The 144,179-nt window shown below is 37.1% G+C and overlaps 1 protein-coding gene and 1 long non-coding RNA gene across 8 annotated transcripts; one reads left to right on the forward strand and one right to left on the reverse strand.

The window, feature by feature from the left end:
* Positions 1-9,051: 9,051 nt before the first annotated feature.
* Positions 9,052-9,595, forward strand: LOC110679663. The gene is made up of 2 exons (XR_002502691.1): positions 9,052-9,156; positions 9,239-9,595. It is a non-coding gene; the product is annotated as an uncharacterized LOC110679663 (long non-coding RNA).
* A 17,414-nt stretch (positions 9,596-27,009) lies between these two features.
* LOC5570552 (protein peste) lies at positions 27,010-110,459 on the reverse strand. Of its 7 annotated transcripts, XM_021854036.1 has the most exons (9): positions 109,952-110,459; positions 101,496-101,768; positions 81,135-81,386; positions 59,215-59,478; positions 58,730-59,035; positions 28,851-29,057; positions 28,284-28,790; positions 28,150-28,223; positions 27,010-28,077 (listed from the first exon to the last, which is right to left on the reverse strand). In XM_021854036.1, exons 4-9 carry the CDS (start codon positions 59,335-59,337, stop codon positions 27,681-27,683), a joined length of 1,614 nt encoding a protein of 537 aa, XP_021709728.1. In that variant the 5' UTR covers positions 59,338-59,478; positions 81,135-81,386; positions 101,496-101,768; positions 109,952-110,459; the 3' UTR covers positions 27,010-27,680. The 7 variants fall into 7 exon arrangements, with proteins under 7 accessions (XP_021709728.1, XP_021709732.1, XP_021709729.1 ...); XM_021854040.1 differs by lacking the exon at positions 101,496-101,768; XM_021854037.1 differs by lacking the exon at positions 81,135-81,386.
* Positions 110,460-144,179: the final 33,720 nt, after the last annotated feature.

Raw genomic sequence — 144,179 nt, forward strand, 5'->3', positions numbered from 1 at the left:
TGGTCGTTATTTGAACGCACAATAGCCATGACAAACAGACTGTTCCCATCATTTGGTACCTACTACTCGAAACCACAATAGAAACTTATCAGTCCGATTATCAAGGAAGCAATATCGGTCGACGGTGCGGGTGACAGATCAGTGTCGCCGCATTCACAGCTGAGAATTGCTTATCGTTTCCTGCATTTCTGATGCGGTTGGTGGCATTCTTATCTAAGATTTGGGCTGTTGGATTTAAAAAAATATCATGTGTGATCCAATGAAGAATCCACATAGTATTGTGAAGTTAAAAAGCAGAATCCTTATCGAAGTGTTAATTATAGTTCGTATTTCACAGTGACCTTCCTTAATGTATTGGTAATGCCCGCGACTTTTGGTATAAATGAATGATATTTTTTTGAAATTTGACATTAAGCGAATGGCTAGAAATGCGAGTATAAGAAAGTCAGCAGAAATTAATAACGCCAAACAATTTTTCGACTGGGCTGTGTCGCAAAAGGTGAAAGACCAATTTAAAAAAGATTGGGTATTTATCTATGCAACTGAAAATGACTATTCAGAGCCTGAAAAATTTCTTCAGGAAAGATTTTCTAACCTTGTTCCAATTCCTGGAACAAAAAATATCATTCATTTATACCAAAAGACGAACGAAGCATTTTTGCTAGTGAATTCTCAGATGCACATGAAAACCAAGAAAATACAGCATGATTTGTTCTTTATAATACAAAGAAACGAAAATATTCTGGTGTTAGCAACCAAAGACAATCTTCCCGGTTGAAAAATTAGATAGTATTAAGATGAAAATGTAAGTTATATACTGAATAATTGAATAAATAAAATTAAAAAAATAGCAATAATGTTTTTTGTTCCATAGAAAAGAAAGAATCCCTTTTCAGTGTAATGAAAAATTGAGGCAGAAACAGTTTTTTTCAGTTTTTCTTAGCGGTGTAATTTTTCATGAAAAATATCATCCATTCCGACTTATACTTCATTAAAACCAATCCCATATCTTTTTTCAGATGTTTTGCTTTGATAAATAATCTTTGTTTTTCCGATGCTTCGATTGAAATATGGGTGTGCAGAAAACCATAGGGCAGTCAGCAACGTTGGCGGTCTAGATAATAGCGTAGATCATTGATTGTTGAAACTTTTGATAGGTAGGACAACTGGATAAAAACAAAGGTGGAAGTGATAAGCCAACAGTATACACAGTTCGTGGTATTAATTGAAACAGTAGAAATCTAAAAATTATTAAAAAGTGAATTCGAGCACAACCTGAGAATTAAATATTGTGTGAACGCCATTCGGTAATTGTTAGTAGATATTTGTTGAACGATGTAACATTATTTCTTGTGCGCTACTTGTTTCAGGGTATAGATCGTGCATTTAAGCTAGTTGTTTCTACTGGTGGGACAAAATAGGATTGTTGCCTTAAAATTAGCCAATTGTTCTCTTAAAGTAAGTAACATCAATACTTAATTGTAACAATTTCTAATTGAATCACTTTATTCAGGGTGAAACATCAACTAGCGTGCCTTACCGAAGCCATTCGTAGCACGAAGGGAAATAAAAACTATCAATTGTAAGTCCTAGTTTAAGTAATTCAACAAATGTTGTTAATTGAAATTTGAAATTAAAGTTTTAGCTGCTGCTAAGAGGCTGCTCAAAAACGGTGGCGAATTTCCAAGGTAAATCCGAATAATCTAAAAAATTGATATCGGATTTAACCTCAAATACGATGGTGAAGGCAGGAAACTTCACATTAACACCCTGTGGTGTTTGTTCCGAAACATCGGAAACCAACGAAGGTATGGTCGGAAGTGATGCTTGTGACCTTTGGTTTCATTTCCGATGCGTGGAAGTTTCGGAAGAGTCCCTCGCAGGTCTGGAAAAATGGTTCTGTCCTTCTGAACCCTGCCAGAAAGCAGGAGAGGAAATTTTTAAAAAACCGGATGATCGCAAAAAGGGAGGTAGGTCGAAGGGATCGAAGGCACAGGCTGCGGAAGAGTCGGACAAATCTAGCGTCAGATCTGATCGCCATTCAGGCTTTTCGCTGGAAAAAAGACTTAAAGCATTGGAGAAAGAACAAAGGATCAAGGAACGAGAAATGGAGGTTGAGCGAATATTGAGGGAGAAACGGATCGAAATGGATCGGATTCTAAAGGAAAAGCAGCTGAAAATAGAAAACGAATTGAGGGAGAAGGAAACGCAGCTTGAAAAAGAGATGTTGGAGCAAGCGCTCCGTGACGATCAGGCTCACGCTGATCGCATGCAACGGATGCGAGAATCGTATCAAAATGCGATCAAGAGCGTAAAGCATGTTTCGATGAAGTCGCCGAAATCCGGCCTTACCGATAGCAACTACGAGAAGACAAAGCTCGAAAAACTGATTCCTGATGCAGGAGAAGGTCCATCGCAAGTTAAGAAAAATTTGGACACACCGTTGCGCAATCCAAACGTCTTGGCTAGAGCGGTTTCGGAAAAGCAGCAAACGTCGATAACCGGAAAGCATCAGCAAAATGTAGAGTTTGAAGGAAGCTCAGAAGAGGATTATGGTTCCGTCGAAGAAACCTGCAACGAAGAATCTGAAGACGACAGCAACAGTTCCGAGACGTTATCAGAAGGAAAGCAGGAAGAAGAATCGGAGAATGAGTTGGAAGAAACAACATTATCTGTAGACAAGATGCGTCGGAAGAAAATGAAGAAGCCAGAGTCATACGGGCTGGGGCCAACATTGACAAGACCAACCAAGGCCCAGCTGGCAGCGCGAAATGGACTTTCCAAGAAGCTCCCAACCTTCAGTGGGAATCCCGAAGAATGGCCACTCTTTATAGGCAGCTATGACGCCTCCAATATAGCGTGTGGATTCAATGATGTGGAGAATTTGGTTCGCCTACAGGAAAGCCTGAAAGGCTCAGCTTTGGAGAGTGTTCGGGGACAACTGTTATTGCCCAAATCAGTGCCGAAGGTTATCAGCAAACTCCGGCAACTCTTCGGGCGCCCGGAGCAACCCAGTAAACACACAATCGTATATGATAGGATAAAAGAGTACAAATGTGGAGGCGATATACGTACATTTTGCATGCAGCCTAATGGCGCATGTACGTATATCGCCTCCACTTTTGTACTCTTATGCGCTATCGTATACGAGTTTGTGTTTACTGGGAACTGCTGCATTGCCACTTGGAAAAAGTCAAGCGGCTGGAACCCCCGAAAGCGGATAAATTAGAGACATTCATCCCATTCGGAAATGTCGTGGAACAATTATGCGACCACCTTGAAGCCGCGGGGTTGAAAGAACACTTGGTCAACCCGCTGCTCATCCAAGACCTGGTGGACAAACTCCCAGCAGGTGACAAGCGAGAGTGGGTCCGATATCGCAGCAAGAGGAAAACTGTAACGCTACGAACATTCTCTACCTTCCTATCAAGAATCGTATCGGAGGCATGCGCGGCAAATGTGGGCTTTGAATATAATCCCGAATCCAAGATTAAGCACGGACATACCGGAAAGGGAAGGGCTTCGGAAAAAGGAGCAGTCTACACACACAGTGTGAGTGAAAGTCCTACTTGTAACGAAGAGCAGAAGCTGAAACCGTGTAAAGCCTATAAGAGAACAGATCATCGTCTTCGTTTCTGTCAGGACTTCAAATCAATGAACTTAGCCGATCGCATGGAAATTGTAGAGAGAGCCAAACTTTGCAATATCTGTCTTAATGATCACGGTAACGCTCCTTGCAAATTCAAAATTCGTTGTAATTTGGGTGATTGTCGGGAACGGCACTATCCGCTGCTCCACCCGATCGAAAATGTGGTCGTTATAAACACACATATCCGTTCATCGAGCTCCATCATGTTTCGGATGATTCCCGTAACTTTGTACTGCGGGGATAAATATGTGACTACGCTGGCATTTCTTGATGAAGGGTCATCGATTACTCTAGTTGAACGTTCACTTACCGATCGGCTAAATGCTAAGGGAGTAAAGTGGCCGCTCACCATCAAATGGACCGCTGATATTACCAGGGAAGAACCGGATTCCAAAATGATGAATTTGTGGATCTCTGGTGCAGGCAAAGAGGAAAGACTTCCGCTTCAAGCAGCGCAAACTGTTGAAAAATTGCTGCTTCCAAAACAGTCCCTCGTTTCGGCTGCACTTGCCGCTAAGTATAGCCTTCTTCGACATTTGCCAATTGAATCGTATTCAGATCAGCACCCTGGTTTGCTCATAGGTCTGAATAATCTCCACACCATAGCACCTCTCGAAGCTAAGATTCGGAAAATTGGAGAACCAATAGCTGTGCGATCGAAACTTGGCTGGTCAGTTTACGGTCCTAACTCAAGAGAAACAAATAGTGTAGATACAGTCGGACATCACCTCGGAATCAGCAATGAGGACCTTTAAAATTTACTGAAGGACCATTACGCTTTAGAGGAATCAGCCGTAGCGGTAGTGCAAGAATCCAATGAAGAAAAACGAGCACGAGACATCCTTGAACGAACAACTGTTCGCGTTGGTGACCGTTTCGAAACGGGTTTATTGTGGGGGACAGACGATCACACGTTTCCAGATAGTCTCCCGATGGCCCGTCGGAGGCTGAAACAATTAGAGCAGAGACTCGAAAAGTCTCCGGAGCTGTACGAAAGGGTCAGACAACAAATCGAAGATTATCAGCAAAAGGGATATGCTCATCTAGCAACCTCGAAGGAACTGAAGGAAACCGATCCTCAAAGGAGTTGGTATCTCCCGTGGAATTACGTTCAAAACCCGAAAAAACCCAGCAAAATCCGTCTAGTATGGAATGATGCAGCTACAGTTAATGGTGTGTCCCTTAATAGTCAGCTACTTAAAGGGCCTGATATGCTCACTCCCCTGACAGCTGGGGATTTTTTTTTATTATCGTACAAATTGGGCCGAAGGGTCTCAGATTTTCATGAAACTTTTTCCACAGGCAGGGCTCATGGATATATGAATAAAAAAAAAATTGAGAAAAATTCAGGGTCGCCTATTTTTCCGGAAAACTCAGGTGGAAATTTTTTGTTTTCCCTTGACACTACTTACTTTGAAAAATCATAACTCAAGAACGAAGCATCGTAGAAACAAAGTTTTTATATGAAAATTTAAGCAAATTTTCTCAAAAATCCAAAAAAAAATATGAACTGGAAAAAGTTTTCCACAAAATTTTCCACCGTTGGGAAAATTCGTAAAGAAAAGCCGGAAAAACTATGCCCGAACTAGTGGAAAATTTTCAAAAAAATATTTTCGAGAAGGTAATTTTATAGACTTTAATCACTGAAATTTTTGGAATGCACTTTTTTTTCGTTTTTGAGTTATGGCCAATTTTGTGAGAAATGTCCAGATGTGCCATATAAGACTTTTCTTTGAAAAATCATAACTCAAGAACGAAACATTGTAGAAGCAAAGTTTTTGTATGAAAATTTAAGCAAATTTTCTCAGAAATCCAAAAAAAATATGAACTGGAAAAAGTTTTCCACAAAATTTTCCACTGTTAGGGAAATTCATAAAGAAAAGCTGGAAAATCTATGCCCGTACTCGCGGAAAATTTTTATTCAAATATTTTTGAGAAGGAAACTTTATAAACTTCAATTCTAGTAACTTTTAGGATGTACTTTTATTTTGTTCCTGAGTTATGGCCAATTTTGTAAAAATGCAAAGATTTGCCATACATGCCTTTTCGTTTAAAAATCATGACTCAAGACTCATCATGACTTATCGATTCCCATTACCGGGAGCACTTCACGCAAATTTTCATCTTTTCCGTAATCCACCGAACTCCATTCGAATGAAGCTTACTGATGAGGCCTTGGCTGATCGATCGTAGATTTGTCCTTAATGATTTGTGGCCGTCCAGTCCGAAGGGGTTACAGCATAAAGAATTGTATTCGTAATATTGAACTTTGTCCATTTCAACAGCTTCGGGAAAACTTTTTTCTCTTTCCAAAAATTAATAACGAGGAATATACAGCTGATAGACAACACTTGCACTTTCTAACTGCTCTTTGTTAGTTTTTGGTAAACTTATGATTCTCAAGCCATTTCAACGCTTTAAACTTGAATTTGTAAATACCTATTTGTCATATTGTCTACCCATTTATTTAACTGTCAATTTTGTAGTTACCTAACAGGAAAAAAATGCCTACATTCTGATTGTTTCTATGTAGTTTCGTTCTTAAGAAATTTTGTTTATGAACTTATAAATTGGTAAATATATGGTTCAAACAGCTCATCCTAGCAATATTTGATCATGTTTTAGGAACGAAAAATGAGCGTATTGAAAAATATTGTAGGATTGGATCTTATTGATCGCTCTTTTCAAATATACTTTGTTTGAAAGCTGGAATAGCTAATCGGGTTTTGATTATGTATTTTCATAAACAGTGAAAAATGTCCTGGGAAACTGATTCCATTTAAAAAATTTCATATTTTTGAGATAATTTGAATCCGGTTCGACAAGTCATGATGAGTCTTGAGTCATGATTTTTAAACGAAAAGGCATGTATGGCAAATCTTTGCATTTTTTACAAAATTGACCATAGATCAGGAACTAAAGAAAAGTACATCCTAAAAGTTACCAGAATTGAAGTTCATAAAGTTTCTTTCTTAAAAATATTTTATTAAAAAATTTCCGCGAGTTCGGGCATAGATTTTCCAGCTTTTCTTTATGAATTTCCCCAACGGTGGAAAACTTTTTCCAGTTCATATTTTTTTTGGATTTCTGAGAAAATTTGCTTAAATTTTCATACAAAAACTTTGTTTCTACAATGTTTCGTTCTTGAGTTATGATTTTTCAAAGAAAAGTCTTATATGGCACATCTGGACATTTTTCACAAAATTGGCCATAACTCAAAAACGAAAAAAAAGTGCATTCCAAAAATTTCAGTGATTAAAGCTTATAAAATTACCTTCTCGAAAATATTTTTTTAAAAATTTTCCACGAGTTCGGCATAGTTTTTCCGGCTTTTCTTTACGAATTTTCCCAACGGTGGAAAATTTTGTGGAAAACTTTTTCCAGTTCATATTTTTTTTGGATTTTTGAGAAAATTTGCTTAAATTTTCATATAAAAACTTTGTTTCTACGATGCTTCGTTCTTGAGTTATGATTTTTCAAAGTAAGTAGTGTCAAGGGAAAACAAAAAATTTCCACCTGAGTTTTCCGGAAAAATAGGCGACCCTGAATTTTTCTCAATTTTTTTTATTCATATATCCATGAGCCCTGTGCAAACAGTTTCATGAAAATCTGAGACCCTTCGGCCCAAACCCGTACGGAAATAAAAAAAAAATCCCCTTCCGCAACATGAGCATTGTTTGTCTTAGCTGTCATCAATTTGGGGTTTTTATAGTTTTTGCGTTGAAATAAGTTATTTCGTTTTATTCTGTGTAAAATTACTGATTCGCCAGGACCATGTATGAGAGAGTGAGACACATGGTGACAGCCTGAAAGTTCGAGGAGATTCTTGGAATAAATCAATTTGTTCATTTTGATGGAATAATTGAATTCTGTATATATGTTTAGAAATCCAATTGAAAACTAATTCCTTGGAGGTGTTGAACAGTTTCATCATCAAACCAAACAATTCTCTAACTAAAATCATTCAATCTTCTCCCTTTTACTAGAACCTCGTAATGTTTAAATTAATGTTCAGACCTATGCAAACATAATTCAAAGTAATGCTAATCAATCAAGGAAATAACGAATTGCTAACTGACCCACCCAATTATACTTCTCATGTTTCATAAATCGTCGTCACTCCCTAGTTTGGTTAACCTCGATCGTTGATATGTTGGTATTACTATTATAGTAGCATCGAGCATAGTACTTTGCCACTCAACACTCTACCACAACCACCAGACCACTCGATCACACATAACGCTCCCGAACGGGTGTTGGTTTCTTTGTGTTCCCAGTTCCATGGTGTTGAAACCCTAGCGAGCGAGCGAGCGCTGCACGTGCATATCATTTAAATATCTAGCGCCCCATCCCAATTCCGCTGACCCTTTTCGCATCTCGCATCCGATTCGAACCGTAAGCCGCGCCAACAACGGCGAAAGCGATGTAGGTAGGTTCAACTTCTAACCTTCGACGAAGAGGTGGAGGGGTTTCCCAACGGTGATAAATAGATATTGGATTCAACGATTACATGAACACCAAAAAACGTAATTGGTGAAGGTTTGTCATATACTTGAGTGGTTTAAACAACAAAACAGTTTGAAAATTCTATCTCCCATATCTGATATATATTTATCTAGTTCTGTGAGGATATAAAAGTGACCCAAAGACTTTAGATGTTCATAGGAAAATTTTTGCGAAGAAATTAAAATGATACTTTCAAAACCAATGAAACTGTACTATCATTGTTGATGTTAAAATACATCACAAAACCATGATGTTTGAGCATTTCCGAACAAAAAGTTGAACATGTTTCTGAATTAATTGTATTTGCAGTGTTGTATTTTGCGGTGCTTGTCACACAATATGTACATTTAAAAATGAACAATGCAAATAGCCTACGAATGTATAAAATTTCTTTATTCACTTATTAACAGAAAATCAAAACTTCGCCTTAAGAACAAGCTTTTGGTCTTCAAACACATTTTCAGGTCAGCCTTGTTGAATGCTGTACCAATATGGACTAGTTGTTGTAATACCAGGAAGAAAACTCTGCAGAGCATTCAAAATAAAATTTTTAAAATGATTATGAAGCTATCTCCCTGGCATAGTACTAATGTGTTACATAGAATATCCATTGTTGAAACATTGGAACAAATGTCGAATAAAATTTTTAATAATTTGAGACAAAATCGTTGCAATTTTCTATCTAAGCGTTTTTTTTTTTCTTTCTTATAAATACCGTTGTAAAAAGAGGTTGAAGCATTACTCTGAGTCTAGGTATAACCAATCTTAGAATAACTTGAAATAACCTAAAAATATGTAAAATGCAATTCCGAAATCACAAACTGTTTGAGAACCTCTGTCAAACTTACACCAAGACCCATCTAGAACAACGAACCAGTACCTAGTAAAACCGGCATAGTAAGAGTTGTCCTCTGGTATTGCAGAGCTAGATGTTGCCTCCCATCACTGACTGTTGGGGAGGGAGACCTCTAAAACAGCTAGCAATAGAAAGGAACAAACAAGTGAGAAGTGAAACGCATCGCACGAAAGTGTAACAACAATCAACCGGCTTCTAGCCCTATTTGTGTCTCATTTTGTTTGTAGATTTTCCGTGGCACACGACGTTCAAGCCAATTTAGTATGAGCCGACGACCGGCAGGCTGGTGTCGATACTATTCAGATAGGTACCGTCAAATGGGGTAACATTTATCGGAATGATCCTCGTAGTAATTCGTGATTTTCCAACTTTTCGAAACAATGGTCTACATGATTATGGATGACTCTATGGGAGATGCATGCCTGACATGAGTTCTGCAAATGCTGGTTTTACTAAATATGTAATCACTGAATCCGTAACAAAAAAAATTCATAAGTATGTTCAACTCAGCACAATAAATAAATCATTAGATAATAATACAGACAATCTTTAAGGAATAACCTACCTTTAGGCGTATTACGTGATTGAAGGTGTTTGTAATTTCGAAATTACTTGAAAATTAAAAACTTGTAAAATTTTGAATTTCATATTCGGTTTTAGGGATTATTAATAGAGTTAGTAATAGTATTTCAAATTTTACCGAACGTGCTCACATATTTACAAATATCTTAAAATTGGATCAATGTTATCCCGGATTACGGTACTTACTACAAACACAATTTGAACTATGAGCAGTACCTATCGCGATCTCCATCTATACTATAAGCGCAGCGTGAACGGCTAGCAATAAATGATGACAGTGCAGTATGGAAAAGACTTGAATGGAGCCGACTTTTGCTGCTTAGTAAGCATGTTAATTGACGCAAATCATCAGTCTTCTTGAATCGCAGTCAACAACTTAGAGAAGCTATATTTGCGTGAATGTATAGCGTTAATTTGCTGGCAAATTGAGACAAACTAGCTGAGGCTGTTTTCATTAAGATTAATCACTGCGTTTCGGATTCCTATATGTATTCACTCGTATTTTCTTTACGAGTTTATCAGTATAACTCTTTGAATTTTTTCAATCTTTATCAACGATTACCTTCCACCATGCTATTAGACAGCATTTTAAAACCATCCAACGACGTGATGCGCCTGATGGTTATGCAATAAACAATCATAATTTTGGTGATGTTGTTGCCAGTCTAATACAGATGGCGTAGCAACGTAATGGACCAGCGCTATCTTGACTAGAAACGAAGGGTAGTATAAGCTGTCGAACTTATCACTCTTAAATATTGTTACACAGAGTATGTGTTAAAATTACACGCTTCAACGAAGTTACACAAAATTGAGTACAATCCACACAAAATCGAGCCCTTTTGGACTAACACATCAGGTGTGTAATTTTAACATAAAAACCTTAAAAACCTGCTCCTGGGATGATTTCTCTTTTTTTTGCAAAGTATATGGTCAATAAAGAAGCTTCAAATACTAAGCGTCTATGTGTATCGTGAAATTTGAGAACATTAAACAGAAATCGAACCTAATGTGAAACATTTCCGATGGGCCTTGTTTGACAGTTGGAGCATTCATTTTGATTCGTTTTGAGATGATTTTGCATCAAAATCTCATGCGTGAGTTTTTCACAGCAGATTTTAAATGAGTTTGCTCTCGCGGGTTCGAGTTCTGATAAAGATTGGAGTAATAACGGTGATATTTATTTTTTTTTAAAGTGCAGAACTTAACGGTCTTAAGATGCAATACAATTATTTAACCAGTTTCTGGCGATTTTGAATTGCAACTTTGGAATTGCATACTCGGTGATATGATTCCATTCTTAAACTACGATTACATGGCTGGGGAATCACTTCACATTCTTCTTCTTCTTTCTGGCGTTACGTCCCTACTGGGACAAAGCCTGCTTCTCAGATTAGTGTTCTTATGAGCACTTCCACAGTTATCAACTGAGAGCTTTCTTTGCCGATTGACCATTATTGCATGTGTATATCGTGTGGCAGGTACGAAGATACTCTATGCCCTGGAAATCGAGAAAATTTCCTTTACGAAAAGATCCTCGACAAGCGGGATTCGAACCCACGACCTTCAGCATGGTCATGCTGAATAACTGCGCGTTTACCGCTACGGCTATCTGGGCCCCTAATAATTACTTCACATTATTCTTGTGGAATTCATTCAGTGATGCTCCTACGGGTTTTCCTGGGAATTCCTCTGATACTTTTAATGAATTCAACCAGAAATTTTTCTAAGTACGCCTGTAGAAATACTCCTAGAGATCCTCCCCGAATTCTCACGAGTAATTGTTCAGTCCTAGGGTCGATTGATGGGCTCTCCAAGTTTTTTGTTCAAAATTTCCAGGAATTCAAATATTAATTCCTCTAAGTATAGCTCCAGAAATAACTCCAAATATTCCTCCAGAGATGTCATCAGAAATATCTACTGATATTCTTTCAAGAAATCATCCTGGGATTTCTTCACAAATTAAAAACCAAATCTCCAGGAATCCAAGTCTCCAAGAATTACTCCCGAGATGCCTCTAGGAATGATTTTTGAAATTTGTCCAGAAATTTGTCAACGAAGCCTTTTATTAATGATAGTGGATAGTTCTCATAATAATATAGTTTGGCTTCTTTATCACTTTTGGTGTAGAACAGCTTCGCGAAGAAAAAAAAAATGCGGAACTTTGGTGACCTCCTAGGCACTCATCCAGGAAATTGTCAAGAATTTTTTTTATTTGAAAATATTGCAGCAATTCCTTAAAAAAAATTCCAAGAGGTGTTTCTATGAAATCTCTTGCACGAAAGAACTTTTGGGAAGGTATTTGAAGGAACTTCAGTAGCTTTGAGGAAGCTGTGTAGGATTCTTCATATAAATTTCAAATGGAGCTCTGGATAATGGGCGGTATGAATAACATGTAGTAAGGTTGAGTTTACTACATTCTCGTTAGTAAGTGTTAAAACACGAGTGGGACATGTTTGTGTCATTTTACTTCACTACACTTTCGAACATTCTACTAAAAACGCGTTGGTATGAATAAAAGTAACTTTTACTACAAAGCTACTGGTAGTTAGATTCAGATGTCGCTAATCACGCTTTAAGATTGTTGAATCGAATGAAATAATTAAAATTTTAGTAAAAATCATGAGAAAATGATGTCAGCTTTGGTTGTTAATTATTAAATTAAAGCCAATTGAATTGAACCACCCTAATGTGGTACTAGATTAGGAGAGCTAGTGATCCCTTTCGATCATATATAGGAACGATAAACGGTCCCTTTCCAAGAACCGAAAGATAGCGCCAACGAGCGCAGGTAGATTTTTATAGATCATGAGCATCTCATATAATCCTATACAAGAGCCAGATCAGTTTTAGTCGCAAATAAACCTTTAAACCTTTCGCATCAACCCCTATATCTTTGTGATATCGAAGAGAGCAATAAAGTCAATCAGTTCGAACACCGAGACCGGACCAAATTAGTTAATCTTTCGTTACATAAAAACTGGTCCTTCGAGCCGGATAGTTTGGCGTCGGTCGAAGTGTCGTAGTAAAGTCGGTTCGCAGTAGCGCGAAATAAGTTTCGGGTCGTGATTAGTGCAAATTAACTCGACTATCGCATCGCGGTTGATCTCAGTTTGCGCCGGTCAAAGTGAGCCAACGTGATATCAAGTGATCGTATTGTCTGTGAGACATTCTGTTCTGTTCGCGTGGACAGAAAAAGTGTGCCAAAGTACAAGGGACAGTTCGGAGCTGTGGGACTCTGAGTGAGGCAGAAGCAGTAAATTAGATTACTGTCCTTCCGTGTGATCGAATCAGACTGAACGAACGATAGTGCAACGCTCCGTTAAGTGCTAGTGAAGCGTATCCTGAAATTGAACGGGAAAAGAAAAAAGTGATCTGTCCGCATAGGTCGGCAAAAGGTAGAAAGCTGAAGTGTCCGAGTCCTCAGTGCCCCAGAAAACAGCGCCAAGTGAGAGTGTGACCCGCGTGGCTTGAGCTTCCTGACCGCGTGGAGTTGGCTTGGCTTGGGTTCATCCACACAAAGGGGTCAGTCTACAAAGGACCCTCTGACAAAGGGGATACACTGCGCTCCGTTTCCCCACACGCTGATGCCTACTGTAAGTAGATTGCATGTACGATACTAACCCTTTCATCGGATGAACTTTTGCGTTCTGTTTGTTCGGTGACAAAGAAATTGAGCTTTGGTTTGAGGATTTGCGAATTTCTAACACGAGGTGGTGGCAAGCAAATCGCTCGTGATATTAGCTGTTGGCTGTAAAGCCATAATTGGACTCCAGCACTTTCTGAAATTTTGCGTTCAGAATTTTTGGGCTCCGGTTTGGCGACGACGATATGGCGCCGGCTTCGAAGTCGCTTCGGAGGCAAGAGCGGTTCTGCTTAGATACCATGCAGAATTTGCTACAATTTGTTCAATTCTATCAGGAAGACAGAGATAAGTTTTTGATTGAAGGTTGGAGAAATAGATTGAACGAAACTTTCGGGCAATTCCAGACAATTCGTTTGAAGCTGGAGTTGATTGAAGAAGATGAAGAGGAAGTAGAGAATGAAGAGGACAATCGCAAAACACGTGACGAGTTTGAGAAAAACTACGTGAAAGTGCTTGGATTCTTGGCTACCGCTGAGCGTAGGGCAAACCCTCCACCCCCGCCGATCGCGCAAGGTTTTGCTTCGGGATCGGAAAACGCAAATCTCAACCCTTTCCAATCTAGACTCAAGCTTCCGGAAGTTAAACTTCCTTCGTTTGATGGTACAATTACCGACTGGCTGCCTTTCCGGGACTCATTCAAGAGTCTCATCGATTCAAACCCTAATTTGTCAGACGTTGACAAACTGTCCTACCTTGTAGGCTCACTAACGAAGGAAGCTAAGCGTATCGTTGAGGCAATCGAAATAACTTCTGCGAATTATTCGGTTGCTTGGGACCTGCTCCAAAAGCGTTTCGACAATAAGAAGCTCGTTGTGAAAACGTATCTTGATGCGCTTTTCTCGGTCGAACCAGTCAAGCGAGAATGTTACGATTCACTCGTGCGACTGATCGATGATTTCGAACGGAACCTGAAAATGGTTCAAAAGATGGAAATAGACACTGAAGGCTGGAGTGTCCTCTTAGCGTACATGGTGTGTGCTCGCTTAGATTCGTCGACTCTGAGGCAATGGGAGAATCATCACCAGTCAACGGACGTTCCCGCTTACAAGGATCTCCTACAGTTCCTCAGAAATCACGCTATGGTTCTCCAATCAATCTCACCGATCAAATCTCGCTCCTCTGATTCTCCACCAACTGCGCCCCGCGCACAAAAACCGAAAATTAGCCACATCCATTCTGTCGTTGGCTCCCCGTCAAAACCATGCCCATTCTGCAAGCAGGCTTTGCACTCCGTCTTCAAGTGCGAAGTTTTTCGTAACTCTTCGGTAGCAGAAAGGTACGAGTTAGTGAAGAAGAAAGGCCTTTGTATCAATTGTCTGTCGCCCGAGCACCAAATCAAAAACTGCACATCTAGTGCTTGTCGTGTATGTGCACAAAAACACCACACAATGCTACACCAACAAGCAAACAATCGCTATCCAAACCAATCTCAAGCTCAGAAACAAACTCAAAGTCCACCCACTCCCGAACAAACGCAATCCCATTCTGCGAACGTTAGGAACCCTCCAAATGGTTCAAATCAGCCTCCTCCGCCAGCCAACCCGGTCTCTTCAGCTCCAGTCGCTCCTCCGTCGCTCAGCCACTGCTCCACCTCATTGGTTGCCAACGTCCGCCGGATTCCATCAACGGTCTTGCTGCAGACAGCTTTAGTAAAGGTCGTCGATTCCAGTGGATACTTACTGTGGGCCAGAGCTCTACTTGATCCAGCTTCTCAGTTGAACGTTATCTCCGAACGGCTGGTCCAGCGGTTACAAGCACGAAGAATTAAGGATCATCATACCATTGGTGGCATCGGAGGCTCCACGACAACAGCGAATCACTCTGTCCTCTTAAGCATCTTGTCCCATTGTACGGATTTCAGTGCAGATCTGAAATTCTACATCCTCGGTGAAATAACACGTGATCTTCCATCAAACGCTGTGGATGTTTCCACCTGGGAATGGCCGTCCGACATTGTACTTGCAGATCCAAAATTCCATGAGCCTGCCTCCGTGGACATGATCATCGGAATGGAAGTTTACTACGATCTACTACTGGAAGGATTAGTAAGGCTTGGTCCAGGAAAACCAGTACTCCAGAATACCACTCTTGGTTGGGTCGTTTCCGGTAGAGTTGGTCTAAGTCAACATTCCAACCCAACCGTCACCTCTCACGTCTGCAGTACACTCTCCATAGAAGATTCGCTAGCCAGGTTTTGGGAAATCGAGTCATGCCACTCTTCAAGCACGATGTCTGTCGAAGAATCGGCATGCGAAGCATACTTCGCCGCAACCACCACCAGAGATGAGACAGGGCGGTTTGTTGTAGCGTTACCAAAGAAGCCGGAAGTCCTGAAGCACCTTGGAAAATCCTACGATATAGCCAAACGCCGGCTTCTATCATTGTCACGCCGTCTTGAAGCCAACCCAACACTGAAGGCTCCATATTCGGCATTTATCGAAGAATATCTTCGGCTGGGACACATGGAGGAAGTGTTTCAGAATACTCCGAGTACTTCTGCTTCCTATTTTCTACCACACCACTGCGTTGTCCGTCCGGATAGTCTTACGACAAAACTACGTGTCGTTTTCGATGCATCGTCTGCCACGGACACGGGCATCTCCCTTAACGATGCACTGATGGTTGGTCCAGTGGTGCAAGAAGACCTCGTCTGCATTACTATGCGTTTCCGAATGTCAAAAATTGCCATTACTTCCGACATCGAGAAGATGTATCGCCAAATTTGGGTGACTCCCGGCGATCGCCCACTTCAGCAGATTCTGTGGCAAGAAAACTCCGGAGATCCGATTAGGACCTTTCAGCTTAAGACAGTAACGTACGGAACCTCATCCGCCCCATACCTAGCCACCAAATGCCTTCAGGAGCTAGCCAAGCACGGTCAATCGTCTCACCTTGCTGCTGCAGCAGTTGTCGCCAACGATTTCTATATGGACGACATGATTAGTGGAGTCGACAATGCGGACGAAGGGAAGGTGCTATGTAATCAGCTTCTAGAGTTGCTGAATTCAGCAGGCCTCAGCCTACGTAAGTGGTCGTCGAACTCCTCCGAAGTTCTCGAGAACATTCCATACGAGCTGCGTGATGAACGGGCTGTTCTTGATCTCGATTCAACCTCTTCCGTCAAAACCCTAGGTCTAAAATGGACTCCAGCTACCGATCATCTCGGTTTTCATGTTCCTAAGTGGAATGAAGAAGGAGTTATCACCAAACGTATAGCTCTCTCGGATTCTGCTCGTCTCTACGACCCTTTAGGACTCGTGGGTCCTGTCATCGTACTCGCAAAGTGTTTCATGCAAGAGCTTTGGGAGAATAAGAAGACCTGGGACGAACCTTTAGAAGAAGACCTTCAGCAACGATGGCTGCATTTCAGAAAGGAGCTTGTTACAGTGGAAACCATCGCTGTTCCACGATGGGTCATTCCAATTTCTCAACCCATCATTCTCGAGGCACACGGTTTCAGCGACGCCTCCCAACGAGCGTACGGAGCCTGTATCTATCTCCGAGCAGTGTCCGCTAGTGGGGACATTTCTGTCAACCTTCTCACCTCCAAATCGAAGGTTGCTCCTTTGGGAAATAGCAAGAGGCAGAAAAGGATCAGCCTTCCCCGCCTCGAACTTTCTGGTGCCTTGTTGCTTAGCCACCTTTTCCAAAAGGTCCAGCAAAGTTTGAAAACGAACTTGAAATGCTTCTACTGGGTCGATTCAACTATTGTGCTACATTGGCTGGCTGGAGCTCCGTCCCGCTGGAAAACGTTCATAGCCAACAGAGTCTCTGAAATCCAGCATCTAACTAAACAAGGAGTTTGGGGTCACGTTGCTGGGCTGGAAAACCCCGCTGACATTATCTCTCGAGGAATGCTGCCTGCTCAGTTGAAGGAAACAGACCTCTGGTGGCACGGTCCAATCTGGCTTCAACAAACGTCCAGGTTCTGGCCGTCGCTTATACGTACGTCCGACGATGATTTCCTCGCCGGAGATCTAGAGGAACGATCGATCGCTCTTCCAGTGCACAGTCAGCCTAGCAATCCCATCATCGCCCTTCGATCTTCTTTCCCAGCATTACTCCGTTTGGTGGCTCTTCTACGCCGTTTTCTCCACAACTGCAAGCCTGCCAACCGGCAGCATCGAATCACTGGATTCATCCAAGCTCCAGAACTACAAGAAGCAAGCAGCAATCTTGTCCGTATAGCACAAGCCGAAACGTTTCAAGAAGATCTCCGAGTCCTAAGCGATGGCGGTGAAGTCAAACCGAACTCAAAATTGAAAAATCTCCGTCCTATCATCATCGATGGGATTTTGCGCATCGGTGGCCGGCTTCGAAACGCGCCTGTTTCTGAAGACCGCAAGCATCCGATAATCCTCGCCACACACCATCCGCTAACAGAGCTGATCATGGTCTCCTACCATCAACGATTGTTACACGCTGGACCACAGCTACTGATTGCGAGTGTTCGCGAGAAATTCTGGCCTCTACGTGTACGCAACCTGGCGCGGAAAGTAGTTCACAGCTGCTTGAAGTGCTTTCGTTGCAAGCCTACTGTATCTGAACAGATAATGGGAGATTTACCTTCGGAGCGCGTGACTCCAGCATTTCCGTTCCTGAACACCGGCGTCGACTTATGCGGACCGCTCTTCTATCGCTATCCTTTGAGGAAATCAAATCCAGTCAAATGTTACGTTGCCATTTTCGTATGCCTAGTGACGAAAGCGATACACGTCGAGCTTGTTGCCGATCTTTCGACTGCCGCGTTCATCGTCGCTTTAAAGCGCTTTGTAGCGCGTCGTGGCAGACCAGCCGTGATTGAATGCGACAACGCTAAGAATTTTCTGGGAGCCTCACGAGCGCTTGCCGAGCTCAAGGAGCAATTTTGCTCACAGCAACACAAACACGCTGTCACTAGTCACTGTGGTGAAGAGGGCATCTTTTTCAAGTTTATCCCTCCAAGATCTCCCAATTTCGGCGGCCTCTGGGAGGCCGCGGTCAAATCTTTCAAAAAGCACTTCAAGGCGACAATCGGGACCACAGTGCTTCTAAAAGATGAACTCGAAACGGTATTGACCCAAATCGAAAGCTGCTTAAACTCCCGTCCTTTGACGCAGCTGACTTCCGAACCAGAGGACCTGGAAATCCTTACCCCGGGTCACTTTTTGGTTCATCGCCCACTGGTCTCCATCCCGGAACCGTCATATGAAAACCTACCCTCCAACCGTTTGGACCGTTACCAACAGACCCAAGAATTCGTCCGGCGCATCTGGAAGCACTGGAGTACCGAATACCTCTCTGGCCTACATCCCCGCACTAAATGGACTCGTTTGCGGGACAATATCAGCATCGGCACTATGGTGCTACTAAAAGACGAAAACCTCCCGCCACTAAAGTGGCTCTATGGCCGTGTGACCCAGATTTTTCGCGGTGACGATGGCAATGTCCGGGTGGTCTCCGTCCGAACCAAAGATGGCGAATATCGGCGCGCAATCTCGAAGATTTGCGTGTTACCGGTACAGCAACCAGCTCCTGCTGGTGATAACGAGCTTCTCTCCGAGATGTAACAGCATGCTTCGCGCTGCGGCGCTTTTGTTTGTCCAACCAACTAACATTTTGAACAAAACTAATGCTCCCTTTTGTTCTCGATCAACTGCGACAACGGCATCGACGCTCTCCGAGACTGGCTTCCTCACGTTCTGGTCATCCGACGACAACTGGCTTCCAAGACTTGCTGCTGGCCTCATCTACGACCGACAACCGGGTGAACACTCCCTTCGGACTCGTCAAATGTCCCAAAGGATGGTCTTCAGGCTACATCGACTTAGTTCCGAAGGTGAGTTGTTCCGGTTTTACACCGTCAATCTATTGCATACTACATCAATTCCGTCCCGAGGTACACCAACACGCCAATATGCCAAATCTGAGGTCAGTCATCCTATCGCCAAATCGTCGAGAACCAGCGCCAGATGTGAAGCCATTTCCTACCCAGCCAACCAACGCAAGCAGTCGGTAATCCACCGGCCGAGAAGTGTTGGTATTCCGCCAACCGAGAGGATCAGTACTCCACTGATCATGAAGAGCCGTCAAGCAGCCGAACAAGTAGAGGTCGATGTCCTGTTTATCAACAACCCGAAGAGGTCAACACCCCCAGCGATGCACTTTAACTGCATTCGTCGTATCCGAGCAGACATCAACAAACCGAAGAAGCACGTGTTACGAAGATATGTTTATGTTCTCACCTTGTCTAAATAACGACCGGTCCACCTAGCAGTTTTAGATTAGGGTTTGTTTGAAAAGTAAACTTTTCAACGGTGGCCGGCTATGTTAATTATTAAATTAAAGCCAATTGAATTGAACCACCCTAATGTGGTACTAGATTAGGAGAGCTAGTGATCCCTTTCGATCATATATAGGAACGATAAACGGTCCCTTTCCAAGAACCGAAAGATAGCGCCAACGAGCGCAGGTAGATTTTTATAGATCATGAGCATCTCATATAATCCTATACAAGAGCCAGATCAGTTTTAGTCGCAAATAAACCTTTAAACCTTTCGCATCAACCCCTATATCTTTGTGATATCGAAGAGAGCAATAAAGTCAATCAGTTCGAACACCGAGACCGGACCAAATTAGTTAATCTTTCGTTACATTGGTATTTTCAAATATTTTGAGACTAAGATTACTATTAGAGTAAGAAGAATTTGTATAAAATTATATTTTTGAATATATATTGATTGATACATTGAATTCATCTAAAGGTAATAAAAATTCCTAATTTTTTTGATCATTCAAAAATACCTACCAAAAATCATCTGAATTTATTCTCTTGGCCTTAAATTATTATTCAAGATATTTCTTTTAAAAATGCTCCTGGTGATTTATATGAAATAATGCCATGAATTGTACCACTGTTTTTGTTATACTTATTTTTAGATTCCTCCAAAGTTTCGTTGAAAAAAGGGGAAAAAACTTCCAAGAATTCGTTTAGCAATTCTTTCAGGATTTATTGCTGGAATTTTGATTGGATTATTTCAGAATAAACATTAGGAACAAATTCAGAGATCTTTTTCCAGTGCTTTCATGTAAAGAACATTCTGATTAATGCTACCTGTAATTTTTCAATTAATTTCTGAAAGAATTGCTTTGGGCGTGAAACCAGCTAGTAATAATCGGTTTGGCATTCCGATATGGACGTCAATTTATTAAGGGATTTAAAAAAGATGCCACAGAGATTCCGAAAATTATTAGTCTGATTTTTTCAAGGATCCTTGAAGATTGCATACAGGAATCGTTCTAGGAATGTTTCAATGTTTCAACCAAGAATTAAATTAAGGGAATTTTTAAGCATTTGCTCCTGAAAACCAATTTTAGGAATTTGCGAGAATTCCTCAGATCCTGGAAATCCTTCTGGATTCGTCCTCCATTTTTCCCTGGGAGCCCTTCTTGAATTTGTTCATTACTACAGGGTGTCCGTTAATCACAAAACAACAAAATATGTGAAAGATTATCTCTCATTTAAAACAATAAAAAATCTATTCCGATGTAGGGGGACATGGGGCAAGAAGGACACCTGGGGCAAGAGTGCCACCTCTAATTTCACGTAGTTCAAATCATTTTTTTGATGTTTAATGCAGGATAAGTATAAATTGAGTACTAATTGAGGGTTGTGTAAATATTACAGTTAAAAATGTTTAGTACAATAAATTAGAAAAATGTCTTTAACTCACCAACGCAAAATATGCGAAATATTATAAGAATGTAAGACTGGAACACAAGGTTTGACTACCAATAAATACAAAACATATTGAATTTTCCGCACAGTATTGGTGATTTTCAATTGTTTAATATAGCTGTGAGGAATGTTTTTCGAAAAAGTCCTTTTGACATTAAATTTTACATATATAATAACAGTATGTCTTATGGGGCAAGAGGGACACCGCAATTTTGTCATATAAAATCGAATGAACTTTTATTTTTCTTGTTTAATATTGCATTCAATCAATGTGTCCTACTAAATAAAATCAAAATAAACCATCTTGGACATTCAAAATGGTTTCTGAAAATTTTTACTATTATTATTACAGTCAAATAAGATGAAAACTAAAGTAATTTCGTAAAATTACTTCTTAACTATAAGTCAACTTTTATCCCTCAGTTTTTATCTTTACTTACTCTACAATTTCTCCTTTAGGCGGGGAAATAATAATATACAAAATTTGTGGCATTTTGCTCTGGCGGTCTTCTTGCCCCATACGAGTGGCACTCTTGCCCCGTGCCTCGTTTAAAAACCTCATAAGAAGGGACATTTTCAAAAACCTCAAATCATCATGTGTTTCTTATATTTTTGAAATCTATCGATAACATCATTTAGAACAAGAGCTGAGCTTGCCCCTACACTGGAATAATCTTCAAAAATTGTGCTAATCAACCATGATTTGAACCTATATATCATAAGGTGTCCTTCTTGCCCCCAGCCCCCCTATGTTTTTAATACACCTATGAATTAGCAAAATATAGAATGATTGATAATTTCAAGGTGATTATTTCGTACTGAGATAATCAAATTGAAATTTATCGGAGACGTTTCTTTTTCTGAGTTGCGCTAGTCATAGTAGATATAATTTCTATAGGATGAGTTCAAATATTCTATTTATGTTTGAAATTATTTACAGAAACTTGGCTTTAAGACAGGCTGGAAACAGAAAACTATTCAGATCAAATCCATTGAGTTCGAAAGGCATCCATCATAAAGCTTGAAAAACGGCGTTTGTTAAGACAGCCCAACACATTTGGCTCGGATTTTACAATTATTTGACATCATAAATGGATCAAATTTGTTGCTTGAGAAAATAATATTAAACCATGTAGGAATGCTCAATTTTCTATTTAGGTTGCATAGAGGCATGTCTTCAAATTTAGTACGGATAATATGCGGACACACTGTACGAGAAGTTTTTCAAGCGATAAAATCATAAATTTCCCCAGAATTTCTGCCAGTTTTTTTATCAATAATTCTTACAAATATCCCTGCAAAATGTCTTTACAAGTAGTTTTTTTTAATTCAAGAATTTAGAGTAATTCGGTAGAGTTCCAGCAGTTCCAGAAGTTTCAGAGTTTTACTGTAGAAGAATATGTGCATGTTTTTTTCTTCAAGGTATATTCTAGAATATTCACTAAGGTATCACTATGAATTTTACTGGAAGTTCCTCATAAAATAATATAAAAAATAAAGCATATTATCTTGATTGCCTTCTAGAACTGCACAAAAAAAAAACAACAACAACAAAGATTTTTTCAATGAATACTAGATTCGTCCAGTGATTGTACCAGATATTTACCTAGGAATAGTTCTTGTTTTTCACGAGTTTTCAAAGAAATCACTAAAAAAAATGAAATGCTACTAAATATTGTACAACATACAGGAAGGTATCTATGAATATCGTTAAAGATCCTTTTCAATATAAACATATAAAAGCTTTTGAAGCAATCGCTTCATATACACTTAAATTATTTCATCGACCTCAGCAAAACGACTAGCCGAGAATCCAACAGCTGAGAATTCGATACTTTTTAATACCGAATCTCGGTAATTAGTTTACTGAGATTTCGGCAATCCAAGATTTTTATTGAGATTTTGGCAAACGCTACCTGTATTCGGTAAACGTTTACCAAGATCTCGGTGAAAAACTTACCAAGATATCAGCTGTTGGGTTCTCGGCGAATCCGTTTACCTAAGTCGATTTCAGAATTTAAGTGTGTTTATATTTTTTAGTTTCCACAAAAAGTAGCATCAAAAACTATTTTTCGGCCGAAATTGTAATTTTTACCGACAGAATATTATTTGACCTTTTAATCACGATTTTTTTACAAATACTAAACGTTTTCCAAAAATGTTGAATGTACGTGTGAATTCGCTAATAAAAGACATATTTTGCGACGGGCCCCCAAATCTATCTCCGCACCGGGCCCCCAAAACTCTAGCTACACCACTGCCTGGAAGATATCCTTTGAAAACATCCTCCTGAATAGAAGCAATTCCTTGAAGAATTCTGGTGGAGTTTCTAGAGAAAACCTTCTGAAATCATCTTGAAAATTTCTGGTAAAAGCAAGTTTAGAGAGATTTCTTGTTATATCAACTGGAGTAATAAAGTACATTGAATAACCTTGATGGTGGTTGATTTGATTTAAAATAATTGATTGACTACGAGTTGAAAATGTTGGAAAAATGTTGCTCCCTGTGTTTGTCATGACAATATTCCTTGAGATTGTAGATAAATACCTGACATTTCCATAGAAAAACTGTCAAAGTGCTTCCGAATCAGATGATTTGAAACGTCTCGTGAAAAGGCCTATCCACAAAAGTTGCCACAAAGGATGGGCTCCCAAGACGACAATTCGTCCAGTGGGGTGTGCTGCTGTCGTCATGATGATGGTTGACGAGAGCAATGTCAAACCCATACATGGTTTCAAAACATTCGGAACAAAATATTTATTTTCACCGCTCAAGTGAAGTTATGCACGAAATTGAATGAGATCCAATGGTAGAGAATTCATTTATCTACCCAATGATATTTTTAGGGGCAGCGGGGAATGTCCCGAAACGTGTTTTATTCAAGCGCAAAAATCGCTCAGGCGAAAGTTCCAATGAAACTAACCTCACATATCCTGGTTTTCCAACCTCAAACTAGTGCTCCTACCAGCCGGATCTCAATTTTTAAGAAAGTAGTGCAATAATACAAAAAACAAACGTATGTAGAACATAGAGAATGGATATTCCTACCTTTTCCGCCTAACTATTTCACTGTTAACCGTCTTTAATCAGGAAAATAAAACATTTTTCCCCACAGCGGCATGTGATGGATGCGTGAAAAATCAAATCTCTCATCATCTGACTAGTTGCGCTACCAAAGTATAGATGGCTAACAGAATGTTGCGTTTCGCGATTGGGACCGTATTGTGAGCGTACTCACTTTGTTATTTGGCTTGCGTTTGATTCAATGGAATTTTGATTCACTGGTATTCTAATTTTATGCTCTCTACTAGTACCTGTATAAAGCTAAAATGAAAATTGCACTGCTGTGGGTTATTTCCGTCGTGGGATTCGTACTTTTGATACGGCGTGTTATGCTATATATACTGCTTCTATAAGATACCTTATTAAGGCGATTCTAAATTTAAAAATGTTTGAAAATACAATCTCCCATTTCTTTCATATCTACTTTTCTATCCATACCATAGAAATGTTGTTCTGTGAAATTTACAGCTTTTTAGGTGGTGATTTAAAGGATGCTCAAAGACGATATAGGTTTATATGTAAATTACTATGAAGAAATTTTGAATAATGTTCCAAACTCATTAGTACTGTAATGGAAGTACCACAGACACACAGACGTAACACTTATAAAAAAATCTTCAAAATCCACCGCCCAGTTTACACCATCATCATCTGGTGAGAATGTTGCACGAAAAGGTGTTTCGACCGGCAGATGGCGGTAGTGTGAAACATCAAACGCTAAGAAAAACGATGCGCACGCCTCTGGTTGTGAGCTTTGTAACACAACACATTTGAAATGATCGTTAAATGAGTGATCGATGGAAATTTCGTCAGAGTTACGTCTGTATGCCTGTGGAAGTACCATCAGTGTATCAGTACCCACTCATTTTCCAGTAGCCCGCTCACACTGTAAAAAGATGAGTTAAAACAAAGTAAAATTAAAACTATAACTGCCTGACGTTTTAAATCGACAAATTTAATCATACTATGGACAACCTTTTGTGTATTTGCTCAAATTACCTCAATTTTCAAACTCGTGAGCGGGCTACTGGAACATGGAAATCCATGTTGCACGAAATACGATCAAGTGTAACAAGCTCTGCAAAACGCGCTATTGTCTTACATCAAACATTATGGAAAACGATGCACGAGCATCTGGTTGAATATGGTTGAAATATGTAGCATTGGAAATTTGAGATGATTGTTGAAAGAATATTGTCAGTGATTCGTCTGTTTGGCTGTAGCGAAGAGCCCTATGAATGTAAACATTCACTCTCTCGTTTGATACGTGGCGCCAGAGCGTTCAAGAGCAGCAACTCTCACAGAATACAGCAGTATCGAGCCATTCGGGTGATTTATGTTTTGCTTAGAATTGGTAATACCTTCCATATTTTCTGGTAATACAACCTTAAACAACTTAATTATAATCTATTGGATCATCGAACAACACTGTTGTTGCAAACATAGCGCAGAATGAAAAATATTCGCCTCTTTTTATTGATCAAAATGAGAGTGTGTGAGCGAATGTAACAAATGTAACACGTGGTGACACACAGCGATCGGCGCCCAACATTGGGTGGTCTGCCTGTTTTTCCTTTCGTGACTCGTTTTCTTCCACGAACGACAAATGTCATGCGTGGTGTGTGAATGCAGGCGAATAAATCTCGCGTTGAGTATCATACAGGCGTATCTGCAATGATCGATTTCTCTTCGTCGATTTTCTCTTTGCGTTATTACAGAAAATTCGATCGCTTTTCGAAACATTTTACGATGCAGTACGATGAAGGATGATGAGTACTTTCTGCTGAGTTAAAAATAGCAGTCAAAAACAGTCGTCTGGTCATGCAATAAGCTAAAGAGAAAATCGATGAAGAGAAATCGATCACTGCAGTTACGCCCTTATGATACTGAACGCGAGAAATGGATTATAATTTTGGCTCGTGTGTCAATGATCGTTAAATTTTCCAAAGCTTGGTTACAATCGAAAAAGAGCGATAGTGGAGAGAATATTACATTGTTACATTGTCAGTAAAGTTCAGATAGAGTTGATTTGTAGAACTGTTCCGTTTTCGTAGATGGCTAAAAATTTAATGGATTTCGATTACAGTAAAGTTCCCTAATTGAATTTTATGAGGGGCCCAGATAGCCGTAGCGGTAAACTCGCAGCTATTCAGCATGACCATGCTGAAGCTCGTGGGTTCGAAACCGGCTGGTCGAGGATCTTTTCGTAAAAGAAAATTTTCTCGATTCCTAGGGCATAGAGTATTTTTGTACCTGCCACACGATATACACATGCAAAAATGGTCAATCGGCAAAGAAAGCTCTCAGTTTATAACTGTGGAAGTGCTCATAAGAACACTAATCTGAGAAGCCAGCTTTGTCCCAGTTGGGACGTAACCCCAGAAAGAAGAAGAAGAAAGTTCCTTAATTCAGCACATCGTGTAATACCGTGCATTAGATTCAAATTGTTGAAATCCAAGTAAATTTAAATTTTTGTCCGTACTGCTATCTGTATATGACGGAGATACATCACTATTGCACTAATGATTATCATTAAGGGGACACGGGAGACCGTGTTATTTTCCCTATCTTTCGTCTCACTCTAACAATAATCATCAAAACTTTGTGGAAGCAAATCTCGAGTTTTAGTGAACCGATGAAACTGAAAATTTATCGGGTTGTGCACTACATATATTGAATCATAGTGATACATTTTCGCATCGATATATGGAGTGGTTCTGGGGATTTGCTTCTTGAAATGGATAGGGTGATTATGATGACGTCCCGTGCGGCCTTAACAATGACTTACAATTTAATGGAAAATTTTGGAAATATTTAATATTCCAAGATGCATGGAATTGTGCATTACAGCACTTTACGGTTCATGTTAGATTATAAACCAGCCAATGAAAAATCAATGAAAGTCTATTGTTCCATACCACCTATAAAATCGAATGCATATTTATCAAATGGATTTGGGAGTTTCGGAGGAAAAAGAAAACTTGAAAATCTAAAGTTATTGCTGTATGTTATTCAATTTTTATTTCATTGAAACTGCTAATTGCCGTTCGATAACAACTTCATATATGTAACAATGTCTTTTATACTGTTTTCCCATGATCAAAAACGATTCGGTTTCCTTTGTTGCGTGTATATAACTGGAATATCGGTTCACTACGTAAAACATGTCAAAAATGGAACTCTTCCTATAACTCTTTAAATCACGCTCGTTGCATACAAAAAAACAGGAAGTGATTCTCCCTTGGAGAAAGTGGTCCACTAGGTCTATTTACGTTTCGATGCATTCTGCTTTACTGTATGGGTTATGTATTGTTTCTGAAGGCTTAAATCTCTGGCACTTTGTTCGGTGAGATCACCTACTAGCTGTTTACTTACATACTGGGGCCTTAACCTAGGAAGATTTTTTGGAACAGCACGGCCGCACTAATCGGCCCTAAATCTAAACAAGTAATCTATGAATGCCCTGCGTTACGATTACAAAATGATTTTGGCTAACGGCTGGTTCTCGTAAGTGGTCCCTTCGTTTTCCGCCGTGGCACACATGCATTACACTTAATCGGTAAATTCAGAGAACTGGATTGTTCCATCCGCCCCTCTCCGAAAGCTGGCGGAGGAGAAAGTCTTTCTTTTCGTTAGAATTTTACAAGCGGCTCGTGCACTCTCACGTCTTGGTAGTTCCGTTCTCTGCTCCCAGTCGAACGGTTTTGCTTTCGATCAACGGGTGCGCCTCGACGATGGTGGACAACTTATCGGCCACCGCTTCCTTTTCCTTCTCCGGCACTAGGATGGCCGTTTTGGCTAGATTCTGCTGCAGCAGAACCTTTTCGGTGCCGGCATCGGTAACGATGTCCCGTCGTCGACTTCGGAACATCAGCCGTTCAATCGGGATCCATGCGACCATGATGGCCCCGAGAACGAGCATCACGATTCCGCAAATGCGGGCCGTCGTTGGAATGCTGAGGGCCTGGGCAATTTCACCAGTGAACTCCGGTCTCATGGTGACGTGCTGTTCGAACCAGAGCACCGGCAGGAAGACACGGGGGACGTCTTCGTAGAGGCTGTAAGACGAGCAATAGAGTTACGGGTATTTGCATTGGGTACGGGTAGGATATTCAAGGTAAACTACTCACGCAATGCTTGGGTGAGACTGGATGAGAATGTTCAACTGGAAACGAGCGGCGACGTCTAGTGGAATTCCCGTAGTCTGTAAAGTAAAATATCGCGTTTTGATAGAGATCAACCTTAATCTTACTCGTAAACTTACCGGTTCCATCGTCATGTAGAACTGGTGCTTGCTCTTATCCGGGTTAAGACCTTCTACCTGATTCAGATAAAACTCGTCCGCACCGTAGAAGTGTGGAAACGACATGAACACTGGCGTACCGAACCGACAAGCCGAAATGTTTAACACCCCAGACGGAACGATCTCTCCAGCATTGAAACAGGCCGTTTCCGGGAACATCGTACCGTTATCAACCGTCCGTGGACCTCCAGCGTATTTATATCCCTTGATTCCTGCAACTTCTTCCTCTCCTTCAAAATCGAGCGGCAAGCTGCGACACATATCCGGCGTGAACAGCTGGATCGGTACGTCCTTGGACAGATTCGGTGGATAAAACTCTCCAGCTGAACCGTTCAACATTCCGCATTGATCGGCGAAGAAGTTTGTCCGAGGTTTGTAGTTCCATTCGGCCATCGATCCGATTTTCATGATGTCGTCCACACCCGTGTGGACATTGTAATGACCGATCAGATCTGCCGAGTTGTTGCGCTGCAATAAGAAAACCACCGTTGATGAAGTACTCTTCAATATCTGAAGATCATCCCCTACCGTATAGAACCAACCGACGCGATCGAACGGCACCTCACTGGCGTCGAACAGCTGTTTGCCCATCAGGACCATATTGTCCTCGTAGCCATCGAAGAGAAGTTCACCGGCGGTTTTGGCCACGAACACGTCCTGATCGTACAGCGACAGACCCATAGAAACTCCCTTCCGGCGAACGTAGTCCCAGGTGCGGGCTCGGTTGGCCGCTGACTGAAAAATAAGAACAAAAACTATGTATTACTTTACGCGTAGTATGTAACATTACTTGAAGATTTCTTGTATCCGAGAGAAATGTTTTGAAGGCCCAAGATGTAAAGAAGGTCTTCAAAATTTTGAGCTTCTCTGAGATAGGGGAATGTGGGGCAAGATGAGCACCCGGGGCAAGATGGGCACCCCTAGTTTGTGTCGTTCCTACCGATTTTTTTTCAATACATTATTTGGGGTTCTGATGAATATCATTAAATTGATATGATGGCCATAAATTTCAGCTAAAAATCAACAGCACAACGTAAATATTGTCCAAAATACATAGAAGTCCAAAAATTTACCTTTTCATATAAGATTTGTTCATTTAAAAGTGATATTTTTGTTGCGTAAACAAATTAATTCATACGTTTTTGGCCGTATAGTTATAGAATAATCTTCTGTAGATAATCAGGAGCAAAACTTTTTATCAAATTTAAAAAATATTTCAATTGTTTTGATTATATTAATAAATTTACACCCTTGGGGCAAGATGAGCACCATGTTCAAAATTAAGTAAAAGTGTGAAATTATAGAACCACATTTAGCTGTGAGCTTGACTTACGGTATCTTCTTTGCACAAAACAATTTTTCTAATAAATATACAAACAAACAACAAATTTAATCGTTTTTTAAGTACAATCTTAGCAATTTATGAAAAGTTATTTATTTTCTGATACAAGTTTTGAAAACTAAGCTAGTTGAAGATATATATTATCAGATATTAAAGATAATATCTTGGGATATTGCAAGCATTGAAAAATAATAGTTTTCTTTAGTAAATTGCATCTTTTTATGGGGGTGCCCATCTTGCCCCGCAGTTTTTTTGAACGATGATAAAAAAGCTATTTTTTAAAGTGTTATTTGGAAAACTATTTATCACTTTTTAAAACTTTTAATGGTTGGAGGTCAAAGTAATAATGTAAAAGATAAGGATGGTTACCAATTTTACCAAAATAATAACGTTCAAGTAGGCTTAAATCGCGCTTATCCTTAGGGTGCTCATCTTGCCCCACCTGACCCTAGTGTTTTTTGGTTGGGTTCGGGCGGTCCCGGAGACGGGTCTTGTGTTTATTCTAGACTTGGCGAGCGATTCGTGAATTCAAAGAACATCAATGATAACAATTAAAGTTTAAGTAGCGTTTATTCTAAGCTAGAACTCAAGTTAAGTTCAAACTTTTGAAGTAGACTCCGGGGACGGGAGCCATGGAGATTTATTCACGACAGTCCTAAATTACACAGAAGACTTCTTGAAGTGAAAGATTTGCCATGGTCATGGTACCTCGAACATTTGACCTTTTGAAATCACATTGGATTTAAGTGTTTCCCGACGTTTTGATCCGTTTTAACAATCTCATTGGGCGTAGTTATTAGCAGCCCTGTCGTCGTAAAATTTGAGCTTCTTAGTCGTCCCTTTTTGAGGAGGTCGTTCCTATAGCCCAGAGGGCGCTTCTATTCCCAGGCGTTAATGATTTCGTCTCATAAGAAATATCACAAATATTCTAATATATAGGGATCAACTGTGATTGAGGTTATGTTGCTATGGGTTTTCGAATTTCAGTCTATATAGATCATAAATGGAAATCCGAAAACTCTTAGCCACTTTTTAATATATAAAAATTACAAATATCATAAATATTTTAATATACATTCCTAACGAACGAAAACCAATTAGCACGTATTTAGTATGTTTCCATTTCTATTGAAATATGGAACGAAGAGATCAAGTACATGGGCTTAAACATTATTTAGTTGAAAAATTTTCTGATGTAAAAAGTGAATGTTATTTTGTCCCAGTATCAATTGAATTTACCTTAACAATACCTACTGTATATGCTATGTGACTATTTCCTAGAGTCATACAACTAATAATATTACGATGTGCCCTTGAAATAGAAATCTTAATCCATGAAATAAACTCAGTCTCGTAGAACCTATCACTCAGTGTAAAAGGAATCATCTGGTGCCAATCTAAAAACCACATAGAACCGTTTTTGAGTCTCCCTCAAAATAAAAAAAAATCCTCATGTTCAATATTTCGCTTTTAAAACAATATATTGTTACTGCATTCCGCTTTTTAAACAAAATTGTGAAAAATTTAAGCAAACTGATTAAACAGTTTTCGAGTAACGACAATTTATGTTTCTGGTACTTTATACTGCCGGTATAAAGCTCTTCAAAAGTCAAAAGCATAATTTTGACAATACAACTGAATTGTTTGTATGATTGTTTTATTACTTGATATTGCATTTCTTTTTGTTTGATAAATTGACTAAAAACAAAATGGCATTGTAAAAACTATGATGTTTTCATTTAATAAATAAATCGTTCATTCGGTAAATATTATTGTACAGTTTTTTCTATACTTTTTGATGCTGATCTCAGAATTCAAAACGAAGCGCTAACGGTGAATCACGTTTTTCTGATAAAATTCAATACGGCACCAAATTCAAAATGGTCAAAATTATTTTAAATTAGACTACAGCTTTCCTCCATGCGATGCCCCTAAGATTGTTTGTGTTTCAGGGAATATATGAGAAGAAAAACAGAGTTTATCAATAACTGAGCTTTTTGCCAACTGTCAAGCTGTGGTACATCAATTTAAGCCAACTGAAATGCTTCTCCTCTAGTTTTATAAAATTCAAGCAAAATACGACGCAAACTGTAATTCTAATTATATATGCCGATGGTAATCGCGTTTCAGCGATTATTACTCAACCATAACTCGGAACATTTCTTAACGGAATATTATGCCTATTCTTAGTCATGTCCGATCAGAAAAAAATGTAGACTTGTCTAGAATGCGAAGAAAAGTTTTAAAGTTAAACATAAATAAATAAATACCTAAGATTTGAAGTTTCGAATGTTTGATTATGTTTGTACGTAAAGTAATATATGAAGCATACTTAAAGAAAAATATGATATTTTTTCCTTTTGAGAAATGAATCAAATAATTTTACTAAGATTTTCTTGAGCTTTCCAAAAGCAGAACATCTAGAACGTTTGAACTATTTTTTACATACAGAAAAGGTGTTCGGTTTTCAGCCAAATATATGGCTTAAATTACAAGTAAAATATCGCTGTTGAGGTGATAATAATATGGAAAAAAGTCAACAATTTCTCTGGATTTCAATGTATTTCGCAATGGTTTTATCTTTTGTAGTTTTACGTTAGATATATTAGTGAATCTTGGAATTGCCAAGTATTAATTACAGATGGTTTTCAAACTTATGTAATCAAATTTAAAAACACAAATATGCTGCCCATGGTTGTGGTTATGAAATTTATCACTATCACATGAAAATTATTGGTCAATATAAGAACATATAAGTTGAAGTTTTTTTCAGCTTTAAACTATACCATATTTCGAGGGTGGTCTTTGGCTTCTTAATGATCACGTGCTTTTATCGAAGGATCTCTCTTGAATGTCTGTTCTCACATCCTCATCCCGTTTCACAACTTCCCACATTTCAGGGTAGTGAACGGACCAGTCATCTGGTACGCACCCTAACAATGAGAACTATTCTTGCACCTTCATGAACTGCATCACTTCTCGAAAAGACAAATCATTCGGAAAAATGACATTCGAGGAAAAGGGTTAGGGAAACGACATTAAAGGAAAAGTAGCACAATCGTTTGATAAATAGTAAAGACAAAATATAGATATTATAAACAACATATAAAACGGAAAGAACCAAATATTACTCTTTGCTCGATATACATTAGTTAAGCTCATAAAGAGGGGTGGGACATCTCAGATAAAGACGTTTCGCATAAGGACGTTTGACATAATGAGAATTATATGCCTTCTTCACAATGCTACCTTTTCTTGTATGTAACTACATTATGCGAAACGTCCATTATGCCAAACGTCCGTATGCAAAATATCCTTATGCGAAACGTCTTTATGCGAAATGGGTCACCCCTGTCATAAAGCAATCGAAATTAAATTGGTTTCCTACAGGGCGTTAAGTTGCAGCTTATCTACGTGAAACAAGGTATATTCACTTCAGGGCGTTGATACAGATTAAAAGAATTGATTCATTTTTACAGTGTGTTACGATTCAATTCATTAATGTGGACTAAGGTTAAATTACTGCAGGATATTGATAGAGCTAGGAATGTCATACAGGGCGTTGAAATGTACCTGATCTTTATAGGATAAGTCAGTCACTCCAGTCAAATAACTCCAGGGCGTTGATACTGCTAAGAAATTTCAATTGATTTTCAACAAGGTGTAAATATGCTCCCGATCTTGCAAAGATCAATATGAAAGAAGGCCAAATTACTTCAGGGCGTTGCTAAAGCTTGGATTTTTTTCTTATATCCTAAAGGGTGTTGAGATGTACCTGATATACATAGAATGAGGTCAAATTACTCCAGGGCGTTGATGCAGCTAGGAATTTTCAATGGAAACAGAGCATTAAGTTGCACAAGGTAAAAACAAGGTCAAAAGACAAGAAAAATACAGTGAGGATTCGCTCGTTGGGGGTCCGATACATGGAATGACTCGATGGTTGGATGTTCGCTGGTTGGAAAAAAAATCCAACAAAAAATCACTTGAATGTCAAGAGAAGATGTCAAACTGACTTTGACGTCTGAGTACCATCGTATTGAAGTCTCCATATATAGAACAAATGTGTATGTATATATGCGTTTCGTGACGATCTGCTCTCCAGATACGTTAGTCTGGAGCGTTTTCATCAGCTGTCAGTCATTCCAACTGACGGGTCGGTTTCGCTAGATGGAAGGCGGTCATGTTCCAACCATCGGATCCCCACTGTAGATATCGAACAGGGCGTTAACATAAAGTTGATTTACATGACACGAGTCCAAATTACCCCAGGACGATGATACAGCATGGAATTTTCAATTGATGTCCTACAGGGCGTTAATATGCACCTTATCTAAGATCTACGTGAGACACGGTCAAATTACTACAGGGCATCAATACAGATTGGAATTTTCAATCGATACAGGGCATTGAGGTGCACCTAATCTACGTAAGACAAGGTCAAATTAGTGAAGGGCGTTTATACATCTTGAAATTTATCCCACAGGGCGTTAAAATGCAACTTATTTACATGGAACAAGGTCAAATCACTCCAGGGCGTTTTTAAATCATGGAATATTCGATTGGTGTCCTACAGGGCGTAAAGATGCACTTGGTCTACGCAAAATGAGGTCACATTACTCCAGGGCGCTGGTAAAGCTTGAATTTTCAACTGTTGTCCTATAGGGCATTGAGATGTTTTCGATCGATATGGGATTAAGGATAGGATTTAGGTCAAATTTCTCCAGAGCGTTGATAAAGCTTCGATTGATGTCATACAGGGTGTCAAGATGCACTTTTACATTGGATGAAGTCAAATTAATCCAGGGCGTTTATGCAGCTTGAAATTTTCAAATAATGTCGTACAGGGTCGTAAGATGCAGCAGATCTATATAAGACAATTTCAAATTACTCTAGGGCGTCAGTATAGATTGGAGTTTTCAATCGATGCAGGGCATTGAGGTGCACCTGATCTACGTAAGACAAGCTCAAATTAGTCAAGGGCATTTATACATCTTGACATTTGTCCCTCAAGGCGTTAAGATGCAACTGATTCACATGGCATGAGTCCAAATTACTCCAGGGCGTTGATAATGCTTGGAACATTCAAGTTATGTGGGGCGTAAAGATGCACTTGGTCTACATAAGGTGAGGTCAAGTTAATCCAAGGCGTTGTTAAAGCTTGATTTGTTGATTGTTGTTATACAGGGCGTTAGGATGCTACGGATTTATATGGGACAAATTACTCCAGGGCGTTGATACCCTTGGAGTTTTCGATTTTGATCTATGTGGAATAAGGTCAAAGTACTCTAGGGCGTTGATAAAGCCTGGAATTTTCAATCGATGTGGTGAAATTACTTTAGGGCGTTGAAACAGCTCGTATATTTCGATTGATTTTCTACAGGGCGGTAATATGCCCTTGTTATATATGAAATTATATGCAAATAGGTTTAAAGTACTCCAGGGCGTTGGTAGGTACAGGTTGGAAATTTTGATTGATATCTTGTGGGGCGTTAGATTGTTGTTGATTTCGCACATTATTTTTTATGTTTTCGGGTCAAAAATTCTAAAAAAAAATCTGAGCAAAGCTTCTTAGTCGTCGACTAAGCGCGACTAAGCAGGACGACAGGGCTGGTTATTAGGCTACAAAAAAAAATAGTCATTTTCTTCTTCTTGGCACGTCCTCACTGGGACAAAGCTTGCTTCTCAGCTTAGTGTTTAATGAGCTCTTCCAGAGTTATTACCTGAGAGCTTGCCAAAGTTCATAGTTAGTTGAACACCACCAAGCACTACTTCAGTGATAGGTTGAGATTCAAGCACTTGCAGGTCATAAAAGATTAAATTTTTCTTCATTTCAAAAATGTCACATAAAATTCCTTATGTCGTGTTATATTCCAAATTATAAATCAAAAATAAAATCATTTTAATTTTTGTTTTTATTCTTCGAGGTACGAACAAATAAACAAAATTCCAAAGGGTACCCCGTCTAATGCAGCCCACAGACGCTCAGACCGTTTGACCAACATTGATTCCGCCCCCAGGTTGATACTCGTGTTGATGCACGGTGTGTTTCGTAGAACAAGTTTATTATAAAAAAATAGGTAAGTCTGAAACTTCTCCACAATAAAGTCTAGGTTTCTCGCGTTCATTTGCTGCTAAAACCAAAATAATCGGTCGGGGGGTCCAGAGTAATTTTTTTTTTGTTTGATTTCGAGAGACTTGCACATATGTTTGAATTTGCCTATCTATGTGTTTATGTACATTAGGGCGGTTCAAAATTAAAAAATGTTTGAGAATTCAATCTCACATATGTTCCTTACTATCCTTACTTTAAAAATAGTGTTCTGTGAAATTCGCAGCTTTCTAGGTGGTGATTTAAGGTGGCCCGAAGACAATGTAGGTTTATATGGAAATTACTATGAAGAAATTTTGAGGTATGTTCCAAACACGCTTGTACTGTTGTGTAAGTACAAACTTATTATCCCATTGTAAAAGCTCATTCTTCAAACCATAATAAACAAATTTGCAGAAGAGAGAAATTCAATTCGACAGATAGCAGAAGAGATATTAATGAGTTTGTTTGCTATTATTTTGCTTAACCCCTCTACCGGCAGCTTCATTTTTTCAGCACAAAAAAATATTTGAATCGCGATAACTTTTTTGTTTCTCTATATTTTTCCACCATTTTTTCACAACTTCTCAAAAAACTCATCTACTTTTGGAATCTATGTCGGTATTGATCATTGGTCAACTGGTTTTAAAAATATTTTGGTGTTCCTTGGGGGACCGACACTTCCCATATAAAAATGCAATATGATGTTTTAATAAGTTTTCAAGATCTCGTTACGGCTAGAGTGATACCAAAAACATAAAAGCTCATTGCTCAAAAACAGTTACACCGATTTGTTTAATTTCTTCACAATTGACTTTCATCAAAGTTTAGTTTTGAAAAGCGAATAACCGAATATGAGAAAAAATCTGTAGCCAGAGATAATTACGAGAGTAATGGCTATGCGTCGGTCCCCCAAGGATTTTTGAAATATCTCCGAATATGGATGACCAATGCTCAAAACCGATACAGATTCTGAAAATTAGAGAGTTTTTTGAGAAGTTGTGAAAAATTTTTTCACAAATATTGAGAAACAAAAAAGTTATCGCGATTTGAATATTTTGAAAAAATGAAGCTACCGGTAGAGGGGTTAATATGGGGTTATAGTACTGCAAACAAGTACCTTGGCTTATAACAAGGTTTATCACATGCGAAGCCCTCTACTAGTTAATTCGAATAACTGAAATTGTGTTGTTTGAAAGGCGGATAAGTCACCTTTGTATCTAGGGGTCATGCACAAATTACGTCACGCTCCAGAGGGGGGGTTAAGCCATGCGTGACAAGCCTTACAAAATTATCGGAGGACTCATACAGAAAGTGTGACAAAGGGGGGGAGGGGGTCGAAAAAATTGAAATTTAGCGTGACATAATTTGTGTACCATCCCCTACGAGTAAAAAGAGAAATCTCGCATAATTTATGATCTCGTCCTAAAAGCCATAGCTTGTTATTACTGAGCAAACGAATGGATTTACACTTTATTTCCCAATGCTACGACGAAGAGAAGATCCTCCTCTGTCTCCCAGCGGTAACAGTTTTTATTTTGGACCGTTTATCTGCCTAATAACAACGAGCTACACACTCGGTTATCAATGGTTTGAAGGGTGAATATACATAGAAGCCAAACGAATTTTCAAAAGCACAAGTCTAGAGAAGCAGACAACCGGTAACTCACTGGTCACTCGCTGGTGGCGACTAATCAATAAAATGTTCAACGCAAAAGGTTGTCAGGTTCTCAAGATACAAATCTACAAACAAGCTCTTGAAAATTCGAGGTTTGATATCGATGCATCTTCACCTATTAAAAATATTTCCTAATAACTTCTTACATCATTATGACCAATTTAAGTACTTACGATTTTCAAGGTTTTTCGTGGAAAATAATTAAAATCACGTTTGAGACAGTTTTGCAATTATGCGTATATCATATGTCATATATGCTTATTACAGCTCTTTTGAGCAAGAACCACTTTATCTTCCAAGCCAAGGTGTTCAAATGGTTTGATCTTGCAGTTTGTCCCGTATCTATGTTCAACGCAATGTGTGTCGGTACAAAAACACATATCCATGAATACTTCACACAAAATAAAAAAAATGTTCTGGACCCCCCGACCGATTTTTTTGATTTTGGTCGCAAATGAAAGAGCAAAGTCTAATTGTTTTTAGTTCAAAATTTCGGACTTACCTATTTTTTTGTAATAAAGTTACTCCACAAAGACACCGTGATGCTATATTTGAAAGTTTGTGAAACCAATTTTACGATTGGCGATTCGGTCGATCATAATTAAACGAGTTTAATTTTGCTCAAACCACCGGTGGGCGGAGCCAAATGCCAAATGTCAGCATGTTAATTTGAAGCTTCGGAGTCCCATGAACAGCCGATGAAGATGGGTGGCAACATGTCAAGAATCTTGACGACATTCTTGGCAAACGATTTGATAGATTCCTGGGAAGGTGCTTGTTGGGAGTTATATCATTATTTTTTGCAAGCAAGCAGTCATTTTTTTGTGAGATATCGTTTATATTATAAAGATCTTTTTGTGAGATATCGTTTGTATTATAAAGATTCTTGGATTCAACGAGATTTGCACTAGCTCAAAAAAATTAGGCTTTAGAATATGTCTATGGTATGGCCCATAACAAATGCGAAAATATTATGAATGTGAATTTAGCATACACAAGCGCTATTTTCATTGTTCTTATGAGTGCATGTAATTTCTGATGACTGAAGTTTATGCTTATATAACTTCGCTATATAGAACAATTTTTGTCATATTTTTATCACTAACCTAAATATTTTGTTTTATGCACTCTGTGCTCGTGGCCACTACTGTGCCGGAATCAGTTGATCTGTAGCTTCTTCTTTACCGATACAGATCTATTTTCAACTTATCTATATTTACATCTTACTTTCACTCTCTCCTACTCTTTTACTCTCACACCGAGCAGGTAGGAGAGAGCTCTGCTGTTAGTGAGGCTAGCTGCCTGCGAAGAGGGTCAGTTTGTCTCAGTCACCATCTGATACTGACGAAGGATGGATGTGCTCCCCAAAGCACGGTCCTCCGTGAGGCGTCTTCTGGTGGCTGGACGGGTTTTTTGTGGAGGGGCTGGGAATCGAACCCATGACCTTCCGCTTATGAAGCGAAAGCGTAACCTCAAGGCTACAGACCCCCCTAAACCTAAATAATGTACTGAAGCAGAATAGTATAAAGGTTTTGTTCTCCAAAAGTCAGAAAAAGCGTTTGTCCGTCGTATACTCCGGTGATAAACTTTCCACCTTCGGAAATAACACTTAATTGCTGAAAATATTAGCTTTTTAGGTATCAGAGGATGTAGAAGTTCTTAGGCTACGTATTTTTCATGTTCACAATAATATATTTTGCCAGGGTCATGCTTGTGGGAGCATTTGTGTCTTATGGGCTTGACGTCTTTTTTTTTTGTTAAATTTTAATGAAAAAATAAAACAAAGGTCTATAAGAGTTAAGTCTTATAAGTCTTAAGTCTTATAAGAGGTCTAAAAGGTTTCATCCGGCGCCATGCTTCCGGTTTAACCGATATTTATTGTCTTAAGACGTTATTCTGTTCTCTTGTACGCAGCATTCTTGAGTATGCATCACCGGTTTGGTCGCCATTCTACGTAAAGCATAATCTAGCAATTGAACGTATCCAAAAAAGCTTTCTAAGGTTTGCTTTGCGTCATCTTCCTTGGAATGATCCGATAAACTTACCGAGCTATCCGGAAAGACTTAAGTTAATTAACTTAGAATCTCTCTCTGCAAGGCGCATGAGATCGCAGAGATTATTCATTTTTGACCTCATCACAAACAATATAGACTGCCCTGATCTGTTAGAATTGATTCCGTGGAATGTTCCTTCCAGACGTCTTCGTAATTCAGTGTTATTCGTAATTCCTTTCCATAGATCTAATTTTGGATACAGCAACTGTTTTCATATGTGTTTGCGTTCGTTCAATGATGTTTGTGACGAGTTTGATAAATAAATAAATAAATAAAAACGTAAGAGTTTTTTGAGGAAGAAGTTAGTTTCTTTGGTTAGAGTCAACTTAGATGAATACTAGCTCATAGGTTTTTAGCAAAACAGAGCCGCTTATCACACTTGTTTGAAGGTATAACCACGGCTGTCCAGAATGAGCCGTTTATTCTAAAATATGTTGAAGTCTCCTGCGCTCCAAGTATAAATCTACTCTGTCATTTGACATAGGCGAATGTTTGAGACAAGGCCTATGAAAAATCTCACTTCGTCGTTGATGTTTTAAGGCTTTCAACACATTCTCTGTATTTTGATATTTTGACCCTTGTTTAGCTTAGCTTAGCTTAGACTGACTACACATATCAATGGTTGCTATTCCGTGATTGACCGAGGTCAGTGAAAATGCACAAAGAATCAACTAGAAGATCGGCTGGGATTGGCCATAATCTTCTTCAGTGTGCATAATTCAGTGCCTCTATTTATACATGGTCAATAACGGCGCCGGCCACGTCCTTGCAGTCAGGTGGGATTGGGGGAAGGAATGTTAGTTTGTAACCTTTGGAGACCGTGTTTGCCTCTGCATCTCCACAAAGGTTACTGGGAGGGATGTTTGTTAATGGAGGATCGTTGGGTCACATGATTCACTTTGATAAGCGATTAGACCATGATAAATAATTATTTGTGAGCTATAAATATGCTTATATGTAAATATAATATTTTCATTTGGTATGAACAATATCTATTGAAAAAAATTATGCCGACACTTGAGGTGACGAACCTATCAAAGTTTGTTGAATAAAGTGAACCTTTCGCAAGTCTACACTCGTAGTGTCGAACCATTCAAAGTTTTTTTTTCAATTACAAAAATAAAAGTAAAAGGAAAAAGGTGTTTTGAGAAAAAAAAAATGGACGTAAATAATTTATGAATCAGAGTTTATGTCGACATTCACAGTGACGAACCTTTCATAGTTTGTTGAATAATCATATTTAAGTCTCACCGTTGTAACGATTAATGGTGCAATCATACATATTTTATAGATTAGAAATAGTAGCATGAAACAAGCTCACCAAATGATCCGTCATCCTTGAGCAGCAACAATCCACTTTCAGCTTCACTCGTTTGCTCGGCTATATAAAAACACACAGAGAAAATAGGCGCGCGACCCGAGAGGGAAAACAACTGACGACTGCTCGGGCTTTTTTGACGCACTGCCCAGGAGCAAGCGTCAACGTCGAAAGATCAAAAAGAACTTATCGAACGCGGCACTTTTTCACTTACCCTAACCGAACATACCGATCACGCCAAGGTCGAAGGATCAAACACAACTAAATGATCACGGCACTTTTTCACTTTCACTCGACCGACGCGCGACATGTTTGATCCTGCCCTCATCGCCGGCCCCCGCAGGAGCAAGCGTCAAGGTCGAAGGATCAAACACAACTCTATATTGATATTTTGACCCTTGCGATTTAAAATATGTAAATAGTAGTATTCTACCGTGTATATTATTTGCATTAACAAATTCGAAAGCTAAATGCGGAAATCAGAAACCTAGTCTAAGGGTAAATTAATAAACTTCTGATGATTTATGAAAAACAAGTCAAAAAGTTTTTAAATCATTATTTTTCGTATTTTATTTTCTTTGGATTTGTTTATAATGTACTTGAATACAGTCATAAAAAAATGAACATTCATATAACAAAACAATAAAGTTGCAAATGTTTTGATTAGTTCTGTATTTGACTTCCAATAGCAAGCAGCTGGAAAATTTACAAAAACCTTCCAAGGGGTGATGATTGGATTCAAACAATCCTCGACTATGCTTAATTCAATATTTATGGAATTGCAATGGTGTTGCCAATGTATTCCAACATTAAACAAATTATAGCATAAAAATAAAATGATGTTCTGATGTTATCAAACTGCTTGAATTTTTGATCGATGAAAAAAACTTGTGTATTTGTAGACATTACTCTAAAATCCATAGTTTGAAAAAATAAAACCCATATTAAATATTAATACTTTCTATTAAAAATGTAAAAAAAAATAAGTCGCAGAACAATGATGTCATCAGATATTAAACTTTTAGGCATCCGGGAAAAATCCGGGAATGGTAAAACTGATTTTGAATGGACATTTTCCAGAATGTTTTGGAAGAACCTCCGGAGTATTTTTTTTTTGGAATCACCGGTAAAATCAGTGAAACATTTTGACCGAGTTTCTGGAAGAGTTTCTAGTGGAATCCCTATAAGAATTTCAGCTAAAATCCTTGCATGGAGGAAATTCTGGGGGAAACTTAAGAGAATTCCTTAGAGGTTTTATGTTGCTTTTAGTTGGAATCCTTAGAGAAAATGCTAGCGGAATTTTTGAAGGAATTCCTTTTTTTAATCCAAGGAGGAACTCTTGATAGAGTCACTGGAGGATATAATGGTGGTTTCCCTTATTAAAGGTCGGACTCGATTATCCGGAGTATCGATTTTTTTTCACTCCGGATAATCGAATCACTAAGAAAAAAATTGAAATTTTCGATCAAAGAACTTAAATTTTATCTTTTTTCGTTGTTTTATTTATATGATGCGGTGGCGTAGCAAGAAATTATTTCTAGGAACAGTAGGGGTCTTTCATTTTCATTTTCATTTTGCAGCGTTTGGTGGGGCAATGAGAGCGCAAGTCAGTCCAAAGCCGGGGGCAGGGATAGGTAATGGCCGTAATAGTCTATGCGGACCACTTGAACACCATCGGAAATGATAGGAAGGGTTGGGGTAACGCATAGGAAATTGGAGAAGACTTGACACAGTAATGCGATTAATGCTGCAAAATGTAAATGTGCTGAGAGCAATTTAATTTAAATTTTGAAGTTTGGTTTGATTTATTAAAATTTCAAACAATTGTACAAGTAAGAAAGAATGAGCTGATCGCTTTATATAGATTTAATAAACAACAAAGTAATAACAATATGAGAGTGATACTAAGAACTGCTGATGTCACGATGCGACGCTTTAGGAGCTTTTGATAATGATTGAACATAACTATAAACAACGCAATTCAATCGATGGTGACAACTTTACAAACTTTATCTGTTTTTATCATGTACAGATATAAAATTATAATTCAGTTCACTGATTGGCGGTGCTGATTTATATAAAAATATATGATATTATTAAAATGAAATGTGTTACTTACTCATGATGGTCATACTTCCCTGACCAGAATTATTCTGTTTTGAGCATCCTTTTCGAAGCTATTCTATCCAGTTATCCATTGACTGCTTACAATTCTGAAATTATTCTTATTGTGCATGCTCATGCATTATATTAGTAATGATCATAATCATGCAACAGATAAGAAGGTGAGAAAGAGAGAATTAGGAACAGTGATTAGTAATGAATAATTATGTAGTTTTGTTAGAATAATAAACAATTAAACAGCACTAATGAATAGCTTAAAAAATGACATTACAGCATAGCTGAGCCTTTCGGATCATAAGACCGATGTATAAAAATAATTTGTTTCGAAATTGTCCGCGTGGTCTTCTAGTGCCCCTATTAGATCAGAATCAGTCATAGACATACATACCGAATGCTCGCCATGACCCTATGACCAACATTTGTATATGTATAGCCTTAGCTGATGTGACTTTTCTAATAGGTAGTTCTTTCACTCATTGATTGTCTTCAAAACTTTGTCAAGTATAGAAAATTGATTTTATTTCATTTATTACTACATTGAAACTACATTGTACATATTGAGTATTAGGTATTAGTTTATGTTTAGCACTATTGATATTATCAAGGCCAGAATTCCCAGTGAGTGAAGAATTTTATAGTACTAGAACACCATAGAAGATCGCTAAACATTACCTAATCATGGAACGGCTTTTTGCTCTATTATTTTAAGTAGATGCTATTGATCTCCCTTTGCTCCTATCCGCAACCCGGTGCACGCGCCCTGTTGGTTTTCGAAAACCTCGTAGAAGATTACAAACCGTCAATGGCATTCCCAATTACTACCCCACATTGCACATTCAAGGGTCTGACTGTGCTCCTAACCCACCCTCAGTTTGTAATCTCCTCGCCAGATTGAAATTATATTTTCCCGAAGTGAAAGTAATTTTGATGAGTGATAGCCGTACTATGCAGTAGTTTAACCAGAATCATTAGGTCAGAAGACAAAATCTAAATTTTGTAATAAAAAGGTTGCCATTGCTTTGAAATTCACCCAACAACTAATCAAAGCTACTAACAACAGCGATCAATTATCAAAACTCATCGCTCCCTGGATAATATAATCCCAAGCCCAGGGAAATTATTTCTAGGAACAGTAGGGGTCTTTACAAGAAAACAATTTTTTTTGGTTATCATACACAGAAAACCACTTTTTCCAACTACTCTTCTTAAATACGTTCAAAACTGCAAAACCATTCATATTGTATATTGCACTAGCAAATTGTCTCGAATTTATGCATGAAAATTAAAAAACAAGAACATTAAAAAACAAATTCCGGATAATCGAGTCTCCGGATAATCGAGTCCGACCTGTACTGGTAAAATCGTTATGAGAAATATCTGGTTAAATCCTTGGAAGTACTTCTGATAGTCCCCACGAATCCCTGGAGATATTCCGCGAGAAATTCCTTTAAAAATTCCTTGAGGAGTTCCGGGATAAATTCATTACAAAATTACGGGAGGAATCCCTAGATGAATATTTCCGGTGCTTAAATCATTATAAGAAATTTTTGATATAATCCCTGGAAGAATTCTCGATAAACCTCGGGAATCATTAGAGATTTTTCGGAAGGAATTCGGAGATTAACTAGAATTTCGTAAGACATCCCTTGATTAATTCCGAGATAAATTCCATGAGGAATTCCTGGAGGAATATCTTGAAGAGTTCTCAAGAGAAGAACTTCTGATGAAATTCCAGAAGATGTTCATGCTGGAATGCCAGAAGCATTTCATAATGAAATTATAGAAGTATTCCTAATGGAATTTTAGAAATATTCTTAATGGAAAAACTTCTGATGGATACCCTGCAAAAACACCTTATGAAATTTATCGAAGAACTTCTGCTGAAATCCCTTGAGAAACTTTTGATGGAATCATCGGAAGAACTTCTGATGTAATCCCTGGAGGTATTCCTGACCGAAACTTTTGATAGAATTCCTGTAGTAATCTCAGGTAGAATCTCTGGAGAAACTTCTTATGGGATCCCTTTAGGAACTCTTGATAAAATCTGTAGAAGAAATACTGTTGGAATCCCTAGAGGAACTCCTGCTGTAATCCCTAGAAGAACTTCTGATGTAATTTCTGGAGGAATTCCTATCGGGTTCCCTATACCAACTCCTGATGAAATCCCTGGGTTCTTCCTGATAATATGCCTGGTGGAACTTCTTATAAAATCCCAAGAAGAAACTCTGATGGAATTCGTTGAGGGATCCCTGATATTGTTTCTAGAGGAAATCCAGGTGAAATCTCCGAAGGAACTCCCAATAGAATCCCTGAAGGAACTCCTGATGGAATCCCTGATTGAATTCCTAATTCAATCCCTATAGGAACTTCTGGTGAAATTCTTTGAAGAATTCCTGATGGAATCCCTAGAGAAACTTTTGATAGAATTCGTGGGGGAATTCCAGGTGGAATGTATAAAATAACTGCTAATGAAATCCTTCGGGAAATTCCTGATGAAATCCTTTAAAGAAATCCTGATGAAATCCCCAGAAGAACTTCTGATATGTAATCCCTGATGGATTTCCAGGTGGAATCTCTGAAAGAACTTCTGATGCAATCTCTAGAGGAACTTCTGATAGGAACTCCTATTGAAATTTCTGGAGGAATCCCTGATGAGAATCCTGATAAAATATCAGGAGGAGCTGCTGATAAAATCCCTAAAAGAAATCCTTGAAGAACTTCTGATATATTCTCTGGAGGGATTCCAGGTGGAATCTCTGAAGGACCTCTTGATGGAATCCCTGGAGGAACTCCTAATCCTCAGAAGACATCTAATGGAAGCCCTACAGGTATTCCAGTTAGAATCCCTATAGCAACTCCTTATGGAATCCTTGGAGGAACTCCTGGCATCCTTGGAGGAATGCCTAAATATATTCTTGAAGGCACTCCTGATGGAATCATTGGAGACACTTTTTATGTAATCCCTAGAAAATCTCCTGATGAAATTCCTATAGGAACTTGTGATAAAATTCCTGAAGTAATTCTAGGTGGAATCTCTGAAGATACTCTTGATGAAATCCCAAGAGGAACTCGTGATAGAATCCTCTAGAGGAATTCTAGGTGGAATCTCAGAAGAAACTTCTTATGAAATCTCTAGAGGAAACTTCTGATGGAACTCTAGATAGAATCTCTAGACAGAATCATTTGAGGAATTCCTGATGAAATTGCTGGAGGAATTCCTGATAAAATCCCTAGTGGAACTCCTTATGATATCCCTAACAGAAATCCTGTTGGAATTCTTTGAGGAACTCCTGATAAAATCCCTGAAGGAATTTCAGAGGAATCTCTGAAGGTACTCTTGATGCGTGGAGGAACTCCTCATGAAAACCATCCTCAGAAGAATTCTGATGGAAGTCCTATAGATACTCCTAGAAGAATCCCTATAGGAATGCCCTGGAGAAATTCCTAAGTATATTATTGAAGGGACACCTAATGGAATTATTGGAGGAACGCCTTATGTAATCCTTAGAAAATCCTCTGATGGAATCTCTATATGAACTCCTGATAAAATCCCTGGAGCAATTCCAGCTGGAATCTCTGAAGAAACTTCTGGTGAAATTCCCCCCAGAAAATCTCTGATGGAAGCCATAAAGGAACTCCTGATAGAATCTCTATAGGAACTCATGATGGAATCCTTGGAGGAATTGCTACAGATATTCTTGAAGGAACTCCTGATGGAATCATTGAAGGAAATCCTTATGTAATCCCTAGAAAATCTTCCGATGAAATCCCTAAAGTAATTCCTGATGGAATGGAATCCTCTGAAGGAATTCCAGGTGGAGTCTCAGAAACAACTTCTGATGGATCCTTGAGAAACTTCTGATGGAATTCCTAGAGGAACTCTTGATGGAATCCCAAGATAAGTTTTAAGTGGAATCCCTAGAGAAGTTCGAAGTAGAATTCCTGAAGGAACTTCTGATCAAATCGCTTAAGGAATTTTAGATGGAATCCCTTGAAGAACTTCTGGTGAAATCCCCAGAAGAACTCTTGATAGAATCCCTAGAAAAACTTCCGATTTTGATGGAGCATATTGTAATGAAGCTCGTGGTTTAATCTCTAAAGGAATTCCTGGTGAAAACTTTACAATTACTTCTGATGGAAACTTTTGAAGGTGTTCTTCCATAGAAGAACTTTTTATGGAATCTCGAGAGGAACTCCTGATGGAATTCCAGGTAAACTTTCGAAAGGAATTCTTACAGAAATTCTGTTAATTCTGTCATATCACTGGAAAAAATCTTGATTAAATTTCTGGAGACACCCGGTGGAATCATGAAAGAATTACCAATGAAATTCATGAAGGAATTTTGATATAATTCCTAAAGAAATTCCTGCAGCATTACCTGTAAAAATTCCTTGTTGAACTGGTAATGGATTTGCAAAGGAAATAGAATAAAGATTGTGAAACGCAAGTGAAATCTATAGAAACAACTCAAGAGCGCACATTTGTGGGGACTCCCCAGCGTCGACGTTGCGTAAATTCACGCAGAAATAAACAAAAATCTTCCCAAGAATACTTGGAGAACCCTGTCATTTATTCATTCAAAAGCCATCCTTGAATTCGTTAAGGATCTCACAAGCAGCACACTGATAATAGCAGTAAGAATGCGCAGTAGCTCTGCAAAAACCCATACCAAATATCGGCAGGGACCTCACAAGGATATTGTCATAGATCACGGATTACTCAAGCTAATAGAATAAACAAGACTTCTTCAAGAATCTATATCATTTCCTCCGAGAATCTCCCATAAAGCTCTTCTTAATGAATGTGTCCAGAATTCCATTGGTAAACCACTTACTAAGTGGCACTTAGATCTCCAATGAAATTTCCCAGAAGCTTCTAACTCAGTTTTTCTCCAATCACTAGGAATTTGATCAAAATTCAAAGAAAAACCCGCAAAACTCTTTTTTAGAATCTATTAAAAATCTTATTTGGAATGCACGAATTCTTTTCAGTGGTTTTCCAAAGAACTTTCAAGTTACTGGTCAATTTTCGCCTCGATGCCATTTAAGATTCTTGAAAACATATCATCAAAAATCAAAGCCTTGAATCTTAATAGAAAATTATTAAGCATCTCATCAAAACGCTTGCCAGGAATCCCCAAGTACTCTTCTAGCTGGACACTTTTCAACGATCTCCATGATTTTTTTCCAATAACTCCTTTGATGTGCCTAATATTTTCAGTCAGAAATTCACAGAGCATTTCATAAGGAATTTGTAACAATTGTGACGAAACTGCTAAAGATCATCATATCTTTGAAACCTACGATATTTTTGGCTAAAAATATGCCGTTAACTGGTTCTCTAGCAACTCAGTCGTGCATCCCTTGGCAAAATTTTCTACTTATTTTTCCCAGTATGTTTTACCATTTTCCGGATATTTCCCGTATTTTGCCCCGTCATTTGTAATTCCAGGGTTTTTCCCGCTTTTCCCAGATGGATAGACACCCAGTTCTTCCAGGGTTAACACTGGAAATATCTCCAGAGTTCCGCCAGAATTTCCACCAGAAAAATCTTCCAGAGTTTCGTCAGAGGCTCTACCAGAAATTACTTCGAAAGTTTTACTAGGATTTCTCTTCTTAGAGTTAATTCAGGGTAATCAGAAGTTCCTCCAGTTAATTACCCAAAAAAAAATCCAAAGAGTCCATAAGATTTTTTTCTGAAAATCTACCAGGAACTCCGCGAAGAAATAGAAATTCTCCCTTTCTATACTCTAGGAATTCTTTTAGGAAGCTTTCACAAAATTCCAAAATATCATTCAACTAGGGATAACACTGATATTTACTCGGAGGATTGAACAAAGCATTTTTCTGAATGCCTTCAGGTTGAATCCCTGAAATAACCTAGATAAGTTTCTGGAAAAATCCATGGAGCGATTTCTTGAGCAACCGTTGAAGGAATTACCAAAGAAATCACTGGATAATTTCCCAAAGAATTCCCTGGTGAAATTTCTCAATATATCTATTGAAGAACTTTTAAAGCAATCCATGAAAGAATTTCTAAATTGTTCTCTAAGGGATTCTTGATGAATTTTTTGGAAAAAAGTTGCAAAAAATACTTGAAGATATTGATGGAATCTTTAGAAATCCTCGAAGGAATTTCTGGTAGATTGTTGAAGTAATTCCTGAATAAATCCTGGGACGAATGCCCCGTAGGGTCCCTTCAAGGATACAAGTAAGAATCATTGAGAGAAATACTGGAGAAATTTATAAAAGAATCCCCGGAGTATTCCTTGGCGAACCTTAAAAAAATTACAAGCGGAATCTCCAAAGAAATTTCTGTTGAATACTTTTGCAGTATTTCTGGTGAAAAGTCTATAGGCTTCCTGGTGGAATCCTTAAAAAAAAATCTTGGTGGAATCCCTGGAGGAATTCCTTGGTGAATCTTTGGAGAGATTCTGGGTAGAATCAGTAAATCTCTGCATGCTTTCCTGTAGAAATTTTTGAAGGAATTTCTAAAGAAAATCGTGTAGAATCAATTCCTGGAAGAATTTTTTGGAAGAAACTGTGGAGGAATTTCTAGGGAACACCAGAAGACGCAATGGAAGATTTTTGATAGGAGGATTTCCTGGTAGGATTTTTGATGGCTGTAGTAATTTCTTGGGGTGGTTTCCTTGAGCACTTTAAGAATTCCTAGAGAAATTTCTGGTGGAATCGCAGGAATAGAATCCTGAAAGAATCTGTTTAGGAATTCCTGAAGTTTCCCAGTGAACCACGTATCGTATAAGAATAAGCATCCAAAATCACATATTTGTACGTCGATAATCAGAATCGCACATGATGCCAAATAAGGCGTTATCAATATCAACACAACTTGTATATAAATCCCCAATACGATTCATAAACGGCAATCTGTGTTGAAAGCAAAATATGTCGTAAATAGTGCAACATATCGCTTTAAGTTGTATAAACAGACAGATCATATATCATTCCAGAAAGCTTCATATGAAATCGCAATAAATTTGCAAAAATTGCCACACGAACTTGGTGTCTGCCAATGGGCCTCAAAGAACGACAAAGCAAGTGTCACTGTACATGAAATATCATTAAAGTTAGGTGATTATTTGTCAACATTAAGGATTTCATCAGGAATTCCTCCAAGGATTTCATTAGCAGTTATTTTATATATTCCACTTGGAATTCCCCCACGAATTCTATCAAAAGTTTCTCTAGGGATTCTATCAGGAATTCTTCAAGGAATTTCACCAGTTAGGTGATTATTTGCCAACATTAATGTAACCCTTAGTGGTGCAGTGGTATGGTGTCAGGTTCTTAATCCGTCTGGTGTTCGGGGATTGGTGGAAACGTTGTTTTTTATCTTCATCAAAATTTCGTGGCATCGTATATCTGATCCCAGAAAATCTGAAAAAATCGTGCCAAGTATGCATATAGCTTCCACTTTGGTAGGTATATAACCTTTTCATGCATTCTATACGATTAAATTGAATCATATAGAATTATGTATAACAAGAGTTATACCAACCAAAATGTTGACTGGGTTCGCTGGAGGAATTCTCAAATAAATCTTTGGAGGATTTTATGGTGAAATTCTTGAAGGAAGCATTGGTTGAATCACTGAAGAAATCCCTTAGGGAATTGTTAGATTAATCTTCAGAGGAATATGAAGAAAAATCACTAGAAAGAATCGCTGAACAAATACCTGGTGGAATTTCTGACAGAACTTCTGGTAAGGTAAGGTAAGGAGTAATCCTAGCAGGAAGCCCTGACCAAAGTCCTGGTGATATCCCTGGGGAATTTCAGGTTCAGGTCAGTATCTTGAGGAATCCCTGGATAAGATTTTCAAAGAATTCGTGATGTGATTCCTGGGTAATCCGTGATCGAATCCTTGTAACCAACTTCTAGAGGAAGTCCTGAAGGACACTTTGGAAAGAAATCTTGAAGACGGTGGTAGGTCATTTGGCATAAAGTCGTTTGGCCTAAAGCCGTTTGGCATAAAGTCGTTTGGCATAATGGTCATTTGGCATAAAGTCGTTTGGCATAATAGTCGTTTGGCATAATGAGTTTGAAACCAAGAATTTCTCAATTTTTCGTTTTTACGTTTCTATTGAATTTTTCTGATGACATCAGGCTTGTTTTGGAGTCAATTGATACAAAATGACACTTTATTCAACAATCATTCGCTATTGAATAAATTTAAGCATATTAGGAAAGTTGGTTGGTTTGACTTTATTAACGAGATTTTTAGCCCTGGGCTAGTTCATCTCGGGACCAACGGCTTTACTTCCCTTCCGAAGGAAGTCGTCACTATAACTTTTTACGTCAAAAGTGACTATGTCGGGGATGGGATTCGATCCCAGGTCCTCGGCGTGAGAGGCGAGTGTTCTAACCACTACACCAGGTCCGTCCCCATATTAGGAAAGTTGTTGCCAATAGTATTTAATTATTTATCCAGAAATTACCCTTCTTTAGAATATTAATTCTTCTTTTGAGTTTCGCTATTGGAACACATTTTTGCACTGAAGATTTTTTATATATTTAGCACAAATTTACCCTTCTTTTAATTGTTCTATTTTTTCTAAATATGATGTAATAATAATTATAGGTATGATCATTGTTGATGTAAAATTTGAATAAATTTCTCCTTTCTTTGTTGTTCTTTTTAGCTATATTTTTTAAGTATTTTTTCGTTTCCAACTGACAAAAGGGCAGCAATCGACAACTTTGTTCTTATTAATTATCAGCGAAAAGAAAAATCGATTACTGCAGTTACTTCGATGGGTTGTGCTACTTTTCCTCGAATGTCGTTTCCCCGAACTCTAGTTCCCAGTTGTCAGTTTCCCGAATATCCCGTTTCCCTGACAAGTCCACTTCCCCGAAAAGTTTTTATCACTCATAATTGTCGGAACTATATGCATTTCAGGGTGGTGAACGAACTGACCATCTAATATGCACCCTTCTTTATTTAATTGGCGATTCTTTCGAGTTTTACCGTCCTCAGCATTTTTGCCAATATGTGTATAGCCGAGAATGACAGAATACTTCCTTCTTTTGACTGTTTATCGTTCTTTCTCGTCACCACTTTTCGAGTAAACCAGTCATTCGGGGAAATTACATTCGGGAAAAAGTAGCACAATCATATTGATGATTCTGAACGCACTGTTTTTATGTCTTTTGGTTTTATTATGCCGCAATATATTTTGGCGTCCATTCTTCTATTGGTTTAATTATAAATTTTGCCTTCTTTTAAAAATTGGCTGTTCTTTATTTTTAAACTGTATTAAAATTTATTATTTAGAAAAGCCAAATGTTTACCATTTTCATATTTTGTTGTTTTATCATTTCTTGCCAGATGTGTTGTTAGAACGATAATTACTTTAGAATCTGCCATATACTTTTTTTGGGGCAAACGCGTGATCTCCTTCCGAGATATGCTGGAAAAAATATTATTTCAATCACAAATTTTCCCTTCTCTCGATAATAGACGGTGTTTTTGATGTACACTTCCAACATTAGAATTTATATTGATCCCTTGAAAAGATTTGCCACAAATGTTCTCTTTTAAAGATGTGTTGTTCATTTGAGCTATGCTGTGAACAGATTTTTTTTTTGCGTTAGAGCCTTAAACATTTTAAATGAAAAATAATCTGCTCTCGTATACAGGCTATTTTTGCATTAAGTCGCATTGATAGATTTTTGGATTAGAGCTTTTGATACTTCCATTCTTTCATCAAGGAATTTTCATCGAGTGTTACGTCAAAACTGGGACAGAGCTTGATCTGCAGCGAAATATTATATGAGCATTCCCTTGATAAATAACTGCGAACTTTCTTTGCCAACTTACTGTTTTCAAATATGTATCTCGCAACAAGCTCAAAAATACTCTATGTATTGAGATGTAGAGACCCGTCACAAGTTTTGTTTAGTAATGCTCTCTAATATCAACAATTTTTGAAATTCTTGGCTTGGAAATTCTCTTAACGAACATTCTCTTTAGAACCTACCAAAATGTTTTGCTATGGGCAACCACCGAATTGATCTCGGTAAAAGCTTAAAACATCCCGAAATTTATTTTAAGTCAATCATTATGCCAAACGGCCATTATGCCAAATGACCATTATGCCAAACGGCCATTATGCCAAACGACCATTATGCCAAACGACTTTATGCCAAACGGCTTTATGCCAAACGACCTTATGCCAAACGACTTTATGCCAAACGGGGTACAATCCTTGAGGACAGCGTTGGAGTAAGCCCTGAAGAATTACTGAAGAAATCACTTGAGGATTGTTTTTGAGTGATCGTTGAAGAAATCAGTAGGAGAAATCATGAATAATTTGTGGAAAATCTTTAGAGGAATCTCTGGAAGAGTGCCAGGATGAATTCCTGAAGGTATGCCTGAAGGATGTTCATCGGAGGAATTTATAGTTCAATCTGTAGATTATTTTTTTAGAGAAGTTATTGAAATCCCTAGTAAGTATAACCCATGGATACCTGAAAAAAAACCCAAAGTAGAATAACTAGAGGAAACTACTAAAAGATTCTGGATAAGATGTTTGAAGAAATTTCCATAGCCGTTCCCACATCGATGACAGTTCAGAATAATGCCCGAAATATACCCTTCATAATTTGATCACCCTTCTTCTTCTTTCTGGCGTTACGTCCCCACTGGGACAGAGCCTGCTTCTCAGCTTGTGTGTTAATGAGTGTTTTAATGAGCACTTCCACAGTTATTAACTGAGAGCTTACTATGCCAATGACCATTTTTGCATGCGTATATCGTGTGGCAGGTACGAAGATACTTGATGCCCTGGGAAGTCAAGAAAATTTCCAACCCGAAAAGATCCTCGACCGGTGGGATTCGAACCTCACGACCCTCAGCTTGGTCTTGCTGAATAGCTGCGCGTTTACCGCTACGGCTATCTAGGCCCCTAGGGTATTTGATCACCCATTTCTCCCGATACTTAACCCTCCAGCGCCCAAAAGTGAACTGTTTTAAATAAAAAAAATAATTCCAACGGGAGGTGAAACTTTATGCTTAATCTTGTTTTTTGATTAACCGGTTCAATTTACCGGTTCACTTTCGAACCGGCAAAATCATTTTTTTTTATTTCAGGAGATAACCGCTGAAGTTTGCTGCTATAATTTGGTAGTAGTTTAATCGTAAACTCGAATGTGTAACTTTTTGAACCGTTTCATTCTACTGATTCACTTTTGAACCAGTTGAAAAAAATATTTCTATTTCAGAAAATATTCCGTGAAGTTAACTGTTAACATTTGATAGAAGATTAATCCTACAAATGTAATGTGTAACTTATTGCACCGGTTCATTTTACCGATTCATTTTTGAACCGGTAAAATATTTTATACAAGATAATTAGAAAAAATGTTTTATTTTAACGGAAGAAAAGTCGTTCGACTGAAATGTGTCATGTTTTGAACCGGTTCATTTTACCGATTTACTTTTGAGCCAGCATATAAGAAACTTATGCAGTTAGTGGTTCTTCTTCAGTTGGGCGTATTTTTAAAATAATGAGAATCAACGTGTAATGTTATATCTTGTTATTTGATGAGCCGATTCATTATACATATTGATTGAATCAAAATTAAAATTTGATTTTTTGTGAAATAATAAATCTTGTTTTTTGATAAACCGCTTCGGTTTACTGGTTCACTTTCGAACCGGTAAAATCAATAATTTTTAGATAACCGAATAAGAAGAAGATAACAGCCAAAGTTTGCTGCTATAATTGTAACTTTTTGAACCGATTCATTTCACAGATGCACTTGTGAACCGGTAAAATCATTTCAGAAAATAACCCGTGAAGTTTACTGTTATCAATTGATAGCAGATTATTCGTTCTACTGAAATGTGTTGTTTTTAAACCGGTTCATTGTACCGATTCACTTTTAAGCTGGCATGTAGGAAAACTTGTGCAACGCTGTTTAGACGTTTATCATTTTTATTTCAGAACGGCAGCTAAAGTTTGCTGTTATAATTTAGTAGAAAGTAGTTTAGTCGTACAACTGTTATGTGTAACTTTTTGAACCGGTTGATTTGTTTATGAAACGGTTTGAACAAATCTGCCATTATAAAATCAAACAAATCTTGTTTATGATTCTACAGTCAAATCGCAATATTGAACGGATCATCGAGCTAGGGTGATATAGTTAAAGTTCAGAGCAACTGCGATTGAAGTGACCAGCGAGGTAGCCCTGTAAACTTACTTCTACTTTTGTTCTTTATTTTATTGAGTAGAAGTGTAATGTTGATATTGTTACATATTTGTTTAACAGATTGATGGGCCTAGTACACTTTTGAACCTTCAACAATATTGACCATAACGAAACCAATCGTCATTTACAACAAATATATGTAAATTATTGAACCGGTCCATGTCATCGCTTTCAAAAGCATTATATATGAAATAGATGTCCCTATATATGGCATATATGGCATGTAATAAAACAATATTTTATGATTTACTGTTTGTTCTCTCGATAATATTGACATATTGATAATAATAAGAATTTAATAACGTACATTGTTCTATGAAGAAGTTGTAGTGAACTGTTTGGCCTACAAGAAAGAAATACAAGCTGAAAAAATATTTGATTTTTTTTTTAATGAAAAATTCAAAAATAAAACCTCAGTTTTAAATTACACATAAACCCCTTTTTTCAATATTTTCTTTAAATTTTCACCATAGAATCTTGATAGTAAACAGATGTTTGGGACAACGTTTCATGATGGAGAAGTTTTCAGTAAAAAAGTTTTTCTAATAACAACTTTTGACCGATATTCATTTTTTTTTTGTTATTGTTGATTGTAAACCATAATGATTATAACGATAATTTCTCTAGAAGTAGCCATTCTCGAATTATATATTTGCATTAAACTCGATATAATTCGAAAATTGTTACTTCTAGAGAAACTATTCATATAATCATTATGGGAATAATTTCAAGATTCTTTTTTTATCGTCAGAACGTATTTATTTTGTCAAAAAATCAAAATTTTAAAAATCGACCAAAAGTTATTCTTAGAAAAACTTTTTATTAAAAATTTCTCCATCATCAAACATTGTCCCAAACATCTGTTTACTATCAAGATTCTATGATGAAAATTAAAAAATATTGAAAATGGGGTTTTGCGTAATTAAAAATTTAAGTTTTATTTTTGTTTTTTTTTATGAAAATAATTAAATTATTTTTTCAGTGTTTTTTTTTCTTATAGTCCAAATAGTTCACTACAACTTCTTCATAGAAAATTTTTCTCTAAATCAACAGTTTCGGAGTTAGAATTTTTTCTAATAATTTGCTTGCAAAAAATTTATAGGCAATTTTCAAAAGTTATTCTTGAGTCAAAATGATATTTTTTTCTATGCAGAACACTTATTCTACCATAGCAAAAACATGTGCAAAATTTAATCCAAATCGAAGGCTATCGAGTACGATGTTTATTTCTTTTTCGACTCATTCTGGATGGAAGTCGTCTTTTGGGACCCCGAGCTGCTTCCCAAAACAGGTTCTGGGTACTATACCCGAGCAGAAGAAAATAACTACTGAATACCAAATTGAGGTATTCCATACCAGATAATTTCCAATACTTACAACCTGAATGAGGTATGAATGAGCCCTGCATAAGAGGTAAAATATCTCAAATAATACCTTCTGCATATTCTACAAATACCAAGCTAATAACTAGATCAGGTATTGTAATACCTAAATAATACTTGATGGATTTTCATATAAAAGTGAAATTTTTCAATACTAGTTCAATACCTCCAGCAGTCCTCAATAGCTGTCGAATACCAAAATGAAGTATTTTGAATTGTTTTAAACATTTTTTTCAAATACCATTATAATACCAAAATGAGGTATTGATAACTGAACAATACCTAATTGTGTTATGATACCAAAATATAGTATGCATAAGGCAGCGTCCATTTATTACGTAACGCGAAATTTGGAAAATTTCGACCCCCTCCCCCCCGTCCGTAACGCTTTTTGTATGAAAAATTTCAATTTTTTGTATGAGCCGTAACGCTTGAGCCTACTCCCCCCTCCCCCTATAGCGTTACGTAATTTGTGGACGCCCCCTAAGTTATTGGCGAGTTATTCTTTCCTCCTCGGGTAATAAAGACCGCGGTGGCCATTTCTGATTTTTCTCGACATCTTACGATCTTACGCTTCTTACAGTTACTTTCTGAATATTATTGCAATCCATTGCCATGTTAAATGCATAGACGAAAATTTGTCAGAAAAGAAAAAAATCTGAATAACAAGAACATACTGTGTCCAATAATTTAATACCCCAAATATATTTGAAGCACAGTTGAAAACAATGCAAACCACGTTTGTTTTGAAATAAAATGTCGTTTTGATTTCCTGTTATAATAGAAAACAGAAAATGGACTTTTTCTGCTTACAGTCGATTCCCGGTGGCCACTCCGGATTGATGTGGACCACTTTAAGCAAAAATTAAACTAGATAAGTAAAGTTTTCATTTACAACTGATTTCACGGAAATCAAAGAAGAATTAGATTTTTGACAAGCAAAACAAAACAGGTGTCACCTAGAGGTGACACTGGGCGCTGGGGGGTTAAATTTTGAAAAGTCTGCTCTCCCTTGCTACAATTATTGCACGAAAATCGTACAAATACTCCCGCCACAGAATTTGCAATAATAACTATCACATATTCACTAGACTTTCCAAGATCATTTAAAACATGCGAAGAAATATAGTGTTGCAGTAACGAACTTTGGCAGTCGGTCAAACAGTTGCCTGATCGTACGCTTACTCATGTTAACAGAATTGCAAAATATACGGTGGAAATCTGCGGGTTGCCTTGAAAATACAAACCGACGACAGCAGCGAATACACCAAACATCGTCAATAGAGATAGAGTCCATAGAGATTAGATATGTACCAAGCTCATCGCTGCTAGTCCACAAAATCACTTAACCAGTGATGACGCAAAAAATGAGCATTTATTTGCAGTGATTCCCGGAGTTTTGTGGTTCATGTGATTTCATTGAGGTTTTAATTCTATGGATTCTCCATTGCCCGCATTTCGAAAAGGGAATATGACTCACTCATTACAAAACTGTTTTTGTAGAAACTAAACTATATACATGATAAACCATCTAACAAACAAATTGTACGGAGAACTAAACGTCCACACGAGCCGAAACAATTTCTGAGTGGAACACTGAAACGGGTTTCGTCCGATTTGGGCGAATCTTTCATATTCCTGTGTTAATTAGTTTTAACGTGAAAACGTTCTAATTCGTCAAGCTCGAATTTTACGGCATCATTTACTACGTTCTAAAAGATCCAAGCATTACAATAGCACCTGTCGGTAGACGCCTGACCCAATGAATCCGTCAAATCATGATTGCCACAGATCAATGATATCACAAAAAATATGATATTGCGCAATTTTAGACGACCCATCAATGCGATCTGTTTCAAATTAGCGCTGCGAGTCATGCTTCCCGAGCAGAAAATTGAAACAAAATGAAAACTGATTATACGATATTTTTTATCAAGTTAACAGTAATCGAACCAGAAATTGATGGGATCAAAATTTTATATGAGAATTATCAATTGATGATAACAAATTATTTTTACGTTTGTTGTAACTTTTCACACATCAATTTTATAATTTTTACATCGCAGAAATGCAAAAAGACAACGTAAGAAAGTTATATCATAACATGTTGTTGACAACATTATTTAATATAATTTGGATTATATTGAATATTTAGATAATCGAATCGTCTCGGGTTGTTCTACTCACCAGTGCTACCACGTTGATACTGCTTATCACATCATCAAGCGTACCGTTGCTTCCTTCCTCATCGAAGAAGTACACGCTCTTCTTCCGATAGCTGACCGTCGAGTTGTGATCGTGCCATTCAATGTCCACCTTTTCCGGTCGCTCGGTAAACCGATACGGACCCAGTTCCTCCAGGATCGGTTTGGTGCTGTGATTCTTCAGGTCCTCCGGATTTGTCCAGTTGAAGAAGTACACGTCCATCGAAAGTGGGAACGGAGGCGAGACCCATGCGTCATACCCTCGCGACGTGGGGCGGAGTTTCAGTTCCTAGGGGGGTGGCATTGGAACGGTTACTCTCGTCGTCACACACTCTAATTTCTACCGTGTTGCTCGATTGCGCTAATAGGGGTTAATTTGTCGATGACATCGAACAGTGGACTCGATCATCAAATCCAAACCTCACACGGTGCACGGTGACACATCAAACGATCGAAACGGCGACTTACCTCGTAGAGAATGTCCCGGAAGACGGCGTGGAAGCAGAAGGTGAAGAACACTCCGAATGTCAGCAGAAAGATTCCGCCCGACGTCAGAATGCATCGACGGTTGCAGACCTCTTTGAAATGCATGCTGGTAATTTTAGTGCCTAATTGTGTAAAAACTAACGACCTAAGCTAAACAAAACACTGCTGCTGCTGTTCGGATGATTGTACGTCCCAAACTGGACGGCGTATGTTCACGATGCGGGAAGGATGTGATGTGGTTGAGATCTGGAAGCAACAAAAATGGAAAGAAAAAAAAACGACGCGGCTGTTAGTTAGTTTTATGGTTGGAGTATGTTGGTAGGTGGAGCAAAAAAAAGATTCGGAACGGATCATTTTGCGCAAAATGGGTTTGAGTTTGATTGGCTTGAACGTGACAGTGGATTTCTCAGTAGGATAACCTACTGTAAGAAGTAGAATCCAATGTTACTCACAAGCAGCAGAATCATTTCAATCAATTTGTGGACCTAGTTGAGAGGCAGATCTTCGATGCAGTTAATTCAAATATAGCATAATCATGTGACAATAAGGGTGCACGACGTTAGACATAAATACGTTAAGCATAAGGACGTTAGGCATAAGTACGATAGGCATAAATACGATAGGCATAATGGACGTGTGGCATAATGGATGCTTGGCATAATGGACATTAGGCATGATGGACGATATGCATAATTCCCAAAAGAAAATTGAAATAGTTTTTATAAAAAGTGAGCGACTTTTTTGGTAATTGTGGAGAGCTTCAAAAATCAAAAATGTCCTTTGAAATGCAATTGCCTTGCAGTCGTCCCATAGTTGTGATTCTTTGAAGTCAATTTCTAGGACAAAACTTGATTAACCCCTCTACCGGCAGCTTCATTTTTAACCGTCAACAAAATATTCATATCGCGATAACTTTTTAGTTTCTAGATATTTTTGCACCATTTTCTCACAAGTTCTCAAAAAAACTCTTCTAGTTTTGGAGAAGACCCATTATTTTTTTTTAACTTAAAATTTACGAGCTTTTAGGTACATTCCATCCTTCTTTTGTTGAAACTTTAAATGCTGAAATGTACATCACGGCAACGATTAGTAGGTACCAAGTTGAATAGCCATGTATTGCCGTTGTCTCTGTTGAGTAGCGTCGTAGGTAGGCTAAAATATTAACGTCCCATAAAAAAATATAAAATTTCCATAAAAAAAAATTACATAAAAAATAAAGAATTGCATAGAAAAAACAAAATTTTCCATAAATAAAAAAAAATTAACAATAAATAGATTCAAAAGTGCAGTAAAATCGACAATAATCTCACTAAAAAATATCGAATTTTACATTTAAAAACCTCAAAATGTCCCTATTTTCTTCACAAAAAGCAAGAAATAATTATTTATTTTCCACAAAAAAAGCCAAAATTTGCAAAAAGTAAATAATAATTCGCCCACAATAAGTCAAAAGTTTCCATTCAAAAAATCTAAAAGAGCAATAGCAGTAAATGCAAAGTTGCAATAAACAAACTCAACTGAGCAATTCAAAATGACAATCAATACATGAAAATGTTGCAGAAAATTCCAATATTTAAGTAAGACTTTCCATAAAAATAACGTAATTTTCCAATAATGAGTAATAATGTGTGTAATGGATTTCATAAATTTTCAATCAAACTGAAGCATTGTTTTCACAATTGGAGCTAATTTATCATCGTATGTAGATGTAGTAATTGCATTTTAGAGTTCGATAATTAATTACGTAAGAATTTAGGGGAGGGGAGAGCGGGAAGATTGGCAGGGCGAATTTATTTATTGCAAATTTTGGCTTTTTTGTGGAAAATTAATAATTATTTCTTGCTTTTTGTCAAGAAAATAGGGACATTTTGAGGTTTTTAAATGTAAAATTCGATATTTTTTAGTGAGATTATTGTCGGTTCTACTACACTTTTGAATCTGCTTATTGCTCAATTTTTTTTTATTTATGGAAAATTTTGTTTTTTCTATGCACTTCTTTATTTTATATGTAAATTTTTTAATTTTCTGTTGATTTTACCCTTGTTTCTTTACTGGCAAATTTTGCATTTCTTATGGAAATTTTATATATTTTTATAGAACGATTAATTGTCTGCCTTTAGTTGCTGTGATATCACGAACGTGTGATGCTTCCATGGCCTCCAGCGCCGTATGTGGCAGATGAAGGAGAAGAAGTGGCAGAAATCGTGAAATCATTTACGTCAAACAAGGGACCGGGACCCGATGGTATCCCGAATGTTGCCTTAAAAGCGGCAGTGAATGCGGATCAGGACATGTTCAGAACCACGCTGCATAGATCAAGGAATCCTCCCGAATGTATGGAAGCGACAGAAAATGGAGCTACTACCAAAGACGGGGAAATCACCAGGTGACCCGTCAGCATACAGACTACTAGATACAACGTGTTACAGACATGTCTACTAGATACAACGGGCAAGTAGTTGGAGAGGTTCATCCTCAACAGGCTAGTACCGTACACGGAAGATGCGGACGGCCGGTCCAACAGCCAGTTTGGATTCAGGAAAGGTAAATCTACTCTGGATGCTGTCCAGACGGTCGTTCAGATAGCTGAGGTGGCAATCGAGCATAAAAGGAGCGGCATCCGTTACAGCGCAAGTTGGGAAACAATAGCACACGCACTATACCGTCTCAAGGTACCGGTGCAGTTGTGTAAGCTTCTAGAAAACTATTTTGATGGTAGGATTCTACTGTATGACATAGAAGAGGAGCAGAAAAGCGTTCGAATGACCGTGGGAGTACCTCAAGGCTCAATCCTGGGCCCGATGTTATGGAATGCGATGTACGATGACGTACTGACCCAACAAACATTTTAGTGGAATAGGAGTTTAACAAACCACTCTAAAGCTTACTTCAGCTGAAAGAACTGTTGTTTAGCTACTAATGTTACTTGGGGAGGCTGCCAAGCTATCCCTAAGGCATCTTGGTGTAACGATCGATGACAAGCTTAGCTTCGCTACGCCTTCTTACGGCTGATATTCAACAATGAATTCATATGCAAATCAAAATTTATCGTGAAATACGCAAGTTTGCGTCGAAAAAAACAGCTCGCCTTTTTAAATCATTTAATTTGCCTTGTGTGAAATCAAACCCAGTAAACATTTGGAAATGAGGATCATCAAATTTAACAAATAAATTCATTAATGTTATTTTATACTGAAACACATCAACTACATTTATGAATTCAAAATCTTCAGAATGAATATCTTAAGTTTTTGGTAAATAATAGGAATAAAAAAGAATAAAAAAGATGGTCCCTCAGAAACACTGCATGTCAAGTGTTTAAAGAAAAGATAAAAAATACTGAACAGCTTGACTATGTCTGCATCAATAAAAGCATTGAAAGCAATATTCATCATTGTCATGTTTTGACTTTCACTCGCAATAAGTAAAGATAGTGAAAGCAAAATTTTTAATAGCCTTATGCTTCTGTTGTACGTTAATCCCTAAATTGCAGGTAATTATCAAAAAATATAACGGCAATATTTGTATTATCTCTTTATTGATGATAAAGCCCTATACCAAGTGATTATGAAGAGTTTTTCGTCCATTTACATTGTTTTTACTTTTTTTTACAAAATCGTGCATACCCTGTACGAACACAACTGTGGTAAATTTATGTAATTCCGTTGACACTTTTTCGTATAAAACTGCAGCATACAAACTCCACTATATATTTTTTTTATATAAATTCGATATTCGGTGATTAATGCATACTTTTAAAATATTGATTTTCACAAAACATTTGTTGAAAGTTTTCAATAAACACCATATGACAAAATTCTTGACCGGCAGTGTATCATTCATACTATCAAAAGTATCAAATGTCACTTTTGTTGCACTTGTTTTATATAATACATTAATTACTTATATTTGATTGAAAATAGACATTAAAAACATATTTGATTTATTCACAATATGTTTGGAAAAGTATGTATTATGCAACATAAATATGACATATTGAGACTGTTTATTAATCGTACAAGTCTAAAACAACCGAAATAAGACATATAATGAAATAGATGTTTTGATAAACACAAAAAGACGGATATAGAACATAAAAATATTATAACATAGTAAACATTATTAGAACATTTTCAGCAAACCTAACAACAAGCTGGTGGATTTGTATTACAAAACAAATTATAAGCCTCAGTAGAACTTCTTCAGCCAAGTTCATTATTAAGAGGTTTGACAAAACAAGAAAATGACTTACGTGAGACATGACATGTTTTAAAAACTTTCTAGTGACTGTTGTAGTACAAACTGTATATTTTCGAATTTTGGTTTATGTTTTCGGTGTTACTTGGGTGTGTCAGATTGGCATAATAAAACAAACTATCGGGTAATGAATTTCCACCTCGCGTAGTTTCTGTCTGGACATAGTTGCTGTAGGCAGTATTCACCTGGGTTCGGGCACTCAAATCTCCTGCGTGCTTGAATTATACTTCAAGAACGTTTGGTTCGACGAAGAGTGCCAGGAGCCTTTGGAGGAGATTACAGCTTGGGCTTCAATGCTGAAGAACGGTACGCCCAACACGTTGAACGATACAGACCGAAACCAAAATGGCTTCGTGTTGCAAGTCGAAATGTGTAGGAATAAGAACAGAAAGGATCGATGAGATGCGATCGAAAGGGTTAAGTCTAGGTAAAGGGAGGTAGTGCAATGTGTCAAATAGGGCATTCCGCCATATTGGAAAACAATCAGACAGCTGGCTGGTTTGTTATGCTTTATCACGTCAGCAAGCCTTGAGATCCTAGCAACATGTTTCCCCTTAAACCACTTCGCTCTGTTTCCTGTCAATCAACCGCAGTTTGAGAATTCTGTTTTCGCATTACTTCTTTCAATTATTCAGTGCTGATCATACATTTTCATCACAAGAAGCTGACACGATCGTGATGCAATTAAAGACTTTAATATGTAATATAATTATTTCTCACATCATAAAACAGTAACTGTAATCGCCGGTTACAAACAACCGAAATCCATACTCGAAAAACATATTCTTTGAGATTTCCTATATCAATGGAACTGTTGTACGAGTATGTATGTACGGTTACATACTATAAAAATATTTAAGCCTCATGATACATTTATGCACATTATAGCTGTTGCAATTCATGTTAGTGGGTAGAATTGAATTTTGTACCTATTAATCGAAGACTCGACAAACAACAACTATATTTTGTAGCTTTTTCTGGTACAACAAAAACATTTAGATAATCTGCAAATTAAAATCAGTGTTGACAAATATAGAAATTTGTTACTGAATCAACTCCGAAAAACGATCAAATTGAGACACTATTTCAGCGATTTTTATGCTCTATTTCGTCTGTCACCGTTGCAAGAAACAGTCTGAAAAGAAGAATATAATTTAGTTACTAATCATAACCACCTCCATAGCTCAAAACTACGTTTTTAATTCGAAATAAAACCGAGTAAAGCACAGTGGCCAATTGATGTTTCAAACAAGCTGACATTTTCCATTTCACATCAGATTTGCAGCAACAGAATTAGTCCATGTAGGTCCTTTTAGTAGAAGCATTAACCTAAGAATGCTAATGTCGCTACTGTTCGTGTTACCAACATCTAGTTTGCCACGCGCTGACAGCTTGAGTACCGGCCCTCAAAGTGTCAAATAAATTTTAAAATCATCCACTACAACATGGCATCGAACAAACAATGAAAAGATACAGTTAAAGGTGATAATAAACTAATTCACTTTTGTGAGAACAGCGCCATTAGCGTTCTACTACTATTATTTCTATTGTCCTTTTTGAATATGAATTTCGTTTCAATGCCCAATCGCGACACTCTAGAATAAGTTAATTGAAATAAGACATGGATTTAAACCAGAAAATACACTTACTAACCTCTCTACTCGGAATCTGTCTTTGCTAGAGCACACATTTTCAATTTGTGTTTTTATGTTTTTGAAAACTTAATAAAATAATCATTGTGCCATGGAAACGAGATCAATCAGTAGAGGGGAAAGGAAGTAGCCAGCCAGCCAACTCGCCAGCTGTCATTTTCTACCCCCTCGCTGCTTATCACTCCCCGCATCCACTGACTGCTTAGATCAATGTACCTTTCTATAAATACCTTGGTGTAAGTAGCGATAATCACCTAAATGACGCAGAGAACACAGGCTTAGGCTGTGAACCGTTTCATCGATTTGTTTAACTTTTAGTTAAAATTTGACAGCTCGATAGTTATTTCCCCTCCGGTTAGAAATAACCCTGCTCTGGAGCATGGTTAAACTTGACAGTTAGAAAGTTGTTTTCTGCTCCCGTGAAACTAACCATCTGTCAACTTTGTTCTGAAATAACTACTCGACTGTCAAAGCTCAAATGGGTCAACCGCGAAGTTCAATTTAACCATTTGAGGGAAAAATAACTATCAAAATGTAAAATTTTAACTAATAGTTAAACGAATTGGTGAAACGGTTCACAGCCTTAGAGGGTCATTACAGCGAAGGTGATGGCTAATTCAGCCCAGCGTAATGGGAAAACCAACCAGTTCCCACGACGGGAGACTGTGAGGATGTTATTCAGCAGCTCAAGAACAACACACAGAAAAAAATCCGTTCTCGTATCCGTGAACTCGTCAACAAGCAAAAATACACCGTGAACTAGATCATGTTTTTGCGTAAACATGATGGTAGTTCATGGTGTATTTTTGACAGTTCACGCTTTCCAGAACTTTTTTTGAGCGTGCATGGCCGCTGGTAAGGATGGTATCCGAGCTGAAATCATTAAGGCGGGCCCGGAGAAATTAGCAATTTGTCTGCACCGGCTGATAGGCATAATCTGAAAAACATAACTGCTGCCGGAGGAGTGGAAGAAGGTAATACGCTCCATCTACTAGAAAGGTGACAAATTAGGCTATGAGAACTTTCGAGTGATCGTTCTTGATGTATCATACAAAGTGTTAAATCATATCATCTATCAACGTTTAACCCCTGTAGTAAACCGTGAGAGTTATCAAGCCGGCTTCATGGACGGCCTATTGTCAACAGTCCAGATATTTATTAAGAATGTGCTGAAAAACACTGAGCCAAAAGGTGTAGTGCGGAGAGCCGGATTCAACAGATGAGGTACGATGTCCAACACATTCAGTCAATTTGTTTGCTTCGCAGATGATATGGACATTGTCGGCCGAGCATTTGAAAAGGTGCAAAACCTATACACTAGCCTGAAACGTGAAGCAACAAAATTTGGACTGGCGGTGAATGCTTCAAATACAAAGTACATGCTAGTAGGCGCAGCAGAGCGCTATAGGGTTCGCCCAGTGTGAAGATAGACGGGGAGACGTTTGAGATGGTCTTTCAAAACTTCTCAAAGAGTCCTTTAGACAATCTTGAAGTAATCGCTTTAGAAATTTGAATAGAATTATTTGAATCAATTCTGAAAGTACCACTTGAAAAAAAAACCTCTTAAACATTTTTCAGAGACAGAGAGAGACAAAATTAGTTCGTGGAAATTAGTGGAATGAGACTACCGACCCAATACCATGATTATATTTCGATAAGGTTTCTATGTAGATTAGTATCTATAACTTTCTCTGGTTGGATGCAGTGAATTGACATCACCGTCCTGTAAATATAATGCCCATATCTAGTTTACGCATAAGTGGTCGTTCTCGTTGCATCTCAATGCTCATTTAAATGCCATTCAAGAGTCAATCAAAAATGACTCTTTGTTCCTTCCCTAGTTGCCACTATGCATTGCTCATCCTCCCGGAGATACCGGTTCGAATTCAATTATAACATTTGTACCAATTGACCAATTAACACCGCATATGCAGCAGTTCCCGAGCATTCGTGAACTTCGCTCTCGAATGAATCGCGCGCAATCCCACACAAACGCTCTCAGTCCAATTGGCCCATTCTGTGCCAATTTCTCTACAGTTCAACAGCCATGCTGCTCCACTGACTGTGTATACTCACTTGACCGTTCGCTGCGTCAAATGCTCTCGAGATTCTTCTCCAAATTACATTGAACACGGTGCTCCCCTGATCGTTATTATTAGGGAAAAAAATCCGTGGAAATGGTGTTCACAAGTCGTTTTATGACTAAGCTGCATGCCTGCGGAAAACAAAAAAAATAAAGTGGGGGTCCTTTTGAAAAATTATGCCTTTTTGAAGGTATCAGTGCAGTGCAGTAAATTTGTGCAAAGGAAATCAGAGACATTTTAACGGGTTTTTACTTATCGTGAGAATCATATGGAATACAACAGAAGTAGAAAACGGATTTTTTTAGTTAATCGTTTATCCTGGAATGCGTTTTTGATAAGATTTTAAAAATTTTGAGTTGCGCCCTTTTTGCGGCGTATTGCTGGCTACGCATTTGAAGCACTAATTTGAATAGGATATTATGCCTTATTAACGCATTCTAATACCATTAATCATGGTCAAATGTTGTCAATGACAAACTGTATTCGCATGCCCAAAAATGGTTCGACTGATATTTATAAAATCTAATAGTGTGCAATAAGCAAAAATCAAACTATAAGGGAAATTGTAGAAATTCCAATTAACGATATTGCGAACAAGATGTTTAATACATCCCATTGATGTTCTGACAAGACTATTCACTGTTATAGGATTATCTAAGAACCTCCCACAGAATTGTAAGATACTTGCTCTAGATTCTGTGAAATAAGGTAGTGTGTTCCATCAGATTCTCTTCCAAAATCTTTTAAAAATCCTGCAAAGGGTTTTGTGAGAATCCTGAAAAAGTTTTGAAACACCAATTCACAATTCTTTCAGAAAGCTGCCTAGAATTTTGTCCGAATCTCATCTACAAGCATGTAAGAGCTCTCCTTCCACATATAGCTTAAGTTATAGAAAACGAATGGCGAGCACCGATTTGATGAAAATTTTCTTCTGTTATTAACGATCTAAGAACACCGTGCCGAATGTTTTGGTCACTCACCGTGTTGCATATCACCTTGTAACGAAGACGACGACGACGCACAATCTCACGATAAGCGCAAGAGACTACTGAGTGAGAGAGTTCAAACACAAATCACCCGGCCGATATCAGTTCAAGTGGGTGTGATAACGGCGATCATAAGTCAACAATGGAGACGCCTTTGTCCAGCTGATGTTAAGTCCGAACACTTCAAACGTGGGATCCGAACGATACCGACGACTAACCGGTAACTAAGACGCCACTGAAGAATGCATTCCTTGCACTGATATTCACTCTATAGAAACTACTACGCTAATTGAATTTGATTGAACTGATCAAACCGCACACAATTTGAGATCTTCGCGGGTTGGAAACTGTTTCCCGACTAAGCCCGGAATCCAACGCACTCGTACAAAATCCTATATTTTGGTTACTCTCTCCCTTTTTTGGATTGAAATGGAGCTGCTAAGTATTATCTTATCGAATTGAAGTGCTCGTTTGGTTAGATCGATCCGTGGCGTCCCTTCTTCGGAACAGATAAGCTGTGATCGGGTACATCAAGTGACAACAACCGAATAGACTTGTACCAATTGGGATTCGGTGGAGGGCTTATCATCGGTTAAAAAGTACTGAGATCATGCTGTTTTGGAAAAGAGATTTGAGCTATCTAGGTTAGAACTTTTTTTATTTGGTTGTAATGAGACGAGGAAATGAGAACACTAGTCTTATCTAGGAGTGAATATAACGCACAACGTGAACGATAACATATCAAAAACGGTTTGAGGCATGATTAATGGATGAGCATTACGCCCCGCCTAATTTTGATAATAGGTCTGTTTTTGTGGCAGCAATATTTAGTTCGAGAAATACGATAGGTTTATTGAAGAAATCGAGCTGATAAAAATAACTCATTCAGATTTATTGTCAAACAAAGTAGTGCAGCGAACTGTTAAATTCTCAATTGACTAACCTTCATTAGTTTTTTTTTATGCTGGTCATGACGAATGCAGCTAGCAATGTCAATGTCATAAAACTCGTTCTAAACAATTCGTTTTGATTTGAATATGTTTCACCGTTTTGAACCATTTTCCGAAAATTTGAGGCTTACAGTGACTTTAATTGTGCATAAGTAAGCCAAAAGTTTAGCTCTGTAAAAAAATCCAAATGCACGCTATATCTGAACAAGCAGATTATAAAAATCAAACGTACATAGAATTCTATTACACTAAAACCTCAATTTACGAAGTCTTTTTTTTACGCTACCTCAATTTAAGTCACTTTTTTACGAAGTAAACTCAATTTAAGTCACTTTTTTTACGCAGGGCGTATATTGAGTTTTGACAATTCTATGGGAAATTATTGACCTCCGGTTGGGGAAACCGTTGGAAACCCATACAATATGGGTATATTCGGAATGGGCATTTTGGAATCCAAGATGGCGACCTATGTTTGGAGAATATTGTTGACGAAAATCGAAAGTATCATCAATGTACAACTACTTAAGTTTGTAGATATTCAGGCCTATATATCGTGGAGTCCTCGGAAGTACAAAAACATCGACATAACAACACTTCGATTGCTAATATGGACAGAAAGACCCCTTGCCATATTGAAGAACTATCTATTGATGATTGGTTACGCTTGTATATCCTAATGCCCATATTCGATAGAGATCTTAGAGGACTAAGGACATCCGCACACATTCATACAGTACACCATTTACCCACAGGAATGATGAGGGGCTTTTGGAGTATTTGAAAACTATCTTCTAATCACCTATTATGGCCGTAGATCCAAAGGCTTTTATTCAATGGAGTCCTTGGAGCACCAAAAACATCCGTATAAATCAATAAAATATTTCGTTGATTTAAATGAATGGTTAAGAGACTGTGCTATAATAAAAAATTACCCATAGACCATTGATTCAAAGGTCTATATTCAATGAAGTCCTTGGAGGACCTAGGATATCGGTACAAATCGGGAACGGACCTGGTGTAGTGGTTAGAATACACGCCTCTCACGCCGAGGACCTGGGATCGAATCCCATCCCCGAGATAGTTGCTTATGACTCAAAAAGTGACGACTTCCTTCGGAAGGGAAGTAAAGCCGTTGGTCCCTAGATGAACTTGCCCAGGGCTAAAAATCTCGTTAATAAAGATAGAAAAAAAAATCGGTACAAATTATAACAATACTCATTTTACTGCTACATATCGATAAGAACCTTTGCCATTTAAAAAAAAAGAATCTATTGATAATTGGTTACCCTTGTAGATCCTAAGACCTATATTCGTTACAGATCTTCGAAGACCTTAGGACATCGACACAAATTATTACAATACACTGTTTGCTCATATGAATGGTTAGGGGCCTGTGGAGTATTTAAAAACCAACCTCTAATATCTTATGAAGATCGTAGATCTCAAGGCCTATATTCAATGAAGTCCTTGGAGGACCTAGGACATCGGCACAAATTATTAAATTAGTAATGACACGATTTTGTCAGCCCCCGATTTTATTTACCCCCGATTTTATCTACCCCTGGTTTTAGCACCCTTTCTGACCCGATTTTGTCTACCCCCGATTTTAGCATCCATTGTTCCCGATTTTGTCAGCCTAAAATTTATGTTTATTTTAATTAGACAAAACACGTCTATACTGGCAATATTGGGTGCATAAAGTAAAACATGACCTTGTCCACGTCAATACAATCATCTTAAGATCGAATTTTTAAATTTGAAATTCATAATAATTATCTAAGAAACTTATCAATGTTACCTTGGATTACGGTGCATAGAAAATTGAAGTAAAAAAACAATGTTTATATTAACAAAATCATAAAACTAAGTCCTTAAGTTAAAATAAAACTTGAAATCAGTCGAAAAAATGTATCCCGATTTTAGCTCTTTTCCGATTTTGTCAACCTGACAAAATCGGAACATTACTGTACACCGTTTAGTCACATGGATGGTTAGGGGCCTGTGGAGTGTTTGAAAACTAACCTCTAATCTCCTATTACGTTCGTAGATCCCAAGGCCCAGGCTTCCGAATTCTCACTCACTCTCACGAAAATGGATTTATCCCTCACAGCAATTTTCAGCGATTAGCTGCCTTGCGATTTTATCCGTCCACAAAACAAAGCGAAAATAGATAACACTAGTTTACAACATTTCTGAACTTAGTAAGCTGAGCTCCATTTTCAATGTAAAATCGTACGCTGAATCCAAAAAAATGTCAAAAAAATTCACAGTAGAACCGTTTTTGAGATACGCTCAATATTTGATTTTTTTGGTTTTTCAAAAAAGTACATTTGCTAAAATTGATGTATCTCCGGATTTAGAGCACCAAATCTAAACCTTTTTTTAGCAAAATAAAGCTAATTAAATGTGCTTTCTACCGTCTGAACATCACTTTGTTGTGCAAATTACGGTTTTCTAGATATTTATGGCATAATCAAATTTTTTCGATATTTTTGAGTAAAATTTAACCAAATTTTCAACTTTTAGCTAAGTTTTAAGCACGATGCTGATGTTTTAAAATTCGTTTATCATGTTGAACTCAAGGTATGTAAAAAACCAAAAGAAAAAAGTACCTAATGACTGAAATCGGTTGAAAATTGAAGATGTTATGGCATTTTTTGTAGAACACTTGAATTTTGAAGTTTTGACCTTTTAAAACAACAAGACGAAATCCATATAAATTTCACTAAATCCTTTCACTTTGAATGACTCTTAGTACAGATTCCATGCTTTGTTAACCGTTTTATCAATTATTAATTTTGGATCACGACTAATTAATGAAAAGGGCGTATGTAAAAGCAGAATTTATGTGTTTGCGTATATATTAAAAAAGGCCAGTTTTACTAACATGGAGTCTTGATATATTTCTAGCTAATAATGATGATGATGAACTTTTTATGATTCAATATTAAATTCAGCAAACAAACTACAATGAATACGTGTATAAAATAAGGCCATGGGCTCATTTGAGAACGTGAAAGATGTATCCGCCTTGGCTACATACTGTATGCAACTTAAAAGAAAAATTTCCGAAGCCATCCGTGTTCAATTATGGCATACGAAAATTCAGGCTACAGCGATGTCAAGCTTTCTTCAGTGTTGCTGGCTCAACGGCTGAATGATCATGGCGATTAATGTGATACAAGAAATATAAATTCCTGACTGATTCCTGAAATGTTTGGTCCTTTAACTGTTTTGATGTGGTTATAACTATTTTTGATGTGGTTTCAAGTTTAATGATAAGTTTATGCTGCTTGTCTGTTTGGCGTTTGAACGTTATAACTTTGTTATGACAAAATGATTTTGGCAGCACTTTCGTCGCAGGGAAAACATTGTTGACAGGTAGTACTGTTTGTTGAACATAGTGAAACAATGTGTGCGGCAAAGCGTGAATTTAAGTGCAAAAATGATCCGCAAAAATTTTGTTTCGTCTGCGGAAACTACATTTTTACGACACCGGTAAATTTTACTAGTTCATTGCAAACTGCATATCGGCTTTATTTCAAAACTGATCCCAAAAACCTCGACAAAACGTGGACTCCAAACGTTGTGTGTAGTTCGTGCAAAACATGCTTGGCTAGATGGATGTCTGGAGAAAGGTAATTATTTAATTTTCTACATTCAAATGACTAACAAGTGCTATTTACTAACTAACTAACTAACAAATCTTGTACCAGCCGCCATTTGTCCTTTGTTGTACCGACAATATGGCGCCAACCATTTTGTCATGCAGCGGATTGTTATTTCTGCTTAACCTGCTTAAAGAAAGCCGATGCTGTTTACACAAGCGGAACTCAATGACTTGATAAGGGACTTGGACTTATCAAAAGAAAAATCAGAATTGTTGGCATCGCGCTTGATGGAACGAAACTTCCTTTTGCTGATACAAAAGTTACTTCCTACAGAAAGCGTCATGAAAAATTTGGAAAATATTTTTCCAAAAAAGACAGTGCTTGCTTTTGCCATGACATAAGAGGCTTGTTTGAAGAATTCGGTGAACCATATGATCCTTCTGAATGGCGTTTGTTTATCGACAGTAGTAAATTAAGTTTAAAAGCTGTTCTGCTGCATCAAGGGAACAATAAGCCTTCGATTCCGCTAGTTCATGCCGTGAACATGAAGGAATCATACGAATCGATGGGTTTTATACTTGACCTGATATGCTACAACCAACATAATTGGAAAATATGCTCAGATCTCAAAGTTGTTGCAATGTTGACTGGCTTGCAACAGGGATATACTAAGTTCATGTGTTTTCTTTGCAAATGGGATAGCCGAGCACGTAAACAACATTACGTTCGGGAAAATTGGCCCGAACGAAAGTCTTTTACAATTGGTCAAGAGAATGTAAGGTGCCATCCTCTCGTAGCGAAGGAACAGATAATACTCCCACCACTGCACATAAAGCTTGGGTTGTTCAAGATATTTGTAAAGGCGCTTAACAAGGAAGGACCAGCTTTCGGATACCTGAAATCCATTTTTCCAAACTTGTCGGATGCCAAGATTAAGGAAGGTGTGTTCGTTGGTCCTCAAATTAAAAAAATGTTAAACGATGAAGATTTCTACACCGTATTGAACAATCATGAAGCCGAAGCATGGAAATCGTTCCAGCGTGTAGTTGCGGAGTATTTGGGGAACACCAGGAGCCCAGACTATGAAGAAATTGTAGCCGATTTACTCAAAAACTACAAGAGAATGGGTAAATTTTAAAGTTTTGTTTTATTTACTTTCAGCTGTAAATTTTTACATTTTATTTTAACAGGTATCTTCAGAGACATATGAAGATACATTTCCTACACTCGCATTTGAACTTTTTCCCTGAAAACCTCGGCGACGAAAGCGATGAGCACGGGGAACGTTTTCATCAGCAAATGAAAATAATGGAACGTCGTTATCAAGGATTTTGGGATGAAGCGATGATGGGCGATTATTGTTGGTTTCTCTTTCGAGAAACAAATTGCAAGCAAAACAGACGGAGTGATTCAAACAACCATTTTTAAATATATATTTTTTACATGTGAATTTATAGCTTAATTTAAGGAAGCTTTGAAATATATGAAATGAACTGATTGTTGTAGAGATAATAAGTAGAGATAAAACTTATGTTCTGAGTGAAGTAGAAGCTCTGTTAATACACACGCCCTTTTTACAGATTAGTCGTGATCTAAAATTATGGATTGATAACACAACATTAAATCTTAACTAAGACTTATTAACTGTTGAAAGTTTAAGCAAATCTAAATGAAAATGCATTAAATTTTCTTCATGTTGTTGAGATCGCTTGAAAATCGTAAAAACTTCAAAATTCAAGTGTTCTACAAAAAATGCCATAACATCTTCAATTTTCAACCGATTTCAGTCATTAGGTACTTTTTTCTTTTAGTTTTTTACATACCTTGAGTTCAACATGATAAACGAATTTTAAAACATCAGCATCGTGCTTAAAACTTAGCTAAAAGTTGAAAATTTGGTTAAATTTTACTCAAAAATATCGAAAAAAATTGATTATGCCATAAATATCTAGAAAACCGTAATTTGCACAACAAAGTGATGTTCAGACGGTAGAAAGCATATTTAATTAGCTTTATTTTGCTAAAAAAAAAGTTTAGATTTGATGCTCTAAATCCGGAGATACATCAATTTTAGCAAATGTACTTTTTTGAAAAAACCAAAAAAATCAAATATTGAGCGTATCTCAAAAACGGTTCTACTGTGAATTTTTTTGACATTTTTTTGGATTCAGCGTACGATTTTACATTGAAAATGAAGCTCAGCTATTAAAGTTCATGACTTTCATTTTTATTTGTAAACTAGTGTAATTGCACATTTTCGCAGCTGTGAAAAGTTTGTTTTCTAATTCTCCGATCCATGGAGAACTTTTCCTGTGCACCAAATTAACCACTCCTTTCGTCAAGTTGGTGTGGTAGTATGGTTAGCGTGCACGCATCGCGGTTGTTTTTAGCAATGTTCTAGGTTCGAATCCCGTCGCCGGCACTAGTTTTTGTTTATCCACATAGTGATAATTCTCGGGAGCAGTTGGTGAGCGAAAATATGATGGAGTGAAAAATATATTATCCCCGGAGTGGAGTGATTTTCGGTTATCCACCATCGTAGCTCCAGCGAAAATTGGTGAGAGCGATAAAAGATGTTCACGTGAGAAAGCGAAAAAAACCATTCTCCTTACGTGCGAAAAATCGTACATTTAGCATCATTGATACGAAAATTCAGAACCCTGCCAAGGCCTATATTCAATGGAGTCCTTGGAGGACCTAGAACATCGGCACAAGTTATAAAAATACTCATTTTACTACTATGAATAGATAAGGGCCTGTGCCATACCAAAAAAAAAACATCAAAGGATCGCTAAATATGCCAGTACATTGCAGGTATATATTCCAGGAAGTGTTTGGATGAACTAGAACACCTGTTGTACTCACTTAATTACCAAAACTTGGATCTGACAATACAAACGCTTCTTAGAAATTATCAATCTTCTAGGGTCCAGTATTGTGAGATATTCTTCTACATAGAAATGATAAATTGATCTCCGTTAACTCATGTAGAATCAAATGCCCAAACTCCAAAGAGTTCTTGGAAGACCTTAACTTGCACACATTTTGGCCTGATTTAGAACTCAATGTATTAATAATATGTTAATGGTGCTAAAAGAGCATATTTTTTTCTAAATAATTTATATTAATTTCATACAAGTAGACTCCAAACGGCAAAACCTCGTTTTACGAACTGAGCTCTCTCGTTTTGCGCACTGATTCAATTTACGCATCTAGTTCGTAAATTGAGGTTATAGTGTAGCTAAATTTTTATTTCTGTTATATTTTTATATTTGGTAGGTTTTAAAATATTCCATCGGTGGAATTTTGATTTTTTTTTTTTCACTTTTTAGTTGTATTTCAGACTAAACCAAATAGACTAAAACCAATCAGCTCATATAAAAATTATGGGAAAAAAATCGTCGATAGATTATTTCAAAATCTTCCCGATTGTGAAAGTATATACCAAATACTGATCTCTAGCCAGAAAAAATCCGATGTACATTCGATGTTTATTATCGGCTGGTTCAGACATATCGTGAACTGCAATCTATTGACCTGCAGCTCAGGCTTTCTGATCATGCTAGAGTTTTTTTTTCCGAAGAATATCAATTGCTTAAAAAATCTCTTGAAGAATTCCGTCAAAGATGCTTTACAAATTCTTTTAAACAGTTTGAAGTTTGAAATATTATCCTGTCAGTAATTTGTTTAGGATTTTCTGGAATAACTGCGACTTACTCAAAAAAATAAGTTCAAAATCATCAAGCAAGGATTCACAAAGTCTGGAAAGAGTTTACCAAGTTTTTCCAACTTTGTCGTTTTTCCTGAAGTTTTTCTTCAGATGCCATCAACAAATTATTCAAAAAAGCACGGCTTGACAAATTCGCAGTAAAAAAATATCCATTAAATGATTCTTCCAGGTGTTATTGTAAGGATGCCTCCTCATATTCCACAAGATTTTCATAAGCAATGAGATTCAATTGGGAAAATATTCTTAGCGATTTCTCAGAGAAGTTCTTTGCAGATCTATCTTCTTTTTCACAGCAAATTTTCTTAGTGTATCTTTACATGGAAAAAAAATCATGAACAAAAAGTCGTGATTTCATAAAATTTTATGTTTCATGATATCATGACTAAAAGTCATGAAATCGTGACTATTATGCAAGAATTCGTATGCTCAGGGCGTTACACAAATCTAACTGTCACTTTCTTCAACTTAGTCAACGTGTCTCGTGGCGATCAGTGATCTTTTCTAGTGAAATAATAAAAAAAGTTTTGTTTTGAAAAAGTTTAAATTCTTCGGAACCTTGTCATCATATCGATGACATTCTTGGTGAAAGTCTCGTGAGTTCCCACATTGTTTCACGACACAATCAATGTACTTACTTAATTCTGACTTTGCAGAACCGGGCAATGTTTGACTTTGACCGAAGATTTTGCTTGACAAGCTCGTCGACGATTTTAACTGTTCGGAAGTGATGCATGCCCCACGTCCTATAACAGATCAGGTCACAAAAGGCCTTTGCCAATCGGATGATCCAGTTCCACTTTCCACATCCGCAGAGTTGTTTAGGAGTGTTCCATGACTCATGCAATCCACAAGCCCAGGGACCATTTACCAGTTCAATTGATGCTCGTAACAACATATTGCGTACAAACCTAACCACCGAATGTTCGCGTTCCTGCTAAAGATGTCACACTCGTTAGGTTTACATTTGTGGAATGTTTTCACGGTTTATTACGCAACTATCGGCACAAAAGCAGTAACAACTTTAATCTTTATTTTATTTGTTTACCAATGGCAAATATAAACTGGGATCTAAATTGACGTATAATGTTTCGTTTTCATGAACTGAGTTCATGATTCAGGGATCCTGCTTTATGATTTCATGACTCAACTTGCCACTTTTCAGCACCAAAACTGGAATCATAAATGACAGGCATCTGAATACATGAAAAGTGCTTATGTTTTCATGACCTGTATTCATGTTATCAGATCCTGCTTCATGATTTCATGACCAGCTGACATTTTTCTTCGCTTTAAATTGAAAACGCCGGCGTTACGGTAAAATGCTTCATGATTTCATGACTTTTGGTCATGGTGTATTTTCATAACATGAAAACACACTTTCCTCCCGAAATCATGACTCATTCTCCTTATTTCGAGTGCCGCATTTTTACCCGTGTAATCAGATATTGTAAGGCGCTACGAGATGAATTAAGAGATTATAGCAAGTATGTGGTAAACACATTAGGAAATATTACACAAATAACTCTTCTGTACACATTTGTTGGTCCTGAAAAGAGCCGATTGAATTGTTGAATTCGAGTATCACGGACACCTTTTGACGGCGCACTGGTTGAAATCCTCCTCGCCCGATGAGATTTGCGGTGGCGATGACGATGGGCGCTTCAACAAGCGGCTTTAGTCGCGGCGGCTCCGATATGCGTGTTGTTCCATCCGCGTCCCATTGAAAACTGAGCTGAGAATGCGAAAGGCAATCGAGACTTGCTCGCCGACCGTGTTCACAGTCTGACGGCAAAAAGAAGAATGAGCGAAGAAGCAGCAATCGGTCTTATAGTGCGAAACGGAACGCAAAAGAAGCGTGGAAACTGCTTGAACAGCATTCGAACAACCATGACATTTGTAACATTTGTTTTGAATAGAAGAGCTAGAAATTTTAAAAAGAATCTTTTGTCCCACTCGAACTTTGGCCCCACTTCACTCTACAGGTTATTTTTGCTGTACTCTCCCAAAATTCATCCACGGAACTTCAGGAAACTTCCCAAAGATTTCGCAAATATTTTCTAAGTGGATTGAGTTTGTATTTATTCGAGAGGAATTTTCAATGATTCCTACAAGAATTACTCCAGGGACACCTTCGAAGATTTTTTCAATATATTCTACACAGATCACTCCATAGATTTTTCTAATGATTCTTGCGGAGATTTCTTCCAATATTTATGCTAGATTTTTTCGGTATCCGTATCGAGTTTTTTTTTTTACAGGAACTCAACCGGAATAATTGCTTCAAAAGTTCCCCTCCAGATTTCTAAAGGAACTTTTCTAGTAATTTTAACGGAAAATTATGCTGAGATTTCTACATACTCCTGCAAGAATTTAATCTGAAACGATTCCCAAGATTTTTATCGGATTTCCGTCAAAAAGTTTTTCATATTTACTATGATTTTTTCAGGGATCGTTCCGGTAATTCAATTCTTGAAGAAGAAACATAGTATACAGAACTGCTTGGGCACTTCCAAGATTCACTTTGGTATGGGGAGTCTGTCTTTTGGTCGAATGGTCTGAAGCTTTGTAAAAAGGAGCACTTCCATACGACGCTTATTGTGGCCAATTATGAGATAAGTAGGTTTTGAAAAAAAAAACCTTCGAAGTCAATCATATTTACATGTGTTTTTGATATATTTATTAGGCAGAGAAACATTTTGCTCCTCGTGAGTACATATTTCGTTCTTTAAGTCACTATGAGTAAACCCTTAATAGCATTAAAGTTAAATATTATAATTATTCTTAAGTATTCTAACTATCAAACCAAAGTTGAAGTTAGTTTTTTAGTGTGTATATTGTTTCAATACAGTTTGGAAACATGTACTGCTTCAGCAGCATAGTTTCCTCGCTTCAAAAGCATCAAAAATTGTAAAATAAAATTTTTGTAGACACTTCAGTGGTCGAACCTGTGGAAAACCTGGAAAACGGCAGAGCACCGGAAACTTTTGTTTGTCATTGTCAAACAGTACAATGCCATGAAAAAAAAACTGCTCAAACAATGCTACAAGTTACTATTTTCAATAAGTTCCTTTTGAATGAACGTTTGACATATCATAAAGGGATTTGCATTTGCAACATTTTCCCTAATTCACTGTTATTAAAGGAAGATACATTCGAGTGAGATAATAAGCCCAGATAGCCGCAGCGGTAAACGCACAGCTATCCAGCATTACCAAGCTGAGGGTTGGGGGTTCGAATCCGGAAATTTTTTCGACTTTCCAGAACATAGAGTATATTTGTACCTGTCACACGATATACAGGGTATCCGCAAATCATTCATACAAACTTTGTAGGCATGGCTGCATAATACGCCTAAATGTAGGCAATTTCCCTTGAAATAACCACATTATTTGACAATAAACGATTTTATTTGCAAAAAAACAGTACTTGCTATACTTTATGATATCAAAAATGAGTTCAGTAGTTCATACTTAAGCTTATACAACATTTTTAACACTCAAAGTTGACATGTAGGCATAGCACCAGTAATTTGTTTAGCACCGACCTTTCCAAATGTATTGCTTACACCTTCAAAAAGTGTGAATATTTCTATGCAAAACTGACCCTAATAGAAATGAAATAGTTCAAAAACATCATTAGACATCTATAAACTAGAAAACATGGAATGTCTGTGGTGCCAACGAACCTTCAGCATCCTTGGGAGGTAATGTTTTTCGGTACCGACCTGATCAAATTCACCCCAGTGATCAATTTGCCCCCGGATTACGGTACGTTGCAGAACTCTACCCTACTGCAATCAAGATACCACTGTACAGCACATATTTACCATGAGCCACTAACGGCTATTATCAGAGCATTTTCCGCAGTTGAGTCAGAATTTGAGTTGGCGAGACTTCCTATAAGTTCCTATTTCAAAACAATTTTTGGGTAGATTTTTTGGGAAAGGGCCGAAAGGAGCTTCAAAACCAATCCCCTTCCTTCCATTTATGGTTGTGTACAATTTTTAAATCAGGTCAAAATCCTTCAATCAATAAACTGTTTGAAAAAAGTTATCTTCAACAGAATGATGGTCCAGATCAACGAAAATAAAACTTTCTCCCATAAACAGTTCGAATATTTCAAACACCCATCAAAATTTACATGTTACGAATTGATTGAAGGCTATTCAGATTTGCATGTTTGCTCTTCTAGGTATAGAAAAAGCGTTTGACCGTGTTTGGCATGAAGGTTTGCTTAATAAATTAAAAAAACATTAGTTTCCAATTAACATAAAGTTAGTAACATTAGTATAAATGTTATAATTAACATTTAGTTAGAATAATGCAAAACTATCTTTCGAATCGCTTTACGGTAATTTTCAGATCTCCAAATCTGATAGACCTTCTGTAAAAGAGGGTGTTCTTCAAGACAGCATTCTGGGATTGCAATATTGCACAATATTATCACATCTGACTTACCTAAGTTACTTTAAGCATCATTGACTGAACGGCACCACCAAAAAAAATCCAGAATTTTTGGTTCCTGTCGAATGACCACATAATCCAAACTGTCACACAACAGTTCAGTATCGCTCGCCAAACAGAGATAACGTACTCTCCCAAGCCAATTATCGCAATTATCGAAGCAACGTACCTGAACAGGTGTCCCAGCTTGTCGCCGTTGTTACTCGGGATGACTGCTGATTCTCACCAACCCCTGGACATGGTTCTTCCCCCACGATCACTTCCACTGCACTCCCCTAGATACTGATAAGCTTCTCTGCGAATTTCATACACTGATAACAAAACTCTCATTCAGCCTTTTTTCTGCACCACTCGATTATATGGGTCTGGTTTCTGGTTCTTCTATGGCCAGGGATGATGAGGTATTTTTGTGCAATGCATACTGAAAAAAAGACCATTCAACTATTAGTTGAAGCAATTTCCCAAAATTTTTAAATTTGATTTTCAGTAGTTAGGGGATAATATATCCCTAATACAATTCAATCGGTTGAATTTCTTCTCCAGCACTTTTTCATTCAACAAAAAATAATACCGGACAATCCCTGTACACGACACTATACATTCTGATTCGACAAAACCTACGTACCCATCAGCCAAACGAATCTCCCCGTTTTGCGTTGGCCGTTGTTGACAAAATGATTGTGTTTAATGCGCCAGGTGTTTTTTGCGGACTGTTTATGACTTTACTACGGCAACGTTTAGACGGAGAATGAATCATACGTTGTTTTTTTTCCTATTTTGCGTAATAATTCGTAAATCGAACTATTCGCAATGAAATGTGGTAATCGACGTAGAACTGATTTAGAACTGGAGCAGTAGTTTTTCTCTGATGGGTTGCCGCCCAACAAGTGCCCTGATTAGTGTCTGTACAACGACCACTATTGATAGGAATTTCGTACTTGAGATCGTTATCAATCGGATTGTGTAGTGCAATCGTAGACTTGCTCGCTGAAAGGGATCATCGATAGGTACAAGATTATTACTGTTTTATATAAACGGGAAGTGAAAAAAATGTTTGAGGCGGTGGTTCTCAAATAGCCCATTAAAGGTAGGAATCAAGAAAAATAGCAGAAATAGTCAGATTATACTGTAACAAATTTAATCAGTTCGAACAAATCTGAATGCTGTTCTATTGGTCCTGCTCTTCTAGACATAGAGAAAGCATTCGACAGTATTTTGCATGAAGGCTTGTCTGTAAAATTTAAAAACTTTTATTTTACAACATACCATGTTAGAATAATCTAAACTTATTTGTCAAATTGTACACTTCAGGTTAATTATCAGAACTCCAGGTCTGAAAGACTTCCTGTAAGAGCTGGCGCTCCTCAAGGCAGCATTTTGGGATCAATGTTGTACAATATTTTCACGTCTGACTTACCTGAGTTACCTCAGGGATTCCAAAAATCTTTGTTTGTAGATGACACAGGCCTTTCCTGCAAAGGACGAAGCCTGCGTGTCAATTAAATAGATTGCAAAAAAGTTTGGATATTTTTTCTTCATACTTGCAAAAGTGGAAGATTTCTCCTAATGCTTCCAAAACTCAACTAATAATATTCCCACGTAAACCAAAAGCCATTTATTTGAAACCTTCACCTCATTGCTGTCACGATGAGAGGGATTCCAATAAATTGATCAGATGAAATTAAATATCTAGGGCTCATGGTCGATAAAAATTTAACTTTCAAAAATCACATTGAAGGCATTCAAGCTAATTGTAACAAATATGAAAAATGGCTGTATCCCCTTATTGAAAGAAAATAAAAACATTGTCTTAAGAACAAGCTTTTTATCTTCCAACAAATTTTCATGCCAGCCATGTTGTATGCTGTACCAATATGGACTAGCTGTTGTAATACCAGGAAGAAAGCTCAGCAAAGGATTCAATATAAAATTTTGAAAATGATTCTGATGCTTCCTCCCTGGTATAGTACTAATGTGTTACATAGAATATCCAATGTTGGAACTGTCAAATAAAATAATTAATAATTTCAGGCAAAAATCGTTACAATCTTCTATTGCCACGATTAATGCGTTATATATTTAGGTTTAGTAAATTGGAAGCGTTTTTTTTATCTTTTATAAGCAGGTGAAATCAACTCATCTGTAAAAATTCCTAACTGCTAAGCCAAATTAAATGTAATATGTTGTTAACAGAATGTTAATGGAAGCATAATTTTGTTATACCAAATTAGGATGATAGTGTTATCTAACACAGAACACCTAGATATAATAAATGAATGTAATGTTTGGAATGATACTAATAAAGAAATAAAAAAAGCTTTGACCAGTAATGTTAGGGGAAGACTAGGTAAGAACGCCTGCCGGGGTAAGACGAACCACCTCAATTTTGGCGTGAAAAAGGCGGTTTTCTTGAAAGTTCACCAAGCATTTTATTTATATATAAGATTTTTGTCATTCTGAAGCATTGCTGGTGATATTTACATCAAATTTTTCATAACAAATATCCATAAACAATAAATAAATTTTCAAGGCTTCAAAATATTACAAGCTACGTCGAGAAAGTTTTATTCTTGATATTGACACATAAATCAAAATGTTTAGGAGCGCGGTCTTACCCCGTCTTCTCCTAAATGTGACAGAGGTTCTGCATACTTTTAATCGCTGAAATGTTTTCGATGATTTTTGAAAGGCTTAATGTGCACAATTTGTATGCATGCGTGATATTGGAACAATAATTGCATAAGTGATCTTCATTCAAGAATTGGACATTTCCTCAAAACTGTAAGAATACAATATGCAACGAAACCCATTTCTGTATTCTTACAGAAATATTTACAAACAAATGTTTTGAACATTAATAATCAGTATAAGATTGTTCATGGAAATCTGGCTGTGAAGTTCATAGAGAAATGAATTCAAAATGGTATAAAACAGTGGTGCTCAACCTCAAGTGCATGAAATCCTCATGATCCATAAATGCGACCCATAATTTCGTAGAATACACAAATAAGCTTCTTATCATTTTAAATTCAAATGATTTTTAAATCTGTTTCAGAAGATGAGCTACGTATATGACATAAACCTACCATATGAAATCAATAAAAATTTGCATGATTTTGCAATGAAACCAGAAGTGTTCGATATGGATCGTCAGGTGCTCCTAAGAAAGCTACAGGAACAGGCTAGGACTCTGAAGCATCTCGCTGGGAATCCACAGGATACCACCTTCAATTATCAGAAATTTGCATAGGATTCCGATAGTAAATGACATGGGCAAGAGCTAAGAATTCTGAGGCTATGGCTTAGTTTTTTAGGATTCCACTGCGAAATTGCTGCAAATTCTCAGCTCTTCGATGTATATTTTCAGAATTCTATGATTCCCAAGCTTACAATCTACAAATTTCGCTGGAAATCTATTCAGAGTCCTCCAAATTTTGCTATAAATATACTAGATATAATTAGTATCCCGCTATGAATTATAAAACGTCCTTTAAATCTCAGGAATTTACTTGGAATCCCTACTCAACAAACATTTTGGTGGAATAAGAGTTATTCAAATTACTCTCAAGCAAATTTTAGAAATCCGTTTATACTGAAAACTTAATCGATTGGTCACTAGCTGCTGGTGACCATTCCATTAAGATTTCAGGTCAAACGAGAGTACTGTTCTGCAGATTTGTGCTCTTGAAAATTTGAAGTGTGGCTTCAATGCATACCTTAAGCTGAATATACTGTTGTTCAGCTACTAATGCTACTAGAATAGATTCCCTAGAATCCCGCAAGGAACCCATAAAGTCCGCTAGGAATCCCTAGATTCCACTCAGTATCCTTAAGAATCAGCTGAGAGGATCTCAAAAGCATTCTCCAGGATTCAGTTAGTAAACGCCTAGACCTAGCTGGGAATCGCCAGGATCTCGTAAGAAACATTTTGATTATTTTGTGTGGCTCGTATCCTTGATAAAAAAAATCAACGGTAGAGAATGTTGGATAGTCTCTTACAAAATCGAACGTCATACACAATCTCTAACAAAGCGGGAACATCAACACAGAAAGTAATTTAACGGATACATTTTGTTCTATCATTTTTGCTCATGTTCTTGGAGAGTTTTGAGTCAAAAAATAAGGAACATAACGTGAAGGTCCAAAAAAGACACCGGTGGGTCGTCAACTAGTGTAGCTTCGGCCAAAATTACAAATTATATGTTCACACTTCTGAAATTTACTTGAATAACGCAATTTATTTTACGAATTTCCATAAGAGCTAAGACGACTTTTTGCGGTATACTTTCACGCATACAATGCATGTAATTACACAATGGTAAGAACTGTAAGCTGAAAATACGAGACAATGCTTGTGCTTCATTCGAACGTGTTATTTCAAATCTGATGAAAAGCTGTTTTTATTAAGTGAACCTACTGACAGACTAAAGTGGGCTGGTCACACAGTATGGATGCCTGAGAAAAGACGTTGGAACTCTATTTGAGATACTAATACACATTAATGACGCCATGAAACGATGTGGATACATAAGCAACTCGACGTAAATTAGCTCGTACGGGAGCCTCAATAGTTGCTGGGATGTCTTGAAATATCAACGAAAATGGTGCTCCAGAATGTAGTCGGTGTGAAATTGATCTGTTTTTAAATGTCTTAAGCAAAAGACATGATGATATTTAAAAAGAATCAAATTTGGTATTCCAATATGTTGCCAAAAACGGAGGGTGCCAAAAATAGAGTATGCCAAAAACGAATCATGCCAATAACTGGAATCCCACTGTATTTGTTTTATTCCGTAATCTTTAAAAATCAAGGAATTCGTAAAGACCGGACTTGGAAAAAATGAGACACACAAAAAGGATCAACAAAAATTCATTTTAAATCTGAAACATCTCAAAATTTCAAGGATTTAATAACTATATATTAGCTATGTTTTAGCATAATTTATTTATTGAATTTCCTCCCCCAAGCTGCATGCTTGTACATTTCTCTTAACACTGCTCATGAGATCTTGGGCGAGGCTTTGCACGTCTTTCTTATACAATTTCTCCCAGTTTTTTTCAAAGCTCCATCGGTTTTGAATGTTTTTCCGCTGTTCTTCAATTTCCTCTTCAATATCGCCCAAAACTTTTCGATCGGACAAAGTTCTTGTGAATTTAGCGGGTTTACCTCCTTCGGGACCTCATTAACGCCCTTTGCTTCGTACCAATCCATTATCCATTATCCAGCGAATTTATCCAACTTTCTCTTCCAGTACTTTTCCGGAACCTCCATGCGCAACATACCGACAAAAAACTCGAGGCCGGGGATTTGTTTGGTGTCCGCCTTGATGTAAATCTCGTCGTCCATGACGAGGCAGCCTGGCTTGACCAATCACTCACGGTACAGCTTCCGCACACGCAATTTGACCACCGTGTTTTGCTTGTCAGTCTAGTTTGGCGCTTTCCTGACCTTAAAAATACCGTAGCCCAGCCCACTTCATGGTCGCGGGACACGGTGCAATGGTGGATTCCAAGCCTTTTGCCGATCCATATGTGCAACTGATCAGAATTATTGATCACCGTGCCCAAGATTTGCTGACGTAGCTCTTCTTGTTTTGAATGCATCTTGAAAACTGTGAAAACTACTTGACAGATCGCGATTTTGTACACATAAGTGTAACACTCTAAACTAGTTTTACTCAAAACTTCATTATTTTTCACCCACCCGTTAAAAAGTTGCCGCATTTTTTCCGAGTCCAATCTTTATGCTCTAAAGATCGCAAAATTCTGAGGCAACTCTAAGAATATTGATATTCCAGATTCTGCTTTGTATGTACAGCGATGCTTATGAGTGTGCGAAGCATAGTTTCACCCTACGGTAATGTGTTGCAAAGGGGAACGTTCCGAAGTCTGCCCAGCATATCTCGCGAAACATTACTAAAGGACCTATTTACAAATGAGAGATTCTCTCCTCTCTCGCTCTCTTTCGGTTATAACAATGGAGTACTAAAGCTTTTGAGAAGTTTTTCACTACAGATCGAAAGGCAATTTCCTTGAGTAGCGTTTCATACAAAAAACGCAACATAAGAGGTTAATGTGACTCAGTTATTGTACATAGGTCCTTTAGTAATGTTTCGCGAGATATGGTACCATAAGTATGATGTAAAACATCCTAATGATGTTTAGAAAAACAATAATTGAAAAATAAAATAAAAAATTGGTTCCGATTTTGGCAACTGAAAATGTCCACTTATTTCTCTCTAGTTTGCATCGATACAATTGATTGATAAGCTCACCCTTCGTTATTTAAAAGTTACACCATATTCATAGTGATAATTAGCAAAATACTAAAGAAAATATATAATTACTGATATGTTAAATTCCTATTCAGTGTTTTACTTGGATGCAAATACCGAGTACAATTACAATGTTAATATAATAAATAGTATTGAAATTTATTCAACTCCGTAATGCCATAAGCTACATAAGTCTCAAATATATAATTACTACTTTACTTTTGTTTTACACTTTTGAATAAATGTCAAGCTCGAATGTCACTAAAGGTATTCTTATACTTTGTCTGATGGATCCTCGGATACCTCGGAATTTTAAATATGAAATTTAAAAAATATTTTTTTTTTTCATACAATATTTAGAGCCACAACTTAACAATCTGCGAAGGAAAATTTAAGGTTCATTCAAGTTCGATAAATTCTTGATTCCAGCTTTGCGTGTGGCGCCGCCAGGTGCGCACAATTTTGAATCAACTGACTAGAAAAATGATAGTTCTTGACTTACAGAACAACTGTCAAAACTCGTGCTTCTACCCTACTTATCTCTCTATATTAGTTGTATTATTTTAGCAATAGTGCGCTTATTGTCCATCAGATGCTCAATACAGCACACAACCTCCGACATTATGTTAAACGTACAAGAAAAGTAGCGCTAGTAAAAGCGGAAGGCGCTATTCGGTTTAGTGCCAGAACGGCTATATACCAGAATAGTCCATTTTACGAGACGTTTTTGAACAGCTGATCGCTAATTTTATGAATGAAATTTTGACATAAGGCGGTGTCGTAACGTGTGAAAGTACCCAGAGTCGCATCAAAGTTCACGTAATAACTTGTTTATTCATACTAATTACATCAAACCCGCAAAACACCGTGGATAAACTCGTCAGATTGATGAGTTTCCTCGCATAAAACACTTTTGTTCTGAGTTCATTTGTACATTTTGCTTCTCTCCGTACACTCGTACAAAGTAAGTCGAATCAATGCGTAGCAGCTGTCAAATCAACATTTGTTATCATAAGTTTAGTCGCATAAGATTATAGGTTAGTTCGATAGACTATTTATACACTCGCATTGTATGTTATTATTCATCGCATAATATATGCACGCATATCGCCTCCACTTTTGTATGTAGAAGGCTTTTTCGCGACATCTTATAAGTGAAATTTTGCACATACAAAGCCTCCAGGTCATTTCGTTATACGTATATTTTGGTTGTCTGGGTAACAGCAATATCATCAGTGTTGCCGTTTCGTAAAAAGGACTATGGTGGTGATCATACTTATTTATCAACAACATTGTGATTACATGAATCAGGTTTTTAGAAAACTTGATTGTTTGATTAACTAAAAGGGTCTTTACTTGCAGGTAATATTCACACAAATTAATTGTTAGCTGATACACGGACAGCCATTCTAAAATGAAGTGAAAAATAAATCAAATTAGCGCCGAAAGCGACCGGATAGACATGTTACAATTGCACACTAGCAGCATTATGGTACAGTGACCTGCGTCAGCTGTATGAAGAACAATGTTTGACGTGGAACATATGCTAGTTTGCAACCCTGTTGAAGATAAGGGACGATGGAATAGAACGCGAATGAAGAATGGTGAAAATTCTAAAATTCCACTTAAAAATACTCCAATGTTGTTGTTCTGTGATGAAATATGCTGTAATTGTTCGCCTCAAATATTGCAACACTACAATGTACGATGAAACTAATTCGAGTGTTATGTCTCTTTGTCTGTGAAACTACTATACCACAGATCGTAAAAGTAGAATGAACCTGCCATGTGCCAACTGTTGATTCCCCACTCCTATGAATGATTATGTTTCATATACCCTGTGATATCGTATCTTTATCCGATACCGACTTATCAATGTTGACCTTGTTGGCCAATAAATAAAAAAAAACACAGTCAACTCTCTGTAAATCATTATTCAACATATCGATATTTCCAAATTATAAAACAAAAAATCAGTGTAACTGCGATTGAAGAAATTATCGAGATAGCCATGTAAACCAACTTTTACTATGGTTGTATTACACGATATTAAGATACGAAATAGCGAGTTATGGAGAGTTGCCTGTATGTATATTTATATGTAAGTAAAATTTGATATAGCTGCCAACGGATTTATGCAACATTTTGTACCATGAGCTATGGTGCTTCCGCTCCAACTTGATTTATCTGCCAAATGCGGCGACTTTAGCCGGTTACTGATTCTGAGCTGGCATCGTTTACTTTTTCAAAGAATTGGAGTAAATCATTTAATTGAAACGACTGCTAGAATGAGGTACAATTCTGAAACACTATGTATGAAGCTCCTCTTTACTCAGTTAATTAGTTCGGCTACATCCCGAATAAAAATTTACAATTGTTTTAATAGTTGCACTTATTCAAACACCATGGTGTACTATTGAATCTATGATTTGCTTATTGTTGAATATGCCAACAAGATTGATATCGGTATATATTTGTTTTACTGAAACAATTACAATTCTTTTTATTTGATAAACTAGCTGTGCCACCATCCCTCCCCTTGGTTATGCGACCTTGCCGCGATGGGAGGGCATAATCCATTAGCCCATATGATGGAAACCAAAGGCGTAACCTGTAGTGGTGGTATCACATTTTGGCATTTTTTTTTATTAAAGCCGCGTCATAATTCATATGGCATAGACGCAATAATATCTCGCATGTGATCCAACGGACATTCTGCGTCATTGATAGATTTGATGCCCATGGGGATTTTTTTAAATTTCCGTACAAAGTGGGCCGAAGGGTCTCAGATTTTCATGAAACTTTTTCCACAGGCAGGGCTCATCAATATATGAATAAAAAAAAATTGAGCAAAATTCAGGGTCGCTTATTTTCCCGGAAAACTCAGTTGAATTTTTTTTGTTTTCCTCTGACACTACTTACTTTGAAAAATCATAACTCAAGAACGAAGCATCGTAGAAACAAAGTTTTTTTTTTATGAAAATGAAAGCAAATTTTCTCAGGAATAAAAAAAATATTAACTGGAAACAGTTTTCCACAAAATTTTCCACCGTTGAGAAAATTCGTAAAGAAAAGCCGAAAAACTATGTTCCAATTAGTGGAAAACTTTCAAAAATATATTTTTGAGAAGGTAATTTCATAAGCTTCAATCGCTGAAATTTTTGAAATGTACTTTTTATTCGTTTTTGAGTTATGGTCAATTTTGTGGAAAATGATCATATAAGCCTTTTCTTTGAAAACCCATATTTCAATCGAAGCATCGGAAAAACAAATATTTTTTATCAAAGCAATTGCAAATTTTCTAAAACATCTGAAAAAAAGATATGGGATTGGTTTTAATGAAGTAAAAGTCGGAATGGATGATATTTTTCATGAAAAATTACACCGCTAAGAAAAACTGAAAAAAAAAACTATTTCTGCCTACATTTTTCATTACACTGAAAAGGGAATCTTACTTTTCTATGGAACAAATAAAATAATAATTATTTTATTTTTAATTTTATTTATTCAATTATTCAGTATATAACTTACATTTTCATCTCAATACTATCTATTTTTTTCAACCGGGGAGATTCACTTTGGTTGCTAACACCAGAAGATTTTCGTTTCTTTGTACAGTAACCCCACGCAGTTGAATCACCCACAATTTATGAATCAGCTGATTTTAAAAGACAAAATTATTATCAAACTTATCACAAAACATCACAGAATCATTTTTAGCGATAAGCAACACATAGTGTTCAGCCATTTCAAAGCTTTTTATCTAAGAAAAATATCTCTTGATCGCGGTATGAACCGACAATATTACTAAATTATTTTTGTAGCTATTTGGGCTTTATTTTTGGCCAACTTTGTAAGCCGTGTGGCTATTGACGCTAAGCTAGAAACGACGTTTTAAAGTTTGTTTCAAAGATTTTTTTTGAGAGATTAAGCCCCAGACAACTTTCACAGATTCAATAATCATAGCTATAAGAGATAAATGCGTATTTATACGGATTTGGCTAAGATTTTTGAGTAAAATACTTGATCAATAAATTGTGGGAAATATACACACCAGTCACAGTTTATGGATCAGCGTTCAAACTACTAGTGCTTAGTATTTTTAAAAATAATTCTTAGTTTGAAGTAATTTCCAATGTAAAATTTTGTTACGGGAGAGCAAAAGTGTTTTGGGACCGTTCATAAATCACGGATTTTTTTTTGTGGAGAAGGAATCTGAACATACAAATGAATTTCCATGATTTTGGAAAAAAAAAACAAATTCTTATGAAAAAAGTTATTAAGGGGGTTTAAAGTCTTATTAGGCTAAAAAAATTGTGGACGTTGTTAATATGTAAGGCCTCAAAAATTATTATGTTGAATAATTTTTGGATAATTAAAAAATCCTAAATTTGTGAGGACCTAAAAAAACAGTATAGACGCAAAAAATGTAAAGAATTTTTCTAGTTGCACCCGATTAATTCTCCATAATTTTGCTATAAAAACCAGGTATTGCTTCTGCAGAAGGACCAAAAGCAACGAGTGGAAATAAAAAAAAACTGGTTAATCATTTTTATGATCACTTTTGTTGCACGTATGTATGTTTTTTTAGATTAACTCCCAGGCTAAACTGTTGACCCATAACGCGGGTAGATCACCTATTTGTGGTGCGTTATGGGGTAAAGATCTACCAATGAATCCTAGTCCTGACTGCTTCAAACGAAGAGGACAGGATGCCATAGTAATCAAAGGAACACTATTAGTCCTTGTTACATTTTAAACCTTGTTAAAAATGGCAAGTCTCGGTTTTCCAGTAGCCGAGAATGATCTTGAGATAAGGAAAAAATGAGTCGAAATCAAATATTTATTTTCTAATCTTTTATTTATTTAGTTATCTAGTTTGAAGAAGTACGGACTAAGATTCTGATGCATGGACAATATCGGTGTCATTTCTTGACTTTATCAAGGGATCCGATTTTGACTGATAAAGGGGGGCACCTGCGGAGAGTGACCCATCACACTCTTCGAAGGGTATAAAAAACGGAACCTTTCAATTAGAATCCTTTCCTGAGATCAAGTTAGGAAAGGCAACTGTAAAAAAACGAATAGTTTATCACTTCTCGATAGTGACTAAGTAACACGACATGCACTAAACAAAGGACACGGGATATATTACAATAGATCAAATATTGGTCGCAGTGGTTTATGTTCCGAACAGAAAAAAACTGTCGGCTCTTTTATCAGACCCATGGAGAAGTAAAATATATTCACACTTTTAAAAATAAAAACATCGGACAACTTTACTAATAAAAGAAAAATCGAATTCTCAAATTTTCATACAACACATTCAGCTTCAAAATTTGCTTCTTCTCATTGGAAGAATGATGATGACTGTTGTTCGACACGAGGTCCAACCGCAGTTTAGTTCGCTATGGGTTGATCACAAACAATTTACGAATGGTACACAAATTATGTCACGCTAAATTTTAACTTTTTCAACACCCCTTCTTTTGTCATACTTTTTGTATGAGTCCTCCTAAAATTTTGTAAGGCTTCTCACGCTTGGCTCATCGATTTCAACATAACAAACTCATTGCGCAAATCGATTAATTGACCAACTTGAACATAATGAAATGATCATGACACAAGCTAACCATAAGCAAAACACACATGTTGGGTGATGATCTATGCGTGCATAGGTTGACGCATACAAATCTAAAAGGAAAGCGTCGGGAACTTATGTGGAAAAATTTTGGAATTCCTGTAATCGGTTGATGAATCAACCCGTGAAGCAAAAAAAAAGGAATTTGATGTGCAACACGGATGAAGTCTGGGGACAGTTTAAAATTTAAGTATGGTCTAGTCCTCTACCGTGAATCGTGATAAAGTCCACTTCCGGCGTACGAGTAAAAGTGAGTATAATTAAAGAAGACTACAAGACGGTTAACCTCCGGATATAATAACCGTTGTCCGAGGCACTGTTTTAATAAACATATGAACTATATAGCATTTAATTGCAAAATAATTGAAAGTAAATATTGTTCGTTTAGTTGAGGAATAGATTCTCGTGCACATTTTCAACGTGGAAAAATAAATACTCACACGTCAGTTTATATGGCACTTTCATAGAAGCACGCACCTTGCATCCAATGTACAATCCAACATAATGCGTTACATGTACGTTACTTGTTGGTTTTGTTAGCTACGACGCCATCCAATATATGGCAAACATGGTGGGAGAATATTTTGGTGTGACAAAATTATTTAGGTGTGAGTCTATTAGAGGGCAAAATCCTCAATAACTGATTCATAAATCGTGTTCACATTGATTCATATTTGTGGACATTTTTTTTGCCGATTCATAAATTGTAGTTTAAGACAATGTTCAAATAAGTGAAAATTTCAAATGATTTCAACAATTTTAATGACAATATTGTGCATGAACTGCAGGTATATACCCCACTTTACAATTTGGCATTGATTTCAATCAAAAATATTGTTTATTTTGCTCTCTATAATTTTTCAAATATAAGCTGAGCCTTAAATGATTCATAACTGTGGGACCAGTGTATTATTAAGAACAAAGCATGCTGTATTTTCGATTGTATAACATTTTGCGGTAATCCACTTCGCGGTGTACCATTTCGCGGTTTGTCATTACGCGACACGACATTTCGCGGTTAGTACCATTTGGCGGCATGTCATTTCGCGGTCAGTACCATTTCGCGGTGTACTGTTTCGCGGTTTGTACCGAAATGTTTCATATATCTTAACAGAGCAATTTGAAGGACTGCAAGTATTCAAAAGAAGGGTAAATCTCCGATGAAAATATTATTGATGATAATGCCAACAATTTTCAGTGCAACTCGTAGGAAAAACCACACCGCGAAATGGTATAGACCGCGAAATGGCATACCGCGAAATGGTACTAATCGCGAAACGGTAAACCGCAAAATGATACACACCGCGAAATGGTACACCGCGAACTTGTTGACCGCGAAATGGTTAACCGCGAAATGTCGGACAACCGTATTTTCTTGGTTTTCATGTGCATCTGAGAATTCACTAGCAAAAATGCTTCGTTCGTCTTTTGGTATAAATGAATGATATTTTTTTGTTCCAGGAATTGGAACAAGGCACAATGGTCGGGCTCCATAGAAAGGGGCGGCCAAAACTACCAAAAACTTTTTTGAGATTTTTATGATTTTTTCAATTTTAAAATATACCTCATGTGTTATATTATTATGATCCTTAATTGAAATTGAACTAAAATTTAAATTTCTATGATTTTTATGACCGCAAACAGGCTGAAGTCAAAAAATTGAAAAATGTAACAATAAAATAAAGCACAAAATTTATAATTTAGGAATGCAATATTTCCCAAAAGTTACCCACTATCTGAAAGCTTATGGTTCAACACTTTTATCGAGCTGAGGATGGAAAAAAATATTTGGTTTAAGTTTTAATACTATTCAATATTACATTTTAGTAATTTTAATGATTTTGAATATGAAAAACAACTCTTGTCGCGTCATGTCGCCGCCATTTCGAATATTGCACATCAAAAAGCATCCTTAGATATTACAAAAAACCTTTAAAATTTTTGCAGATATTTGCTGATTTGCAAGTTAGAGCTATTTGAATAATTCAATATTTTACATATATTTTGACGATATTTCTCATACAAAGTTTATTTAAAATTTATTTAACCACTATTCATACACATTTTGATCAAACTAAATCAAATATAAACAAAATTTGTGCTTTCAGCCCGGTTTGATAACAATTTTAAATTAAAAAAAATATTTTTTTCAAAGTTACGTAATTTGTGAATAATCCCTTCTGGAACAACAAAAACGCCAAATAACATATTCAGATTACATATTTCATCGATTAAGGCGATAAAAACAGTTTTGGCCAAACTTCACTTTTTTCCGACCATTGTGCAAGGTTAGAAAATCTTTCCTGAAGTAGTTTTTCAGCCTCTGAATAGTCATTTTCAGTTGCATAGATAAATTCCCAATCTTTTTTTAAAATTGGTCTTTCACCTTTTTTGCGACACAGTCCAGTCGAAAAATTGTTTGGCGTCATTAATTTCTGCTGACTTTCTAATACTAGCATCTCTAGCCATTCGCTTAATGTTGCCACCGATACCATCACAAGGACCTTTTCCATGTGAGGTTGGGAAAAAGTGCCATTCTGCTTTAATTTTAAAATCATTTTCATGGTTGCATACATTTTTGAAATTTAATTTATTTTTGTATTGCTCTCAGCAACCATCAGAAAGATAAATGATTTTTTCAAGCTCCGGAAATTTGGTTTTCAATCTTGAAATTAGTTTTGTTTGTAAGCTGGAATAGCTAATCGGGTTATCATTATTTATTTTCCTTAACGGTGAAAAATGTCCTGGGAAACTTATTCCATTTCAAAAAATCTCAAAGTTTTGAGAAAATTTGATTCCAATTTGACAAAAAAAATGTTTATATGACGCTTTTATCTTCAGTTATGATATTCGAACGAAAAGACTTGTACGAGAAATCTGGACATTTTCCACAAAACTATGACCAAACACAGGAATTAAAAAGTAGTACATCTTAAAAATTTCAGTGATTGAAATTTATAGAATTCTGTTCTCAAAAATATTTCTTTGAAAATCTTACATGAGTCTCAACGGTGGAAAATTTTGTGGAAAACTTTTTCCAGTCAACATTTTTTTTTATTCCTTAGAAAATTTGCTTTCATTTTCATAAAAAAACTTTGTTTCTACGATGCTTCTTTCTTGAGCTATGATTTTTCACTACATTTTTTACAAAATTGGCCATAACCCAAAAATGAAAAAAAAAACATTTCAAAAATTTCAGCGATTAAAGCTTATGAAATTACCTTCTCTAAATATATTTTTGAAAGTTTTCCACTAATTGGAACATAGTTTTTCCGGCTTTTCTTTACGAATTTTCTCAACGGTGGAAAATTTTGTGGAAAACTGTTTTTAGTTAATATTTTTTTTTTATTCCTGAGAAAATTTGCTTTTATTTTCATAAAAAAAAACTTTGTTTCTATGATGCTTCGTTCTTGAGTTATGATTTTTCAAAGTAAGTAGTGTCAGGGGAAAACAAAAAAATTCCAACTGAGTTTTCCGGGAAAATAGGCGACCCTGAATTTTTCTCAATTTTTTTTTATTCATATATTGATGAGCCTGTGGAAAAAGTTTCATGAATATCAGAGACCTTTCGGCCCAAACCCGCACGGAAATAAAAAAAAAATCCCTCCATTTCAAATAATTAATCTATTCAAAGTCGATATTAATACTATTGGTGACGATCAGTTTGCCTTTTGCTAACCTGAATGATCCGTAGCCACTCTTACTATTAGATAGCTAGACACATCGTTATCACATTTGACGTAGGGAATATTACTCTGAGGAAAATTACTAGCAGATTCACTGAGTAGAAATAAGTGGCGACAATCTTATTTTAATATGGTTTTTACATTGTCATAATAAGAAATACCTCTTTTGTAAGAACGGTATAAATAATCCCATTCCAGCTTCATTTTCGCAAAATTTACAAGTAGAAAGTAGGCGTTGTGAAGCATTGCATTTGTCACCGAAAAGCGAATCTTGTAGCAGACTGTTATAGAAGCCTAAGGTAATTTTACTCTTAAATAATCACTTTAAAATTACTATGGAAAGTAAGACGCTGAGATCGATCATAAGGGTACACTTGCTAGTTTGCTAAATTGTTGAACAGACAATGAAAGTGACTTTTTTCTTTAAGGATATATAAAAGTAAAGACCTGAAATTAACTAGAACTAGTACCTGCTAAACAGCCTAATTTTGTTAAGACTTGACGACAATTGACATTTAAGACTCTTATCTCACGTAAAAGACAGGAGTAATCAGAGTAGCACTTAAATGACAAATTATTCAAAACCATTTCGACTAGACAGTATTAGTAATGACACTACTACTTCAAAAATTCTGATGGAGCTGCTGATTTTCACAATGCTTCCTTTTCTCAGAAGCAAGGGAATATGGGTTTTTTTAAAAACTACCAAGTCACAATACTAATAAAAAAAAACAGTGTTCATGTGTGCGCCATTGCCTAGTCCGTCTGAGTATTGGTCCTGGTAGAGGTGAAACTTGGCAAAAGTCAGACCGAGGGTTCAGCCTTGACAAGTTAAGCTGTCAGCACAGAACAGATAGCCATCTTAGAACAAAAAGCCATTTTCGGCTAGAATATGAGGAAATACGTAGAAGAGTAGGCGAATAAAACATTGTTTGCCCCATCGGAATTTAGAGTGCAGGATATTGACGTTAATTTCGTCAAAAATGGTTTCCTTCGCTCGTATAATTTGTTTGACGTTATATAAACATTATTGATCTGCCATCACAGTAAGCCTTGAACCTAAATCGGAACATTTGTCAACAAAGGCCCGAAACTTTAAGCATTACAAATATAAACAGTTTTCCCCTGATAATTGGCTTTCACATCCTTTTGGATTGGGAAAGTGTAGAAACATGGTATGGCAACAGGTTACATGCTATATGTGGGACCGGAGTTTTTGACATGAACCAACAACTACCAACCTTCTTCAGCCCCTTGCGGCACGGTGAATGAATTTGTTATCGAAAAAACGTTAAATTCAATCATGTGCACATTTTTCTTCCATCGTGTAATGCTCAAGCATTAACCATTCAAGCATGAGCAATCATCAAACAAAATTTCGTTCGAATTAAAGCCAATTCTCATGGAAATCTATGAACGCATTTCAAATTTCATGTGTAGTGCAATGAAACACGCAGCGGCTCTTCCATCACGATCGCATTAACACTCTCGTGAAGGATGTGGTTGACATTATTCATTCATTCCTATGAGTTGAGTTTTCTTTATTGTTTTCCACCAAAGGTTTGCTATGATGTAAGTAAACCAGAAAAAATAGCTGTCAGTCTGTTGTGCAAGTTTCTAGACGAGTACAAGGTTGATTAATTTATCGTGGTGTTATGTTATTATATTTCATTGATATAAATGAATACAATTTTATTTGCACCGGCACCATTAGTTTGAAATGCATGAAAAAGATTTTTCTCCAAATCCTCAGACCGCATGTCATGGCACGTTATATAGCGCATCAGATTTGCTATACAGATGACAATTGATGGCTGACTTTTGATTTATAGCCAGTGAGGAGAAACGATTACCTAATTCTGGTATTCTACCAGAGTGCTTTCTCCAAAATTAAAAACAAATAGTGCATTTATTAGTTTTTGTCTCTGTAGTTTATTAAATGGAATGTATACTAATCGTTGGTAATTTATCTCCACGAATTTCTTTAAAAATGCGGGTCGAAGTGCGGAATTATATCGAATCGATTAGGCGTCTTAAGCTAAGTATGCTGTTTCGCTCAAGAAAACTAAAGAAATTCCCTGACTGAATGGGTCAAGAAATTTCCTACAGGGAGCCCCCTTTGAAATGACATTTCTTTTCTCAATTGCGTATTGGGATCAAAAATGTGATTTTCTTGACCATTTCTGGGGAAAAAATTTTCCACGCATCGAAATAGGCGATTCCTTTTCTTGTCAGTAGGAAACCAGCCTTTAACCGCAATGTTGAGCGTAGATACCAAACTAATCCGATATTTCTAATATGATTTGTGGTTGTATCATAATGGTCGCCAACTCTAAAACTAACTCCACTTCATTGTTTTTTCTCAATATGTACAGAATAATTATTGTTTGTATAACTGATATTAACATGTATGAACATGAGCCTAGTTCAGTAAACCAGCAGGCCGATCAAATGTCTAAATGTTTCGAGTCAAGAGGCAATATAAGAAAAAGTTTAGAATATAGTTTTTGGTGAATTTACGTACAATTGCTGACCCGACATCCCAAGTATCATTATATTAACCGAATAACTACTCTACATATTCAAATAGGCGAATTTAAAATCAATAGACCTGATGAGGAGAAGTTTTTTTTTGTTCAAAATCCTCTGAATCCCGAAAAAAATTCTGGAGACTCTTGAACAAATACACCAAGCGTTTAGGTCACCTACCATTTATTTTTAATTTAAAAAAAAGTAAGGTTTAAAGAAATCTTCCTTTACTCTCTTCTTAGTCTGATCATCAAAGAAAAGAAAGACCCGAAAAAGTTGAGAAAATGTTATCTAAAATTATGTTCAAATTGTAAAATAACTTACTGCACACATTGTTGTATAAGAAAAATAAATTCCAAATCTGAAATATTGTGTGAAATTTGCATGGTATTATTTTCTTAATACAATACTACACAATTGTCAAGTTTGAAGGCTACTAGTGATCCGTTTGACCTGAAATTTTCACCACAGCTTGTAAAAACCTTGACAATCGCGCAGTTGGAAATTTACAGTAACTCACAAAAAAAAAACTACAAAACACAAATTAAGACGAAAATGGCAATAAATCCTCCTCTGCAAATATGATACATTTGTTGATAATTACAAGTTTGGTAATAAAATTTTACAGTAAAATTGCTTGTTTTCAAAAAAAATATATGCCGTTTTTTGCTAAATGTTATATTTGCAATAACTGAACAACAATGTGTGTAAAAATAGTGAATTTTATTTCAGGAAAAGTTATGTCTGAGCTACGATTTAAATTTCAAGTTAATCGGAGCCCTAGAAGCCGAGGTCTATGCTTCTAAACTTGACCATTATGTGTTCAGTAACTGTAATTTAAATTTCCGGAAAAATTGCAGATTAACGTTCAAGGCTCCGTCATCGAAATCTTCGCCATCATCAAAACTTCAAAAGCAGTTTTTTTTGTTAAAAACTAAAAATTATTCGATGAAAGTGTGTTCACTGTATTTCGGTTAGAGAATAGAATACAGTGAACACATTTTCCTGATATTTTTCTTGATTTAAGCCTGATTTGCTACTGAAAAGGAATCGCTAAAGAAATTTCTCACCGATTCCTTGAAGAAATTTTTCCACAGCGATTCCCATTTGAACACGGCATAAAAATTAACAAGGCAGGCTCTTTACTGATGTAAATATCAAGTTTGATTGTAAACATGTGACGTCACTCCTATCGTACCATATACCTTCCGGACCACTAGATCATTTTTTAAGAAATTTATTCGAGGTGGATAGGAATGACGTCGTCAAGTAGCTGTCAGTTTTCAGAATATAACACCTTCTTAATATTTGTACATCGTGCATTTGAACTGACATTTCTTTTCAACTGCGTACTGCGATCAGAAAAAAGCGCATTCTTGATCGATTCCTTGCAGAAATTTTCCATGCATCAAGATAGGCCGAGAAATTACTTGTAAGCAGCAAATCAGGCTTTAGAACGAAAAAACTGCTTTTGAAAATTCCGAAATCAATGACGGATCCTGCCCACTTAAATTAAAGGTAATGGTATTCCTGAAAGATCTAAAAAATGATTTTAACGAACATTTATCTCATTCGTATTTAAATTCAATTCTATAAACTATTGTACGATCTTATTACTAAAACAGGGAGGAAATTCAAAATTCCCTATCGTTAGACTTAGACTTAGACTAAATGAAAACATTCCACTTTTTCTGGAGATTACCTTTCTTTTACAACAACCTTGGAGTAGAGATCTCAAAACATATTTTGACGAGTTTTCTTGTCTAATTCAGTACATTTTTCAAAAACATTACAGTGTAAAAAGCTTGCCCGCCGCCACCAGGTGCGCTAGTGTTCGCGTATATTTTGGCAGCTGTTTTTGTTGTCATCTTTCCCATCTGTTCTGTGCTGTCAGGCAGCTCCAACTGAATACCATACAAAAAAAAAATAGCTGTGCCACCATACATATACATTTATATTTGAATGATAGAAGGATTTGAAATCTATCGACTGATACGTTAAAATCATATATTTCATGATTTTATCACCTTGAATTAGCAGTTTTCCTTGCACCACTAAATTGTACATTTGTCCTACAACTCATTCAATAGTACAAAATTCGTTAGATTGATTCGAATACATATGTTTCGTTAGGTCGTAATCCTATTGGGAGATATAGTATTGTTACAATACAACCTATTGTATTTCAATAATATTTTTTATCAGGGATTGTATCATTGCTGCATGAGAGAACCAGAAATTGCTACGCGTTTTTTCCCGACCTGCCTGTTCTACTGGACTCGGTTTAGGAGCGTTATAGCTTCTCCGATTGACGGATGGCAATTAGAATGTGAACCCGGTCCCAGCTATCAACCGGTCCAGCTGGTAATAGTGATTTGTCAAAACAAACGAACACTCACCTCCAACGATTGTCGCCCCACGCGATGCACTCTGCCTCTTCCTCCTCCTCCTCCTCGGTCAGTATGCTCGGCGTAATGCTACCGCTTCTGTGGATAACTACTGCGATGATGCTGATGCCGACCGGTCGACGTTTTCGCCGCCGCACTCAATGTCAAAGTCACGTGCACTAAATTCCAACCCGCCAATCGCCTACGCATTCCCGATTCACCAACCGATGAGAACCGAATGGGCGTCGTCTGAGTGCGCACTCTCTTTTCACTCACCCCGTTGAACTGTATAGTAGAAGAGAGCCCGGGAAGTAGCAGATAACAACAAATTAAGTCACTGATTAGGGTAAGCGATCTAGTTTTCGACCCTGTGTTAGTTTTCGATCCATTGATTAAACAATTTTAATTTAAAACATTAACGGATTTGCAAAAGTATTCCTAATTTGGCCACTCTTATAAGAAATCGATTGATTAATTTAGGAGACGATATATTTTTACCTAAATTGACCAAAGCAGTTTTCAAAAAGATTTCTTTTATCATTAAATGGATTTAAAGCTCACACTTCACGAATTTTTATTTTATAGTTTCGAAATTTATTCTATTCGGCTTGCCAATACAGGCAACTGCTGCAATGTATAAATTCTAAAATCGAGTATAGGATAGGGAAACATGGCCCAGAACGCACCCATGGGATAAAATGGCTTGACTCATTGTATCATTCCTATAACGATTGAATTTGGAACTGTTGTGGCGTGGGGAGTTTCCCAAACCCTTTCGAGCAAACCAATTTTTGTAGGGGTAAGCTAACAGCTGAAATTGTCTATTAATATTTCACCGTAACCGTGTTAAATTTACTCACAATTTTGGATGACCTTCCAGATAGTTATCACGCTTCTTTAAGTTGAGTGCAACGCAATAATTCCGTACTGTAGATATTAATAATCTTAATTTAAACATCTTTTAGTTTAGTTCAGAATACTTACAATCTAGTCAATAAACTCTAATTCAATTTTGCCTCCGCGGTGCTGTTTAGGAGATTTACGACTGCCTAGATAAAGTAGCAATCCATTTAAGGTCATTTAATTCTTCTAGATTTGAGAAATATTTATACTACCTCCGTACTATAGTTTGTAAGCGTATTTGCAAAAAAATAGCAATTCTGATGCTTTTATTTACGAATAACAGAGACAGACACGAATATTCAGACATGTGGTAAAGTGTCTTTAATAAAGCATAACAATAATAACAATAATAATAAAACAACATAGAAAACTCATGGAGAAGCATGGTGCTGACTCTTTGTTCTCCATAATCAATGGCATTCTACCCCACCCAATTGATGATTTTGTACCACCCTCAATTTTAAACCAACTTTTCGACAAGATTAAAAGTTGCAGATAAGCTCAAATCTGAAAATACAAATATTGTGTAGTTACTGTTGGCACTTCGAATGACCTTAAAATTACGAGAAAACTACACAAGTAACCATCAACGTTTTACGAATTTTCGAAGCCGGCTTCTACCACAAGAAAAAAAAATTCAAATCAAGATAACTTTTTAGTTTCTCGACATTTTTGCACGATCTTTTCACAAGTTCTCAAAAAACTCTTCTAGTTTTGGAATCTGTGTCAAAATTGATCATTGGATCCAGAGATATCGAAATTCCTTGGGGGACCGATGCGTAATCATAACCCACGTATATATCTCAGGCTATAGAACAGGCCTGCCCAACGTACGGCCCGCGGGCCACATCCGGCCCGCCGCTTCATTTTGTGCGGCCCGCGAAGAGCTTGAAGACTTCTCTTATATCTGGCCCTTTCACTGTTCTAGAAACTTGATGTTTGAACATTCCAAGGTTGATTATTAAAAATTAAGATTCTTCAATGTTATGCTATTTTAATTTGAAGATTTTTGAGTCTTTCTAAATTTGTTTGATATACCAAATTTTTAATGATTGGAAATGTTTCATTAGCAAAAAAAAACTAAATTTCATTGAGATGTCGCTAATAATTTTCTTTTTCAACATTTATATCAAGTTCGACAACGACAATGAATTTAAAAGTTGAAGGCACATCTCGATTAATCATCAAGCAAGAATCATATTCCTGAGCACGAGATTGGGCAATGCATATTATAAACTACCAATATAACCCAATGGGCATATTAGTAGCTTATAGAATTAAATAAGATACATAAATTTCACGAACAACTTAGGCAGGATTCACACAAAATGTTGAATAAGATTATCGTACAATCTTATTAGGATTTAACAGAATGCTAGACAGACCTGCCACCGAATGCGGGATATTTTTCAGCGAAAAATTCTTACACAATCCTTAACAAACTTGTTGCAGAATCCTGAGTAGGACAGACTTCTCCATATTCTAGAACAGGATTTATGAATAAGTTGACGAAATCCTGAGAACCATTTTCACAAAACGCCTAGCATGATTAACGCAAAACCCGGGACTTCAATCTTAGACAACTCTGTACAAGATTTTCAAATAATACTAGATAAAATTTAAACAAAATTTTACAAAATTTTCCGATAGAATCCTGGGAATAATTATTTTTAAAATTTTGGACAATACTCTCGCAGAATTCAGAATGGAATTTCCAAAAACTTGGGCTATATTGAGGCAAAATTATGAGCACAATCCTCACAGAATCTCCGGCAAGATTATCACAGAAGCAGAACTTTTATAACTTTCATTTCGTTCAATAAAAAAAAATCTGGATTCAGAAAACTTTGGCCCGCCGCATAATATTATTTCTGAGATTTGGCCCGCGATTAAAAAAGGTTGGGCAGGCCTGCTATAGAACTTTTATCGTATTCGGATATTCACTACTCGGAACCAATACATTAATGAAGAATATGTTGTGAAAAATTGAAGCAATTTGGTGCAGCCGTCTTTGAGTAATGAGCATTTATGTTGCTGGTACCATGCTGGCCAAATAAAGATCTTGAAAACTTCAAAAAACCTCATATACAGTGCTGTTCTGAATAATAGCAGCGCATGTCGATTTTCATACAAAATGCTCAACTTTGACATGCTGTAGTTTTGTTCCCTTTCAAGCAATCGAGTTGAAATTTTATCCACAGAACTACAAATATTCTCAATTTTGAAAACACAAAATTTCAAAATTTTCTAAGCCCCTGCCGAAAAGTGAAAACTAGGTGAAATTGTTCGAAAAAATAGCAGTTTTAAAAATTTGAATTTCGGCTTGACATTATAGTTTTAAATTGTATATCACTTACCATTGGAACAATCTCCTCCTACTTATCAAACCTACACCTAAACCGAAAATGTTTAAAATATTTGTAGAAGAAAAATTTTAAAATGAAAAACTGCTATTTTTTCGAAAAATTTCACCTAGTGTCTCACTTTTCGGCAGGGACTCAGAAAAAACTGAAATTTTGTAGTCATAAAATTGATCAGCTCGATTGCTTGAAAGGGAACAAAACTACAGCATGTCAAAATTGGGCATTTTGTATGAAAATCGACATGCGCTGCTATTATTCAGAACAGCACTGTAGTAATTTTCAGATATCTCTAAGAAAACCTAACCAATTTGTGTGATTTTTTCAGAGTAGCTCCTTATTAAATGGCATTGTATATCCCACATATTTTTTTTTCTCGATAGGCTGACGTAAAACGAAGTGGCCGCCTAAGACATTTTATATGGAAAATGTCGGTCCCCCAAGGAACATTGGAATATCGTTAAAACCAGATCACCAATCATTAATATCGACACGGATTCTTAAACTAGAACAGTTTTTTTTGAGAAATTGTGAAAAATGGTGTAAAAATACCAAGAAACAAAAAAGATATCGCGAATTGAATTTTTTCTTGTGGTAAAAAATGAAGCTGCCGGTAGAGAATTGAACTTACTGTTTTTTTTTAATTTATTTTTAATGATTGCTGATGATTGAATGATGGATTTTTAAGCCTTAAGCATTTTGGACCATCAGCGCTTTGAGGACTATGCACCTGAAAATAATCGGCTGTCTCGATGCGGGGAAAATACTTTTCTAAAAATGCATAAAAAATTAACTTTCTCAGTTAACTTAGCTTAGCTTAGACTGACTACACATATCAATGGTTGCTATTCCGTGATTGACCGAGATCAGTGAAAATGCACAAAGAATCAACTAGAAGTTCGGCGGGGATTGGCCATAATCTTCTTCAATGTGCATAATTCAGTGCCTCTATTTATACAGGGACAATAACGGCGCCGGCCACGTCCTTGCAGTCAGGTGGGATTGGGGCAAGGAATGTTAGTGTGTAACCTTTGCTATTTTGGAGACCGTGTTTGCCTCTGCATCTCCACAAAGGTTACTGGAAGGGATGTTTGTTAATGGGAAGGATCGTTGAGTCACAGGATTCACTTTGATAAGCGATTAGACCATGATATATAATGATTTGTGAGATATATACATGCTTATATGTAAATATAATATTTTCATTTGATATGAAAATGTCTAGTAAATGTTTCAATAATTTAAACCTGCCTTTAGAAGGGGCACCCTTTGGAATTTTGTGTATTTTTTTTTACGTAGCTTGGATATTAGAATGATTTTATTTTTGGATGAAATTTTTGAGCATAACACGTACATATGGAATTATTTTACGATTTTGAATATATTTTGTACTCTTGAAAAAGGATTGGAGAATTTAATTATGTATGTTATAACATAAATGCGTGGGCCTCATGTAGTGTGAACACAAAAAAATTCTACATTTTATATTTTTCCATTACAGAAAAAACCGTAATTGTGTAAAAATGGAGCAAATGTCAAAACAGAAAAAGCATTTTTCTGCTTCAAAATTGCCAAATCGAAAAAAAAATCGGGTTGAAACTCATAATTTGCCTTATGAAACCAAAATTTGAAAACAAAAAATGTTTTCGCGGCAACCTGGAATCGAACCAAGAACCTTGCGATCGGTAGGCCCGTGCGTATACCACGCGCCTATCGACGCCTTGATTTGGGGTAATGCTGGAACGGTACATAAAGCGCTCGCATTGCAATAATCGTTCATTTAGAAACGATTTAGAACGACGCACATATTTTTCTAAGCCTGCTTATCAATTCAATTACAGTTCATTACTTCCTCACATTACTCTATTTTCCTACTCCTTTTTTTAATCTAATTATGTGTTTTATATCTCTTATTATTAGAAATGTAAGAAATACGCTTATTTCAGATATAATTCATTCTATGTTTTTATTAGAATTCTTAGCAAAATGTATTCCAAATATATTCAAATATTACACGAAGTCAATTAAGATTGTCAATGTGCCATTTTCACTTTAAACGGCTAAAGTATATACCCAAAATTCAAACATTCAGAGGTAAACTCACCGAGGGCGAAAAGCCACAATAATAACAGTAATGTCACTGATAACAATGTGAAGTGAAATTTGTTACATCGGCATCGATTTGAAGGTCTCTCAGGGCTTATTTTTAAGAGTTCAATTAGAAATTTAAATTGGCTAATTTCCAAGCATAGTAGCCACAAAAATAAGCTCCACAGAACGTGCTTCCGTAGCATTAGATTGCAATACTTTACATTGAAACTTTGTAGGACGCACAATTTCAAACGTTTTGAGTAACAGAATGGCTGTTCATTAGATATTACCTGATATTACACCTTATTCAAATCTCCAACGATATCTACATCATTTAATCGATGTCTGCTTTGATAAATTTTGATATTCTACTGCACCAACGGTACTGTAATTGGTACCATTCGTAAGAGTCATTGTAATCATTTCATAATACTGATGTACTAACACAAATCGGTAACGGCTTTTTCATCAGATTGCTTGTTTGTGAAACTAAATATATTATCCTAATTATACGTTTCATCAGGCATCCTGTTCTGAAACCGTTCCGTTGAAGTTTCCAACAGACCTTCACCAGCTTTAATTTTAGAAATTCTACTTCGCAATTGCATATTTACTTGATTATGATCAGCGATGCTTCAAAATTTTTTTGTAAGTGTAAGTCTGCTTGCTTATCCACTGCGATCTTCCTTCGAACGGTTAAAACTGTGGAACGTTCTGCGTTATAAGGAATGCTGTTCATAGCGGTATTCATTTGCGATTCACACAACGAAGTCAGTCATTCAATGTGGATTTCATTGAATCGTGTCGTTGCTCATGCTCAATGCTCGTCGAATTTCAATACCAAAGGTGCTACGAAATTCGAATAATATGCCATTTCAAATCGTGCTCTAATGGTTAAATTTTCTGCTGTCTATTTTGGAGCTCTTTTTTTTGTTGGTTTTTTTCCTCGTCTGCTTTTTTTTATCAAAGTTACCACACTTATGTTGTTTTTTTTCATAGTATACAACCATATTCTAGTAGTATTTAAAACACAGTCAATTTTTAGATGGTTTATTAAACACACCACTCGAATTTGGTAGCTTTCTACGAAGAACAATTTTACTATCTTTGAATACTGGAGCCTAGTAATCTACAGTACAAGGTACTAAACATACCGTAGTTTCTAGTGCTTCAACTGTTTCTGCAATTATAGTATTTTTTACACGAAATTTCCAACGTGTCCACAGCAAATTTTATTTTCTGATATCACACATCGTACATCGATATTGTGAGCATATGTTGATTCCACGATTGAAGGCAATAAAATGTTTATCAATTATTTATCTTTCATTTAAATATCATTGCTTTGGTTACAGAAAAGCTCTGGATGAACATGCAATGGTCCTAATTGAAATGTTCATGGATGTGTTTTACAATGTACTATCATAATGCACAAACATAACCATACGAGATAACCCGTATCTTGAACATGAATCACTTAATATAAGGTCCAACAGGTCCAATATAGCATAAAGCTATATTGAAACACAAAATTGACTGGATTTTGTTCATTAGATCAACTCTGTTAGCACCGAACGATCATCAACTACTATCAAATTTCAGCTTACATTACATGACACGGTTAATGTTAGTCTGATGGAAGTGAGTTCATAGAATAACCTTGATTTTTTTTTTGCTAGAACCGTATGCATTCAGTGGTTTATCACTAGCATATTGAAAAAAACATTTTATTTTATTCTTATTATTTATTTTTATTCTTCATGAATTTCCAGACTGGAAGTTGTTCACAGACCCTTCAATTACATCGACATTGAACGAAATTTGTTTTGTACCTTCTTTAATAGTTGCTGAATTTTGAAGGTGAAAACTTCTGCATATTGCAGTATTTTATTACAGTTATTCGTCAAACAAACCAGAATCATTTATTTTACAACATGGAAGCATCTATTAGTTCCATGGCAACACCTTAAAACTTTCATGAATCCGCTTGTCGGCCATGACACTGAAAGTTTGTCATTTCAAAGTATTGTAGGATATTTCTTCTTCTACTGCTCAAAACAAGATTTACATTTTTTACTTATGGGTAAACTCTGTCTAATCAGAGCCCACTTTTGTTAAAAGATTACTGCCCATTTCCGTCAGTATCTTTTTTAGGTTCTCTGCCTTTATCCATCAGATACCTTTCTCTCACTGATTCCTGCCTATTCCTATCAGAAACCATAAATTTTCATCTCCGCCCATGTCCGTCGGAGACTACTTTTCTTAATAATTTGATCAGGCTTCATTTTCTAAGAGCCAGAGTTGCTCGATATTTTCTAATTAAATCACATTTGTTTTACCGACTACGCCATTGTAGTTAGCTTGAGAGGCATCTTTGCGAGGCAAGATTAGACCAACAACTGACAGTTTGTTTGTTTCTTATTTTTCTAAGCCTGCTTATTTCTTATATCTCTAAGCCTGTTTATTAATTCAATTACAGTTCATTACTTCCTCACAGGTATGTACCGAAAATTGAAACTACAGTCGACTCTCCACATCTCGATGTTCTACATCTCGATATCTTTCCCTATGTCGATGATTTCATAAGTCCCTTCAGTCTGCATACATTTTCTCTCTCCATATCTCGATATCCTCCTTATCTCGATATCTCCATATCTCGATGTGTATCTGTTGATTATCTGTTCCCAATTTTCTCTCCGTATGTCGATATGACCAGTATCCAAGGTTACTAGACCAAAGTTTTGGGATTCAAAACAAATTAGTAACAAAATGTAACAAATTTATTACTTTCTTGGCAACGAAGTGTTTTTCAATCTAGTATTCATCAAAATTTGTTCTTTGTCTCGATATCTCCCTATCTCGATGGTCCCTTCGATATCGAGATGTGGAGAGGCGACTGTAACTGAAACAATGGTGCGAAAAACAGCACAAAATTGCAGAAATCTTTTAAAATTGTTTTTTATCAAAGCATATTATGTTTCAATAAGCCTCATCATTGATGCAAATTAATCTCTATATATGATGGTGAATTTTGAATTGAGCTGTATTTATGTTTTTGGTTGTACGATTTTTATCCACCTGCCGGTTTAATGGGTCGAAATAAAGTGCTCTTACCCTAGACTGACAACACCGAATTAGCTGAGCCGATGCATCACAGGTGGTTGTATTCCGCACAGATATGATTTATTTTTTCGTGTGCGCAGACGACCAAGAGATCCTTTCCTCACAATCACTCACACCCCAGTTCGAAAGATTTCCCCTAGCCTTTTTATTTGATGAAGCGCACGCACTATTCTACACTGCTCTTCTTTCTCAGAAAAACACGCGACGCGTTCTCGTTGACCGGCAAATCGTTAAAACTATCGTGACTAGATACCAGACCGGCTCACCAATTTTCCACATTACATAACTGGATCCAATTGCGAAATTTGCCGAAAAATTATCCAAATCTTCCGCGTCACATGGGTTGCGTTTCGATGTTTGACCGGCTTCGGCTTCACTTTCTTCTTGCCGCTTCAAAATAGAACTAGACTCTACTACTCGCGATGTGGGTTGACATCCAGACGGCACTTTGCACACATCTGCTTGTAGCGACGCCCGTTCTGGCACTGGTTGAGTGTCGCCGCCGAACCTGCGGTAAAAAAGCGTAATTTGGGGGAGCGTCGCAGTGATGCCAGAGTAGACCCTATCATTGCGCGGAATTTTGCGAATTTATTGTATTCTAATTGGTTTGGATGCGAGCGCGAGATATCATGCTCGTTGTTAAATTTGTATCTTGGTGCATAATAAGTTGGGCACGGAAATTCCGAGGCAACCCAAACACGCGGTGGTGGAGATGAACCAGCCACGGGCTGAAAATCTCCCTAATAAAGCTAATAATAATAATAAACACGCGGCAATTTTACATATTGAATATTGAGCGGGAAAAGTTGCTTGTTAGCTGACTGTCTAGTAAACATAATCGTACAAAATAGTACAATTATTTTGAGATTTAAAGAATGCAATCTATAAACAAAGAGTTACCTCGATTGTTAAAAACCCGAATTATTTTTCTCAGAATGTTCTTCTTCTTGGCATTAACGTCCCCACAGGGACAGAGCCGGCTTATCAGCTTTGTGTTCTTATGAGCACTTCCACAATTATTAACTGAGAGCTTTCTTTACCAAAGTTGCCATTTTCGCATTCGTATATCGTGTGGCAAGTATGATGATACTGTATGCCCAGGGAAGTCAAGGAAATTTCCATTATGAAAAGGTCCGACCAGGAATCGAACCCAGACACCTTTAGCATGGCTTTGCTTTGTTGTCGCAGGCTCTAACCACTCGGCTAAGGAAGGCCCACTTTACGGATTCATGGATTCGAATTTCACTTCACATTTTGGTATTGCAATGCTTTCTTGCCTTCTTGTTTCAACAATGGAATTAGTAAAAGTTTCGAGAGCATTGTCAATATCAAGTTTTGTTTGTGAAGAAAGATTACTATCAATGTATGTTTCATATGTATTCCAATCGACTCAAAAATAATTGAAAGTGGAGCTGATATGATGGAGAATCGCTTTATGAGATATTTGAAATGTGACAGGGACATGATCAGAATCAAAATCAGCATGAGTAACTAGTTGGCTACAAAGGTAACTAGAGTCGCAGCCCTGTCGTCCTGCTTAGTCACGCTTAGTCGACGACTAAAAAGCTTTTCTCAGACGTTTTTTTAAATTTTTCATTCAAAGTCATAAAAAATAATGTGATAGAGCTTTGCAAAATCAACAACAATCTAATGCCCCATAAGACAACAATCGAAATTTCCAACCTGTATCAACGCTCTGGAGTAATTTTACCTTATTTCATCTAGAACTTTTCGAGATCAGGAGCATATTACCTCCCTGTAGAAAATTAATCAAAATTCACGAGCTGTATCAACGCTCTAGAGTAATTTCACCTTATCTAACGCCCTGTAGATTAACATCGATTAAAAATTCCAGGTTTAATCAACGCCCTAGAGTAAATTGTCCTTGCCGCATGTAGATCAGCTACATTTTAACGCCCTGTGGAACAAATGTCAAGAGGTATAAACGCCCTTGACTAATTTGAACTTTTCTCTCGTAGATCAGCTGCATCTTAACGCCCTCTAGAAAATTTTAAACATTTCAAGCTGTATAAACGCACTGGATTTATTTGACCTCATCCCATGTAAACCAAATGCATCTTACCGCCCTGTATGACATCAATAGAAACTCCAAACTTTATCAACGTCCTGGAGTATTTTAACTTAATCCTATATCGATAGAGTACACCACTACGACCTGTAGGACATCAATGGAAAATTCAAGCTTTATCAACGCCCTGCAGTAATTTGACCTTATTTTACGTAGACCAAGTGCATCTTTACGTCATGTAGGACATCAATTGAATATTCCAAGCTTTCTCAACGCCCTCGAGTGTTTTGACCTAATTCCATGTAAATCAGCTACATCTTAAAGGCCTGTGGGACAAATGTCAAAAAGTATGAACACCCTTCACTAATTTGAACATGTTTTACGTAGATCAGGTGTATCTTAACGCCCTGTAGGACATCAATTGATAATTCCATATATCAACGTCCTGAAGTAGTGTGGCCTCGTGCCATGTAAATCAGCGTCATATAAACGCCCTGTTCGATATCGATTCAAATTCCAATCTGTATTTACGCCCTGGAGTAATTTGACCTCATTCCATGTAGATCAGGTACATCTCGAAGCCCTGTAGGACATCAATGAAAAAGTCCAAGCCTTATGGAGTAATTTGGCCTCATTTTACGTAGTTCAAAAACACCTTGGCGCTTTGTATGACATCAATCGGTCAAGCTATATCAACGCCCTGGAGTAATTTGACTTGATTCCACGTTGATCTTTGCAATCGAAATTTCTTAGCAGTACCAACGCTCTGGGGAGTAATTTGACTTTATAATATGAATATCAAGTGCATCTTATCTGTATGACATCAATCCAAATAGTCAAGAAGTATCAACGCCTTGGAATAATTTGACCTTGTCGTACGTAGAGCAAGCGCAGCAGGGCGTTAACTGAATAATCAATTGAAAATTCCTAGCTTTTTAAATGCGCTGGATTAATTTGACCTTTTCGCATGTATAAAAGATACATCTTAACGTCCACAAGGACATCAATTGAAAAAAATGCATCTTTATCAACGCCCTGCAATAATTTAAGGTTATTTTATGTAGATAAGTTGCATCTTAACGCCCTGTAGGACATCAATATAAAACTCCAAACTGTATCAACGTCCTGGATTTATTTTGACCTCATCCTATGTAGACCAGGTGCAACTTCTACTTTGATCAGGTGCATCTTAAGGCCCTGTATGACATCAATCGAAATTTACTAAACGCCCTATAATAATTAATCTTGTCTCATGTAGATCATCTTGATGCCCCGTATGACATCAATTCCACATTCTTAGCAATATCAACGCCCTGAAATAATTTGACTTTATTCTACGTAGATCAGGTACATTTCAACCCTCTGTAGGACATTTATTGAAAATTCCAAGCTTTATCAACATCCTGCAGTAATTTAACATTAGTCCACATAGATCAATTGTCTCTTAACGCCCTGTAAAAAAAATCAATCAAATTTTATAATTTGTATCAACGCCCTGGAGTGATTATACCTTGTTTCACGTAGATCAGCTGCGTCTTAACGCCCTGAAGAAAACCAATTAAATTGTGTTTACTTTATGACTTTAACTAATGTATATCAAGTGAAGAAGAGTATTTGAACCTGTAATTGCGTCGTCTGCTCTTGCGGGAACGAGTGACGTAATCAGGATCAATGGTGATTAACGTATTGTATATTCCGATCAATTTATTTAATATTTTGATTACTTCTTTCAGTTTGAAATGTGTGTTATATATTGTTTTATAATATCTTTATTTTATTCTATTTTTCGCAGTTCCCCGAATGCCATTTTTCCGTTTTTCCGAGAAGTAATGCAGTTCATTAAGGTGCGAGAATAATCCTCAGTTACAGGATGGTGGATTAGAAAGAACGATTAGCAATCATTGTTGGTCATTTTTTACCTTTTTCCAAATATGATGAGGACGGTGAAACTCGAAAGAACCTCCAACCAAGTAAAGAAGGGTGTATACTAGGGTTCACTACTCTGAAATGTATGAAGTTCTGATAATTTTGCAAACCAAAAACTTTTTGGGAAAACGGGGTATTCGGAGAATAGGCTTTCAGCGGACTGGCGTTCGAGTAAACGACATTTGGTGAACCAATATTCAGGGCAAAGTAGCACAATCCCTTAAGGGGCAGGATCCATCATTGATTTCGGAATTTTCAAAAGCAGTTTATTTGTTCAAAATCAAGAAAATTTACAGGAAAATGTGTTCACTATATTCTATTCTCCAACCGAAACACACTGAACACATTTTCATCGAAGAATTTTCATTTCTGAACAGAAAAACTGCTTTTGAAGTTTCGATGATGACGATGATTACGATGACGGAGCGTTGAACGTTAAGTAAATGATACAGGGCTTTAACAGTTTGCACTTGATTACGTATGATTCAATATTATTGAAGAAATTTCTGGTTAAATTATTTCGAGAGATCTCTCGATAAAAGCAAGTGATCATTAGGCGGCCCAAAACCACGGTTCATATAAATTTAAAAAAATGTATGGACAAAAAACACGATGATTGGGATGCGAATGGATTCGTAAAGCTCTAAAATTAAACAATGTGGTTTATTCATAGCCCTAAATTGTTTTGTAGAAACTCAGGGGGTCTTTATGATCCACTTGAAATTCAATGAACGAATTGATGAAAGAAAAAGCAGTGTTTATCCATTTTTTCCGGACTATCGCCCCATCGTCACAAATAAATGTTTAATTCGCTCCCTGGTATATAAATTACATTTTTCGTACGGAAAGCAAAATTATGTTGAAATTTTGACGTACACTTCAGCATGCGTGAAACAATATCGATCGAATTTTCTCAAGCAACTCTAGAACTTTGATGAAATATGTTAAAGTTTGAAGCTGAAAAAATCTTCATTTCATATCTACAGTAGATAGTGAACTTCTAAGACGGTGCTTGTCCAGCTCTTAGTTCAGTTCACAAAGCGTTGGAGTTTCATATTATTTATTGAACCTCTTACCTGAGGAATAGTTTGATAATTTATAATAAATTCAATTGATCCATAAACTTGAACACTTCTTCTGAATTTTAGTACCTTTTATAAAATAGACACATGTAAAGAAGTCGTTGTACGAAATTTTTCAGCTGAATAATGTTTAAGTCCATGTACGTGATCTCTTTGTCCCATATTGAAATGTAACACAAACAAAACACGTACAAATGCATATTGATTTTCATTTGTTGGGATTGTATATTGAAGTATTTGTGATATTCGTAATTTTTATATATTAAAATGTTATAACTGATTCAGCTTCCGTTTTAGGATTTCAGTTGATGATCTGTATAGACTGAAAGTCGAAAACCCATAGCAACACAATCTCCATCACATTCGATCCCTATAAATTCAAATTGTTGTCATATTTCTAATAAGACGACATCATTAACGCCTGGGAGTAGAAGCGCCCTCTGAGCTATAGCAACGCCCCCTCAAAAAGGGACGACTAAGAAGCTCTAATTTTACGACGACAGGGCTGTAGAGTCGGTGAGACCAGATCAATCGTACAAGGGTTTCTAGAAGAGGAAAAACAAGCAGGGCTATCAGGGTATTGAACTAAAAAGTATCCTGAAGAGCACTCGTCAAATAAAATTCTGCCGTTGGAATTGTTCCATGAGTGATATTTGGAATTAAAGTCACCAATGACAAAAAAATTGACTTATTGTGAGTCAATTGCCGCACGTAATTTTGAAGCAAATTAACTTGCTGCCCAGTGCGTTAAAAGGGCAAATAGGCAGCTATGAATGTATATTTACCAAGCTGTGTTTTAACAGAAACACCTAAAGTTTTCAAAAACTGACGAAAATAGTTGATGTTTCATACAACGGCGTGTATATAGGAAAGGTTTATCACAAAAAATAGGCATCGCTAAATTTTTTAACCATTCTAAAATATAGGTTTTTAGCTTCCATTTGACGTGTTTTCCCAAAAAAATCCCCCGAGGGATCCTGAACATTTTGTTTTATTTTGAATTTTTGCTCTTTAGAGTTTATTATTTTTAAATGTAATCATTATGAAAAACAATTTCGTTGGTGTTAAGCTCGATGAAAGTTTCAATTCTATATATAAGTTCGTAAAATCAATATAGGGGAACTTACGTATTGTCGGCAGCCTAAGCAGCTGAACTTTTGAGAGGGCAATTTTACGCAACAATAGAGCACAACAATTTGCAGGAGACACCTGAACTACACTTGAGCTCTCTTTATTTATTAATTATTATACACAAAACACTATTTTATTCTCTTAATCTTCTATTTTTCGCACCAAAGTCACGAGGCACATGTTCTTTTATCGGTAATGCAATTACTATTGTCGGCAATAAAAATGTTCACTTCGGCAATCCAAAACTGCGCAAAAAATAGTTTATGTATTGGTAACATTTCGTATTTGTTGACAAATCCTGAAATTAAACGTCACTCATTATGTTTGACTCGTTGAAAGGGCCTATGGAGAAAAATTCTACACTGAGAACAGAATTGCAGTTATAAATAAAATAGCTGAGAGTCAAATTGAATACACAACGCTGCAAACTTTATGCAGACTAAGGCACCGTCCACAACTTACGTAATGCTCTAAGGGGAGGGGAATAGGCTCAAACGTTGCGGCTCAAACACAAAATTCATTTTTTTTTTCATGCAAAGACCGTTGTGGAGGGGGGAATGGTCGAAAATTGTACATATTAACATTATGTCGTAAATAGACGCTGCCTAATGTCGTTTTCATTTAAATAAAATAAAATAAATATTTTATCGAACATGTTTTGTATTCAATCTCACTATGGCAGCATTTCGGCTGTAAAAAAATGCCATGTCATGGTTATAAACTTGCAGCAAGTGCGAATCCAACCTAGAAGTTGCAGCGTGACGTCATGGTTAATTGATTCATTAGGTATATTGTGCTCTGCAAGAAATATCCACGGAACACGATTATTGGATTACTTGAATTTCAGAGTTGCGTTTGAATGGGTTACATGCATGACCCTTTTCGCTACTCACACTACTGTTTATTAAGGTGCAGCTTATTTTCAAAAGCTCTCAAAACCAAAAATTCTTGTACTCTTATGAATTAAAATCATATTGGAAGAGAAACCTCAAAGTTTGAGCAAAAAATATTAAGATTTAGAGGGGGCGCAAGCGTCTTGAAGGTAAATTTTCAAGTGGAAGGCCATTGCCTTCAGTGAAGTCACCATAACTTCGGTAATTTCTAAACAATTTTGAAACTTTCAGCACCATTATCTTAAAAATTAAATTTATGAAAACTTTGTAGAATATCAAATTTGAGTAAAATCAAAAATAGTTTCAATAAAAAGTAGTTTACTCCAAATGTTTCCTCATTTTACTAAAAACATATCTTTGTTAGACCATAACTTCATGAATACTCAACCGATTCCAATTCAGGGGGTACTGTAATTTAATGTTTATACTAAGTGTGTTTTACATGTTTAGTTGTTGTAACTTACAATACTGTTGTCGTTTATAGTCCTATGTTTTGTTTAACTTTAACTGTCAGGTCGGGATATTTTGGGAACATGCTATAAATTTAAAAAAAAAATGTAAAACACACTTAGTATAAACATTAAATTACAGTACCCCCTGAAGAAGACACAATTCCCGTGTCGAAACGTCGGGCAAATAAATAAGCCGTTGTAAAAATTAGGACTGCGTAGCCGAAAAGCATAATTGATTATTCTCAGTGTACACTCAGAAACACGGCTAGTCATAGAATGACTAAATTATAGTAATTTATGACTATTTTTTTATTCATTCTACAGGGAATTTTACTCCTATTTGTCAATTCGCCTGGGTTGAAGCATCGCTAAGCTTCAACCCAGGTGAAATAACATTGAGTGTAGAAATTCACAGCAGAATGAAAGAGAGGCAGATATAAAATAGTCATTAATGCATAAACTTTAGTAATTCTGTGACTATTTTTATTTCTGAGTGTATGAGAAAATCAAAATTGGTTCTTTGCAAATCAACTCACTTATGATTTGACACAAATACATCATCCTCTGATAGGCCTTTTCATGTGACAGGTCCGTCTATGCATTTGTTTACATCGGTGGAGGACCGGTGCTAACACGGGACTGTCATCTCCATGGAAGAACTATCAAATAGCTTCACGATCAGCTGATTTGAAACGTCTTGTGAATAGGCCTATTGCCTGTAGAACAACATCAGTGTTGCCAAAATAGTTAACCTATTGAAAGTCGTATATTTTATATGTTTCTCAGTATATTGAAGTTTATGCGCTACAATCTTTAGATAAGGAAAGTATTGAAAGGCTCAATTATTACCAATGCATGCTTTGTTGCCTAATTCCAATGAATTAATTAGTTGTGTTCGATTTTTTCAATGAATTTAAAATGTGAATAAAAATACACACACCGCAATTGAATATGGTTTTCTGGCAACCTATTCCCGTAATAAATAGTGATTGCCGAGGAAAACAAAGTGCATTAATTTTAATTTGTGATTTGAAGCATAAAAATTCAGTATTTTCGAGTGCTTTATAGACTAATCAAAACTTTAATAGTGCATAAGTGATCGGTGCGTAGCTTTTGTGACAAATTGGTATTGGAGCGAAGAATTGGACATTTCAAAGTGGTGAGTTTTTCTTAAGCTGTTCTTGTGTTGTTTTATTCGGCAGCTCACAAATGACGATAATTTTGTAAGCATTTATTGCATTCAATGATAAAACCCATGTTATATATTATTTTTGTGAAAGATGAGGTTTACATGAAAGATTATAGTTCAAGGAATATATTGAGTATATTGAAGGTAACTCTTGTTCCGTAGATAAATTTTAACAAGGGCGATAAGTGAGTGCTGCCGAAAATACCCTCAGGGTGCCGAAGCCATCATTTACCCTACATGCATATATATTAGATTTCATTTTGTAAAAAAAAAACAAAACTGTCCAATGTGATTTTGAGAATTTAATGAGCAATAGGGCACTTATTCGATTAGATATGTCCGAAATTCGACTGTTCACTTATTCGTACTGTGGAAGTATATCGAACCGAGCACTGTTTCCTTTCATGGTCAGAAGAAGTCAAACTTATTTTTCTTCTGTCTGGCATTACACCTCTGATAGGGCATAGCTTGCTTCCCAGCTTAGAATTCGTTGAGTACTTAGTTCAGTGGTCACCAAACTGCGGCCCGCGGGCCGCATGTGGCCCTCGCAAAGGTTTTGTGCGGCCCGCGAACACATTTTGTATATTAATGTGAAGTGGCCCGCGTGTTAAATAAAAGAAATAACGAGGCTTATATTATTTTGTCTTTGCTACAATGCAACTAAGGTTGTCATGTCTATTATGGCTTAAACCAGTCGACGGTGTTCGGGAGTCGTGGGATCGAAGCCCACCAGAACGATTCTATTATTTTTCGCAATTTTTACATCTCAATTTGTCCAAATTGACTTTTGTGTCTACGACCTTCAGGTTTTTGCTACTATGTTTTCAAAAGTTGATGATTATTGTATAAGAAAATTACTGTAGGGTTTTATTAGGAATTTATTGAAAATAGACTGTATTTATCAGCTCAGGAATAACCAGATAAGTGATAGAAGTTTCTATTCGATGCAAAACTAGTGCGGTTTCGAGGTTTTTCTTAGAAGTAAAAATTTAACTCAAAATTCACAACTTGAATCCTCAAACCATTTGAGTGCATCGAAATGCGAGGATTTTTACTGATACTCTTTTTTTCTTACTTATATGCTCACCCTTACTGACACTTTAAAATAACTATTAAGTGACCCGTCCAAACAAAACAGGCCTCGCCAAATTGTGATTGCATTCTTTTACATGGAATTTTCCCCGTTGTGTTTTGTGTCGCATCTTCCTCGCTCATTTTTTATTGCTTCTCTGCTTAGTATTTTTTCCCTCGCTTGCAAAGAGGCAAGAGACAAAGACTGCACGCTGGTCTAAAGCGTGCTATTGAACTCTGGTGATGCTGCGGAGTATTATCAAGCCTGTGAATTATTCGAAATCTGTCTGAGACCCTATCTCTTGAATATATCTTGAATTAAAAAGCTTTGGTGAGCCAAGGATTTAAAATTAGCTGCTAGTGTCCATAAATTTCTTCGCTTCACTAAAAATATTCGCATCGGTTTATTGATAAAATTTTTGTTCCTTCGAAGCAGTGTTATCTTCAAGATTTATGAACATCCAAATTAAAGGAGGGATTTCAGGGAGCCCAGACATATTTCCAACGCGTATTTATTTGGAGTCTGATTTTTTTTGATGGGACAATACTTTCTGTATTTTTTTTTTGGTCAAGATCTTGATCTACAAGAGATTCCCGAATTCATCTCCGTGTTAATATTTTTTTTTTACATTCTCATTGAAAATTTTTAAAATAAATTCTCTATCACCTTGTGGCCCGCGCCATGTTTTGAAAACTCCCAAGTGGCCCGCATAAGCATGTAAGCTGAGGACCACTGACTTAGTTAATAATTGCGAGTATTCTTTGTGAATCAACCGTAATTTCATATTTATTTATTATGAGATTCATAAAATTACAACATTACAACAGCCTGCGAAAAAACGGAATATGCTTAATTGTCCTATACCCCAAGCCTTAGCAAAAAGCTAAAAAAAATCCTCTTTAAACATATCAATGAGGCACCCCGGAGTAAGTGACAATCCAAATACTTTTTTAATAGTATTGAAATTATTTTGATGTTTATAACATAGAATTTCAAAATTCAACATGATTATAGTGGGAGATATATTTTATTCAATCAAACTTTAAATAATAATTCCACCGTGAAAGTGGTTTTCTGACAAGCATAACAACAATAACACAATTTTCACAATTACTGCAATAATATCAACACGTAAGCAACTTACAAACTAGAAAGTTTTACCATTTTACACTCCTGTTAGATTGATACTGTATTCAAATAATCACCCCTATTCCTGTTATCGGCGTATCCAGATTTCGATTGAATCCTATTCGTTCGAATTTGAAGATTTCTTCAAGAAATCACTCAAAGGGGGTTTTCCCTCTTTAAAAATTTTAGTTAAATAAATAAATAAATAAATATTCGTTCGAATCCATGACCCATTTGATTTTGCTAGCGTAAACGAGAACACAAAACAGTTTTCGATCGAAATAGCATTCGAACGTAAACAAGAATAGGTGTGAATATATGTTTTCAACATGAAATACGGTTAATCATGTAAGTATTATGAGATATTTTAACAAGTTAAATTTCAAGTGTCCCACTTGCCCCGCAGAGTAGAATAACTGCGATTTATAGTAGATTTTCAAGACTTTCTTCTAAGGGTTTCAATATCTCGAAAAGATACCTTCCCATTCGTGGGCACATCAGCAAATTCAGGGTGCACCATCTTTTACGTCGGTCAATTTTTGTATCAAACATGTGCTAGAATAAGGGCGTAAGTCGCATGATCGATTTCTCTTTATCAATCCTCTCTTTTATTAATAGGGGTGACAATATGCAGGTTTAGTACAGTGAAATCTCCATGAGTCGATATTGAAGGGACCATCGACTCATGAAAATATCGAGTCATTGAACAGCAATCCTTTGGAAAGTGGCTTCTAGGGACCATCATAGTAACCATGAAATTCTGTTTTTAGTATGGTTCCATGAGTCGATATCGAGTCATGAAACATCGACTCATGGAGGTATCACTGTAGCATTTTTTCACTTCAACTGACAACGATGCAATCTTGCGTCCTGAAAAATGCTGAGAAATTTGCATCTTGTCGCCTTCATTTACAGAAGAGAGGATCGTTGAAGAGGAATCGATCATGTTACTTACGCACACGCTTGATATGAGGTTTTTGATTTAATATAAACCTTTGCAATTTATTTGGGCTATTTCATGAAAACAACATCAATCAAGTGGATGCATTTATTGGTCGTAGCAAAATGAGCTCCTCTTGCTGCTTTTTATATTACCTTTTGGAGCTTTTTGGGGGGGGTTTGCAATGATATCTTCACAAGGGTCTGTCTCGAGCTCGTCAATAGATTTTCTAGCACACACTTTGTTTTTCAAATAGCTCCATATTTTAAGTTAGGAGGAGTCAAATTAGGATCTCTAAAATCAAATCAGATGTCACTTCTTCTTGAAATCAGTTGTCAATGGAATTTCCGTTACAAAGACATAGTGAACAAACTTCTAAAGATATCGAATTCCATCGACTAATTTGTACTGCTTGAAAAAAAAAAAAAACTCAATGATTTTTTTGGCGCGAATGCTGGTCTAAACTGTTAGTACTTGGTCATGGGATGGCGGTTCTTGAATTTCGAATAGATTTTCTGTTCCTCAAATGTGGCTACGATATTTTCAAGGATAAAAAAGTTAAGTTAACACAACTGCAAGACTTTTTTCAATTCAAATAGTCACTATTTTGGCATGTTGTTTCGGTGTAAATTTATTCATGGTTAAAAGTGTACTGAATTAACGTTTCCTCCGAAATACGTCAAACCAAATCAATCGGTTAATAAAATGTCAAAGTTAGTCAATATTCACACACCGACATAAAAGATGGCACACCCTGTATGCTATAACAATTAGATATTAAAAATATTTGGAATTGAAAATTTAATTGGAATTTTTTTTTATTACTTATATGTACTACTTGCCCGTCTACTAGCACATCAACTGCACTTCTATGCTTACTTCCCGCATAGAGAATCACAGTTTGCCTTACATTCAAAACAATTAATCACTTTTATCTGTTAAGGTTAATGTACTCCGAACAGTTGATTTTATGTTGAACTGTATTCAGTCTAAGGCTTAAGACGTTTAAAAATGGTTTGCGCGATGCATCCCGAGCAGAAGAAAATAATTACTGAATACCAAATTGAGGTATTCCATACCAGATAATTTCCAATACTACATACCTGAATGAGGTATGAATTAGCCCTGCATAAGAGGTAAAATACCTCAAATAATATCTCAAGCATATTCTACGAACACCAAACTAATAACTAGATCAGGTATTGTAATACCTCAATAATACTTGATGGATTTTCATATAAAAATGAAATTTTTCAATTGTAGTTCAATACCTCCAGCAGACCTCAATAGCTGTTTAATACCTCAATGAAGTATTTTTAATTGTTTTAAAGATTTTTCTCAATACCATTATAATACCAAATTGAGGTATTAACAACTGAACAATACTTAATTTTGGTATGATACCAAAAAATGGTATGCATAAGTTATTGGGGAGTTATTTGTTCCTCCTCGGGATGCCAAACAGTAACAATAAAAGATACTGTCCAGATATTGTAAAATTATACGGAGTTTCAAATCTCCAAGAAATGGTAAAATTATTACTTGACATTCTGCGAAACGGTCATTATCGCAAAACACTAACACATTTACATTTTACCGTATACAACCTATTTTCAACAGTTTGGCAAACAGTGGATCGCTTTAGTGTTTGTGAGCGAAGTACCTATAATATTTTCATCGTTTCGCCATTTGTTTTGTTTGGTTTAGAAGTGAAAAAAACTCGTGCGGAAATAAATTTTCAAGTGTCAGATCTTTATTTGAGAAGGATTCAAGCTTCTTCCCTCTGTTTTAAGGCTTATGAGCTAGTACCCAAGTGACATGTTTCATATCCAGATTTCTCAGGTAAAAAGAATTTATTCCGTGTAACTTAGATCCAAGTTCTAACGGGCACCAATTTGTTGTTTCCAGGATGTGTTGTTGCAGTGACCTAGAAATGAAACCAACAAATTATTACCGTTACCGATCATCCCGTAATCTTCTAGCTGAGGAATCTTGCTTCCAAGGCCCAGGATTGTGTGAGCAAGAACCTCCAGAGTTTGGAACGGCGAAAAAAGCAGAAAAAAGTGGTGAAATAAGAAACGCAATCTGTTTTACAGTGTGATTGCTCTAATATGAATAAAAATGTATAAAAGATCAAATCCATTCATCTCTCATTGAATAATCACAACAGGGATAATTCTTGGGTTAAATACTATACCTCACAATTAAACGAGAATTTCATATACAGTATTTGTTTTGATTTAAATTATAAAGTTCAACCATTCTCTACCTGTTTGGATTACAGTAGATTGATCAAAAAATGGAAGGTATGTGAACCGTTTGGCAGATTGTAATGAAAAAATTTTGTTCGACGAAATCGGCCTTTTTAAATGGTTACATAACTTAACCGCCTATTCCCCACATTGTAATTTGTGCAATTACCATTCCCCGAACTGTAAAACCCGTTTATGGTACTGTTGGTTTATTGTTATTTTCAATTTTATACCGAATTATGCGAATACTGTTGTTAATTGTTGTGGATTGAATGGGAAACAGTAGATGTATGGTTCATAATTATGCGGGTTGTACCATGTTCTATGTAAACCTTACAGACCGCGGGACAAATATGCGTAGAATGGCAGTCAACCATTACACAAAATAAAAAACACAGTTTCAAACAGACTGAAGGATTTATCTCCTCTCCTCTATTTTCTCATTGACAAACTAGTAAATCGAGCATCTTTGTATATCATATGAATTGTGGAAAAGAGGAAAATAACAACACAGCAACAAGTTTTATTGATGTGTAATATTAGTTTACGGAACAAGTTGCAGAATGATGAATTTTACAGCACGAGTCGTAAGTTTATCTTACGAGGCTTGCCGAGTAGGATAATTACGACGACCCAAGTAACACCAAATACTTCTTTCTAAGCAGCAAGCAGAATATCTTGTTATATAAGAGCTTCATTGGTGAAATCAGGATAGATTGTGTATCATAAAAGCAATAAAAGTGTTATCAAAATACATATCACGTTTAAATACTAGACCAAAAAGTGACAAATTGTTGAGGTAGTAATATCGCTATATGAACGTTATTATAACTTCATTCAGATTTATGCCTCACAAGTAAACATAAAGAATATATAAGCTGTAATAGTGTATTCTAAAATATTTTTCAGCTATGTTCAAACATCCGCATACAGATGGATAACCATCGAAAAATTATTCCATTGTCCCGGACTGTTCCCCACTCATTTTTGTAAGGCTTTACGTAGTACCAGTAGCCACCAATCTGATGTTTTTGCAAGGATTTTTGAGAGGGGGAGATAAAGCTCATCTAGCACAAACTCTACAGAGGACAAGCTGTCCTGCATCTTTTCGAGGCATTCGAATCTCTGCTGAAGTATTATTATCAGGTCGGATCAGGAGACTCACAGCGTTTCTTGCATGTGATCAACCAGTTCCTTTTCCCGCTTTTTTCCCGACCCTTCGACAATTGTGTGACGATAATCAATGGACAGGCGATTTGCGTTTGCCGGTAAATCCACGATTCAGCTTTAGACACTTGGGTTTGACTAGTTCCATGATAATATTTGCGTCTGTTGCCGTGTTACCCGCGTTCCATTATTTTTTGGATTCGTGTACCACACTCACGTTTGGTTTGGTTAGACCTTAGCATTTTGCGATGAATGAGACTCTCTTTTTATTTGCTCGTTTCGATTGTTTAATCTTTTACGCTTTAGAAGCATTTTTTTTTCAACTAAAATCAAAATACTGTACTAGTTACACCCGTATTTGTATTTACAATGTTTGTAAACAAATTAAATTTTGACATTTTGATACATTTTGATCAGTTGGAAAAGAAGCTGTAATTAGGTTATTTTGATGTTATTTGGATCATCAAAGAACGAAATAGTAACTTATTTTGAAGCATATTGTGGATATGCTGTAAAAGTGTATTATAAACGTATATTGTAAGCTTTTCAACACATTTAATGAAGCTGCTCCAAAAACATTATTTAAACGTTATTTTAACCTATTTTTAAATCTCTTAGGAATTGTTGATTTGGCAAATGTGTAGATAACAATGTTGGCTAAAAATATGACATCATGTCACGAGAAAGGAATATTTTGGTTATCTGGATTTGATGAAGAGATGCCATCAAGTATTGAGATACTTATTTTAAATTCAGTAACAGTGTTTGACTTAATCAATGTATTTGAATTTATTGGAACGTAATAGTTTTTTCCGTACATAAAATAGGTATCCAATTACTTTCAGATTTAAATATCTGCTTTTGTTGGAAATGTTAGCCATTCCAAACATATATGAATGGCACTGCAAGCTTCGTAGACAAGACGCCATATTATTTCTCCATGCGGATCAAAACAAATCTCACAAAATAACAGAATTTAAATAATTCTATTCTTCATTTTTCTATTTAAAATGCTGGCGCGTAAGTTTTTTAAGAGTTCAAATGGGTGTTTCACCAATAATTTTGAGCCGCATTGAAAATATCACTACACATAGCTGATGAAATGCATTTTAACATCTCGTATTGTTATCCGAATTACTATTTAGGATACCACTTTTCGGATTAAAGTAGCCATATATTTCGAAACACATTTTCAATTCTTTGTTTTCGTGCTTCAAATATAGTTGGATTTACAAATGATTCGCTTGTCATACAAAAGTATTCTGCAAGTTAAATCACTAGCAAATAGCCATTTTCCAACTAATATGTCTGGCTGTAATAGAAAATAATCAGTTTGTTATATAGATGAGTTTTGCTAGTAATAGCACTTGCAAACTGCTCGATTTCAACAAGTAAATGTGGAAGATGTATACAAGTTTTTTGCAAGTATTGATTGCTGCCATTATATGCATTATTATATCTTGTTATTAATTTTGATCCAATATATATTTATATTATGTTGAAAATACATTCGTGAATCGCCCGTTGGATTGATTTCGTATATCTTTTGAGATGTTATATAAGCCGCCATTTTTTGCGCTTTTTCAGTTATACAAGTGTAAAATATTAAATCATAAATGCTAGAAAAATACAACCGAATATGTTTGTAACGTTAATTTTAAACTCTTATATAACAAGCTGTGTTACTTGGGGAGTGCTGTAAAAATCGAGTTCTGCATCGAGTTACGTACAACATTTTTTGCAATTTCATAGAAGACCACTTAAGGGTATCGGAAATTATATCGGAATGCATACACCATTATTTAACAATTTCTGAGAAATTGTTGTGTTATGATTCATTACGCAACTCAAAACAGTTGCGTAATGAGAAAGCGTTGCGTAATGGATCATTACAGCACTGGTTTCATTTAGGTAATGACTATTCCCGCACTGCATTCTTCAGTGCAGGAAAGTAGGCCGTTTCATGACAGATTGGCGTGATGAAAAACAGCCTATTACGATGAGAAATTGCAAAAAAATTGTTTAGAAGATCTCTATTTCGTATCAATCGTTTTCAGCTTGAATTTGTACGGAACTTAATACTGAAATATGTAATTAAAGGAAATGCTACATGAAATTGTTATGAATTAAGTATTTTTTTCGAGATGGTTGGTTCGATGTCATCGGTCGAGAATATTTTTCTCACACACAATAGAAAAAAAAAACATAAATGAACGATTGGCGAATCAAATTCTCAGTTAATGAGTAATCGAAAAACTATAATCTGAGAAGCTGATTTTGTCTCAGTAGGGGTGTAATTCCAGACAAAAGAAAATGAAAATTTATTTATTCTAACTCTGAAAAAAAAACAGTTATGCACTAGACTCAAATACATACTTAAATCAGAATGCCGATCTCAGCTGTGCAAATCTCGGTTAAAAGTCATTTGCTGATATCTCAGTAAAAAGGACATTTGATGTCAGCGGCACCCAAAGGTGCTGCTTTGAATTAACTTGATTTTTTGCTAACATACCAATTTAAATCGTTAAAATTAATTTGCTCGAGCGGCCAGCTGTGCTGTGCGGTTCAGAAATCTGAAAATTAGTTGAACTCAATTGAGCGTGTTCACTGTACGAATAAGTGTGCTATGCAATGTTTAATCTACAAGATCACATAGGACAGTTTTCTTCATTACAACATGTTGTCCGATATATCTTTCTTATATCAACTTACATTTGAAATTTGGGCTACTATCGAGCTTAATAGAAAAAACTGCCTTTTATTATGATAACATTTGAAAATAATGTACTTCAAAGAACAAAAATTAAAAAAAAATGTTCGGGATCTCTTGGTGGATTTTTTTGGGGAACACGTCAAATAAATGTATAAAACCTATATTTTCGAATGGTGAAAGATTTAGCGTTGCCTATTTTTTGTGATAATATTGTTCTACCAGACACTCCGGGCAAAAGCATATGAATGATGATTGCAACTCCCCTACATGCCCCATCAAGTCGATCATTACGATAAACAAAAAAATAATCTCTTCTGAGTTTGGATCCAGGTATCAATTAGGTTTCAGTAATAACTGCTATATGCACGTATGTTATCTGTAAGAAAATTAAACAGCTCGTCCTATCCTACCATTCAAAGGACGAGCATTCCAATTGAAAATATTTAAATTATTATTTATTGGATCGTAAAACGTAATCCAATAACAATTTGATTAGTAAATTTTGCTACAACTTGAACTGCTTCAGTCATAGTGGTGGCTTTGAATATTGCATCAATCATTACATTCAATTGTTCAGTTAGAAAAATAAAATCAGAGGCAGACATATCACTTGAAGTGGGTACATCATCTGATGATTTTCCGTTCGAATTTTCGGTACACGAAGAGGCGGAGTAGAAGTTACCTGTGGCGGCAGGATTTTTTTCCATTTGATTTTAAACAATTAAAACGGTTACTAGTACTGTGAAAGGGGGAGGAGTTCAAATTACCTGCTACGATATCGGCATAGGATTTTCCTTGGGTAGATACATTCGAAATTAAAAGATTCGAACGGCTACCCGACGGATTAAAATTAGTTTGTGAATGAGCATGACTATCGATCGTTAACTGAAAAATGAGCATTGCTCGAAACTCTACCAGGAAAATACCGGAAACGATCGTTATCGTAGCGGGCATAATTGTTCATCAGCCTGGCACAAGCCTCGACGACTCGCCTACGCGAAAGGCAAGTCCAAAAATTTAACTTATGATTGCCCCCGCAATTTGAGCATATAAACTTGGCGGTATTTTCCTTCACAGGACAGACGTCCTTAGCGTGAGAAGAACCTCCACAAATCATGCATTTAGCATCCATACGACAATTTTTTGTACCATGACCCCACTTTTGGCACCGACGGCACTGAGTGGGGTTCTGGTAATTTCCTCCAGGTTTCTGGAAATGTTCCCATGCCACACGGGGAAATCGAAAAGAAGTCTTGCTTTTTCTAAAGCTTTAATTTTTTTAGATCTTTTTTGATAAAGTGAAGCAAATAATTTTCTTAAGAAAGCCCTTTCCGAACAATGCCAATGGGTTCTCATTTTCATATTGAATTGAATTAGGGAAACACCAAGTAAATTATTTATTCCATTTTCGATCTCTTCAGGTGACTTATAGTCACTTGAGAGACCTTTCAAGATGACTTTGAACAAACGTTCAGTTTTGTCGTCATAAGTAAAAAACAATGTGCTTCTTCTTTTCAAGATGTTTGAGAAGAAGTTCGCGATCTTTAAGAGTTTCCGGCAAAACGCGACAGTCTTCTTTCTTTGCTATTTGGAAGGAAACCTTGATTCCCCTAGTGGAGTTCAAGATCTCCTGCCTAAATCCCCCAAATTCGGAACAACTGACCACGATAGGCGGCACTCTTTGCTTCCTCACTTGAATCAAAGAGCCTGGGCTAGAGGCTACTTCGATTTGGTGTTCGGAAAATTTGTCTAGAGCATCGAACTGATTGCTCATTTCAATACAATTATTTATTTCACCCTTAGAAGAAAGTTCGCATTTCGAGGAAGCGTCCTTTCTTCCATTCTTGCCACGTTTAGTGACAGTTTAATTCAGTGTGTGAGTTTAGTGTGAATTCAGAGATTCACCCTTCCTTTTGTTAGTGGTTGCAACCATGTAAAAAAACGAAAGAAGACGGGACCTCCTAAAAGGTTTTTTTTCCCAAGACGGTGTCCAAGAAGGATTACCACCGCTAGCTTTCGCCAACGGCCCAACGAAAAATCGAAGTCAGGATCAATAGTAGAAAAAATAATACTAAAAAGCACTGTTCTAGTAGCACTGAAATGTACCGTTCTTAATTTTTGCACTGAAAAGTACTGTTTTATTGCTTTAGGTAGTGGTTGAAAAACTTCCAAGAGCAGAGAGAATTCGTGTACGCACAGCACGAAGGTACAATGCGCACTCGAATAAAAACTGCTTTTTAAAATTGCGAATTCAATGACGGATCCTGCCCCCTTAAGTGGCCTCTTAGTGCGAATATGAAGTATCGCTCAAGATTAGTTTGTGATGTTTAAAAACTAAATCTGGCACCACTTCTGTCGGCTAACCGGCATCACTCTAATTCTAAAGTCTACAGACAACACATATACGGTTCTCAACCAGGGAATACATTTGTCGAAATTACTCCTTTCTTAGCAGCTTGCCATTTGGCCACGGGAGAATACAGAGAGGGAAGTCAAAATTCAAAATCTCACACCCGATACAAAAGAGTGAGAGATCTGCGAAATTTTGGCACCATTCAATCCCAAAGCGACTCTCACCGTACGATACGCAAGCGCAAGCACGATAAAAGCGTCGATTATGAGCGCGCAATTCTCTTCGTCATAGCATGCAGATTCTATTCAAATTGGCGTATCTGTTTGTTAGGGATGATCGAATCTCCTCACTCGCAATCGACACCGTCTGAGAATATTAAACCCTATGTATAGCCACTTCCCCCGTGCTAATGTGTTTCAGTTGTCTAGATGTCATTCTCCCATCCAATCAAGCGAGAAGTGCATCGGTTTCTGTCGGAGTCGAAGTCGGGAGAGGCTAACCCGCCTAATTTGCCGCCAAGTACAATGTGTTTAGATCACCTATCAACGTTCTATTGAATCAAGATTCGTAGAATACCTTAGAAATGCACGTAATATCGCGTGTAGCATGACGGGAGAGGGTAGGGGCCCCATTCGCTACTTAGTCGTAAAAGGAGTAGGGTACTTGGTTAGATAATTACCAGATATTGACGAGCATTGGGCGATGTAACGATGAGGGTTTAAAACTGTGGAAGCATCTTAATTAGCTGTTGATGATTTGGAGTAATTGACACGTGAACAGATCGCGCACTTGTTCTGATGTTGCAACTTGCAAGATCCAAAGCAGTGCTAACGAGCATTTTTTTTCTTTGATAGCCCCGATAGTAAGGTGGCAATTAGATTGGAGTTTTACATAGTGAGCAAATGGATTTATTTCGGTTTGTCACGGAAACGATTTCCACTGCACATGTTAAAATCGGCTGTTTTGGTGGGAATTGGGCAAATTCCTAAAATATCGTAGAAATTCAGACACCTTTCGCACTTGCTATATCATTGATAGTGTTGTGGTGGGTAAAGGTTAGATTCATTTAATCTGTATTTGCCTGAGAGAAAGAAAAAATAAACTAAAACTCTCAACACTCAGCGAATACTTAACGGATTATAATAATTGTCGCTGAACTTTACTGAAGGACCTATGTAACAACGAGAGATTCTTTCCCCTTTCGTTCTCGTTCGATTGCAATAACTAAAGATTTTGGAAAGTACTTTTACTATGTATTGAAAGACAGTGTCGTTGGCTAGTGTTCAATACAAAAAAACGCAACAGAAGAGGTTAATATGGTTCAGTTATTATTTATAGAGAATGTACAGCATGGCCCATAAAAAAATAAACGAGCATTTTATGAACGAGAATTTAGCACTTGCAAGCGTTATTTGTATTCTTTTCGCTGGTGAATGCAATTTCTGCAGTAATCTTGACATGACTTTGTTAATGCACTCAAGCAAAAAAAAAAATCAAAGGTTTTGTTCACCACAAGTCAGAAAAGCCAATTATTGTCGTATACTTTGGTAACAAACTTTAAATTGCATCGTATTCTTAAAAATGTATGCTTGCTCGGTTTCAGAGGATGGAAAAGGTCTTAGAGAACTTGTTTTTCATTATCACTGTATAATGTTTATAAATGCAGAGATTTATACGAACCTTTTTGAAATTTATTCCTCTGGATAGAGACAACTTAGCTTAACATCAGCTCATAATTTTTCAGCAATACAAAGTCGCTTATCACACTTAACTGAAACCTAACTTATACATCCAAAACATCTCTCGTAGAAACGAAAAACAGATTCTAGACAGACTATAAGAATCAACTAATAAATAAATTTTTGATTCGCTTTCAATTTTTCATACAAAAACTACCACAGAACATAATATGACTGTTTTCGCATTTGTATGGGTCATACTGTATACAAAGAGAGCCTCTCAACTTTTTATGGTCAGCGGTAAGTCAGAGTGGACCTAGTTATATTTTTCATATTTTGAGAAAAGTGGGCTTAAAGCCTAACACTAACAGCCTAATTTTTAAACTCGTTTTTATTTTGGTTTCACCGAAAAAGCTGAAAATTTCACAGAATAATATTTTTATGGTAAGGATGGTAAAAAAACAATCGCCCTATTATTAAATATCTCACGCAGTTAACAACATTCATCTAATCTGATCAGAGTGAAATGGAACTAAGATAATTTTGCATAAAAAGTCAGAATAATCCAATTATCTCAAAGGAAGAATCGCTTGATGAGACTCTGAGAAATATGGAATATCCTAAACAATTCTCAAAGAAACTTCCAGTAAAGAGTTTTGGCAGGAATCCATGGAATTTTAACAAGGGAATTATCGAAAGAATCATTGGAGGATTTTATGGAATGATTCCCAACGTCAAAAAAACCGAGAAGGCAGTTTAAAGAAGAGCATCTGGATAAATTTCAGCGGAAGTCGTAGGAAAAATGTCCGGATAAGTCTCTACAGATTTTTTTTTTAAATCAATACTAATAATTGGTAAAAAGATCCTTGAACACATTCTTTGAAATTCAGTAGAAAGATCCTCGGAGGTTCCCTAAAGTAATTTTTGGAATACTTAGATGAACACCTGGTGGATCTCGATGAAATACTTGCAAAACTTACTGGAGTAACTTTCACATGAGGTAGTTCATGAAGCAATTTTGGTAGTATATCTGGATAAAATGCTGACAAACTGCCCTCAACAATTCATGAAATAAAACCCTCGAGGAATATCAGGGAGAATTCTCAAAGGCACACGCACCAACTTGTGATTTTGCTCTGTTTTGCAGAACTTCACCTCCTTACTACGTCACAAGTTGATGCTATGCTCAGAGGAAACACTTGGCGTAGTCCATGAAAAAAATGCAGAAATAATATTAATATGATTTCTGACAGCAGGTTTTGGAAGGATTCTAGGAAAAGGTGTTCTCGCAGCTATCTCTGGGGAAATTCAAAGCATTATTATTGATTTGTTTTTCTTCATAGTCCCCTCAAAAAAATTCTGCATTAGTTCTTGAAGATATCTCTGGAGTTATTTCTTTGATAGAACGATATTTAGAGGAAATGCTCAATAATTCCCTCCTCCCCTATGGAAAAAATGATGAAGGAAACCTTTAGGGAGTTTTGAGATAAATCTCTCTTAAAAATCTTAAGTAACTTTCAAACGATTCTGAAAGGTTGGCTAAGTTTGAAAAACAATGCAAGGAACCACTGGAAAATTGACAGTAGGGTCATCGGAGAAATTCCGGGAGGAATTATGGAATGAGTTATTGAGAAAAAAAACTAGTGAAAGCCTTATAAAGATAGCTATATAAACGAGAGGAATCCTTGAAGTCCTACGAGAAATACTATGAATGGTTCGTCACTGTGAGTGTCGACATGAACTCTAATTCATGAATTATTAATGTTTAACATTTTTTTGTTTACGAAACACCCCTTTCTTTTTAACTTTATTTTTGTAATTATAAAAAAAAAACTTCGAATGGTTCGACACTACAGGTGTAGACTTGCGAAAGGTTCACTTTATTCAACAAACTTTGGATGGATCGCCACTGTAAGTGTCGGCATAAGAATAAGAGTGTTCTATGATGTTCCAGCCAATCGAGTTTTTGTTTCTTTTCAAATGAGTAAAATATAATAACACATGCTTTCGTCCTGACAGCTGTAGGAATGTTACATTTAGATATTTGTTCAACAAACTTTGAATGGTTCGTCACCTCAAGTGTCGGCATAATTTTCCTTTACATAGAAATTGTTCATATCAAATTAAAATATTATATTTTCATAAAAGCATATGAATCCTTTGACCCAACGATCCTCCACATTAACAAACATCCTTCCCAGTAACCTTTGTGGAGATGCAGAGGCAAACACGGTCTCCAAATAGCAAAGGTTACACACTAACATTCCTTCCCCCAATCCCACCTGACTGCAAGGACGGCGCCGTTATTGACCCTGTATAAATAGAGGCACTGAATTATGCACATTGAAGAAGATTATGGCCAATCCCAGCCGAACTTCTAGTTGATTCTTTGTGCATTTTCACTGACTTCGGTCAATCACGGAATAGCAACCATTGATATGTGTAGTCAGTCTAAGCAAAGCTAAGCTAAGCTAACACCCAATAACATCCGGTCTTCTTGTAGCTTTGGTCCAGATAACGCCTTTGTGAGGATGTCTGCCGCTTGAAGATTGGAAGCCACATGTTCCAGCTTGATCGCTTTCGCCTCTACTTGCTCACGAACGAAATGATGCCTCACATCGATGTGTTTCGTCCTTGCTGAATAGCCCAAGCCCATTTTCTTTTCAGCCAGACATATTGAACTTTTATTGTCGCATTTGATGACCAGAGACTCGTTGATGTCCTATAGCTCACGGATGAATCCTCTCCACCAGACAGCCTCTTGAGTGACCATCGAAAATGCCATGTATTCTGCTTCTGTGGTCGATAGAGCGACAGTAGCTTGCCTTCTGGAACTCCACGAAACCGCTCCACCTCACTGTAGAAATACATACCCACTGACTGATCGTCTGGTCTCTGGATCGTTCGCCCAATCAGCGTCACTGTATCCAGAAAATGCCGGATCCGCATTCCTCCTGTACGTTAGCTTGCACTGCTTGGGCCCTTTGAGGTAACGCAAAATTCGTTTAACCGCTGTCTAGTGTGGATTCCCAGGATCACTGCAAAACAAGCTGACTACGCTTACTGCATGACTGATGTCTGGTCTCGTGCAGTGTGCGATGAACTGAAATACTCCAATCAGCTCACGGAATGGAATAGCCTTCATCTTTTCTCTTTCCCCCTCATTTCGTGGGCTCATAGTTTTCAATAGTCGCTGATTTGCGTCCAGCGATGTTGATACAGAATTACAGTCGCTCTGATTGTATTTTTCTAACAACTCATCTATGTACCGTTCCTGATCGATGGAGATGGCGCCGTCGGTCCTGGTGACTTGCAGTCCCAGAATTTGCTTGGCTAGACCTAGATACTTCATGTGAAACTCTTCGCTCGGTCGTTGGATAACAGTAGAAAATCGTCGGCATAGACCGCCACGATAATGAGCTTACCAGCTTAGGCAGTTCCATATATATCTCCTCGTCGTCCAAATCGCCTTGGAGAAATGCTGTTACAGCGTCCATTTGGTAGACGAGAAGATCCAGTTGCGCGGCCAGCGCAAGGAGATGTCGAACTGTAGCGTAGCGGACAACAGGAGAATATGTTTCACTGTAATCCACTCCTTTCACTTGCGAGAATCTTTTGATTACAAGTCTTGCTTTGTAACGCTCAATAGAACCATCCGTAGCGTGTTTGATCTTTAAGACCCACTTGTTCTTCAACGCTTTCCGTCCCTTTGGAAGATCCACAAGACACCATGTCCCGTTATATCGCAATGCTTCGTACTCTGACTGCATTGCCACAATCCGTTGGTCATGGTCCTCGCGATTCAGTGCTTTATGCACCGTACCAGGATCCTTGATTACCTGTGAAATACATTCCGGCGAAAGATTGTTGCCGCTATCGATGATACTAGACAACTTGCCTTGGACTGGGCGCTCCCAGTTACTATGCCCAGTTTCGTGTTGCAATTCAACAGCTACTTCCACCGAGTGTGACGGGAGCGCAGTGCTGGTCCATCTCCCGAATTGCGGATCACGTCCTACTTGACTGTATTGATTCTGTTGATTTGCAAATTTCTGAGGCAGGACACTGTATGTTACTTAAAATCAGCGTACTTACCTGGAAATCTGCGCTCCCTCTCACTGCGCCTCATCGTAGAATTCTGAGTAAATTGCGAGGGGAGCGCAAGCGATTGCTGCGGATCCAGTGGCTCTTCTAGCACACTATCCGCCGTCGAATTTCCGTTATCCCTCTCTACACTGTCGGAATCCTCGCTCGAGTTGACGACCACGTGTTGATCGTCGATCACATTCACCCGGCGCTCGCCATCTACAATCTCTTGCTGATGAACTTCCGTAAATACATCGGTTCGATAGTCAAATCCACATTGTCCGTCTCCGGTAACTCCTGTTCCGGTCGCTAGTCCAGTATCACAACGTCTCGACTTTCAAAAAGTTGAATTTTCTTCGTGTCGTACATACGATAGGCCTTGGAACACTCCGAGTAGCCGATCAAAATGCACGGTACCGACTTGGGGTCCCACTTCGCACGCTTGACTTTTGGAACGTACGCCATTGCTCTTGCTCCGAAGACTCGCAGTTTCGATAAATCCGGTTTCCTTCCCGTAAACTTCTCAAATGGGGGGACTAAGATGCCCTTCGTTGGCGATCGGTTGATTAGATATACCGCTGTCGATGCCGCTTCTGCCCAAAATCGCTTGTTCAACTTTCTGTCGAACAACAAACATCTTGCTCGCTCCTGAATCGTCCGGTTCATGCGTTCCCGTTTTGCTCCAGATTAGGAGGCACTGTTGTCTCGTGACGGATTCCGTGTGTCTTGAGAAACTCCTCGAAATGCTTACCGACATATTCTCCACCATTGTCAGTGCGCAGGCACTTCAACTTCTTTCCGGTCTGAGTTTCGGAATAAGCCTTGAGCTCCAAAAACGCTTTAAACACATCTTTCTTCGATTTCAGGAAGTAGATGAACGTCATCGATGAAAGTGACAAAATACTTGTTCCCGCCGATTGACGCTTTCTCCATCGCACCGCACACATCCGAGCGAGACCACTCGCTCTTTTGCCACCGAATTTGAACGGCAATCTCTGATGCTTCGCTTTGATGCATAGAACACAAGGCAACATCGCCCCGTTTGAAACTTCCATACCACTCACCATGGCAGGTAATCGCTTCACGCTGTCCATGTTTAAATGACCCAATCGCCGATGCCAGATTTCCAAATTGGAGGCTGGACGTGCCGCACGTTTGACCAACCTGATTCAGCCGGTAAAGGCCGTACTTTTCACGACCTATGGCGATGATTTCTCCCGTTGACTCTTGCTTGACCACGCATGATTCCTTGGTAAAACTGACGCAATAACCTTTATTGCAAATGCGACTCACAAATAGGAGATTTACTGCGAGATCTGGAACACATAAGACGTTAGAGACATCTAGGCTACAGCACTCACCATCGACATCAGCGTCAATCTCGACGTTTCCAGTGGCGACAACCGGTATCTCGGATGATCTGCAACAAAGACGGTTTGCGACACGACCTTCGCACCAACTAGCATGCTTTCGCACATATGGTCTCCAGCTTCAGAATCCCAGTACCCACTCTTCCAGTGATCCGTTCTGCTTCTTACACACCAGTAGTGCCTTCCTATGTTTTTGTTCGTCGTTTTCTGTAGACATTCCGAAGCGTAGTGTCCAAGTTTCACGCACTTGAAACACCTCATGGCCGATTTATCCTTCTTGCTTGCTTGTCTTGGACGTGTTGCTAGCGCACCGCTTGAACCGCCAGCCCTGGTGCTGGACTCGATCGTCACGTCCTGGAGAATTTATGATTTCATCCAATCTGCCGTCCACTTGATACCTGAGGCGTCCATTCCCATGACCATCGGCTCGTATCTTTTCGGCAGCCCTATCATGAGGATCAACGACATCCACTCGTCGTTAATCGGGAATCCTATCTCCTGCAGTTTCTGGCTTGTGATCAAAAACTCGTCTACGTATTCTTCAACTGATGAACAGTCTTCGAGTTCCAGTCTCATTAGCTTTCGCAGCAGACTAATCTTGCGATACTTTCCGCTGTCCTGGAAGGCCGTTCGGAGACTGTGCCAAACTTCTTTGGCCGTTTTTGCGCTCTGGACTAGGCTGTAATTGTACCTCTCGATACTGAGGCAAATCGTCGCTAAAGCACGGTCCGACAAGTCCTCACTGATCTGCACATTGTGCGCTGAATTTACGGCACGCCAAGTTCCCTCCTTGATCATCACCATCCGCATTCCGAACGCCCACGCTGCGTAGTTCTCTCAACCCTTCAGCTTCTCCAGGGAATGATGGGAAGCACTACTGAACGGAATCAGCAAATCACACGCTCTTGCTTCTTGGTTTCCCCCGGGGGCTTCTTCCCTTTGGCCGCCGGAACCGATGATTTGAGCTGGATCGCTTGTTCGTTCTCCATTCCCAACCGGAACACCGTCTTGAATTGGTGGTAATCTGGGAGGGAGAAACCGATACGAAATTTCTGTACGTCATACACGCTCGTTCAGATCTACTCAAAAGTGAGTAGATTTCGACTCACTTCGGAACAAAGTGGAACTGCTCAAAAGTGAGTAAAGCCATGGTTACTCACTTTAAAGTAACACTGTCAAATGTTAAAATTAGAGTAACACTTACTTAGATTTATCCACAATTTGCGAAAGTGACACTATTGAATCGAAATCCGGACAATTGTTAAAACTTGAACTATTTGCACAAAATTCACGAAAATTATATTGAATTCAAATTCCACATCATATATCATACAATATAAAGCATTTTTGCGACCCACATTGCTTCAAATAGACGACAAATGAGTATTGTTTGTAATTGAATTACCTGCGATGCACTTCCTTTTGGTTCTATGGTAATAATGATAGATTCACACAGGTTTTCCGTATAAATCACTTTGTTTCCACTAATAATGCCTTCTGTAGCTATTTAACAAGTATTCCTTTATTACCACTAATTTTACATCCATTTATTTAGATTCAACTAGGGTTTCTAATGCAATGTCCGGATTCAAAACCTTTGGCCATAATTCCGGACACCCTCTTATCACACCTCTTAGTACACATTTTCACCATATTTCACGACTTTTAAGTCCCCGAATCATAAAACCATCGTTTTGAGTCTATTTCTGTTTAAATCACTTCACTAACAATACGAATGAAACACATTATCACAAGAAAATCATTCCACCTGCGTTTGTCAACCCTTCTACCGAATAAACTAACGAGACGGAGCAGCATATTTGTTTTGTATTTTTATTAGTTACTAATGGTCCCGGCAAACTTCGTCTTGCCATCAAGTGGGCTGTTGAAAACCGCAATGAATCGTCCCATATAAAATGACAGTTCCGTTCATTCTCGTTTTTTCGACTTTCCCGGTGAATATTCTGGAACTTTTATACACACAAACACATCGGAACCCTTGACGAACAAAATGGAGAAATAATCATTCAAATCCGTTGCCCCGTTCGTAAGCCATTTCGTGACATACAAACACCATTCCATTTTTTTATATAGATTTGGCAATGATAACTAGATTACAACTATCAGTAAAATGATCAGAAGTATCATAAATAGTTAATAGGCTTAAAAACAGGCAGAATTAAATTTAATTTTTTGGTTAAATAATGAATATTATCAGAGTGTCCGGATATTGGTACCGTCCGGATTTTGATTCATCATGGTACAGTCTAGCATGTCTAGTCTGTTTGGGCACGTCAGGAGTTAATCATCAATGTTAACTTCCTTTTCCCGATCAGCCAAGATAGCCGCGTAGCGTCGGTAGCGGTTGTTTCAATTGGCTAAGAATTAACACTACGGACTGCCTGTCCCGGTGGTAAAAGTCCACCTCATAGGTGACTCCTAATTCATGCGGCTTTAAGCTTACCGTGCCTCAGAATGAATGGTTAGGGGGGTCTAAATAAAACCTAACCGCAAACGGAGCCTTTGGAGTATCAGGGCGCCCTCTACAGCATTGTGCCCTTCTTGTGCTACCCGGAGCAATGGTGCAGGTGACCTTGTGTTTCTCCGAGATAAACAGCTGCCCTTCTTCAGTCTCAAGCCTGAGGCTTGATAAGGGTGGGATTATTTATACGTTGTAATTTAGTTTACATTTTCACCTTTATGGTTTCGCATTATGCGTTTCACGCAGTGTATTCTGTGCCTTTCGCCTTTGGCGACTTTTAAGAGATACCGATCTGGTTTTTCCGCTACCGGTCTTTTTCGTGCTGAGATTGCGAAAAGCTTAATCCTGCCCAGTTTGGGTAGTGGCTACGGTTAGAGTAGCTTAGATCAATCTTCACCATAACATATTAGCAACGATCAATCTTTGTAGACTTCTGCAAAATGGTACAGCTCAAGTAACGCTAGTTTGAAAACCTTACTTTTGTGAGGGGAACTTTTATCTAGATAACCTTGTGGACCCAGTTTTTACTACTTTCAGAAACATGAAATGGCAAACTCGCGTGCCAGGCCTCGTGCATGCGTGCTCGCAAATAGCGCTAACGTTGCTACACTTATTTCTGAGTTAACAACCAGAGATATATATGATGTCACAATTGATATTTCTGTTGGTGACCTCAGTAGGAAATACGTCTTTCGTTTTGTGATATATTAACCACATGATGAACCATCCCCAACGGATGATTTCAAACGAGTTGTCGTACACTGCCTATAAAAAGGCTTCTGCTGATTGTGGGCAGTGATGCTAATACTCATCACATCATCTGGAGCAGCTCTGATATCAATTTGAGAAGCTCCAGTCTGATGGAATGTCTAAGTAGTTAAAATCTTGGATTACTTGTTATAGGAAATCGCTCAACCTTCATGGTATCTGCTAGAGAAGAAGTGTTAGACATAATGCTTTGCTCGAACAGAATCAGTCACGAGCTGGCGAATTGGCATGTATCAGATGATGAATCATTATCTGATCATCGTTACATTTCTAAGAACATATGAATGTAAATTCGCAGACTTTGCATTTTTTATACTCCACAAACTGGGAATTGGTTGTGACCAAATTCCATGGATTCTCTTCGTCCATTGGAAATCCTAGAGATTTGGATGTTTACACTTCCGGTGAATTGGGACACAATTGTCCTTGCTTCGAGTGATCTCACAATTGCTTGTCACTTTGATTATAGGAAATGTTCTTCACAAATCCCTTCGCGGGACGAGTGGACGTTTGGCTATTTGTAAAGGAATATGTCAGATAGTCAGACTACTTCTAACGCTCTTGCTTCGGCTAACTCAGGGTATAAGCTTGTTATCGCACGTCAAACTCAATTTGAGGAACTGAATTCAGTGAACTCTGTAAACCTTGTATGGGTCCTGGCTATTCTTCCATTGCTGGGAATGAATTAGCCAATGAATTAGCTCGCAATTGGAGCATCGCATGACTTCATTGGCCCTCTTGCAGCTATTCTAATTTCGAAGTGCTTAAAGAATTCTTGGTCGGCAACTTAGCACAAGCAATATTGGAATCATTTTGAGTCATGTCGTCAAACAAATTTGTACATTACTGAGCCATCCCCAAAGGTGGCTAAGTATTTAACAAATCTGTCAAAGCAGAATGTGCAGTCTCTTGGTTACAACCTTGACTGGCCACTGCCGACTCAACTGTCACATGGCCAATATTCAGCATGCTGATACATTTGTGTGTTATAGTTTTGATTCCGATTATGGAGCTTCATATCACTTGATATGTAACTGTCTAGTTTTCGCGTAATTGAGATTCCAATTACTTGGTAAACACTTATTGAGTGAAACTGATTTCAGAAACCTGAATCTTCAGGACCTTCTGTTATTCTTAACCTGACCTTGAAAATGATAACAAACGTCGGAGCCGAAAATGCAGTTTTTCATCATAATCGATAAAACGAAGAAAATAAATACACACGATCATTTTATTTTTGGAATCAAATAGCTGAGTGTTATTATTTTTTGCCCTATAAATTTTGACAATTGTTCCTAGGGCCTTAAGGGGGCAGGATTCGTCATTGATTTTGGAATTTTCCAAAGCAGTTTTTTCGTTCAAAATCAAGATATTTTACAGGAAAATATGTTCACTTTATTCAATTCTCCAAGCGAAACACATTGAACACATTTTCATCTAATGATTTTGAGTTTTGAACAGAAAAACTGCTTTCGTAATTTCGATGATTACGATGACGGAGCGTTGAACGTTAAGTCGTTTGATGACGTCTACGGTCCTTTTTCCAGTAGGTCAAGAATCACCGTGATTTTGTTTTTAATTCTCTATTCATAAAATACGTTTCAAACTGACTGAATTTCGTTTCAAACCATCAGCTATTAATTCCATATTAAAGACTTCTCATGACGCTAGTGGCGACAAAGTGCATAGGGTAACCAATATATTTTGGACCCCATTATATTTTGGACCCCCTTGGCCATTTTCCTGCAAATTTCCCGGTTTAAATCGAAAGACCAACTCAATTTGCATGCCATTTAGGAAGATAGGACTATTCCGCACTTGCATCAACCGTATGTACAAAGAAAATGTATTTATTTTATCTGAAAATAATTTAATTTAATCGGTGCATCCATGCAACCGTTACAACACGTTACACACAGAAAATGCAGCCGTCAGAAATTTTTCAAAAGTAAACAAAAACTTTTTTCAAATTTCTGGACAAAACGCGTAGATTTCTTCGGTTTTCCATTGTCGATAGATTGATTAGACTATAGGCAAGCATATTATACATCAAGTGTCATGGACTTTGTCGCCAAACGATGAAAAAATGCCGGGGGTCCAAAATATATACTTTGAGGGTCCAAAATGTAGTAGTGTGTCCAAAATAATGAAAAACAGTGCTTCACAAATCAATTATTTTCGACGGTTTTGGATCCTACATGACCGTTTGGGCATTTTTATCTCGTAGAGGAAGTTTTTCTCTACATTTTGACATGTTCTTTGACTTGGTTACGCTGTGCAATTAATTAATTGGGGCACACAACTAAAACCACTTCCTTAGGGGGTCCAAAATACGACCGTTACCTTAATTAGAGAAGGGATACTGGGCAAAGTCTCTCTACACAAAACAGTGCATAATTTATTCACTAAGCTTTCAGGAACCCTGACACCAAAGCAACAAACAACGTCATTAAATCCTGTTTGAATTAAACTTTTTGTTACTTTGCATGTCTACTTCTATTCGTCTTGGCATTACGTCACCACTGGGACAAAGCCTGCCTTTCAGCTTAGGGATTTTTTTCAACCCCCTCCCCCCCTTTGTCACAATTTTTGTTTAAGTCCTACGAAAATTTTGTAAGGCTTGTCACGCTTGGCTCGACCTCCCCTTGGAGCGTGACGTAATTTGTGCATGACCCCTCAGTAGTATAAGATCACTTTCACAATTATAAACATATGGCTTATTTTGGCAAAGTTGCCTTGGCTAGCTTCATAAACATATATGTTACCGCAGGGGCTAAAGAGGACCCCATACTTCGGGTTATTCCCCTTTTATCTGACAGTCACTTGTATGCAGTCAAACCAGATACGCAATAGCATTAGACGTGGAGATCTGCATCCGTTTACCTCGCCTTTTTGCACAAAGAAGCAGTTCTATGTAAACGGATTTTGACCTTGAACCATCAACTTTCCGGTAGTTGAGTGGTCAGTTAGAATTGGTATTTGGGTTTTTTTTCTTCAAAAATCAAGGCTTCAAATTAGAAAAATCAATTTTCAAATTAAAATATAATGATGTTTAAATCAAAAAGTGATTTGTCGTCAAAAGTGAAAAGTGTATACAGATTGATTTACATCAAACCATCGTCAGGAAGATGGTAATTGCGTATTATATCTAAATGCGTCAATGCCATAACCCCAAAGACGCGAGAGTCGTTGCGTGTCGCCAATTGCTCACTCCCGCAAAACAAACAAACGGTGGCGGCGGTCAAGCGACACATAATCAAAAGCCTCTTAATACTCTTGAATCAAGCCAAATCGGCTTAATTTTGTTTCAATTGTTAGCACGCCATCTGCTACACGTGCCGACACTGAGCAATAGTGCGTGCTGTGTTATTTCTCCAAGTTCAAAGTTGATTGAATACTTTGAAATTGATTTCAAGTAAACAGTAGAGTCACATACAAATATGCATTTTAAGAAAATTGTGTTAAAGCTTACGTATGTTTGTCTGTGGTACAACCACAGAGAAACCG

Source organism: Aedes aegypti, chromosome 3 (assembly GCF_002204515.2).
Source record: "Aedes aegypti strain LVP_AGWG chromosome 3, AaegL5.0 Primary Assembly, whole genome shotgun sequence".
In the NCBI taxonomy this organism is placed as follows: Eukaryota; Metazoa; Arthropoda; class Insecta; order Diptera; family Culicidae; genus Aedes; species Aedes aegypti.

Excerpts from the sequence above, each read along its gene's own strand:
- LOC5570552 (XM_021854041.1), bottom strand. The coding sequence starts at position 59,337 with ATGCATTTCAAAGAGGTCTGCAACCGTCGATGCATTCTGACGTCGGGC. Across the intron at positions 59,036-59,214 it reads TCCGGGACATTCTCTACGAG|GAACTGAAACTCCGCCCCAC; the intron begins GTAAGTCGCCGT and ends CCACCCCCCTAG. Across the intron at positions 29,058-58,729 it reads GTATCAACGTGGTAGCACTG|TCAGCGGCCAACCGAGCCCG; the intron begins GTGAGTAGAACA and ends CTTATTTTTCAG.